General features: G+C 40.8%; 4 protein-coding genes across 8 annotated transcripts; 2 read left to right on the plus strand and 2 right to left on the minus strand.

Moving 5' to 3' along the window:
• Positions 1-2,535: 2,535 nt before the first annotated feature.
• Positions 2,536-9,009, plus strand: lhx1b (LIM homeobox 1b). The gene is made up of 5 exons (XM_066662043.1): positions 2,536-2,941; positions 6,372-6,598; positions 6,998-7,272; positions 8,245-8,410; positions 8,541-9,009. Exons 1-5 carry the CDS (start codon positions 2,772-2,774, stop codon positions 8,855-8,857), a joined length of 1,155 nt encoding a protein of 384 aa, XP_066518140.1. The 5' UTR covers positions 2,536-2,771; the 3' UTR covers positions 8,858-9,009.
• A 1,814-nt stretch (positions 9,010-10,823) lies between these two features.
• Positions 10,824-21,685, plus strand: aatf (apoptosis antagonizing transcription factor). Its single transcript, XM_066659747.1, has 12 exons — positions 10,824-10,944; positions 11,733-11,906; positions 12,247-12,675; positions 12,904-13,041; positions 14,089-14,203; positions 14,865-15,096; positions 15,413-15,577; positions 16,510-16,593; positions 17,236-17,303; positions 17,389-17,469; positions 17,616-17,687; positions 21,385-21,685. Exons 1-12 carry the CDS (start codon positions 10,860-10,862, stop codon positions 21,428-21,430), a joined length of 1,689 nt encoding a protein of 562 aa, XP_066515844.1. The 5' UTR covers positions 10,824-10,859; the 3' UTR covers positions 21,431-21,685.
• A 1,424-nt stretch (positions 21,686-23,109) lies between these two features.
• acaca (acetyl-CoA carboxylase alpha) lies at positions 23,110-62,568 on the minus strand. 5 transcript variants are annotated; one of them, XM_066658747.1, is made up of 57 exons: positions 62,509-62,568; positions 61,887-61,968; positions 61,435-61,790; positions 59,406-59,652; positions 56,005-56,137; positions 55,624-55,762; positions 54,877-54,986; positions 54,120-54,201; positions 53,902-54,000; positions 53,365-53,471; positions 53,167-53,277; positions 52,834-53,043; positions 52,303-52,473; positions 51,601-51,762; positions 51,005-51,168; positions 50,460-50,610; positions 50,194-50,297; positions 49,851-50,078; positions 49,533-49,683; positions 49,297-49,431; positions 48,757-48,903; positions 48,410-48,598; positions 47,968-48,068; positions 47,658-47,746; positions 47,342-47,466; positions 47,118-47,231; positions 46,870-46,983; positions 46,501-46,590; positions 46,135-46,253; positions 44,554-44,577; positions 43,538-43,654; positions 42,786-42,929; positions 42,576-42,678; positions 42,315-42,422; positions 41,911-41,967; positions 41,667-41,711; positions 41,459-41,500; positions 40,660-40,875; positions 39,828-39,983; positions 39,183-39,407; positions 38,053-38,208; positions 36,636-36,782; positions 36,263-36,532; positions 35,866-35,963; positions 35,575-35,695; positions 35,183-35,293; positions 33,480-33,623; positions 32,591-32,711; positions 32,020-32,116; positions 31,217-31,313; positions 30,913-31,048; positions 30,189-30,366; positions 29,806-29,918; positions 28,463-28,617; positions 28,122-28,292; positions 25,469-25,605; positions 23,110-24,864 (listed from the first exon to the last, which is right to left on the minus strand). In XM_066658747.1, exons 4-57 carry the CDS (start codon positions 59,621-59,623, stop codon positions 24,738-24,740), a joined length of 7,179 nt encoding a protein of 2,392 aa, XP_066514844.1. In that variant the 5' UTR covers positions 59,624-59,652; positions 61,435-61,790; positions 61,887-61,968; positions 62,509-62,568; the 3' UTR covers positions 23,110-24,737. The 5 variants fall into 5 exon arrangements, with proteins under 5 accessions (XP_066514844.1, XP_066514847.1, XP_066514848.1 ...); XM_066658750.1 differs by lacking the exon at positions 43,538-43,654; XM_066658751.1 differs by lacking the exons at positions 43,538-43,654; positions 44,554-44,577.
• A 30,965-nt stretch (positions 62,569-93,533) lies between these two features.
• On the minus strand, positions 93,534-105,799 carry tbx2a (T-box transcription factor 2a). The gene is made up of 7 exons (XM_066659244.1): positions 104,956-105,799; positions 102,664-102,931; positions 100,642-100,788; positions 99,608-99,684; positions 99,334-99,503; positions 96,457-97,061; positions 93,534-95,283 (listed from the first exon to the last, which is right to left on the minus strand). Exons 1-7 carry the CDS (start codon positions 105,327-105,329, stop codon positions 94,843-94,845), a joined length of 2,082 nt encoding a protein of 693 aa, XP_066515341.1. The 5' UTR covers positions 105,330-105,799; the 3' UTR covers positions 93,534-94,842.
• Between the last annotated feature and the right edge of the window lie 38,380 nt (positions 105,800-144,179).

The raw sequence follows: 144,179 nt of genomic DNA on the forward strand, positions 1-144,179 counted from the left end.
TATGTTATCTCCTTTGCTAATCATATGTTTACGTTTAGGGAACAATCAAACATTCGCTTTCTACAGACAAGGTTTTATTTATTCATCAGATACAGTGTGTGTTCATTGCAGTTTGTAGAAGCTAGAAACATGGAATTTACATTAGTTGTCCTTTAACGTATTTTAATCCTGTCATAAATTCGGTAATAATTTCGTTACTCTTACATTATACCTACTTTCAGAATAGGCTATTTTAACAATAACCAAACACACTGAAAACCCAGCTGAGCTGTGTACAGCAGCTGTGTGGACACATTTGTATTCTGTCTGAGTTTGAAGAGCCTTAAGCTTTAGTGATATCTTTGAGAAACAGCTCTTTCTGCTGTGTTTGTGGACAGTCCGCTATCTGGCGCTAACACAGCCGCATAAACTGCGCCATTTTAGAGATAACATCTTCCATTCTGACCCTTATTATCATCACTATTACAGCCATGTTACTCCACATTAGAACCATTACTCTACATTACAGTCATTACTCCAGGCTATATTATAATCATTACTCCAAATTATAGCCATTACTGTACCTCATAATCATTACTTCATAATATAACCATTACTCTGGAGGCCAGTACAATCAATACTCTGTATTATAATCATTAGATATTTTCTAGAATAAATCATTACTAAATATGGGTCTATTTCTTTTCTCACTTAATTGGAAAATAAACAAAATGTTCCATAGGCTTGCCTAAAACGTGGCACATGCAATTATATATAAAGATAGGTACAATAGCTTTATTTAACCCGTTTGTTTTAAATTTTATTTTAAGACAGAAAAATGTTAAAAAAGAAAACCTTTTTTTTACCATGTGTAATATGTATATAATTTGAAAAAGGCGTTGACTGCTTAATTTTTGAAAAGGCCTATATATATATATGTGTGTGTGTGTGTAATCATTTTTACTTTTCTAAATCGGGCATATTTTCTGTTTACCAACCAATCAAACCTGCTGTACAAATTAAAAGTAGTTAAAAGTCACTGGTTTTATCATCCATAAATCAACAACAAAATACGACACAATCGTATAATTTATCATTTATTTGTTCTTTTAACGATGTTAACACATTAAAAAGCGCAGCACAGCAATAAACACTGAGCCACAAACAGTATACGTCACAGAGGAGTGCATTCATTAGTGTAGAATGTATAGTGCAATAGTGTGTGGTTTGGAACACAGCCGAGATGTCCCCAAATCACTGCAACTTTCCCGAAAAAGACAAACCTGGGAAAATGTGCTGCTGCCAATTGTTTTATCCATCACAAACCGGTTTAACCTACTTTTCACACCCTAAAACTAATCGAAATCAAACTGTAGGAGGAAATCCAAATATGTAGGCTAATAAAAACACAACGAAACGCCCTCTCCTCGATTCCGGATAAAAAGCTAAAAAATGGAAACATTAACCTGTACTGTGTTTATGTCGACCCACCCGTTTTTCGGCAGACCACGCCCCCTGAGCTGTGATTGGTTCATAATGTGATTTGGACCTCTGTTCCTATGGAACACTTTAATATATATATATTTTTTACTAATCTAGAAAAAAATCACATTATTATTATTATTATTATTATTATTATTATTATTATTATTCAAAAACTCATTGTACCAACTATTGAATCATAAAGAAGGCATAGACTATAAATCACAAATTCAGTGCAAGGGCACAGCTGAAAGAAACAGATTTAAAAATAATTGTTTTAGTAACTTTTACATTGTAAAATTACTTTCTAAAAACTCATTAAAATGTGTTACTGATATTTCTTGTCCCTTCAAGTTATGTCCACTTATTTAATGTTGGCCTCACATACAGATGCCCTCCAGGGTTAGTGATGGATCAGTAAGTGTACCATAAGACCAATGTGAGGAACCCACCTGGTAATCGAAAATTAAAATAACCCACTATGTAGAAATACTGGTTTGGCCATGCGTATTTACTTGATAAGGCAGGCCACCTGGGTTCCAGTAATAGCCCACCTACCAACCCAACCACAGCTCATACCCATATTTATAGCTGGTCATGTTCAACGCAGGTATTCAGTATTTTGCATGGTATCAGTTTACGCAGGTATCAGTATATTTTATACGTTTAAATGGTTCTGTGCATGTTCGTGGTTCTCTTTACCACAGAAACCTTGAAGACTTTTGGTTTAGCGCAGGAAGGGGGCTTTCTGGAATACGGGTGTGGTGGGAAAACAAACAAGTACACATAGCAATTCTTATGCAGAAAGCTCATATGGACTCCAATCTGATTGGCTGGCGTCCGGAATGACATCACTAATCTGGCGGAAGGCGATTGGCGCGACTTGGTGCAACAAAACGCGAGGACCACGGCACCGGGAACATCAGGGTTTTGAGTGTGTGTATCGTTTTTGGATGCGAGCTGAAAAAGGACAGAGTTACTTTCATCTTCATTTTTAATCCTACCTTTTTGCAAAAACTAGAGCCAAAGGCAGCACACAGCTGATTGGACGCGGAGCGGACGTTAAGGACACCACAGGCGGGTGTAAATAGGCTAATAAATATGAAGTTTGTCTTCACGCGCGTGTCAAGAGCGAGACTTTTGGCGCGAGGGATGTGTTGATGGGCACGCGGGATCTGATACTCACTGGGACTGACCCACTGGCTGCAGCGCTGTAATTTACAGAAGGTCCTAGTCCTCAGTGTGTGTCCGTGTGAGCGTGTGTGTTTGTGCTCCAGCTCTCTCGAGGCTCTCGCGGGGGTCTCTACGGTATGATGCAGTGCGCGGGCTGTGAGAGGCCGATCCTGGACCGGTTTCTGCTGAAGGTGCTGGACCGCGCGTGGCACGCCAGGTGCGTGCAGTGCTGCGAGTGTAAGTGCACTTTAACGGAGAAGTGCTTCTCCAGAGAGGGACGGCTCTACTGCAGAACGGACTTCTTCAGGTAATGACCCTCCTCTCTTTTCATATTGAAGAATATTCTTTAAGCAGATGTCCCCTCGACACAAATTCCAGTGACCCTTCCATGAGACAGCTTTAGAGAACTGTTTACAACAGAAATTCAAACAGCAAATCAATCAATCTATCTATCTATCTATCTATCTATCTATCTATCTATCTATCTATCTATCTATCTATCTATCTATCTATCTATATCCTTTAAAATGCTTCTTAAGTAAATGCCATAATTCAGGGTCTATATCTGCATTGTGAAATTGTTCAGTGCAGGATGAAATGGTTCACCAGGTTGATGAAACTGAAGGCTGTATATAGTTTTAGCAACAAACAGGGTTCTACTTTTGTTATAAGCTGGATATAATAACAATAGATTAACTCTTTATTGGTCATAAATATAACAGTATTCAAAAATATACAAATATGTCAGCAACACATTCTCCATCAATGTGAAGAAACATTTCATCACCAGACATGGAATTCTAGAAGCATTAACTAAAGAACCCTTCATAATGCAGTCTATCTATCTATCTATCTATCTATCTATCTATCTATCTATCTATCTATCTATCTATCTATCTATCTAACAAACAGAAATAGGTTAAAAACTCTCATATTTGTTATCATGAGGGGCCAGTATTTTAGGCAGTGTATGGCCTGGAACATAGAGCCTTTGTTTCAGGCTGTGTATATATATATATTTTTTTCTGTGAATATAAATGGGGGCATCCCCAGGTCACACACTTCTCCCCATTTTAATTCATATATAAGTTATCATCAAATTTACTGAATTTGGATGTTTTTTTTTTTTTTTTGCTTTATTTGTTGCTTAATACATGATGTTTTATTACTGTGTAATAACAAGCTAATAATAGTTATAAAATGAAACCAAGATTCCTAGTATATTTCTTTATAAATATCTGCTGTTTGCTGTGAATAATTTTCTGGTTCATATGTGGAAATGGGGGAATGTGTATAATAGGTTTTCCACCCACAAACACAGGGGTAGTGGGTTATTCGCATCTTTATAGGTTTGGTTATTTAGGTTTGACAGATCCAGCTCTGTAAATCTGTACAAAATGAGTTTGTTCATGGTATTAATCAACACATTTTATGTGGTTGTTTATTTGATTTGTTTATTAGCTTGATAATGTAACATGCAACTGTTGTTTTAATACTGGCCTAACATTAACTTTAATATTTGATTTGACCTATAATCGTAATTTTGCTGTAAGGTCTAATTTTAGCTGTAATAGGTGTAAAGCTGACGATTAAATACTAAAAGGAAAAACAACTGCTGCTTCGTTACAGTGAAGCCACAGCATTGGTTTAATTTCCTTTGAAAATAATAACATTCCATAATACACATATGTTACCAAGAAAAGTCCATTTTAAAATGGTGCTGATGTAATATATTTTACATTTCGTAAATTTTTTGTAGTTTGACACATTTACAGAACACCCCTGGACAAGTGGCATTTTTGCTGATTTAAAAAAAAAAATTACACAGCATCCTTAAAATGAGATTTCCCTGAAGATTGGATATAAAAGCATGAAATAATAATTGCCTATATATAGTGTAATTTATGTAATATATATTTAATAATAATAATAATAATAATAATAATAATAATAATAATAATAACGGTAGGAAAAGTAGAAGAAGAAGAAGAAGAAGTATATATTACTTATAAAAATATCCAAATATAATACAAACACAGATACAAGCAGTTTTCGGATAAAAATGGAGGGAAAAATCTAACATTTGCACGGGCCACGTTTTCTATTCTATTTTTTAAATTAGCAAACAGACAGTAACCGTGTAACGCGCAGGTGTGATTCAGACAGGAGAGCTTTCGCAGTTTGAATGTTCCAGAGAACAGATTATAAATATGAAAATATCAAATATCAAAATGTCCCAAAATGCAGCGCTCCGCTGACTTTAAGAGCGCCCAGCTCAGTTCAGTAGAATCTGCAGGTTGTGTTTTTGGTTTGATTTATTTATTTACTGCCGTGTGTGTGTGTATTATAATTCGGAGGCTCGTGCACTGAGCTGATATCATTAACGCCGCTGATCCGCGTGTTTCGAGTCGCAGTGCCGGAGCGCGCGCTTTGTTTACACGGTATGAGTGTCAGGCGGCGCGCGCGCGGCGGGAGAAGCGCGATAAGTGGATTACCGCGGGCCGACAGAAACGCTCGCGCGAGGGGCCGCAGACACGCGGAGGACACGCGCTTCTGCACCGCGTCGGAGGCAACAAAGCGCTTACATAAAAGCTCTTCCTCACAGCTTGCGCCTGAAAGGATTTTTGCCTAAAGAACTCCATCACAACAATGCGGCAGGGCTCGCACGCGCGGGCCGTAATGAAGCTCGAGCACAAGGTCTGTGTATACTGTGGATCTTATTTGTTGCACGTGCAACTTAATAAAAGCGTAGCCTTAATGCAATAAAAATATACTGGAAAATAAAGGAAATATCATTTCAAACTGGAAAAAAACCCAACGATAATAATAATAATAATAATAATAATAATAATAATAATAATAATAATAAATAATTAAATAAATAAGCCAAAAATAAAAGATGAATAATGTCATATACACCCAATACCTCTGAAATCTCTTGTTTTTCCAGCTGGACCTAAACACGTGTAGATGCTATTCAGTACTGTACATGGACATTAATTCAATAATTCAGTAATAAATTAAGTTTCTTTCAGCATTAAAGGGTTATTTAAAACTGCATTGCTTAAAACTGTAAAGAATACAGATTACATTACCTTGCCTTTGAAAATGGACAGTAAATTTACAACAATGTGGTACAGTAGTATGTTCGGTTCAGTACTCTAGAATTTCGTGCTGTACTGAATTTATAATGCAGTACTGCAGAGTTTAAATCAATGTTGTTAAATGTAGTTCAGAATTGCAAATTTGGGCCAGTGCTGTAGGGTTTAGTTAAGTACGGCAGAGATTAATTTAGTACAGGGTTTAATTCAGGACTGTAAAGTTTAGTTCAGCACTGCAGAGTTAAGTTCTGTCCGGTAGGGTTTGATTAACAGTTTAATTCAGTACCAGAGTTTAGTTCTTTTGAGTACATTTAGCATTTAGTTTAATACTAGAGTTGCATTCAATATAGGTACATTCAGAAAGATTTGAGCACTGTAGACTCATGGTTAAATTTTAGGCCTGTCAGAGCACACTAACCTTCAGCCAGTTCTGTCAAATATGTTTTTAAATAACCTAGGATGCCAGAAAAAATTATTATATAAATAAACAGACTGTATATAATAATGATTTTTAGCACTCTCTGTGTTTATTCAATTCTGTGGGTGTTAATTCAACATGAGACCCAGTGTTAATGTGGCAGTGGGGATTTACTTTGTTGCAAATTGAAGACTGATCACAGGGTTTTCTGTGCGCAGGACGTTTGGCACCAAGTGTGCGGGCTGCTCGCAGGTCATCTCTCCCACTGACCTGGTGAGGAGAGCACGCAGCCAAGTCTTTCACCTCAACTGCTTCACCTGCGTCATGTGCCACAAGCAGCTGTCCACTGGAGAGGAGCTCTACATCCTGGAGGAGAGCAAATTCCTCTGCAAAGAAGATTACCTCAGCAACAGCTCGGCTCTCAAAGACTCCACACACCTCTCAGGTACAAACATGCCTTACATTTCAGACTTGGACACTTTACTGTTGATTGGAGCTTGTGTATACTGTATGTAATGTATACAGAAGGGTGTGTATATGTAAAGTGTACTGTATATAATGCATGCATATGGTAGTGTGTTTGTGTGTGTGTGTGTGTGTGTAATATATAATAGTAGTGTGTGTAATTTAATATATAGTAGTGTGTATAATATATGTATACACTGGTGTATGTGATGCATATGTATAGCACTGTGTGTATGTGCATAGAGTCCTGTGTGTGTGTGATGTGTGTATGCTCTGTTCTCTAAACATAGAGCTTTCTATGTGCAATATCAGATTGTTTACAGAACAGAAGAAATGCATATAGTCCTGTATAATAATGTGTAATATTTTTCTCCCACAGTGACAGCGTGCAGTGAGGCGAGTTTATCTCCTGACCCTCAGGATGTCCAGGAGGACGGTAAAGACTCTGAGGCGGCTCAGCTGTCCGATAAAGAGACATGTGGGGCGGAGAATGATGAACATGCTGCAGGTGCGAAAAGGAGAGGACCCCGTACCACCATCAAAGCCAAACAGCTCGAGACACTCAAAGCAGCCTTCGCAGCCACACCCAAACCCACCCGCCACATCCGCGAGCAGCTTGCCCAGGAGACCGGCCTCAATATGAGGGTCATTCAGGTATTAGCACGAGTGTGAATCTTTACTAGGAATGTTTACATTTCTGAGGAGAAAGCACAGTGTACAATTTAAGCAGTTCCCATGTAGTGTCATGGTGTTGTTGGAGGGTTTCTAGGTTGTTTGCTATGCTTGCCAGTTTGTTGCTAGTGGTTAGCTATGGAGCAAAAGTAGGATATAGCTTAGCGGTTGCTGGAGTGCTACAAAATTATTGCTAAGGTATTCCAGGTGGGTTTTAGGAGATTAAATGTTTAGGGCTTCCTAGAATTTTGCTAAAAATTATACAGTATTCCTTTATATCCAATAAAGCTGATGAGCCCTAAGGTATCCCTGGTGGTTGCTAGGGTGTGGCTAGGTGTTTGCTACAATATCTCTGGTGGTTGCCAGAGGTATCCCAGTTCATTTTTGGAGTTAGCTAAGAGGTTGCAGTGATGTTTCAGTTGATTGCTAGGTGGGTTAGTATCCCAGGTGGTTGCTAGGATTTTTCTAAATAAATCTGAATATGTAAATTGTATTCATATTCAAAAATCTGCACATAGCTGTATGATGAAAATATCAAATATAACACCAGTGTTTCAAATACTGCACTGTACTAAATTAAGTTAAACATGACTTATGATGCTCTCTCTTTAATAAAACATGCAGTTGGTTCCGTTTTTTTTAGTTTTGACAAGATGTAATTTATCAGGATATATAACAGAAAACATTATCACATTTGTCATTTCTGCAGGGTTCTAATGTGTAAGGTTCTCTGATAGGTTCTAACTTGCTGTGTTCTGTACATGTTTCAGATGAGAGGGTTTTGTTCTTATGTGCTCTGTTCTCTGCTGGTTTGAGATCAGTGATTTCCTATGGATTGTTCTAATGTGCAGTATGCAGTTCAGAGCTAATTTGGGTTCTATGGTTTGTTCCAAGCTGCTATGTTCTCTGCAAGTTCAAGAAAAATTCTCATGTCCTGTGCTGTGTTTTGTGTAGGTGTGGTTTCAGAACCGGCGTTCTAAAGAGCGGCGTATGAAACAGCTGAGTGCTCTAGGAGCCCGGAGACACGTTCTGTTCCGGAGCCCCAGGAGGATGAGAGCTCTGGGAGAACGCTTGGAGCCTGCAGACATCATGACCAACGGACACTTCTCTTACTACGGAGGTGAGTGGATATGGCTCATGAGTCACAACACTGTGAAGAACCAATTAGAGACAATTATTATTTCTCCTGATTCAGTAAGAAAATGTTGACACGCAATCACTTTCAACCATGGTTCTATTGTCTTCTCCAGATTATCAAGGTGAATACTATGGGCCAGGAGGAAACTATGACTATTTCCCGCAGGGTCCTCCATCATCACAAGCTCAGACTCCAGGAGACCTTGGCTATGGCCCCTCGTCTGGCCCCACAGGGACCCCCCTCGGGGGTGTGGACCACCACCACCACTCAGCGCATCATGCAGCACCTGAAGGCCAGTGTTTTGGGGAGATGGACTCTCCAAGCCCAGAGCCCACTGGCCCCATAGGCCCTTTCACCTCTGTCACCAACGGTTACACAAACCAGCTCTCGCAGCCGTCTTCAGAAATGAGCGAAGGCACCGTGTGGTAGCCCATAGACTTTTATGAACAATCAGGCCGAGAAACACCGCCAAACGGGACTCAGGTTTTTAAGGCGGCCTGGAATTATATATTTTTTTTCCGTTTGTGATTTCAATATAAATATTCCAATAAGTTTATTGATCTATGTATTTATCAATTTATTTATTTGTTCCTTTATATGCATATTTATTTAAAACATTTATCTATTTATGTCAACAAGCTCATGCAGGCCACTGTAGTCCACCACTTTTACTGATTTTGTTATTTGCTTAAATTTAACTAATTAAAGTTGTGTGCGAAGTTTTTGGCCCAGTCTGGTCAATAAATGTTTTCCTGATTGATTGAGTGAAAATAATGTAAAATAATTTAAAAGACAAATTGGGTAAGGCTTTTTCTCCCATTTTTTGTTTATATTTATTTCCTGAGTGTAATTATTAGAAAAATACACACAAAAATCTATATTTTGCACAGGACAAATTATATGACTTCAAAATATCAAAATATAAATTCAGCAAATAAACAGTAATTCTGCATTAAAATGTGCAAAGATGTGTTCAGTGTAGATGTTTTATAATTTTCACTTCGAAATTCAACAGTATAATTAGACCAGTGGTGCCAAAAATATTGCACACAACTGTATATTTGCATAATTAAAAAAATGAATGTCAAACAGGGGTCCAGGGACCCTTTAGCAGCGCGATTGATTGTCTTGGCACATAACAGAAGGAGGGCATTTAACAACAGTTTTCTGGAGCAATGCTAACAGTATAAAAGTTTGAAATATATCAGTTTATCATAATCAGCCGTCTTACACCTCTTTGCCTTTTAAGGCTTTGCCATATCGACACAGACAGAATTCCTCATCTGAATATTCACCTGTACCAAACTGCGGTTACCTTTCTTAGGAGTTTCACCAAATCTCAAAGTTTGCCTTCAGAAGGAAAACCTAAAAAGAGAGTTATGGACCCTTTATTTGAAAAATGTAAAAATGACTTGAAATGTAAGACAAAGTCTACCTTCAGAGAACGAGTTCCGCTGTGACCTGGAGTGGACAAAGAGAGCAGTCAGTTGTTTACGACTATTTTCTTCAGGGGTTTGAATATCAGCATTATTTAAAAAATATAAAACCTCTCGGTGCAGATGGATGACGTTTTCTTTTTTTCTCAAGCGAACAACCAAACTTTTGTATTCATTCTGTTTCAGTTTCAGTTCTGATTCACTGTGCTAATTTGTATGATATTGTGTTTGCACAAAGAATAAAACAAATACACAAAGCTAATGAATATTGAAATGCTTGGTGATGCTTCATACAATGAAGCGAATGTCTTTTTAACTTGAAAAGTTTATTGTAATCTCTTTAGTAGCTGAGGAGTTGAGGCCATTGGGTTTTGGTTAAACCCTGGCATTACTTTTCAACTTTACTTAATATTACTTAATATTTACCTGAATGTCAGAATGATTTTAAAACACACACCCCAAGTATTTTGCATATGTCTGTTTCTACCACCACTATTGTATTTGATTGAATTAAATACAAAAAATCTAGGGAAAATATGGATGTAAACAGTGAGGTCTGGTTAAATAAATAATTCTGGGTCACAGACACAGCCCCAACACCCCGAAGGAAATGGATGGAGCTCAGAGGACAGAGTGCCAATGCTCCAGCAGCCAACACCATTAGGCTCAGCATTCCTTTTTTGAAACTGCAGAGTTCTAAAGACACTCAAAGGGGCAGATTTAGACAATCAGAATTTCATATGTCATAAATGTAAGCAACCAATCCCATTGTTGTGGAGGGAGTGGGTGGATATAGGTGAGGGAACTAACTGTATGTTAAACTGCATGTACTGAATGAAGCTATGGACTACAGTATCTGAACTACTTGTAAGGTAGTTTGAGGGGTTTAATAGATGATAATCGGAAGAGAAGAATAAAATGATCACTGACGAGTGACGTAAATTACGTGCGCGCGCCCGCCTCTGCGTGATGACGCAGAGAGTGCAGAAGCAAACATGGCAGCCTCGATATCTCAGCAGCTGGAGGAGTTATTAAACCCTTTACCTAGCTTCGCGGACCCCGAGGACGACCAGAACGAAGGTGCTTTAATGCTCTTTTTCCACAGAGTAATGTAAAAGCTTTAAAACGAGAGCACATCGAGTCTTTTAATGAGAAATCTGCTGTTGTTGTGAACGCATGGCTCTCAGGGCTGTTGGTGGTGGACAGTGGTCACCGGTTTTAACTTGGTTTTAATTTAAAACGCGTTTGCTGTGAAGACTGAAACCATTCAGCAGTAGTGTATTTGCTGAAAGTGTTTTTGGAATAAGAGGGCTACTGCCTTCATGTTTGCCAGCTTCAGTTTAAACTGTTCGTTCCACCTTAAATGCTGTAGCAATTCAATGCTTAAGGTGGAACGGGGAATTCGAATAAGATAACTTTATATACTCACCTAATATTAACTGTTCCTGTTGCTGAAACGCTAGCGTTATTTTCTCTCATGTTTGTTCAGTACAAAGAGATTTAAAATCTTACTTATTCAAAATGCTACTTTTATACAGAGGTATATTTTATCACACGTTATTACATTGTAGATTTACAATGTAGTTACAAAAAAACGTAAAGATGCTGTGCAGTATTTAAAGAAAAAGGGTGAGAATCATGTTAAACAGTATTCACTGTTTAAAAAATAAATTGTATGTTTGAAACATTTTATTTATCTGTATGAATTTAATTTGTTGGATGATTGCATGATAGTCTATGGGGTTATAAGTAACTTCTGACTGTTGTATGATTCTTCAGTGTCATTAGAACTCTTTATGCATTTACTGTCAAGCCATTGCCTTGTTTATTTGTTTTCTAAATACAGTTCTATTCTTCTATCTTTGCAGAGACCAAGGCCAGAGTTGTAGACAAGTTTGATGAAGGTGATGATGACGACGATGACGGTCTCCTGTCTGGTGGATTGCGGAAACGTGCCGTCACATTACTGGCAGACACAGATAAACGTTATCGTGGCAGAGCAACATCTCGCAAAGATCTTCAGAAAGAGATAGATGGATCTGGTAAGTAAATAAACACTGTGCACAGTTTGGACAGAAAGCTATGTTTAAGATTACATTTCTGTATATTGCAGTCACTATTTATTGGTGAATCAGTAATGTCCGTTGGTTCAAAATAAGGGTAAGAAGCTCTCCAGCACTGCACAGTGGACCAGTGAAGCTGTTTCCTAGAGTGATGGATATCCATCTAATAGAGCTGAGAGGATTTATGCTATTGTTTGTTATCCACCAAATATATGACTGAATGCCACCAAATCCTCACAAAAGTAGTGTACAGTGTACATTGTATGCCCACTTAGTTAACCATTCTTGATGCGTTCCTTTTTTTGCTTGCATTTGTCAGCTGAGGAGGAGGAGGATGACGACGATGATGATGATGATGACGATATTGCTGTAGAAAATGGAGAGTTAGATGACGACATGGAGGATGGGGAGGAAGATGGAGATGATGGTGATGAAGATGATGATGACGAAGAGGAGGAGGACCTAGATGACACAAACTCACCACTGTCCAACTTGGTCTCGAAGATGAAGAACACTGACCTTACTTTCCCTACAGATACAGATTTTATGAAGCTGACTGAGGGCATGGATGATGTGGGTGAGAGTGAGGATGAGGAGGAAAGTGAGACTGAAGGAGAAAGTGATGAAGGCTCAGAAGAGGAAGAGGAAGAGGAGGAGGAGGATGAAGAGACCAGAGCTGTGATGACCTTCTCAAAGGAGAAAGTGGATGAACAGGTGGAGAAGGGCAGAGCTGTGAAAAACCAGCTAGGTATGCACATCGGTTCCACGAGAGAGCATTATATTTTAAGCTGTAGTTTGAAAACAGTACAGATTCACCTTAGATTCAATAAAACTAAGGTTAGATGAAAGCAGTATGAACTGTAGAAGTTTGAGTTGAGATTATCATCCTACCTTACAATTGTTTTTCATTGCTATAATAACTTCACATTATTTGTTACTGAGAAATGTTTGTACGCAACCCTGTCCCACTACGCAGCCCTTTGGGACCTGTTACTCGAAGGACGAATCAAAATGCAGAAAGCCCTTGTGATGGCCAATCAGCTTCCACAGCCAGACACCTTCCCAGAGTTCAAGAGCAGGGGCGGAGCAGAGTTTGTTGGAGCTTTGAAGAACAGTGAGTGTACCACATATTTCTATTTAAACATAAGCCCAAGGTCTGAGGGGTTTGTCACAGGGGTCAAAAATGTGTCTTTGCTAGTTTAGATATGACCCTGCTTCATTATTAGGGGTGGGAGCTTTGACAAATTATTGGTACTCATGGTATATGTATGCATTTTGATGATTTACATTATTAATAAATATTCACATACATAGTAAATTTTTATATTCGCATGACGCTTGCAGTAGAGCATAGGATATGTAGATCCCGTCAGATTTGATCTAGATTTATTAGTACATGTCATGTTTTTTTAAATGTAAAATCACTAAAAAGAAAATCTACATTGCATTGTTAAATTCCTGCTCTTTGATTGTCCAAGACCTGCATACTTTATGCAATCATACAAAACAAGTCTAATTTCACAAGGATTACAATCTCTCATACTTTTATAGCCATAGATCTTGCTCTCAGGTTTCCTCCAGCTACTGACAATTAATACATTGCACTGCTCTCCTTTCTTAAGCACAGCGCCCTGCTTTCAGAGACTGGCTGCTCCTCATTTGCATATTTATTGCCTGGCTCTTCTCGGTGGCGAATGATTGATGTCGGGCCGTCCTCCTGAATTGTGAGCAGCGCATTGCTATGGGAGAGAGGGCGGGGGCTTTCTCAGACTGCGTGTACTTTTGATTAGCGTTGAAGATGATGGGATCTGTGTGTCCTCCCCCATCTTTTCTCCCCTCTTCCTCCATAATAATGGATTACAGGATTGTCTTTTTTTCTGCTCCGGATTTAAGACGTGAATTAATAACCGTCAACGTATGGAGCGGCAGTTTGTTTGTGCAGGTTTTTTCAGAGACGTGAATTGTCAAATTCGCGGCCACATAGAAAGGCTTTGTAGATAAGGCTTGTTTAGTTTTATTCGTTGCCATTTTTGTTTCTTTTGTTTTTTGCTTCTGATACCAGAGAATGTTTAGTGTCAGATGATATGCCTGCCCTCTGAGGTGGGTGAAATACTGTCTATAAGCATTAATCCTCAGCCACTTCCCGTTCTCACTGTCACAGGTCACAAAGCCCTGAAGGCTCTGCAGAGGTCTTTACTGGAGCTGCAGGACCTGCTGCTGTATCAGAATCCAGACACCAGAGTCATCTCTCAGGGCAAAACCTGGGGAAGTGACAGGTAACGCACAGCACAACATAGGAATTAAATTAGCCAGTCCTGTAGTTACACCACTGCTAGTTTTCACTCTCTAGAAACACATTTTTGTACCATGTCTTATGTGCTGTGTAATACATATTTAAACTCTCCAAACTGCACAATCTAATGTATTGTACAAATAGATGTTCATTGATAAATAATATTCTGTACATGGCAATATTGTTTTAATGAGTTATTTTAAATGTTGATTCCAAATTGACGCTAACTTGAGTGTTAGCTAATTTTGTACCATCATTCATTGGACATGAACACTGTGCTCACTCTCATAGTTTAAGGTATGTTTACCTTAAATTTACAACTTCAGGATCTTGTGATGTTTCACTAACCTGCAGTAAGGAGAATAGAGCCTTTGTCGTCGCTATTCCAGGCTCGGCTCAGCACAGCAGAAACTGCACTATGTAGCTTTTGGGGGTATGCAGCACCGCCCTCCAGTGCTGTAAAAATAAACTACTCTCTGCAACTGTAGGGGGAACCCAGGAGCAAAAATGCCAAATCTCACCCAGTGTTGCTTTAAATTCCTGTTAATTTGAATCAACAAAAATAAAGGCTGTTTGGTTTGTTTAATAAGAATAAGAAAATGTATGTAGCAAAAGTAGCTCCTCACTCTGTATTTCGCCCATAGCAAAGCTAAAGGAGATGATGAGGAGGTTAAAAGTGATGAAGATGTAAACAGTTTAGAGGATGACGTAGAAGAAATACACACTACTCGGAGTGGACCTCCCAAACGGAAGCTGGACATGGCGGATTATCCGGATTTCATGGCCAAGCGCTTTGTGGCTTTTCAGCCTTATCGAGATGCCACCCTGCAGAAATGGTATGATAAGACGCGGCTCACCATGGGAAAGACCAATAAGGTAAAGCATTCTTTTAGTGATACCCAGTCCTACAACTATCCTAAACCAAATGAGATAAGAGATGCAGAATAATAGAAGGAACTAAAAACTTGGCTCCATACATGCATCTTAAATTGGTTCTCTCTCTCTCTGTGTGTGTGTGTGTGTGTGTGTGTGTGTGTGTGTGTGTGTGTGTGTGTGTGTGTGTGTGTGTGTGTGTGTGTGTGTGTGTGTGTGTGTGTGTGTGTGTGTGTGTGTGTGTGTGTGTGTGTGTGTGTGTGTGTGTGTGTGTGTGTTGTTTTCTTTCTTTACTCCCCTCCTATCTTTTTTCTGTCAGGGCTTTGGGGCTTTTGAGAGGAACATCCTGACTCAGGTGGAGCAGGTTCTGATGGATAAAGAGCGTTTACTCAGACGCACACAGACACGAAGGTCTGACTACAGAGTGTTGGGCAAACCAGATACCACCACAGCAAACGCACACCCCGACTCCACAGAGCCTGAGGTAAGACGGGCTGTACCAAACATCATTAATGGACAGATTCGTTAATGTTTACACAACTACATTTTTTCCCAGTTCCCTGAAATGTGTTGTACACTTGTAATGTCCTTGTTTGTGTGTTTTTACACACAGCTGTTTGAACTATGTGTTTAAACACTATACTGTTTATTGCTTGTTGGATAAGAGAATATGAAATGTATGTAAATGTATATTTATATCATGCCGAAAGCATGTTTATCTGAAAACAAAACAGAAGCTTGGAATTACTTGGATCTGCATTGCAGAAAAAGCAACCAACTACTATAACTGAACTTCAGGTGTATTCACAAGAACAACTGATCCCTATGGAAGCCGGTTTTCGCCACATAAAATGGACAGAGAGGGGGAAAAAAAGGCCCCCTTTTTTATTTATATGCAAGTTGCAATATCAATATTATTTTGAGAAAGACCTAGTATCTCAAAATAATGACATATTTCAAAATAATGAGGTAGTACCTTAATATATTGACTTAGTATCTCAAAATATTGAGAGATAGTATCTTGAAGTCTTAAGATAGCAACTTACATATTAATGGAAAAAAAACCCTTTTTGTATTATTGTTTTATGTAGCGGACACAGGCTTCCATTGATCCCTACAGATATTTTGAAAAATGGAAGCATGTCTTCTGTTTAAAATGGTTTTTCACAAAAGGAAAATAAAAAGGATTGACTAGCTTAATTCACAAAATACTTAGTTGTTCAGGGTTTTGTCTAATCTATTGATTACTTGTATTTTCTGTTTATTTAATGCTTAAAAAGGGACGAGCTTTGTTAAATGAATAGCCATTTTAAATAGAACATAAATTAACATTTATAGCGGTTGTTTATAAAATGATTTATTTTATGGTCTTTTGGTGTCACACAGCAAACATATATTGAATGTTGTTCCTTTTAGGCTGCAGACCTTCCACTCAAAGCCAACACACATCTGAAAGATCTGGATGAAGAGATTTTTGATGACGATGACTTTTATCACCAGGTAAGAGGAGAAATGCGTCTATCTATTTCCTGTCCACTCCAGAAGAGCTGGAGAGAAAGGAATGGATGTTATCTGAGTGAAATCACAGTGTCAGTGCAATGTTAGCTGTGCTGGGGTAATTTAGGGGTTAATGTTGGCTCAGTGGGGCTGATGGATGAAGGCTCTGAGGCAGAGGCCAGTTAAGAGCTAACCAAGTGTGTGTGTGTCTGCAGCCCAGAGAACAAATGGGCGTGGTGAGTAGGTGGAGATACTGACAATCATTACTTGCATCAGCCAATTGTATAACAGCATGGAGGTCAAATGAGCATTTTTTGGTCATATCGCCCAGCCCTATTTCCCATCATGATCCCATTGACCACAGTTATCATAGGTATTGTTATTAATGTGGTCTTATTAAAATATAGAAAATTATTTTAAAAAGCATTAGAACACTAAAATAATTTCACCACAGATACTTGGATATGGATGCTTCTTTAAACCATAGACATTAAGTATTTAACGTCCATCATGACTTTTTAAAAAGCCTGCAATTGTACACGTTAAAAAAAAAAAAGCACACGTTACCCATACATCATCAGCTTCCCACTGTGCGTACCTAGAGTGTTGTGTGAATCAGGCTTTGCCTTTGTGGTTGTGTTCCAGCTTCTTCGAGAGCTGATTGAGCGCAAGACGAGTGCAGCAGACCCTAATGACCAGGTGGCTATGGGAAGGTAAGAAAATGTGCTTTGCGTGTGTGTGCTTTTTAGACATTTTACTTGTATTTTCTCTCATAAACCCTGTTTTCCGGCTCCACAGACAGTGGTTGGCGATCCAGAAGCTTCGCAGTAAGATCAAAAAGAAAGTAGATACCAGGGCCAGCAAAGGCAGGAAAGTCAGGTAAAAACCTTGTTGATTTGTTAATGTCACGTAATGGAGACAGATAATACCCCGAGCAGGGATTGTGTATATTCATAAGGGGAATTTTTAGGCTAGTTATTGCTGTATGTTAGGTTTGTAATAATGTCCGTGTGTTTTGTCGTTAGATTCCACATCCACAGTAAACTGGCGAATTTTATGGCTCCCATTGACCACAGCACGATGAGTGATGAAGCTCGGTGAGTGACACTTCATTGATTATATTTTCTACCCCCTTCTTATTTAAAGTCACTTCTCTAAGCTTGTCTGGATTGGAAAGGCCCAGTCTTCTGCTCTTTTAGCTGCACTGTTTACTAACTTGCACATGTGTTTTAGTGATATATGGAGGAGTAGTGCTGGTAAGGATGAGTGTGTGTGTATGTGTTTAATTAATGGTAGCGTTCTGTCTGTCTCTGTCTTTCTTTAGCGTCTGCCTGTCAGCTAACCCTAATCCCCCCTCAAACAGAGCACAGGCAAATCAAACACCCTTTCCCTCTCTCTGTAGATATGCATTCATTAACACACACACTTGCACACTCACAATTTTGCGATTTGGTTTTTAATTTGATTTCGTGGAGGCACAAAGGAGCCCTTTCATGCTTTTCTATGCTTTTCACGTTTGTAGTTTTGTCGCTGTCACTTTGTGGCTGATAACATGAAGTAAATAAGAAGGAAATAAACAATAAACACATTTGTGAGAATTAGGAACTCTCTTTCTGGCGTCTAGCGAGGGTGACAGTACATGAAACAAATCTTTGGAAAAGAAGGCACTAACTTTTTATTTCATTCACATTTTTTCTGTGCACTGTGGAGGCTCTGGAGAGAGAGAGTGTTTTTTGTTTTGTTTTTATTGTGTTTTAGGAATGCAGGTGGTGAGCATACGATACTAATAGTATGAAGTGATAATGTTCTAGCTCCTGCTTGATTGTATCTGTTGCATCTTTAGTCAATGGTGCATTTAACAGTCGTTCTGAAGTGGAGAGTATTAAAGGTAATGTTAAACAAACACTTTATAAAATTCAGATGATTTCTCCGCATCGTTTGCTGCTCTTTACATTTGTTTTTTCCGTGCTGGAAACCGGTCTGATGCATTTACAGAGCCTTAGTTTCAGCAAGTGGTTAGAAAAAACGGGCTTTCTCTCTCTCTCTGCTTATGGCAGAGAAAAGGCATCTGAAGGCACTTAGACAGCAGATAGAGGCCTCAAAATGTTGAACATCATGAAAAGAGATGAGCATATATTTCTCTATTCCTGCTCCATAGCTGGGTGTTAATGATTCATTTATTTATTTATTTTTACCCAATTTAAAGCCAATTCCACCTTTAATAGATTGCTAACTGCATGAAAATAAACAGTTATAAATGAGTTTCTGTGGTAATTCAAACAGTGAATAAAAATTAAACATCAGCCACGTACAAACAGGAGCGCCTAACACTCCACCTTAAAAGACACAGATTCTGAACATGAACCATATAGAGCAGCATTTCCCCAGAATCGCTGACATTGCCTTTAATAGGGAGTATTGTTTTTCCCTTTTCTGCAGAAACTGCTTCTAACCTGTGAAGGATTTTTAGTAGGTGTTAGAGTGTTTACTGTCAGGGTTTGGATGCCTTCAGCCACATAAAGTCTGTGAGGTCAGGTATTGGATGATGAGTTCTGGTGACAAACACCACTCCACCTCCTCAGAGTTACTGGATTGAGCTCCAGTCCAGAGACTCCACTTGCACTGCTCCACAGGTCAATGTTATGGAAGTATTTCACTGGGGATAAAACAGGATCGACAGCTGTGTTTCATCCAAAGCAATCGCCTCTGTTATGAACAGGCCTTTGGTCAGAAATCCCAGTCTAGGTATCGTTACACTCCTGAAAAAAGACGTGTGCACTCTTCTGAAGCCGTGCTTCTGCCGCATTGCTGTTTTCCAAAGTAACCACTCAGTCCTCGTCACAATACGGTAAACACAGACGTCCAGCCGAATCTGTTCTGTCGCTCTGTCAGCGGAGTTTCCACTTCTAAATTTGCTCTTTCTCTATTCGCTGCTGTAATTATATCATGGGACTTTTTCAAGGGGCTCGCCCTGATCTGCTGAGATGCAGTTGGAGAGGGAGAGAGAGGAGAAAGCAGAGATGGAGGGATGAGTGAGTGAGTGAGGGAGGCAGGATGGGAGAGGAGTGAAGAGAGGGATTAGGAGAAGAGGACGGATGCTGGAGCTGAGAGGATTTATGAAGAGGCCCAGGTGACTGATAGATCTGGCCGCCTGGTCACGGTCATAGCACTCATCGAGACAGAGAGAGAGGTAGATGGAGAGATGACGAGAACGAGCCCCACAAAGAAAGCAGAATGTTGTCGCTGTCCAAAGAAAACCATGTATCAATTTTGCCCCATTTTTCCACGTCGTTTCAACACATTGCTTTTCTTTTCTTTAAGTTAGGTGTGAACATTTCTCTCTCTTTCTCTTTCACCTTCTGTTCCTTTCTCTCTTCTTCTCTGCCACCTACACTCTTCTAGGGCTGTGCTATATATATATTTCCTTTCCTTCTCTTCATCTACTTTCTCATTCTTACTCTTGTCCTGACCCCTCTCCTACCCTTCCTCATTCCCTCTTCCTTTTACCGACTCTCTCTATTTTTCTTGCCTTTCCCTTATTCTACTCTTGCTCTTTCTTTTTCTCCCGTCTCTCCAGTTTTCCTACCCTCTTCTCTTTTACATAGCTGGAAATGAAGTACTGTAATAATAATGATGTATGGCGATTGTCTGATCTGCCTGACCACTGACCTTTTCAGGAGTGAGGTTCTGTGAGACCTTTTTATACACACACACACACACACACACACACACTACCTCTCCCCCTCTACACAATCACTGTATCTGAACAGCGACTGTGTGTAGCCCTCTGCCACGCACCAGTGACCCCATGAATGTTAATGAGTGAGTGTAGGGGAGGGGAGTCTCTCTCTCTCTCTCTCTCTCTCTCTCTCTCTCTCTCTCTCTCTCTCCCTCGCTCTCTGTTTCTCTCCCATAGGGCTCTGAGATTATCACTGAGCATTTAAGACACAGTGAACATTTAACTGATTCTGAGACGTGGGTCTGATCTGTTCCCCTTCTTTCTTTATTACTTTATATTTCTCCTGCTCTTTTCTCTTTTTGTTCCACTCAGCTCTTTTTTTAGTGCACTCTCACAGTTGCTTACTGTAGCACCTTTAGCACTAGCTCTGCCTCTAGTTCTTGTTCCACCTGTTTTTTTTTTTTTTTTGTCTTCTCATTTTCCTCCCTCTTCATTTATTCTTTCCTTTCCGTCTCTCGTTTGCTGTGCTCTGTCAGAATAAGAATGTATGCATTATATGATAATCAGTAGGCTTCTGTAATCCTTGTCACTGCTGCTGCATTTCAAGCAGGGATTGAGGATTAAATGGTGTCTGAGCCTGGTCCAAGACCCCTTGGGACATTATGGCCCACCTGTGTGTGTGTGTGTGTGTGTGTTAAAGAGAGAGAAAAAGAATGGAAGTGGTGTAATCAAGAATGTGGATCTAGTTTCTTGTTTACGTATTAAAGGTGTGTGTGGCTCGACCTTAAATGTGTACCTCATAGGGCTGTGACCAACACTAGGGCCCTGTTCCTGAGGATGCCTTTCAAGGGCACATTTCTACAAGGTCCAAACAACGGGGGAGAGTGCGTTTGTTTTTCCATAAGGGTGTGCTCAAGTATTTTCTGCTGCTGTTGGCTGAGGACCGAGTCTGTGCCAGGGTCAGGGGTCAGGATTAAATGAGTTCATGCAGGAGACCCACATTATTCTTATGCAGCTGTTTGCAGTGTTGTTTTTTGCAGTATGTAATAATATTAATGAATCTTCCTGTAATATTAATACATCCCTTGTTCATCTCTCTGTGTGTGTGTGTGTAGGTCAGAGCTGTATCGATCTCTGTTCATATCACAGACGGTTCACTGATGGCTCCTTTTGATGTGAAGGAGAATTTTCTCTGGATGATTCTTTCACTCAGGATGGCTGTGCTAGTTTGTGTATACACACCACTGTGCAATGGTGTGTTTGTGTAAACACTGCCTTGTCGACTCTCACCTCCGCTGCTCTCTGCTCTAAACCAGCAGAATGATTGGGACTCATTTTTTTTATATATATATATTTGACATGTAATTGTTATTCTATGAAAAGACCTTTGTACTTCTGCTGATCCGCAGAATGCTACTTTTAAATTTTTCTTTGTATTGTATTGTATTAAAATTGCTGTTTCGTCAGCGAGTACAAAACCTCTAATTCCTTGTGGTAAACTTTGGGCCGAGTGTAACTGACAGCACATGAATAAATTCAGCCAAGCTTCGAGATCACGGCGGTCTCTGTGCCACACTCTACGCAGGAGAGACCACCCCCTGGGACCGTCCGGAGTTAGGAGAAATTCACAAATCAAATTACTGAAGTTACTTATTGAGGCAGCAATTGTGATGTGTATTGGGTGGGTGCAACTCAATTTGCCTTTCATATTTGTTTGGGGGCCTGTAAGAGTAGGAGATTAAAATCAGAATATTTAGAGAAACACTGTTTGGATTATGGGCGGCACGGTGGTGCAGCAGGTAGTGTCGCAGTCACACAGCTCCAGGGGCCTGGAGGTTGTGGGTTCAATTCCCGCTCCGGGTGACTGTGTGAGGAGTGTGGTGTGTTCTCCCTGTGTCCGCGTGGGTTTCCTCCAGGTGCTCCGGTTTCCTCCCACAGTCCAAAAACACACGTTGGTAGGTGGATTGGTGACTCAAAAGTGTCCGTAGGTGTGAATGTGTGTGTCTGTGTTGCCCTGTGAAGGACTGGCGCCCCCTCCAGGGTGTGTTCCTGCCTTGCGCCCAATGATTCCAGGTAGGCTCTGGACCCACTGCAACCCTGAATTGGATAAGCGGTTACAGAGAATGAATGAATGAATGATTGGATTATTATCTATGATTATATTTAGACAAGACTCCCACTCTGTGCACCATAGAGCGAGTTGTGAAAGTAGTTGTCAAGTGAAGTGAATGAAGTATCTATTCCACGCTTCCATCCACACGACATGACAACTGAACCCGCCACTGCCTGCGATGAGGTCTTTAGTTTATGGTACTGGTCCCTAATTCATTACACGATGGAACCTCTTGGGCACGCAGGAGTCCTACTCGCTCTGGATCATTATCATGATCATTCTAATTGTTTCCTGTGAAACTACATGCCCTCTTTGGAATAAACTTGTTCTTGTGCAACCAATTCAGCGTTCAGATACTAATAACATTCTGGTCCTGATGTGCCAGAGGACTGAGTATATATTCCTGAAATCTATACCATAGTTTGACTTCAGCAGTACACTGCATTCCTCGATAACACTACAAAGGGTTGTTGCCTGCTTCATTAAAAATGCAGCAAAGTTTTCTGACTTTAATTTTAGAATTATTTTGACTTTATTCTCAGAATATATTTATATTAATGGCCCTAAAACTCATTTCAAAAGATTTTGGCTCAAAAATGCCAATGTGGCTAAATCAGCAGAAGTTTGGGCACCACTTAATGTTGCCTCAGTTATTGCTGAGAAAAGTGTTTGATACCTTAGAGGAAACGGCTCAAGATCAATCCTTAGCAAGAAAGAGTACACTTCCAAATTTTAATAGACTGGTTTTATTCTGTTACACTGAGAGGCAACTTGAGTTAGCCACAGTAAACATCATCCTCATCTCTTGACTCTTCACTAATACAGAGTTAGAGAGTGTACGCAGGCCCTACCCTTTTTCCATTAGTCCAGGTCAAATAACACACCAAAGAAATGTGGTCAGTTCCCCTTTCACACAGTGAAGTGGGTATTACACTTGTGTTAAACGCATTGCAGCTGCATATGCCACCTTCACAGTACCACACTTGGACTGTCAACTCCACACACAACATGCATCTCTCCCTGATCTCTAGTTTCTCCATCACCACAATCTCTCCTCTCTTTTATAGAAGGAAACTTCCTTCACTAAGTGTACAGCATTTTAACTCAGTTTACCTCAAAAAAAAAAAAGACCTTAGTTTTGGTCCTACATTTCTAGCACCAAGGTCAGTGCACACCAGCTGAAGTCCAGTGTCCATCATAAAACATTTTTTTTGCTTTTTTTTATATTTTTAAGCAGGACATCTATTAATAAATTAGGGAGCAGGTTAAAGCTATTTTATAAAAATTAACCTCTCATTGTGCGTGTGACATTACATATTCAAAACAAAAACATGCTTTGGGTAGACACCAAGGGGACAAAACAACAAGGAAAAAATCGTTGCTTTCTACAGAATAGCAGTAAAACACCAGACTTGACCGGTGTGTACCACTGTGGAGGGTAAGGTGCACTCATTAGTGGGATGGGTTCTGATTGTACTGAACTTTAACATTATATTGTATATGCTTATGGTCTCTGGGAGCATATTTTCCCCTCCTTTTTTTCCTGAAAATGGACCTTGCTCTTTTGCTCTGATCCTGGATCTGCTTTTTTCTGACCGCAGTCATTCAAGCAGATGTGCCTTTGCTAGAAGACGACACCGGGGACATTTTAAAGTGCTGGTTTGCAGTGAAATCCATGGCATTGGTTGTACACTGCCTTTTAAAAACCTGCCCCATATTGCTCTAATCAGAACTAGTGTTGGTCAGCAGTAGACAGCCACTCCTTATGAACTCTCATACAACAACGTTCAGACTTTCTCACTTTTAAAACTGTTCACACTCATGGAGTAAAACTTGTTTTTTTGGGGGTCCCTGCACTTAGATCAGTGCAAAAGAGCAATGTCCCTTAATTGCCCGTGCACTAGTACAGAGTTAAGGGCACTAGTTTAACTAGCATTAGCCGTTTTAAAGGACAACCAGAATCTCCCCTCTGCAGTTAGTGTATATTTATATTATGAATATGTAAACTTTTTTTTTTAAGGTAACTCAGTATTTCTTTTTGCATCACCGACGATTGCCTTTCACATGGAAATTCTATTGGCCTCATCTATTTTCCTTGTTTTAAATTGCACTTGACTACGTTAATAAATGCAATGTTCAACAAACACATAACTTCTAACAAGCTCCAGACTTCCTGCTCCCCGTAGAATGTACAGTGGTTTTAATCATGAGAAAAGTGCCACAAACACACTTCACATGACTTTACACAGATGCTCAGGTCAGAATCACTGCCAACAGTAACATCACGTCTGACTTCCAGCAGTGCTGTTGGCTCCTCTTGTCCTGTGGCTCTATCAGAGAAGAGATGTGGTGTGTTTAGGAGGAGGCAGGGGCATCCATGGTGGAGAGGATCCGCACCACCTCGGCCCGCTGCGTGGGGGAGATGTGCTGGGTCATGTGCACGATGGAGTCCATGGCAACCTCGGGATTGGCTTGAACCAGGCTGTGAGAGAGAGAGAAGAGAGAGAGAGTGAGTAGAGAAAGAAGAGAGGGGGAGAGAGAGCGAGAGAGTGTGAGGAAGTGTGTGTGAGAGAGAGAGTGTGAGATTACCACAATGCATAAGATGGACAGCTGAATAAATTATTCATGTTAATGAAGATAAACAAGGATTAGAAACTTTTAACAGCAAAAAACAATGAGACAGAAAATCTATCATATCACAGAATTCAGCACAAATCACTCAGCTTCTTGAGTAACTGTGGAAACTATTTCAGTTTAATATCTATTGAATAAATACAAGGTAATAAGAGAATTTCTCTCATTCAAATATAATAATAATAATAATAAATTATTTAAAAAGCACATTTCAAGAACCAAAGGACACTACAATAAATAGTGAAAGAATAAATAATAATAATAATAAATAAATAAAAAGATAGTGGGCAGATATTTTACATCAGCACTTGATGATGTACTGGATAAATTAATATATTTGCAGGGTTATGATTATTTTTCCTTCATAAAAAAGTGAGACAAACCAGATTAAATAATAAATAATTAACACATAAGGAACTAGTCAAATCTTCATTTAGAAAACAGGCTTTTACCTGCGGATCTGTTTGAGGATGTGGTCTCTGCGGATGTATTTGATGTTCTCGTCGATGACGGACCTGGCACCTTCCTCCTCCGCCAGCTGCCTCTCCAACCACTCCACCACGTCCTCGTTACTGTCCCACAAATAGGCCTGAGAAGAACGAGAAGCTGTGAAAAACACTGGGTCAAACCGCCATTTCCCCCCACACTGAAACACTATTTGAAAACTGTTTGTGTTGGAAAAAAAAGCCCCTCACACAATCTCCTCCTCGTCCATAAGAACATGATTAGCTCTCCACAGATAAAACCTGGCTGATCGGAAACAAAGCCGGACTCAGGAAGATTTCTCGCCTGTTAATGGCCCCCTTTGAGAGGGGAGAGAGAGGGGGGAGAAGAGAGAACACACCAAAAAAAAAACCCCTGGCTGCACTCTTGGTCTGCGGGAACATTTAACAGCCTTTATTAATCATTTTTAATCCGTTTGCTTTTAATTAAGAAACAGCATGTTGCTCTCCTATCTGTGCATGCCAGGGAGGAGATTAATTGCGGCTTAAGATAGTCGCCTCTTACTGGGCTAATGCATTAGCCGCTCCAGCCACCATCTTCCACAGACACTTTGGTGATGCCTCAGGGGCTTGGCAATGCTCCAGGACCCTCTTCATGGGGTCCCCCTCGTGTGCCACTGCTGCCCAGGCCTAGCTGGACTAAAACACAGGGCCTTATAAAAGCCTTTATTAGAGACTAGACGGACTGTGGTGTGTGTACTACAATGGATACACTGACTGTATTTAAATCAGAAAAAAAAGTTGAATATTAATTTGAACCTAATAGAGCTTGTTAAAACTGTGGTGTTTATTTTGCAACCGCTGATGATTTGAATTACGACAGAACAAAGTCTGGAATGAACGATTGCAAAAGAGATCACTGTTAGTGTCACAACAAACGTTGCCCATCGGTGTTTGCAGAATCAGCTTTTAGGAAATCAGTACGTGATGTAAACATTGACCTAAATATTGTCTTTATTTTCATGCTACAGAGAGCTTTTCAAGTCACTGGCAGAACAGAAAGTGTAGAATTTCAGTTCCTCTTTCCCAGGGCACTTTTAATCAGAAGAAAATAAATCAACAAACTGAACTAAGCTTAATAGTTATATATATAAGTTATTTCTGAATTTTTAGATGGTAATCACTCAGATCATGGGTTTATATCAGACGTATTCCTGTAAGTCTGTTCAACTTGTGTCATTGAGGCCAGATGAAACGTAATTATTCACCTATGATTCATATTTCTATATTCAGAATTATATTTTTTAACAGTCATCAAAGAGTAATTAGAGTGGGTCTGGTGTGTATCCACCTTGACTTCATCTCCAACACAGTAACTGTAAATGCTGCAGCATGCCTGGTCTTCAACCAGCCTAAAAGAGCACATGTCACGCCCGTTAGTTGAGCTGCATTGGCTACCCTTAGCTGCTCGCATCAAATTTAAATCACTAATGCTGGCCTTCAGAGTATTCACTGGCTCTGCTCCCATCTACCTCAATAGACTCTTAAAACCATATGTTAGTGGCCGCCCTCTCTGTTCCTTAAAGGAGCGCCAACTAACACGACCAACCCCCGTACAGGTCAGTCAAGGCTATTCTCATCTCTGGTACCACGCTGGTGGAACGAGCTTCCAAGCACTATCAGAGCAACAGAAACCTTCTCTGCATTCAAGAAATCCTTGAAGACCCAGCTCTTCCGAGAGTATCTCTTGCACTGAATGTCTTTTTGACTGTAAGCGACTGTAAGTCGCTTTGGATAAAAGTGTCTGCCAAATGCATAAATGTAAACTGTACAGCAGAAGGAAAAAAGCCCTTCCAACAGATTTTTTAGTAATTTTTGAACAATTCTATTAACCCACTTATCCACATTATTTATTTTACAGTATACAGCTAAATGACAGCAGCCGTTATACGCAAATCACCACTCACATTTATCTTATAAAAAGACCCAAACATAGCGCTTTTCCACCAAAAGGACTCTGGTTCTTGAACCGGTTCCGTTCCTGATTCTTGGAACCTGGTTCTTTCCAGTGAACTGGAAGTTTAGAGGGGAACCAAGGATATGTCATCAGTGGGGGGCGCAGCTGTGGCTGAAAACAGCACCAGAGCCAGAGATAAACCGTCCAAGTCATGAAAGGGTCATTGTTTATTTTGTTTACCATGGAGTCAGATCAGAGTAAGATATAATGTGTGTGTAAATGTTGCCGAGTTCAGAACCATCCCGCTGAGCTTGTGAACAGTGGAGAAATGTAACCAACGCACATGGTATTGTTCTAAACACAGCACCAGAAAAACGCACGTGTTTTTTTATTTATATGAAATGTAAATGCCCCCGTCCAGCTCCACTGAGTGATAACGCTGTATTTGAGGCTCTTTCTTGAGTTACTGAAACGTGACACACCCACGTACAACGTCACTGTTCACGCTGAAAAACCAACCCTATTTTGGTTCCAGGTGGTAACAAAATGTTCTCGTTTTATGAGTTTATGTCGGTGGAAACGTTGAAATGTTCCAAATTTAGTTCACAAACTGCTGGAAAAGTGCTATCTGTCCCTTCCAGCTTTACCTATACCCCTTAGCATTTCACCTATAGATAAATTCCTCCAGGGCTATTGTTCCCGTACCTTCACGGCCCCCTCTGCCTCCACGAACCAGCGGCGGAGCATGGCTTGGACCTGGCCATCAGTCAGCTCACTGTTGGCCTGTTGGATCTTCTTCTTCACAGTGTCCTCGAGAAGGAGGCGCCGTAGACGCCAGTAAAAAAACTGCCTTGAGGTTTTCCACTCCAGGATGTCCTGCCAAGAACACACACAGCTGCTGTAAGGCTCATCTGCACCAAAACACTCCGTTTTGTGCACATTTCTTACTAGAATGTCTGTCCACTTGTTCCTTTTATATGTATGCACACACACACACACACACACACACACACTCTTTTCTTTAAAAAAAAAAGAAAAATGCTCACAGTGATGACTCCTTTCTCCTGCATGCGTCCTGGCGTATCGTGGAGGTCTGCAAACTGCACTGCCACCTGATGGTAGATGGGAAGCAGGAACTCCTCTCTTTCCTTTAGTTTGGACTCCAACTCCTTGCGCTCAGATACGTTCAGCTCCGGAGTGCCTGGAGAAGCACACACACAGAAATGTTTCTTCAGTTGATCTATTAAAATCCTGATCATCCTTTAATCTTAAAATAATACAAGTTGATCATAAATAAACTGAGCATTAACAAAGTGTCTTAAAGACTTAAAAGGACAATATTCTACATTTTTATTACACTGTCTTGTTCATCCTGCTTAAAACTTTGGTGCAGTTTATTATAACCAGTCTATAACCCTGTTTATTCTTTAGAACCCAGTCCTGTTTTTGTTAAAGCCTTGACCACTTCAGACTGTTTATCCAAATCCAAAATCAAATCAGTGCTTCTGTCAAAAAGCAGTTTGCGCATAAACCGACAAACTACAAGAAACAGAACAACCTTTAGCCTGTTTTCCCACCTTCCATTCTATTAATAATTCTGCAGTGTCTGCAGTAACAACAGTCCACTTCAAAATGCATGGATTGTCATAGATTTGTATGGGGTGTCATTTTGGACAAGCTTTCTTCTGGCCTCTGCAATGACCACAGGCTCATGTGGTTTGCTCTAGTCCTCTTTAAACCCTGAGGCAAACTGAGACATTGATCTGTGTCAGAGTTGATCATTGGGGCTGTCTGCAGTTCAATGGGGTGCTCTGGTTGAACACAGCTGACTGAAAGCGAGGCGGACAGAAGCTAAAAATGTTACAGAGAAGAGTCCGAGCAGCAGAGAGCATGGAGATGGAGATGTGGAGAAACATCCAAAACAGGTGACAGTAAAGGGGTGATATATGCACAGAGAGTTAACTAACAGCATAGTCATTAGAGGCAAGTCTGTGTTTGTGTCTGTTCCCTCCTTAGAAATCAGTATGATTTGATATTTATCTGATCAAAACTTACTAAAATTCCACATTTATGTACCAAAGTATAAAAAGAGATTATTTATTATGACCTAAATTTGACCAAGTCATTGTTTTTGTGTTGCCTTTTTTGAGAAATAAAAATTATATTTGCCACTTCTTTGTCTTAGCTTGACATGATCATTTACAGGTTCCTTATGTAATAAACCATGCAGGTATGTCATATTTAAGCATATCTAAGTAAATATTGAAAGGACAGCAGTAGCAATTTCTCCAAGACTGATTTACACTGATTTAAACAGGCTAAAAACAACCTCTATGTAAATTTAACTTAAAACATGTTCAGATATCTTTCTCTGGTCATGTGTTCTCACCCAGTTTCTCAGCCAGGCTCATGTACACAGGATCCACGCGCCTCATGGTCTTCACCAGATCCTTTTTACGGAACTTAATCTCTACTGTTCCCTCTGGCTCCAGCACTCCACCACTGGAAGACATGCAAATCTTAGTTACAGCCATTTCATTTAGTCATCATCTGTAATCACTTCATCCTGATCAGGATCACAGAAGGTAAAAAGCCCACTTGGAATCACTGAGCACAAGGCAAGAACACATCCTGGGCAGGGCAGGAAATGAGGTAACGTCTTGAATAAATACATAAGGGCAAAGCATTTTGGGGTGTACATTCTTTAAACAACACTACAAACTCAATATTAGGTTTTTACAATGCAGGACTACAAATATAGAGGACTCTCACCGGCTCTCCTTGTCAGCGTACATCTCCATGTGGCGTGGGTTGATGGTGGGGTCGATCACAACCCATGATCCTCCGCGAAGTTCAGCCTGAGGCGGGATATAGACCAGCACAGGCTGCCTGTATTCCCTCAGCCCGTCTACTATGTACGCCCCAAACTTCAGCACCTGGTCATACATGTCTGTAGGGGACAGCAGAGGTTAGTCTCAGTCCATCCAGACAAACGGCACATTAATGCAGGACACAATCGACTGCAGAATCTATAAAGCCTTCAGGCAACTCCAGCTACATTAGAAAGTACTCTTTTCCTTATGGTCTTACTTTTTCAAACACAGCAGTACCTCATGGAATTAGTACCTTTTGTTGAGCTGCTTTGACTACTTCAGTCTTTACAGCCATATTTTAGCCCGTCTCCACACCCAATATTCAGAAATCCTACTTCTTGCAGTTTCCAGATAAACATCTCACACAGTGCAGCTTTAATAGCTGGTTAATTATTAGCTGATTACATGGACTAGGTTTTAAGCGAGCTTAGCCAGTGATCAGAACATTAGAGGTTCAAATCACAGAACTGACAGGATGTTCTTGATTGTGCCTTTAGGGAAAGCAACTAACTACCCACTCCCCCCAGATCAGGCACTGTTGGGCACCAAAATGTAAGAATATTATTAATATGTAATAATATTAATTCTTATCTCTTCTTTTTCCATGTCATTTAGCTACTGACCCTTCATGCCTCCAGAAAAGCCTCTCCAATTGGCGAACACCATGAGGGGAAGACCCTCGCGGTTCAGGTCTTTAATGGCTTGAGCTGTTTTAAACGCTGAGTCAGGGAACCACACTTGACCGGCCTGCTGGATGATCTACAGTCCACAAAAATGCACTCATATTTAGCACAGTGATTTGCTCATTTTGATACAGTTCAGTATTAATCTAATATACAAATTAGAACGTTGATAAGTACATATTTACTTAGCATTTGAATATAGACGCCAATTATATTTGATATTTGTTTGTATTTTAAGAATTACTTTGGCCTCCGAGTCCAGATTGGCTGGGTCTGCAGGGATGGACAACTCCACAGACCTGGTTTCCACGGCAACCACTCCAGTTGGGATCCCGCCCAACCTGCAATGCAAAAAAAAAAAAAAAAAAAAACAGACATACATGGAAACCAGGACAAATTGAGCCAAAAAATATTTGGGGAAAATCCAATGTTTATTAGTCCTTAATAAAACTGGAATTTTAAAAACAGCACTCAATACGTTGCTAAAAATCTAACAGTCTACAAATCAGACATAAAAACATGGAGCTGACACAGAAAAATAAACTCAAATGCAAGTAAATTGCAAAATCCATTCAAAGTCCAGTGTGTTTTGACCTAAAGCTGTCCGAGACTGATGTTCGGTTTTTAAAGTATGGTGGCCTTGAGGCAGAGGTCAAATGTCAGTGAGTTCAGGGGGACACAGTTCTGAAGAAGCTGTAATTGACCTCATGCTTCTGATTTACTGGCATTAGGTGACTATAAATAAACACAGAACAGCTCCAGTATTTCCCAGACAGTGGATAATAAACAACAGTAATAAAGATGGAGTAGTACATGTGTAAATTTGAAACACAGCGTGAAGCATAGGTATGTATATGTCATAAATCTACAAATAAAACACAGACTAGCCAAGTATAAAACAGAGTGTTTGATGGCTAGTTTGCTTGTGAGGGGGGAAAAAAAGCAATTTGGCCATGCATTTTGGGCTGTTCTTATTTTGATTTCTTTATACAGTTGAAAATAGAAATTTGGTGCTGTAAGGTAATGAAGAAAAGCATAGCAGCTCACCTGGCTCTGCCCACCACCACACTCTGAGCCCATGGCTGCATTATCTCCATGAAGGAACCGTGATCGAAGAAACCACTTATCCATGATCCCTTAGGATCTAGAGAGAGAGAGAGACACACACAGACAGAGAGAGAGAGAGAGAGAGAGAGAGAGAGAGAGAGAGAGAGAAGTGATGCTATCAGTAGCTTTGAAAGACAGAGACACAAAAGAGCTGAGCTGTTTTTTTTCCTTTTTCCTCTGCAGCTTTTCCCTCATGTTTTATTTTCATCTTAGTCATCAGAACTTGTTCCAACACTTCACCATTATAAACCTATCATCAATATAACCTAATACATTTTCAAATCATTAATAAGACAAAACATGCTCCTCATATCAAAGAACACACTTTGAGGAACAAGACAGAGAGTTGAAGCCGAGTGTACACAAAGGATTAGCCCTGAGCTGCTTGATGTTGACTAAACCATAGCTGGCGTGTTGTCTTATATAACTAAACAGTAACAGTGACCATTTCTAAAGAGATGTGGTCCATACCCTCTCAGCAAAAAGCACATTTGTGTGTGCTCGTGCTTACTCGGGTTTGTCCTTCCTGCCAGCATCCAGCGGGGGTCATACGGTGCCTTGGTGGGCACAAACTCCACCTGACGGTCAATGGGGTCTTTGGCGGCCAGCAGTGGCACAGGGCTGGATGTGTTCTGAAAGGAAAGGGTTTGTTAATAACTTTCATCAGATCAATTCACTAATCAATCATTGAGAGATACACTTAAGAAACAGTCAAATTAGGGGGCCATTTAAAAAAAGAAAGAAACAACCCATAACACCACCAGCCCCACACATACCTCTTGAAGGTAGTGGAAAAACTTTCATGCTACATTTGTGCGTAAAAGTAGTGGAAGACATTTAGTCTTTATAGTCATATAGGTAACATTTATAAAACTCCATTATCACATACTTCTAACACTAAAGAAACATTAAAAATATGACATGCTAACTTTACAAGAGACTGAGAAATGTGGCAAATTTATTGTGTGGATACAAAAAAATTATTTGGAAATTTAAAAGATGATGACAAAACAGAAATCTTTAAACATTTAAGGGTAGAGATATACTTGTTGTTAACTACGCATTCAGGTGGGCATCATGCCTCCATCCTGCGTCCATTTGGTGCATCGGTTGTGCATACTCTCAGAAAATAAAGGCTACACGTACACAAGGTGCAGTACACGTATAAATGATTGGGGAATGAAAGCCAAGTCCGCAATTACCCGTGTCTCTCTATGGTCTGCCCTCTAGTGGAAGCTTCCAGTTACAAGTGTAGCACATAGGTAAGTATGTGAACAACTATGTTTATGATGCAGATGGTTATCTACACGAACACATGGCCCAATAGCAAGTATATCTCTATCCTATGTGTAGCATTCTATACAGGAACAATAACGTGCAGGCTCGAGTTTTGCGTTCACCTTGGGCATATAGGAGAGCCACTCCAGCAGAGCATAAACCCCTTCAAAGTCATCACACACTGTATTGTGTGTCACACCGTTGTTGTGCATGATCTGAACTCCTCCTAGCTGATTATTAGAGGTGTACACCTCACGGCCTAACACCTGCAGAGGAAGAGCACAGACAGGAAAACAAATACTACGAGTCAATCTGATGTGGAGGTTCATCTGTATTAATTTAGTAATGTTAGTATTCATTCAAAATGTAAAAAAATAAAAAACAATATGCAGTCTATGTAGTTAAAAATTCAGAATGACGAAACCAGAGACAAAATTCTTCAGTCATGTGTGTTTATGTTTATCTTAAAACAGTATCATAGTGAAATTTGTGATTCCTCAACAAATGGAATCACTCATTTTAATTCTTCATTAAAAAAATAAACTTGTACTGTGTCTTCAGCAAACCATCATGAGACTAAAGAGCAAATTAGCACACGGCAGAATCCACTAACAGATAAGCCTCTCAGAACAGCTAAGTCAACAAGCCCCAAATGTGAAATATTCATAGACAAATACTAATCTCAAGATTTCAATTTGCTTTCAAATAGCAAATGCCTTTATCTATGCACTAAACAAACAGACCAGACAAAGGGAAAATAAGTCCTCAATCCTGCACTGAAATGAATGGTGTTAACTTGAAATATGAAATAAAACATCTTAAAATCCCTTATGGGTCTAATTTATAGTATTTCAATCCACACTTTATAAGCTCTTGGTGAATAAAACAAGACCAATTATTAATATGGATTTTCTTATAAAAACTGTTTGATGCAAACAGCATTAACAGCCATTCACAACGTATTGAAATTTCTGTTTAAAAATAATTATACATGCACACATTATCCAAAAAGTACAAAGTATTTTCCTGACCAATTCGTAATAATCCTGGAAATTATTATCAAAAATCCAGATACTCTAATTGCATGAATTAAGCAGCAATCTGTCTGGGTCATAGATGAGAGAGCTTGATGGGGGCAATGGAAAAAAAAAAAAAAAAAGCTGCTCAGCGCACTGTCACCGCGCTGCAGACCGAATTTACTGACACAATTAAAACAGGAGCAAATTAAACTGTCCTTATCAGGCGGGCAGTGGCGTAATTTATGCATGTGTGCTCTCTTTCAGAGCAAACAGTTATGAGGCCATTTGTATGAGAAGAGACTTAATGGGAAAATGATTTTGCTTTGTCAATTGCTATGCAAGTTGATCCCAGACCATAACCAATTATAGTACTTTTTCATCTCACTGCTAAATGGTTTGCCCAAAAAAAAAAAAACCAAATGAGAACAATATGCAGTCTATAAAGCTGCTGCTACTGTTAGCTCAGTAATATACCATATTATATACCAGTATACCATAATATTATAATATGCCCTAAAGAGCCAAAAAACACACAAAATCTTTATAATTTTTATATGAATTTTTAAAATATATTTATTATTAGATTTTCTATACTTGTATAAATTAATGCAGACTTTGACAATGCTGTCATTTTTCAATTTAGCTCATGGTGCACAGGGCAAAAAAAAAATAATTCACTGAAGCGAATCACTAGAAGTGAATTAAATATAAAATAAATAAAATATACTATTTCATTGTTGTTATTTTTAATTTTGTAACCTGGTAAAAGACAATAATAATACTAATATTAATAAAGGGTCACTGACCTTGTTGAGGGCTCCCGCTCCTGTGAGGATGATGTGGGAGTTCTCCACCTGAATGGTCCTCTGACCCAGACGCACCAGATAGGCTCCTATTCCTATTGCCCTACACGTCACCTGCACAAATGCACAGACACATATTAGTGCTTTTTTTTCTCTACTTCAGGTAGAATCATATTGTGTGAGTAAAAAAATGAGAAAAATGAAGGTGATTAATGGTCTGATTACACAACAAATTCCAGCAGTAAACACCTACAAATGCACTGTTATTTGATTGTGATTAAATCACTTAAGCTATATAGAGAGGTGGTCAGAGAGAGATGCTCACACATCCAACTCAAACGTAAATGAAATGATTTTTCTATATATTTGTGTTTGTGTCTATGTTTATACTGTACCAGGTTCATGGTGATAATCTGTTCATAAGCCAGTGAAGATTCTCCAGCGATCATCCCTGAGCCTCTCAGGTTCTCCACTCCCAAACCTTCCTCTTTCCCAATGATATCTGTTATTTTATACCTACACACAGACACACAAACACATTTTTGCAGTCTGAAAGCACCCTTTATAATCAAGCTTGAGGTTGCTCAAATTTTAAATGTCTATGCTACTGAACTCTAATCCTGTAGGGAATTAAGTGTTTGTAAACAGAATGTGAATGCAAGCTATTTTTTTTTACTGGCCCTCACCTGGATTCTCCTTCATCCTCCACATGCTCACAGTGCACAGAGTTCAGTGCTGATACTTTCTTGTAGTCTTGAGGTGTGAGGTAAAGGTACTTAAATCCCTGCAAGATAAAAGCAAATAAACAGCAAGCAGTGAACAACTGGACGAGTCTTGTTCTGTTGCCAAGTGAAGAAAAATAATACAATCTAATAAAATCATACCCATGACCTTCAGAAATATTTAAAGGTTGTGGGAGTTTGTGTACAATGTCAGTTATACACTCTGTTCATTTGGATTTGTAGTATGTATCCAAGCACAAAATCTGATATAAAAAATTAATCTGGATTCAAATCACTGTAACAGAGTCTGGTTCTGCTGCTCCCATTCTTTACATTTTAACTCCTCCGTGTCTGTCCTGACCTTGTAAGGGTCGGCTGGGTCCTGCCAGGCCACGTGGAACATGTGTCTTATCTCCTCAGCCAGTCCAATGCGTGCCCCGCTGTTGGCTGCGATATAGATGCGTGGGATTCTGCTCTCTCTCGCCATCTCTGAAGCCTGTTGAAACAGGATGTCCTCCTGAGGACCAAAAGAGCCGATCTTGTGTGTGATGTCGTTACTGATGACAATGATCTCACGGCCTGCTGGATACTCTGGTGTCCGCAAGGTCATCCTCCAGGCCACCATGCCGATCTGAAATATAAAAACGTTAACAATGGTGAAATATTAGTAAACTAATAAAAGTAAAATAGAAACAGTTCAAATTAATAGCCATTTGTTGACACCCTGCTCTGACCTCGTTGCCCCCTGGAAGGCGATTCATCTGCACCAGCTGCCCCTGTGGGTCCAGCACAAGCTCAGTGAATGTTAGCAGCTCAGAAGGCAGAGGACACTTGGGCAGGTGGGCATACGAGTCCATGGACTGCCACAACTTCTTCAGAGCCTATAAAGGGGAGAGAAAGAGAGATGAGCTGTACACAACTAATGAATGTATAACCTTCTATATTTGTTTTTTCATCTTTTACTATTAAGGATAAGCACAAATATTAGATTCATATTTGTATAACTGCTTTGAAAGGTTTTTTTTTTCTTTTTAAATTTCATCACTGATGCAAAGCACTCAGCAGGGCCTCATGGGGAACATTTTTTTAAACATGAGTGAGTCAGTGAATGAGTGAGTTACTGTCGAGTTTTTTAAAGAACTCGCACAAAAAGAAATCAAATGTTACATTTCTCAGTAATATAAATCCAGGTAGATCTAGTCCTAATTTCAAATTTTATGCATATGTAAATCAACCACAGTTAGTTTAGTCATCAGCCCACAATTGCTATGTCAATGCATCTCCAAAAGTTACATAAAATGTCTTCCAGATTGAATTTTCAAATACTTGATTTACAACAGTGAACATTCACATAGTACCGTATTTTCCGCACTATAAGGCGCACCGGATTATAAGGCGCACCTTCATTGAATGACCTATTTTAAAACTTTGTCCATATATAAGGCGCACCGGATTATAAGGCGCATACAATAGACGCTACAGTAGAGGCTGGGGGTTACGTTATGCATCAGTTAGATGGAGCTGCGCTAAAGGGAATATCAACAAAACAGTCAGATAGGTCAGTTCAACTTTATTAATAGATTACAACCCAGCGTAGTTTAAGGTAAAACATGTAGTGCAATGTTAATATACCCCACATAGTAGGGGGGGGGGGACTTCTCCTCGATTCAATAATAATAGTAATCACAATATAGTAACACTCGAAATAGTGCAAAGCGATAACAATATATCAATAACTCAACGTTGCTCAAACGTTAAAATCACACAACACACAAAATAAACGCGTAAAGCTCACTTTACTAAGTTATTCCTCTATTCCCGTGTTCTTCTGCGTGACTGATCGCCTTGAGTTTAAACTCTGCGTCATATGCGTGTCTCTTAATAGGAGCCATTTTGGGGTCTTTACATAAAAAACAAATGGAAATGAAATATATATACCGGTATATATCCAGCATGCACCGCGCGCGGAAGAAAATGAAGTAGGCAGCTGCTTACCGTAGTTGCGAGACCTGGCTCAATATTGTTCCATATATAAGGCGCACCGGATTATAAGGCGCACTGTCGGCTTTTGAGATAATTTGAGTTTTTTAGGTGCGCCTTATAGTGCGGAAAATACGGTAAATTGGGTTAAAAAGTGTTCATAGTATGTACCTGTCTGAACATTTCTGGTAAGTCATAGACGTAGGTGGTGCCAAGACTCTGGGCCTGAAAGCGTTTGGACTGCAGCAGATCCTTAGTGACATACGGGGTGTTTATTAGCATCCCATGCAGAGGACCCTGCTTATCTCCATAGGCCTGGAACATGATCTAGAGGAAAAAAAATAGATAAATAAATAAACAAATTAAAATACAGAGAAATGAAGAGCCTTAAAGCAGAGCTGGTATTTGAGAATAAACACAATACCCTCCCTCATAAACACATACAAATTGAAAGATCATGAACAACAGAAGTTATAGATGCAGATATAATACATTTCATGTTCAAACATGTACAACACACAATCAAAGAAAAGACAAGTTTTTTTTTCGGTATGAGACAATGGCACAAGAACTTAATGAGATGACACATCAGCACAATGATGAAGCCTACCTTGTCTCCTGCAGAAAAAAAAATGAGGATGAACACAATGACATCAGACTGAGGGACAGACAACTAGCAGCCCCTTAGCTCCAATCAGATACTAGACTAAAATTTGCACAAAATGAAACAATAACCCAATTACACAATGACTCATGGGAAATATTCTAGAATATTCTAAATTGACTTGAATTATTCTTGTGTATAAATTATCAAGAAATATATTTAAAATTGTTCATTTAAATACATATTGGATTTAAGTACAAGTATTTTGAAAAAAGGTATACCCATGTGTTCATTAGTAATTGTTTGTCAAAATGAAAATGATTTAAATGGTTATAATAAAATATATGCAAGATGTCTCATGGTTCAACAGTGCAAGAAGATTCTCAAGCCACAGAACTTGCACATTAAACCAGGCAGTAAAAGGTAACTAAAATAAAAATAATAGAAGACTTGTAGAAATAGTGAATAAAATTCTTTTGCCTTAGAATTAAAAACATTACACAAGAGTCAATAAATAAATTACATTAGTACGCTTTAATAATACTTAAAAATATCTGAGTAATGATTCCTAATTATTGTTCAATAGGGAATTTTGGGGCGCCAAGTCTGTCCTGCAGTGTTTACTGGACGTTGGATGTTTAAAAGCATGTGGACGTGTGAGTTTGTGTGAATGGGATGAGAGACGCGTGAGCCCCACCTGTCGGTCTTTGGGCCCCACCTGTCCCGTGCGGGAGTCGGTGACCTCCTTGTAAAGACTGATGTCCAGGTAGTAGCCGCTCTCGTTTGTCAGAAAGAGGCGGATGGGGATCTGTTTTCCTGTGGGGGTCAAACGAATGTTTATTTTCAGCTCAGCCTGGAGAACCCTTAGCTTCCACAGCCGACTGCCGTACCGCATCACCATGGAGCGAACAGACTCCTCGATCTGAGGAAACACACACAGACATTTTATTTATTTATTTTAATAAACAAACACACTCCCATTCAAATTTACAGTTATGGTTTATAAAATATAGCATGCAAGTTACTGAGAGAGATTTGTAAAATCAGATTACCCTATTATTAAAATGACCCTGAAATGATCTAAATTCAAAAGTGCTGATCATATTGTGCAGCATCTAATAATAGTCTAAAATAATCTAAAAATAATAATTATGCAAACAAACAAAACATTTAATCACTCCTTGTCTTAAAATGCTGTACCTTATTTATAAATATAATAAGGATAATAATAATAAATAATAATAATCTGACAATTAATGAATGTCAAGTATAAGTGCCGTAACAGCTGTAAAACAGAAGAATAATGGCAGGTCTGAATCTGTGAATGACAGTGGCTTCTAACCTTTGAGGGGTCCATGATGACGGTGGGGACGAAGTTGAGGAAGATGTGGTTACAGTCTGTGCGCACTGTGGTGTTATTGAAGGCCACCTCCAACTCATCCATGGCCTCCAGCAGTAGCCGCTCTGCCTCATTGTGCAGGTACTCAAACGAAGCTTCCTATAGGGCACAGCGTGTTTTGTGTTATAGTTGAGAGCAAAATTTTACATCACCTTCCAGTGAACTGTTAATTGGGCAGAGTTCCCATAATTATCAAAAGTAAGAAATATGACAAAATAAAAAAATGATATGGCAGGACAATTACAGTGACATAACCAAACAAACGGAAACTTTGGAGCTCAGATTAAAGATAAATAGTAACTTAGATTGAGCCGTTTTTACAGATTTCAGAGGAAAAACAGGTTGTAATTTACAGAAAAATTAGTGGGATGCAAAATTAACACATGACATTATATAAGGGTTTTCTCTTGTTTAGAGTATTATAGAAACAAAACTCTGCAATATGTATAGCAGAATCTAAACCCTAATTTCTGTAGTTGCCCCAAAATTTTAATTGTGCTGTTATTTTCATAAAAATTAACATTAGCTTATTAGAAATAGATAATTAGAAAATGAACAATAGAAAACTAAACATTTATACAATATTTTGCATGTGACTGTACATCAACTAATAAAATATATTTTTATTGAAAATTTTGATTAAAATATCTGAGTCCCCTAAAATGATGACAGAACTGTACTCTTATTTTAAAAAAAAAAAAACAGAAACAGAAGCATATGCTTCAATAATTCAATAAATGTATTTTAAGTTTATATGTCGCTGTCTGGAGCTTACCTTGGTGACAAGATCTGAGTGGCGAATGATTGCCCGAACAAAGAAGCGATAGTCTGTCACCTCTGTGCCCACCTCCACACGTGCGGCCCCCAGGTACAGGTGCATCTTGTGGTTGGCACAGGGAATAGCGGTCAACGCAAAGTTACGCATCCGGTTTAACTCCAGTTGGAAGGCCAGGGCCGGCTCCAAATGCCTGTAGATACGGTCCTCCTCAAACTGCGGGGACACACACAAATAGTGTCTCAAAAATCATACTTTAATTATAATAATAATAATTACTATATAATAATAATAATAAAAAAAAACACTTCACAAGCATGACAGGGTAAATCCAGTTGTGTGAAATTTGGAGAGAGTCTAAAGGCACAGAAAGTTGCCCCCAGCACTAATAGCAAGCTAGATTTAGTAAATGTAGGTAATCACAGCTAGCTAATGGATGTCATCTCTCTCAAATGGGCAAAATAATTAAAAAGTTCATTAAAGTAATGAGCTTTGGTGGAACCATTTTAGAAAACTATCAGAGCCGGGAGACAAAAAAGAGCCATCATTGATCATGATCGAGGGCCTATCGGAGAGAGGATAAGCATGTGTGGGACATGCCAGTGGTTTATTATTTCTTTTTGAACAAAGAAAAAGTTGAACTGGAAAAATGGAAGATTATATTAAAATCTATTTATATGCAAAAATGTATGTGCCGGTTTCAGTCAAAAAAAATTCCTGAGAACTTTTTAAACATGAATATTTCATTGTTGTATTGGTTTCCCTTAGAGCTGCAATGGAAATGACAGTATCTACTCACCTTATCTCTTGCACGGAAGGTGAAAAATTTGGGAAACTCCCTCTGTGAAGACAAATAAAACAGTGGCTTGTCAGAAATAAAATACAAAACCTACAAATATGGCTTCTCCAACTTGACCATGAATAAAAATCATCAGGAATCATTGGACAGATCATTTCAAGCTGGGTTAAGAGTGAGCTGTCCCTTATTTGGAATTGAAAATACTTACATGGAACCTTTGGTCCACCTCGCAGTTCATTTGTTTCCTGAAATCCTGTTAGTAATGGTATGGAGAACAAAAAGGTGGAGAAAGAGAGACATGCAGTGGAAAAGCTACAATTAAGATCGTGTTTAACAATCTGGATATCATTCGTTTTCTCATTATAGAATTATTTTAGTTGGATATCAGTCAGAGAACGAACGGCAAGAGCGAAAACATGCTAAAAATAGTCTGACTGAAATGGTAAACACACCTTCTGAGCCACAAGGAAAGTAAGCCTTCGAATGCCATGCTCAAACAGCAGCGATTTCTGTGAAGTTAATGTAAAATTCCAGTTTAAATATGCATACATTAAGTTTAAAAAACCTAGTAGTTTTAAAGCATAATGTTGCTCTTCTAAGCTCTGGGAACAACTTGTTTTTTATAAATTAGCATTTATTTTTTGTCAGTTTCAAATAACAGAACATTAAAAAACATTTTAATTACAAGCACAAATTAAAAAATTTAGTTGTCTAAAGTGTCTAAAATACATAGCTACTTCAAGAATTAAATGATATAGACCGTATGTAAAAAAAGATAAAACCTTAAAATCAAAATTCCAGTAGTATGTCCTCAAACTCTTTACATGCAGTGTTTGTAAACAGACATTCCTGTCACCTTTGACTGGGTGAATTCACGGAACATGGAGGCCAGGCCATCATCGTCCATCTCGCTGTCTGTCTTAATAGCCACATTCAGAATATGGATGGGCTCCTCCTGAGTGCTCTGCGAACACGTAAAATCACAACAAACATACTGTGAGGAACTGGGCATTGTTTTAAAAAAATGTACTGATGTAATCTTCTCAAACACTTTGGTTTGGGCATCTGCTGCGTGAGCATCCTTTGGGTGCAGTGCATCAAAACGAGGGTGTCTTACCTTACTGTCTTCCTCCACATAAAGCACAGGGTTCCCCCCCTCTGGGAAGGAAGGGCTGGTGGGGGGAGAGTCTGAAAAACAGCTGAGTACATCTTTAATGTCCCTGAGTGGAAAAAATATGCATAAACACCCACACAATATTTATAACATTTAATTTTTACCCTTGCATCCAAGTGTTTTGTTTTTTTCTAGAAACAAACACAAACACACCTGATGAACTCCTGGAAGGACCGGAACGACACCATGGCTCCCATGCGCTGGCATGGTGGGGTGAAGGATGTGTCTAGTAGAACGTCGCTCACACTAGCCATATGGACCATACCATAGTGGTTCAGGTTGGACGAGAAGGACATTCTGATGATCCAACAAACAAACACACACAAATACACACAAACATATTAAACTCCACAATAAAGCCGCTATAAGCCCATTTTCCTGGTGAAGATAAGTGAAAAATATTGTGTCATCACAAACTGCTTTGGAATAAGCTACATGAAGCTAGGAATAGGAGAAGTCTCAAAATTCCCACAACTTATAAGTTGCAGCTTGTAATGATACAATCTGAGCAATAAAATAAAGAAGTAGGACAATATCTAAAGGTGTAAGAAATATAGTCTCCCAAAATCAGACTTGAAATGTCAAGTAGGTCTTTGAAAACCAATGAAATGAAACATAACATCTTCAGAAAGAAAGCTGGGGTTAGTTAAAGTGACTAGAGAACCCACAAGTCCCTCTTAAAACAACGTCCAAGAAGTTCACCAAAAAGAGGACTAATGTGTTTTATATCACCACCCAGAGGTTAAAGAAATACTACACTCAAATTCCCAAACACGAATGCTAACTAAACCTTATTAACCTCCATTCAAATTTAGCCAAATGTTAGCATGTTGAGTGTAGTGTTCCTACAACCTTTAAACTAATCTGGGATTTAAGAGTGCTAGTTCAGAGATCTCTCAATATACCTGTCCTCACTGGCAACCAGGTCACTAGACGCAGCTACAACTCCACTAGCATCACTGGTGTTTCTGCTAGTTCTGCTAAATGGAGTTTTACTGCATTGTAGTGGTATGGATAATTTCCTGAGAGAATATTGGCACACAGACACACTCAGTGGGGAGCGATTCACAATTAAACACAATAATTAGACACTTAATTCAAACCCAGCATGATGTCTAAGGCAGTATTACATAGCGCTAAATTAACATCAGAGTATTTAGAGCATGTACACACACAAACACAAAAAAGAAATGGTGTGGACCAGATTTTCTACTCACACTCACACTCTACAGATTGAGAGCGGAGCAATAAGCCATGCCATTGCAAATTAGTTTTAGATTCCTTTAAAACAGTCTGCTGTAGCAGCCTTCATTTGGAGAAATTGGTTCAACAGGTAGGGCAAAACGCAGCATTAGCAACTCATGCTCAGAGTGAGAAAATCTGCAAATTTAGACTTCAGACTGGTCAACAACTGCAGAGTCTGAGCTGACCAGAAGTTATCAAACTAAATTTTGTTGGACATGACAATGGTTTGATTAAGGCTGTAACACAAGCTTTAACAAGTTCTTCACCATTATCTTCTAAAACCATATTAATGCATGTTTTTCCATTTATTGCCGTCAAACTATCTACAGTAATTAAGAGCCCAGCTGCTCTCTCATTGTATCTTGCTATATGAGAAGCTGTGATTATATCCCTCTTGCTTAAACACAGCTTTTAAATTGATGTCCTTAACAGTTTGAATAAATTATGCTGGGCAGCAGATAAATCAATGAGCAGCAAGGTAACAAAAGCTTCCAAAGTCCGTAATACATAGACAGCATTGCTTGTTATTTCCATTCAACCTAGATGTACATCTAAAAGCTTGTCCCAAGAACAGAGTTTGCCAATGCTGCCTTGCCGTGTCTAATTCCTCTAGGTCTATACTACATAGTACAGACAGCTACACATTTTTTGACAGTAGAAAGAATGTGTACTATACCTGTTTAGAGTGGGGATGTTCCCTCTGCAATCAAATAACATTAATAATTACTGATCGGTTAGTGTCAGGCCAAGGGTGGCAGGAAGCGGTCTTGAGAGCCTTGTGGTGTGTGTGGCTGTTTGATTTGACTGACAGCTAAACAGCATCCTCATATTCCTTAATGGTAAACCATGGACAACGAGGTCCATTATAATTGACGCAACACCCATTTCACTAGAGACCGCTTCCTCTCACAACACACACATGCCAACTGCATGGCGTCATTCACCTTATCCCAAGACGGCATGACAGGATCAGAGTCCCACTGACAATGAGTGTGGAGGCAAAACAAAAAAACAAGAATCAAGACTTGAATCAGTGTGGCATGCAGACAATGTGCTTAGTTTGGTACTAGAAGATTTCATGTAGTATGAAAGTATAGCAAGCACAAGCTGGAAGCTTTGTTAGTGTGTTTATGAAGGCAGTCACTTTGGTTTAGCTCTTAAAAGTGAAAGGAATAGTTTGGTGAAAAATCTTAATTCCTCTCTTGCACCAAATGTAGTCAATCAGCCAAGACATGTTTAAAGTCTGACATTTACTTTTGCACTGAAGTTTCAACACTACTGTAGTTAACCAGTAACAGAAGCTTATGCATCATAAATAAACTGTAAGCCTGCTAGAATTTGAGCATCTATCTGAGTCAATGAACCAATATCTGTTTTGCAAAGGTGTACTTTGAAATTTTGGAAGGGGTAACGATGGCCGACTCTTTAGATGAGCTAACACTAAGATGAACCAGTACAACATTAGATTGACAAAGAGGACACATCTTCTGGGTCTTTTTTCCCCTCTTTGGACGTTGTGACAGCAGGTATTTTCTACAAAACCAAATGTCCTCATATTGCTTTCAAAATGCAGATAGAAAAATAAATAATCACACAAAGTTAATTTCAAGAAAACATGTAAGCACTAACATTGTTAAACAGTGCTATACAGACATGCAATTTGCATGATGTTAAAACTGTTAATTACATTATAGTTACATAAGACTCAAGCATAACTAAAGAAGTGAACTTCAGATGTAAAAGCATGTCTTGACTGTTACTTTTGATTCTCCACTAAAACCATTCCTTCAAGAAGCTGTGACAGAGAAAAACAAGAAGAGCATTTAAGCAGCCAATCAGTGTTAAGCACCATGTTACACAGACACAAATCCCTATGGATAGTGTTTTATAAGCGCTGTTATTGTTCTGATGTAGAGTGTATTGACTGCAGATGTAAGGCTTATCTAGGAGTCTTCCTAAATATAGCACTGAAGTATTAAACAAAATATCACTAAATATTGTAAACATCTTGTCACAGAACCAGTGACATTGCACAAACGGATCAGTTGATAGAAGAAAGGACACTGGGAAAGCCCTCAAACAGTGGAGATTTTAGCTGAATGTTGGCTTCCGTTGGTGATGAATATTATAATTCACTGCTGGCCTTTCCCTTTATTTAATTTCTCCTCCGAAATACCAAAAGCAGGATGGGTGCATGGTTTGAGGATGAAATGGAGATGAGGGTGAAGCTTTAGGGAGAAGGGTGGTCTTGGGGCACCTGTTTGGATGAGAGGTGGGCAACATGAACTGAAACTCCACAATGCAGGTGTTGTCCTTTAGCTGTCTGTGTTGGACGCTGTTGAGTTCATATGCGATGTAAGCTCTCCGAACATAGACCTGACAACGGCAAAGAGAGGTTTTAAGCCCTTAAATTGCAGGCATGTTATTCAGATATTAACCTTGAGAAATTGTATGTAGTAAGCACAGTATTTTATGTAGAAGCCAGTATGACATATATATAAGTAAATTATTCACAAAGGAGGGTAGAGAACTGAGGTGTTAATCCATATAATTATATAGCTATAATTTATATGAATATTTAATATAAGAGTTACATGCAAATGGCATGAGATTCTTTTCTTACCTCCAAAGCTGCCATTCTGACCACCTGGTTACTGTGGTAGAAGAAATTGGGCAGCACATCGAAGATGGATGTCTCAGATAGAATGAGTTTCTGGACAGAAATAAAATGAAGGGAGAGGACAACTTCTGACACTGAATTAATCAAGCTTCAGCAATCTGCTTGCAGAATTAATCAAAAGACTTAATGAAGAGACTTTAATTGAAGGGTGTGGGTTTTAAAAATCTGTAGACAATCTGCAAAATTCCAAGAGTGACCAGCAGATGGCAGCTCAGGTTATCATTTTTAGGGGATATGCTCAAAAAGAAAAAATCATCAACTTATACTGGACACAAGGCCTCTATGACCAGAACCATACTGGTTTGAACGTACCTGCAGGTTCTCGATGCAGAACTGGTGTCCGTACATGTCGATGGCTGAGAGGAAGATGGACTCCACTTGGTTGTGCCGCAGTTCGTATGAAGGTAAGTGAGAAGCGATGAGGACCTGAACAGAGCAAATATCAGGGATAAGTACTTATGCCATCAGTTCACAGTGACTAGGCTTTAGAGCGGACACAGCTTAGACTAAATCTGGTAATCTCAGAGAGTTGCTGTAAACGTGTGTTTGTGCTTGTTTACCTGGCGGGCACGTAGTGCCACTTTTGCGTTGGTGGTCTTGCTGAGCTGTGTAAGCTCTGTAAGGATGGCCATGAGCTCATCGGTTAGTGTAGGATCCCGCCCACACAACTGATCCTGATTTTCAGAGAGAAATAACACAGTTCAACAAAAGAAAATAAGAGTTTTGTGTGAGCTGTTATGAATTGGAAACACTTGTTTTTTTCCATATGAAAGTGGACACTCACAATGAGCATAGTGACCAGGGAGTTCTTCTTAGTGACTTTAGCATGGGAGAAGATGTAGTTAAGGACATTAGACATGTCCCCTTTGTTCTCTTCACGTAGTGTAAATACACACTTGTCGTAGTGTCCTGCAGAAGTAGACACATAAGTATACAGATAAGCTACTGAACATGTACTGCCTACGAATGCTGATGCTGGAGTGCCCTCAAGTGGATATACTTGAAACTGCACATTCAGGTCAAAACTGGTGTGTATTACATATTCAACCCTAAAAAGCAGCCTATGAACATTTACAGAAGGCTGTAGATGGAATTCTCACCATGCTGAAATTGAACCTCGACCTTCAGATATTGCCTGAGCAAGTCCATGACCACTGCCCTCATGTGACCCCGTATACCACTGCGATATCTTTGAAGAGAAGATATAGGAGGGTTATGTGCATTTATCTACACAAAGGAATGATTAGCAAAACAACAGAATGACAAATACATAAAAACACATAAGCACAAATATACATATTTAAAAGCAAAATTGTGCAGGATTTCTTACACTGCTACCATCAAGCCATGGATCAAGGAAACTGCTAAGCATTATACGAAGCAACACATGAGTTTAGTTTATTTACTGACTTTTGGACGAGCTGTACGATGCTCTGGGTGTTCATAAAGAAAACCTCACGTTCTGACTTCCTGTTCAGAGTAGCAGCATGACTGTCCAAAATGTTGGCAATCTGTCAATAAAAAAAAGGTATAAAAAGTGGTTGGTCACTGCAGCACTTGACTTAGTAACACTTGGTGCTAGGCAACAAAGCCATAATTAATATACATACATTTTATTATTCACAAATATAATGGTCGTTGATATTCAAAATAACCAGTCACTTTTTCATATCAATATAGAAACAAAACAAAAAAAAATACTTTAAGATACACATCTAGAATTCTTAAACAGAAAGAGATGGCTAACAGCATTATATCAGCATGTGCCCTTTTAGCACAGATTTGTTACAGGATTTGATTATATTCACGTTTTTGTTCCGCCCCCCACCAAAAATCGGTGTTTGTGTTGTACCTGTTGGCTGGGGAACTGGCAGAGCACAGAGGTGATGTTGCTGGCGTACTGTGCCATCTCTTTCTTAATGGCCTTCTCCACAGCAGGAGGGATTCTGCCAGACACGCTGGTCATGATGTCTTGAAGCTCCAGCAAGGGCAGAGAGGGGTCCCTTAACGTCTTCATTAGACGCTCCACCCACTCCTTCAGCTGAGGGAACACACACAGACACATTTAAACACACCAAATTAAATATAAGCAGATGAAATCAGGCATTTTGGTATCTATTGATACAAATGGATCACAAAAGTGAATCTTGTTGCTAGCAGTGATGTGTGACCAAAAAAAAATGATTGTGAGGACTTTACTTTGGCACTGAAGAAGGGTTCAGGCAAACAGAAGCCATTCATAATGTGGACTAAGTGGTCCAGGGTGTTGTGGAAGACTCTGTGGAGCTTCTCTCCTCTAAGAGCAACAGACTGGACATTGGGCAAAGCTCCTGTGTGTAATTCGGCCTGGAACACAAACACACACACACACACACAATCACTCAGCTGTAGGCTTAAAGTATTCTTACACATAGTATTCTTACAGTCATAACCAATACAAAAGTCATAATCAAATAATATAAAATCTGCAGTAAAAAAGCAATGCAATGAAATGAGAGTCTTTGGCCAAAACCTAAACTGAAATTCAGGACACATGTAAACAAAAAGCAAATCAGCAGGCACAATGTCAAACAGACAGATGTCACCCAAGTAAACATTTTTTTCTGAAAAAGAGAAAATAATTCCATAAATTATAATAATAAATTATTACTCTTTTTCCACAAAATATTACATATTAAATTCTTGGAAAATATTAACTTTATTCCTGAATATTATGACAACTAACAAAGACAGGTGTACCTGCTGGACTCTGCTAGGGTCATCCAGCTGCAGTTTAGCGATGACACAGCCTGGTTCCAGTACGGCTCCTGCTCTCTTCACATAGTGGATACAGCCAGACTCCACTGCAGTCAGGGTCATCACCATCTTCATCACCTGCAATACACACACACACACAATCACCATACGTTCTGTCTTATTAAATAGAGAAGTAGAAGACACATGTATTCACAAATACATCAGACACACTTGCACACCTCAATTTCAGCATAGCACTGTCCTGTGAATACATGACCTCCATCCTCCACAGTGTACTGGATGAGTTTACCAGCAGAGGGTGAGCGGAGCAGAGATGGGTCGTTCTCCTTCTCAAACACACACGTCTTATTACCAATAGTGATCCGGTACCTAGAGGAACCAAACCAAACACAGGCTGAAAATTGTGTCTTCTATTTTGCCTAGGATTTTATCAAAATTTGAATAAATAAATGGCACTTTTTATCAATTTCAGCTTGGTAACCTCTCTTTTCTCTGTTGCCTTGGGTTGGCTTTGAGGCTGAAAAGTGAGGACATACCTGTCCACCTCCTCTTTCATGTACGTTGTGTAGCTGCTGCCGTCATAGGACAGGAGCAGGCCACCGTCACTCAGCCTGTGCACATCCACCTCGACCGAAGACTGGTTCATGATGACCACGTAAGAAGTGGGAGACTGACGGGTTACTTTCAAAACATATTTAGTGCCCTCATAGATTAATTCAACATCCACTGTGTTCAGCAGAGTGTTGGCAGGTAACACCTGACCCCTACAGCAAAAAAAAAAAGAGAAGTCAATGTTAAGAATTAATAACGAAAACAGATGATTCACATTCTTTGGGATGTAATCCTTGTTATAAGAGAAGACATGAGGTTTATAATCACCTCTCCAGAGAATGGAGAAAGTTAGACACACTGTTCCTGAAGTTTACATCTGCAACATGCAGCGCTCCACTCACTATACCCAGAATAGTATCCGGACGCTCCGCCTTGGAGATTCACACAAAAAAAATAAATCAATATCATAATCAGTCAAACGCACCGAGGTATTAGAACCTTAACATCTTTAACCAAAATTCTTCCTTATAATACAAACGTCTATTTAGAAGCACATTCTTCGAGTGTAAACTGTCCTGCAGCAGTATCTGTACCTGCATCTTCTCTGAGATCAGTCTGTCCAGCCAGCCAGTGTCGATGCTGTTGTGCTGGAAGCTCTCAGTCTCCAGGAGTTTAATCAGATACTCCACTGTTGTCCTGAAGTCTCCCCTAATGGACAACTCTTTCAGAGCCACCACCATGTTCCTGCAAATAACGCACTCCATTTACCAATGTCTTTTCCAAACTTACAGGGTTAAAAAAAAAAAAAAAGAATGAATAAATAAATAAATATACACACAATATTAAGTCCTTAATTAAGGATGGTTTTTACATTTAATTTGTATTTCTTGATGTGAAGCACCTCAAGGAACTGACTTTTACTTTACTCACACACTCATTCCCATTTAATGAATAGCTCCACAATGGATGCTATTCAGTGCTATAGATTATATGCAAAGTTATATCTCCTTGTTTATTATTTTTCATTTAAATTTTGACTATATTTGTCTAGGCACGGACAGGGCCACTCTGTCAAAGCCTAAACAATTTTGACAGTTAAAAGATTTATAAGCGTGTTTATAAGTGTGCGTATACTCACGAGATGGCCTCCTCACGGTTCTCGCCCCAGGAGAAGCAGTGTCCGAACTGAGAGTCAGCAAACTCATGCAGTCCACCTGCAGCTGCCACGCTGAAGTAGCCCCAAACATTTTTATTACTGCGGAAATTCAGCTCCTGCACTGTCCCCGAGCTGGGCTTAAAACCCTGCACAGAACACAACAGAGCTAAGTTACACAAGGTAGCTGTGGCCCTGAGGTTAGAGAAGTGAGTTTGAGGCTGGAGGCTTGCTGGTTCAATTCCCAGGACCGGCAAGTAAAAATTCATTCATGGCTGAAGGCACCGAGGTGGTTGGCAGCCGCCTGCTCCGCTTGTGTGTGTGTTCACTGCCCCCAGTGTTTGTGAAGTATTGCTCATTAGTGTGTGTTTGTGTGTTCACTGCCATGGATGGCTCAAATGCAGAAAAGCAATTTCTCTAAGGGGATCAATAAAGGTGTTTCTTCTTCTACAGCAATCCCATCTTTAATTATTTCACACATTCAACTATTTTCTTACACACTCCATGTGCATATAATACTTCTATCCACTGCTCAGTGTTTTCACTTCTGAATTTTATGAGAGTTTTAAATGATGTCACACCTCATCTGGGTTTTCGCTGGTGATACGAGCTGCAATGACATGTCCTCGTGGGGAGGGGGTGGTAGAGAGCCCCTCAAAGTCAATGGGTGTGTCTCCCCATGGCTGCAAGTCATACAGCATACGGATGTCCTTGATGCGGTGCAGAGGGATGCCCATGGCGATCTAAAATATGAATAACATACATTGTTACATCAATAAACAAAAACACAATTTGGTTAAGACAATACAATCTGATGTCTTGACAATAAATTCATTTGCTGTATTTAAGACACAGAATGAAACAGATACAACGGTTAATATATTGAGTAATTTTAAGCATGGGTTTCCCTTCTTGAGTATTTTTTTCCCCCTCCTATACTAGGTTAATTCAGTGCTGTATTATGCAATCACTCCTTTTTCTCTGTCTGTTGAGCTACTGCTGTCTCCAAGGGTGTTGCATAAGAGCGTTACCCTTCCCCCACACACTCCGACCGTAAAAGCACACTGTCCTCAACTGTAGCCTTATTGACCTACATACACACACACACTCACTGTATAACTGTGTCTGTTCTGGTGGTTGCTGCGGAGACCACAACAGTTTAGATCAAGGTATCAAATGTAGTCACTGTCAACACGAGTCACATTTCATGATAACACACACCTTAAACACACAATATTTAAAATAAATGGGACCTTTATTACAGATAACACACAAATACACACCTGCAGCTGTGCAGCTGGAAGGTTGACATCAGCCACCATTTCAGTGCAGGGGTGCTCAACTTGCAGACGTGGGTTCAGCTCCAAAAAGTAGAAACTTCCATCCTGACTGTACAGATACTCTACTGTACCTGCACTCACGTAGCCCACCATCTTAGCCAACTTCACTGCACACTGAAAGATACAAACACACACAACACACATGAATAGCTCCATCTATTCCCCTGGAGGTTTTCTGAAGAGATCAGATATAATACAACTTAACTGCATAAGAAAACAAATGAGTGAGAAAACAAAAGTTGTTTCCAAAGCCTGGATTTCAAAAAAATTATTAAAAATATACACTGAAAATACAATCATCAACAGCTGGTTAAGGTGAGGAAATCTAGCCATTCAGTGTCTAAACTATCAGGCCGGCAAACTATTTTGTGACAAAATACATTATGTATCCACTACAGTGCTATGTTTTTATAAGTACTGAGTTAAAATGAAGTTAAAATAAAATACATATATTGTGATTTTTGACAGTCATACCCTCTCCATGTTCTCAAACACATCAGAGGTAGCAATGGTGGCAGGTGCTTCCTCTATGATCTTCTGGTGTCTGCGCTGAACAGAGCAGTCCCTGCCAAACAGGGAGATGGCATTTCCATACTGATCAGCCAGGATCTGTACCTCCAGGTGGCGAGCATGCTTAGCTAGACGCATGACGAAGATTGGGGAGCCAGGGACCTCCGTCTGCACCTGGTATGAGACAAATGTATCAAAAACAAAAATGACTATGCTTACTTTTGAATTAGATTAAGATTACTGCTGTGTTAGTAGAAATCACTTGTAATTAGTTCTGAACATCTGATGTCCACTGACCTGCCTAAAAAGGTTTGGAAAATCATCTGCACTGTTGACTTTTCGGATGCCCTTTCCTCCTCCACCTTCTGAGGCCTTGATCATCACAGGATAGCCCACCTTTTCTGCAGCCTGCCAGGAAAAGCAAACTCTTGAGTTAATCATCAACGAATGTCAAGTAGAAATGCTATGGTCAGTGCCCTTGTGAAAGTAAGGTACCTTAATCCCAGCTTCTACATCCTGGATGCAGCCCTGCTCATAGAGATCATGTGGAACATTAACGATTCGCTTCTTCTGGTCATTTTCTGACCACTCAACAGTGAGTCCTGTTTGAGAACACACAAGGACTTTAGTATATTTAAATTCTTCATTTGACGAGTAATTTCTGATGTTTTAGTCAATTATCTGCACTGTGAAGAAGATTTGGAAGATACTGGCTGCAATTATATGGCTGCAATAAGATCTCCCATCAAAATAAATAAATAAATAAAATAATAATAATCATAATAAGAACACCCATTTACACAATAATTACAGTAATACTTTTTCAAAATTAATCCACCTTTAAAATCATCAGAAGGTTTTTCCTGTCATTATAAATTGAACTTAATATAATACTACTCTATAGTTTACAACTTTACAAACATAAGTATGCTTGTGTTCCTTTAGTAAATTATATAATCACACTAGTATCTTTTCCATTTCATGCAGTCCTAGCCTTTAAGTATGTTTATTTACGAATGAACATTGACAGACCTGTTCCACTCCAAGGAAGAGTAGGGATACCAGCAGTTTGTGCCACAATGGAAGATGCAATCTTGTCTCCTAGAGCCCACATCGCCTGGCTGGGAGGACCTGGGAGTTCAGAAAAATCCAAGATGGAGGAATAATAATAATAATAATAATAATAATAATAATAATAATAATAATAATAACTAGCTATGACTTGGAGAAAAACGTGAGAAGGCTCAAACCCATGAAGGCGATGCTGTTCTTGTTCAGCAGATCTGGAAGTTTTGGGTTCTCCGAAGCATGACCCCAACCAGCCCACACAGCCTAATGTAATGAAAGGGTTAAAAAGAGTTTGTATTAATAGATGGTGGGCATGCAATAAAAATTATATCAGAAGGCAAACAAAAAGCCTGACAAAAATTATGGCCATGTTACTCACCTCTATGGCAGAAATGGCTTTGTACAAATTTCACAGGTTACAATAATGCCATTTTTCCACCGCATGGAACCTACACAACTCAGCTATGCTTTTTTGCCTTTCCACTGGCTAAATCTGGTACCTAGTCCCAGGTACTTTGTTGTAGTCTTTGCTCATTTATGGTATCAACCTTGCTGACTAGGTGTAAACCCTGCAGAGACCTGTCAATCACTGCGACATGCAGAACTCCAGCACAAACTTGCTGCTTGTTACAGCAGCTTTCACGTTTGTTTTTATTTGACTCACAACAGCAGCTTGTAACATTACCCCGAGATGTTTTGAAGAGTTTCAAACGCTCCTTGGGTTGGTGGCTGACGAATATCTCCAGCAAAAGCTGAACGTTCAACAAGCAAAACTGAATTGTGATAACTGGGGTGCGAAGCTGTGTTCCGTCCAAAAAACGAAAAAAAACAACACGCGAATACACAACTATAAACGAGTCGAGCCGAGGTGGGTCAATCCCATAGAGTGGAAAAGAAGCATATATATGCCTTTATATAATTGAGATGTGTGGTAAGTACCTGAACTGGAATTCGCTTGGCGATATCCAGAATGAGCTCCACATTGGCATAGTTGTTGTTGTTGGTTCCTCCAGGGACTGGTACATAATGATCAGCCATTTTTATATACTCTGCGGGCATAACAAATAAAATAATTTTAATAGAGATGGTAGTAAAATGTTGCTGTCAAATTATAGCACAATTAGAATATCTTATCTTTCTGCCTTAAAAATGTGTATGACGGTATCAGTATCAACACTGGCAGATATGTAGATGCATAAAACCGTATACATGTGCATCTCTATTGTGTTTTCACCACCACGGATGGGTCCACAACAATGACAGCAAAGCATATTTCATGAAAATATTACCTTTATTTGTACAATAAGGTCCACTCTACTGTCCACTCAGCATGAAACAATCACAGTCTAAATAGCAGGTGGTGAAAAACATTTCTTCTGATAAGACAGTTATGATATACAGCAGTGCATTCAAACTGAACAATGCTTATAATTTATGATGAGGCTCCAAAAGGACCATGTCTATTCATCCAGAGGCACATCTCCAGCTTCCACCTCACTGACCAGAGCCTCTTTCTTTAGTAATTAGGCCAAGCGTGACCAGGACAAAGATGGTCTCTACTGTATACACTGAAACTCTGCTGGTTTAGTCTCGCCTTTTTACATAGTTTGGAGGAAAAGGGGCTGATCTATTCTGAACGCCTCCTGTTCAATGGAGAATGGCTAAAGGTTAGCATTATTCACTCACCTGCATTGGCCTTCAGGTCCTCAGGTGTGACCATGACCACAAAGCGGATGGCCCTCTCGTTCCTGAACATCTCATAGGCCCAGCGCCGGATTGAGCGCATACACTTCACTGCTGCAATGCCATTGTTAGCAATGAGGACCTGGAATGTCAATAATTTGTCAATGTCAATGTTTGAGTTAATGGTGTTAAATTAAAATTAATGAGTTAATGAGAGCAGAAATGCAAATCTATGGTCCATATATTAGCTACAAAACATGACTCAACATGCCTACTAAGCACAGCCTCATACATTTATCTGAGCTAAGGTGAAAGATGTTAATTAGATTTATACACTGATATATTCCTGTATGTTTATTAAACATATGTGGTGGTCTGACTTACCTTCTCTATGACTTTGGTTCCTCCAAAGCGAGTGACAAATTCAGCAGGTGATGCCACTGTAAAGTCCCTCTGCAGATCAATGCGCCTGCGATCTCGACCCTGCTTTACCAAATGCAGTCCAGACATGCTTGGCCTGGAGGAAAAGTTCAAGCGATGTTGAATTAGTGCTGGCCGATATGAGCGCAAATCAATATCACAAATAATTGTACATTTTACCACAATTACGATTAATGAACGCTTATTTTGTGTTTGTATTTCCCTCATATTTCAGTGACGAGGCTTGTACTGTAAATATGCTTCTGCATTAAATACGGGATTTTTTTTCTAATGTTGCTGGGAGCTTGTTACTCTCTTGTTTTTTGAGCACTTTATTTGTTTTTGTTCAGTGTCGTCTTAATTAGAGTCAAAGCAAAATACATCCAAACCACAGACGCTGTTTTTTTGTTGGTACTAGGTGCTTGAGCTGCTTGGTTGGCCTCAGGGTTTAGGTTGCTTCCATGTGGCAGATAGGGGCAGAATCACGTGACTACAACTTGGTAGTGTGGTTTTAAAGGTACAGTAAATGAACACACAAACAGAATATAAATAATCGATACAGACAAGATTACGTCAATTACAAGTTCTGAATGTTTGATTAATTTCCGATTGATTGCCCAGTCCTATGTTGAATATAAAATGACATTACACTTTCAGATCACATCCTACTTCTATCTAAATTGGGATTAGGTCATTCGGGACTTTAGATACGGCTGAATCAGACTTCACCCAAGACCGATCAAAGGAACTTTAGTACAGAATATTTTTTTATAGACTTCATTAAGATTAACTGAACATACACATGTATTATTCATGAGAATGTTATAATCAATACGACAGACAATAGGGAGAGAGACATTGCAGTATTATATAGATGTAGTGCTGAAAGATGAGCTGCATGTATAATTCTAGCTTACATTACCAAGAATAAAATATTAACGAGTTATAAATGGGGATGTTGACCAGAGGGGAGACCACTGTAAACATTCACAAGATAGTTGTAAATGACCACAAAAGGAGTTCATAATTAGGCCCAAAATGCCTCTGCCTTCTTTCTTAGAAAAACACACACCGATCTTAATTTATAGAAAATAATTGCAAGCAAAATAAAAATATCACTTCAAAAATGATCGCAGTAATTTGCTCCAATTTTATTTATACACAGAAGCCTCAACAACTAAACAGAACAAAGCCCCTACAACACAGCATACTTACAATATAATGTAGTAACATATTTAGTGTGTACACTTGTTTGACTTTAAGCAATCTGAAAGAAAGCTTTATGTGCTGCTTATCTGATGGGCACAGTCGTGGTGGTCTAACAGGTCTTGCATGGTTGTTAAAGGCAATGTTCACGATTGTAATCAAAAAGACTTTTTATAAAATTCAGATGTTTCCTCCTCATTTGATAGCTGGCAAGTCTGTTTTTGTGCTCGCAATTGGTCTAATGTGTTTTTACGAAGCCCTGGTGTCTGTAAATCAGTTAAACATCTCTTGGTCAGGTATGCTAGGCTTTCTCACTCTCTCTGATCATGGCAGAAGCATCTGGAGTTGTTTTAGAAAACAGAAAAAACACCAAATATTAAAAAAAGTACAAACTGAAATGAACATTGCTCTATTCCTGCTCCTTTGTTGGATAAAAATTGAGTTATTTATTCATTTTTTTAATCAATTAAAGGTGGGAATGTCTCCAAATTCAGGAGGACAAAACAACTCAAGTTACAAAAGAGTTTCTGTGATAATTCCAACTGTGAATACACTTCCAGACAAGTTAACTTTTACCCACTTACAAACAACAGCCTTTATTTTCCCTCAAGCGTACTGTTCCCTATTAAAAGACTTAGAGCTTAGAGATGGTCCCTTAAAGAATCACATTATTTTCTACAGAACCCAGCTACAATGAAAGTTGTTTTTTTCTCCCTCACATATTTCCTATGACTTTTTTCTTTCTCATGCACGTCCTCAGAACTATTTCCTAAAATGAATAAAGTACTATCTCTATATAACATAAATATATCAAAAGGAAGGCTAGTATTTTCCACAGTACTGTAATCCACATCAACTGTGGACACTGCAGCAATTCTGCTGGTCCGGGGCATCCCTTGCCGCAGTGATTCAGTCTCTGAATGCACCCCATAAAAGTGCCATTTCCTAGAATGCCTAGGAGTGGAGAGTGGAGCCTACATCACGTGTGCAGAAAGGAGGGGGCGGAAGAGGAGGCAGGGTGAAAAAGACAAAAATCTTCCCTGTCCTCCAGGAGAGTGAGCCAAAGGGGTGCTCTGTGCGCGTGTGTGTGTGTTTGGCTGAGCTGCATATGGCCTGACACTGCGTCGTTACATCATCAGCAGCAGCAGCACGCTGCCACATGCCTCCCCCACCATAGACGCCATGCTTGTAGAGAGGAGGAGGAAGAGAGGAGAAAAAAAAGAGGAGGAAAAAAAATAGCACCTCCTCATACTCTCTCAGAGTGGCTCCTCCTCCCGACCAATAGGAAAACAGATCAGGACAAAGACAGTTTCAGCACCATTTGCTGGCCCCCTGTAATGTCCGAATGTACACATAGCTTTAGGGCCATATGTTTAGCAGACGTAGTTTAAAAAACACATAATATAAAAGCTATAATCCAACTTGCAGTCAAATGTACCAACAAATCATCAAAAATGTGAAAAATTGAGGTTTGTATAAAAATAAAGACATTTTATCACCCCCATTATGTTAATCCATTTACATAAAGCTACCCACCTCCTAAAAATTAAACTTCCTTGGTAAGAATGGAGTAGGGAGAATGATAGTAACAGCTCCTCATACAGAAAAGCCCTGTGTGACTATGGGCAGAAACACTGAGGCATGGCTTTTCACACACACCAGCGAAGCATAAGAGGGGGCAACGAGGGAGACTTCACCTCAATGAACCCACCATCCTCAGCCGTCCACGTTACACTACAGCCATGTATAATTTTCCTTAAGACACAAGCACGGCTCAGCAAGGTTTTTACTCTTAGATTTTCTATTTTAAAAGACAGTTTGCAACAAATGAACTTTTCTGACTATTCTGTGCATAACTGAGGGAACAAAAATCAACTAAAAGAATAACTAATGAATTTCTGTATTTTTCTGAAATCAGCACTAATATTGAGCACTAATATTCAGCACTAATATTCAAACCTTCAAACCAAACAGATTCAGTGTGTGCTATAGTCTTCAGTGCCCAACTAAATTATACCCGTCTGTCCATCAGTCCATTCATCCATCTGCCATTGATGAGTGTTCCCTCTCACCCCACCTTTGTTTCTCTTAAGAGAATTCCTGCTCTCCATTTTGCAACCAGCCACAAAATGAGGCAAAGGTCTGAGGACTCCACTGACCTCATGTTGTGCAAAGGTCCGTCCAGGCTCTCGAATCCCATTTCGTATGTGCTGTCCGAGCTGAGGGAGGATGGGGAGAGTGAGCGTTCCTTCTCTGTGCGGAGCTCGGACTTTCCCAGAGCCTCGTCCTCCGAGTTATCCTCTGACACAGAGCCGATAGTGAAGTGGGAGCCCATAGCTGCCGGAGGCTTATCTACAGCTGGCTCCTGCTCTGCCATGGCTGGGCGACACTGGCAGCCTCCAAATACTGAGAGAGAGAAGGAAATAAATCTTATTTGCAAGAGTTCAGTTAGTTAATCTGTCAGTCTGCTGTTTAGGCAGACCACCATTTACTTTAGTTCATTCAGTCAGGCATTTAAAAAGACATTAATTTATTTGGGCAGTCTGTTATTTTGTTATTTACTCCTTCAGTCATTTGGCCAGTTATTCATTTAGTCAGGTAAATTATTATTTTTTATGTATTTAGCTGTTTAACCAATAACCAGGTTCGTTCCTAAGGGTCGTTTTAGTAATTTTCACTGAAATAACATACTTTTACCTGAGAGCTGTTTCAGGTTCCTCTATTTGTCTCTGTTTACCATTTCCACAGCACATTTAACATTAACCCACCACAAATTTCGCTGCTCGATCACTATTGTTAGTGGTATGTCTACTTTTTTGGGGGGACTGACAGTCCCGGACTGTGCATTAATAGGCCTAATACCTGTCTTTGAGGCTAGTCCATTTAAGGTGGAACAACGTATTAGATTACGAAGTTAACTTAAGCTCCGTCTGCCTTTTGCCTATTCAGAACTCACGGTAAACAAGAACGGATTTATCCCGACACACCTTAAAACTGGCTTGCTCAACCTGACAAACTAGTCCACACACATCAACTAGTCCCTTCACACACACACTTGTCTTAGCTAAGGCCTATGCCGAAAAACCTAGCTACTTCTGACAGGTAATATATAGTTAACGTTATTTAACGTTGTGTATGCGGTCAGACGCTTAGAAAAATCTAAGATATTAAGTTTATCGTTTTCTAGGCCCTTCAATGAGCAGCATTATCCCTCATAGTCAGGTTATCCATCTATCCAAGGTTAAATAAAGCCATAGTGTGGTTGACACCCCGTTAAATTCTTCTTTTCGTTCTTATTTACATTTGTTCGCCGGTTTAACATCTTAGCAGAACGCCGGTGATAGGTGAAGCGTCGCGCTAGCATGCTAGCGCCTGTGTCCCAATAACCGTCCTTATTCCCTAATGAGGGCACCTAGCTCAGGCAGTAGATTCTGGTCTCGAGTAGAGAAGAAGAATAAAAGTCTACACTACTAGCCTTCGTAGTAGTACATACTCTTGCTACTCCGTATACCATACACTGAATTATTATTTTTTTTTTTTACAAAGAAACAGTGTTAACATTTCACACTAATTGCTGCATTAAAGAGATACTGGTTTTAATATGTTAATCATATGTCATTCCATGTTTTTTATGTTCTTTCAACATTTTAGAAATTTTGGGGTAGTATTTTAACTCACCATGTATGCTACAAGATACATTACATATATACCGACTCTTACTTTACACAATGTTTAAGACCAAACACAACTGGACTTAAAGTTTTTTGAGGCATTTGAGATTCATCCATATTCATCCCTCACAAACTAATTGGGACCACGTTTTAAACCACCGTTAAGTGCTCTAGTTAGACCAAAACATGTAATATTTATAGTGGGGCAGAACTGTGACCAGATGCTCAACACCTAATACACAAGTAACTTTTTTTAAAATACTTTGTAGTTGTTAGCTCAAAACTTATAACCCATATATTACCATAGCAATTGGGAACAGTTCTACACATTGTCTTAGTGTAGTACTCTGAACACAACTAGTACACATATTGGATCCTAGTAGTGGGACAAAAACCTACACACACTCTAGGCACACTACTTCGAAAATATTGGAACCTAGAAAAGGACTAGAATTCCGCCGAAGTGCACTACTCAACCTACAGACCTCATATGGGAGCGCGCCCCCCATCCACTCACCGTGCAAGAAAAGTCGGCAAGCAATTCTGAAGCGCGTGTCTGTTCTGTTTTCACTGGAGCTCTCCGGTCATGTCTTTTTATGCGGCGGCCTCCGGTGAGTTACAGTCCGCGGAGAAGTACCTCTGCTCTCCGCCGCCGATCTGACAGCGCCATCACCGCGGTGTGATGCCGAAAAAGACTAAGGAGGGGTTACTTTTGGTCATCTACCTCTGAACTTGGCCGTTCAGGACTCACGCCGCATACAGCAGCCAATCAGATCCCACAAGGGGCGGGTCTGGACATGCAAATGAGCCTGAAAGGTGTGACCAATGGCTGGAAGAGTCGCCGGGTCCACGTGCACGAAGAGTGGCCTGATCCTGGCAAAAAAACACTGCGTTAAAGGTACAGTCTACAGTGGACAGACGTTATGTATAATACATTTATTTATTGTCTATATTATCAGGTCCACTGACCTTACAGGTTCACCCTGTAGTTCTACAATTACACGCCGTAGTCCATCTGTTGTTCTGCACACTTTATTTGCTCCCTTTCACCCTGTTCATACATGATCAGGATTTACTCCACAGTAAATTTAACCTACCCAGTAAACAATTAGCCGTTGATTCAACGTTGAAATAACGTAATGACTGTCGTCTAATCAACGTTCTCTTAAAGCTGAAAATGAAAGTTGAAAAGACGTCCAAACACAGACATTGAAAAGACGACTATTAGACGTATTTTGGACGTCCATTGACGTTATTAATTGGTCTCGAAATAAATTACTTGTATAAAACGCATTTTGGACGTCCACTGACGTTATCGATTGGTCACCACTTAACTAACTTATTATGATTTTGGACGTCCATTGACGTTTAAAATATGTCCTTGACGGACAGACTACTTTTAGACCTATTTTGAACGTCCAGGGACGTTCCTTGTTTACTGGGTATCATTTGGGTGTTGGAGGTGTGTTAGTGTGTGCAGTGCTGGTATGAGTGGATCAGACATAGCAGTGATGCTAGAGTTTTATCAGTCACAAAGGCATTAATAATATAATTTGCTGATGTTCTGAATTAAAACTCCACTCATACTCACCCAATGTCACTGGACAAAGCTCCATCACTGCAAAGAAAACAGTTCCACTGCTCCACAGCTCAGGGCTGGTGCAATTTATACTGCTTCTGAAATATTTCCAGCAAGTAGTCTAAAGGAACCAGACAGAGAAACATGTTTTTAATGAGTATACAAATAATTTTTTTGAAAATGTATTTTTTACAAAGCTAATATCACCGGAATAGAAATGTTAATAATTTAGTAAAGATAAATGAATACAATCAGCCTTGACCTGAGTCCACGCCGCTGTGCTATGCAGACAGCATGGTCAGATCATACTCTTGTGTAAACAGCAAAATTAAGTATCTTGAAATATCAGTCTGGGTTTGTGCAACATCAGTTTTAACTTCGGGATCATTTCAGTTCAAAGGGTAGATATCAGGCCGATATGAACTGCTCTGCAGATCGGAGAGTCATTGTAAATGTTTCAGAGAGATTAGACAACATTAGGGACAGCAGGTTGAGATAACTCACATTGCTAATGAAGCTGATGTTGAAATCTGGTGGAGCCTGTGTACATGAACTCTCTGTGACTGCAGGTATTACACAGGTGTTGTGGCATGTGTGGCATCTTCATTTTTGTTCAAGAATCCACAAGTCAACAGGCCGATACTAAAACAGCTGAGAGTAGTGAGAAAGTTCCAGGAATAGCAACCACTATGGTACTGTACTGGACCGCTACTGTAGATGATTACACTCTGAATATTCTGATACACAGACCCAGAAGCTACACCCACTCAGGTTGGGTGATGATGAATGGGGAAGTCGCGGATGCTGCAGGTGGTGTTGCTGCCACACAGGGGTCTTTGGGGATCTTGGGGTCAATAAATAAAGTGACTGGGTGATACCCTGTGATGAACTGGTGCCTTGTCCAGTGTGCGTTCCTGCCTTGTACCCAATGACTCTGGGTAGTATCTGTGTCCACTACAACCTTAGATGTGTTTGTGTGTGTGTGTGTGCGCGCGCGTTTTTAAACGTTCAACAATATAATGTATTATATTTATATATGTTTGTTTATACAAAATCTCATAAAAACATTGTTCAGAACATTAAACACTGGGATTTTTCCGTTATTTGGTAAGACTTTATGTTATTTCAGCAATAACGCCATACACCAATAGGTGGCAGTAAAGCATCATGATTCACGAAATACACCAATTTAAGGTATTATTATACGCTACGTGTTAACACGGAGTATCCAACACCTTTAGAGAACAACGGAGTTCATTAAAAACCTAGCGAGCTGCGTGACTGCGTAGACAGCTGTTTAAATAGGCAGAAGTCTAACGGTCGTCTGTCCTGAGGCAGATTATTGAGACGCTCAATTTAAAGAGCGATTGCGTCACGGCTTGTTCCCGCCCACCGCATGCAACCGGTGTTATTTTACCTCAGCGGCTATGGAATCAGATTTGGGCCAAAAAATTAATCTCAAAAGTAAAACTCATAATTCAAACAAATTATCCAGCTCTGACCTTTGTGCTCCATGGTTTAGTGCGTGAGCTCTGAGTTCTGAGTTTTGCGAGCAGTTTTGGCACCTCTCGCGTGGGCGGGACTTATCAGTGGTGCCTTCCCATTGGCTAATGAGTTTTTGAGTGACAACTCAGTGCCCAAGGCATTCCTTGCAGCTCAGTAGTGGAGAGACAGGAAATATTTCAACATTGTGAGTAATTTTACACAAACACGAATTCTCTTTGTACTTTACTGTTTAAAAACTATGAAATACCTGCAAACTCTGACAATAAATGTAGATATTGATGTAATGTTCTGTCTAAATCAAAACATTAAAGATTTTACTGTGAAAACAAACCTGTTTGTCTCTCGTTACCAGATACTGACCTGAGGTGAATGCACACCGATGTCTGTTTACTCAGCGTGAAACAGAATAAATGAGCGTTTATTTGTAAAATATTATTTATGAGCGCTTGATTTTCTGTTCAGAAACCTATCGTGTACTAACATAGAGGGTCTTCCCTTTCCCGTAATCACTGTTAGACGGTTTAAATGCTCAAATTTTATTTTGAAGATCACAGTTAATCTGTTTTTAACAAATGCCTTATGTGCATTTTGTTACAGGAGGTCTCAGAGAAAAGAGAAACATCACAGACAAGAGTGTTCCTGCTCCTTTAATGAATACACATTTAATAAAATAATTGTATCAAACTTCTGCAAATTCCACTGTCATTTTTGGATTTTGAGAGGAAATGTGAATAATTAATAAATCATTAATCATTATTAACCATAATGAATTATTAATAATAACAATGATTATTAATACTGATATTTATAAACAAGAAGTCAAAATGTTCTAACACTATACAGTTCAAGCAAAAGAACTATCTGTTTAAATATTATGAAAGAGGAAATTATATCAGAGTAATTCAGCGCGTAAATGCGTTATATTCTGCAAAAGCGGAATCCCAACGTTGTTCAGAGTCGTGAACAACGTTCAGGGCACAGAGTTATCACTCAAAACTCATTAGCCAATGGGAAGGCACCACTGAGAAGTCCCGCCAACGCGAGAGCTTTGTGCCAAAACTGCTCACAAAACTCAGAGAGCTCGCGCAAAAAACTCAGACAGCACGCACTAAAACCATGGAGCACAAAGGTCAGAGCTATTATAAATTATAAGTTTTACGTTTGAGATGAAATTTTTTTTTGTGCGATTCTTTTTGGCACAAATCTGATTCCATAAACGGCTAGTGTCGCCTCAGCGTTTCAGCGCGGTGGATTATAATCTTCAAGTTTTTATAGCGATTTAATTACTTTTGCTCAGGGAAAAAAAGCGAAACATACGGGAGTTGTTCTGGCGTTGCACCATGGGATTGCCTTCACAGCTTCACATTATGACGTAAAATTAAGGGTATCTGCAGTACTATCCACTAATATCGGCTAGTGTACATGGGTTCCTTACTACCTTTTGCGGTGCATTGTGGGATTGTTTGAACGCACTGAATATTGTCAACTATGTTTTCGAACACTACTACAAAATGGCGGAACACCAAAATATTGCACTAGTGATATAAAGTAAATAGGGCACAGTTTCTGACAGGTTTTGGGATAGACCCAATATTATAACCCTCTATTGCCTGATATATGAAATAATGGCGTAAAAAAATATTTGCACACATTTTGCTACCTTTTTGATTACCTATTACCTGTTACCTATTGATTAAACAACTACATTTAAAAGACCATTTTTACTGACAAAATAATACAGTTTGTATAAGCTGCCATTTTAGTGGAGGGTTGTTACAACAATGTGCACAAATATAAATTATATGAATTCATTCTCAGTCCACTCTTTAGGCTAAGAAAAACAAGTTTTTATTGTTCGTAACATTGCTGTGACCCCTTTCTCTCCTTCTGCCATAAAATGTTGCTGTGTTCATTATCACGCTCCGTGTGACTGTCTGTGAGGAGGTGTGTTCTCTCCGTGTCTGTGTGTGTTACCTCCAGGTACTCCAGTTTCCTCTCATGGTCCAAAAACACCTATTGGACTCAAAAAGTGTCCCTAGGTGTGAGTGTGTGTCGCCCTGCAAAGGACTGGCAGCTCCTCCAGGGTGTGTTCCTGCCTTGTGCCCATTGATTCTGGGTAGGCTCCGAAGCCACCCTGAACTGGGTAAGAGTTACAGACAATGAATGAATGAATGAATTTACTAATGTGTGTGGGGGCACACATGCACACACACCCACTGAGCTCACAAAGCTACAGCATCAACACATCTTAGCCTATGCACAGATGAGTGCAAATTGAAAAAATATCATATATTTGGTTATATATATCTGGTTAAATATTTACAAAATATTTATTAAAATAAAACAAACAGTGGATGAAAATGAAATCAGAACTGACCCATAATTGTGAAAATATTTTTTAATTCATGAAAATCCTCAGGTAAATGTCACTTTTCCACAAATTTCTGGAACTGAAAAACATGGCTGCCACCTTGGAGAACTCCAGCCTGGAAAAACTGTGTGACTATGACTTTAAGTAAAAAAAAACACCTCAAGAAAAAATGCCCCAAAGAGACAAACATCAACCAACCCACCTGAGGAAATATATGAACCATGTTTTTCAGTTCATACACTCCCTCTGCTGAGTTGATGGTTACGGTGCCTTTGGGTTTCACAGAGTACAAAGGCAAGGCCTTCCTGTTTCTCCAGAATTTCACACTTTTCAAATTTCTAAGTTTCAGCCATCCCTCTGTGGATAGGGGGTGAATTTTTGGTGGCAGACTAGTGCTGCAAAATAAATGTACAAGACAAGGTGATGTGATAATAGGTCGACATCCAATCACATTCTTGTTACTAAGCAGTTTATGTGGTTTCTGAATTCTGGTTGTTTCTGTATTGGCTTCCTCCTATGGCCTTGTTTTCCTCCCCAGAGTCTGAGAACACATGTTGGTTGGTGGACTGACTGTGTGAAATTGTCCAAACGTGTTGGTGTGTGATGATTAGGATGATGCTAATTAATGAATTAATGTCTTTGTGTGACATGCTGTTAATGTCTTTAATATGTTAGTGCGTATAACACTACCGTCATGTGTCACACCGACATTCGTTCATTCATTCATTCACAATATATCACAATTTTCAACCCAACTGTAATCAATTCAACATACACGAACAGAGCCTGATTCCAGGTGAAGAATCCTACCTGCAGAAAGTAAGCTTGTTAATGAGTAACCGCTTACATTTACTGGAAAACCACTGTGAACAAAATGTTCGCTGAATTATGAAACTCTGATTGAGAAACATTTCATCATCACGGCTGTTTACTTTGCATTTCCAAAGCCCATTTGACATGTGACATAATTTGGCATGTGTGGCATCTTTTTACTCATCTGAGTTTGGGAAAGGCAGAGTTTCGTGACGTATAACATCTACCAACCAACTTTGGCACATTGAGTAAAAAATAAAATTTTTTTATTTAAAAAAGAATCAGCCAACACTGACATCTCGTGTCCATTTTCAGTACTGCAACTGATCGACATTACAGTATTCAGATAAGAGCGAAAACACTTATTTAACACCCCGAAGGGGTGAGTTAAAAGCAGGTACAAATAAAAATAAATAAGGTTATTTAAGGAACGTAAAGTACTGCACTGTACAGAGAATATACACTAGTAAATTACAGATGAATTGTACCAGTGCAGTGCAGTGGTATTTAACAGTGGTGGACAAAGTACACAAACCATCTACTTGAGTTAAAGTACAGATACAGGTAAAATATTACTCCAGTAAAAGTAGAAGTCCTCGTTGTAGATCACCACTTGAGTAAAAGTACAAAAGTATTTACCTTCAAATTTACTTAAGTATCAAATATTAAAGTACCATGACGTATTATGGTCTACTGTCCTATTATAATTTTTGTAACAAGACTCATGTTTAACACATTGTAGGTGAAAAGACTCTAGTGTCACATGGATGAACACAGCAGAAATGGCCAAAGATGAAATACAATGAATTATGTTATATCAACTATTTCATACACCGAAGGTGATTCCCCTAAAAACCAGCAGAGGTCGCTGTCTCCTAAATATTAAGCCCAATATATGCTTCTGTGTTGAACCTATGCTGTAGACAGCGCGGCCTGATGCGCACCTCTCCCGAAATGTACCTCCTCAAGTCTACGCAGAGCACAATGACTGACTCGTCTGCAGTCGGACAAACATGGTTTAAGTTGCTCAAGTCTAGATATATTAACTCCTCTACACTACACTCCCTAAATAGTGTACTTTAAAGATTCGTAAAACTAATAGCACTACACCACTACATTGTGTATTACATAGGCTTGAGAAAGATGTGTGAAATTCAGCCCTAGTGGTTTGGCGGTGTAATTGCAGAGTGACGCACAAAGATAAATTTTCACAATGGCATAGGACACTTGTGCATTTACTCATTTAGGAACACAAGGTAAGATTTTTTTTCTGCTCCTGGGCCTCCCTCTAGTGCAATTAACGACCCTCCTCTCAAAGATGCATAGTGCAATTTCTGCAGTGCTGAGTCCAGAGTAGCAACGACAAAGGCCCTATTTTCCCTATTACAGGTCAGAGAAGCAGTGAATGATTCTGAAGCTGTAATTTTCAGGTAAAAATATTACAGTGTTCCTTTAAGTTTGCAGAGTTTAGTCTTAGACACCTGTTTATTAAACAGACTACGATTTTGTTTTTCTGACTTTTTGCCTGGTAACAGTTTTTGTTGGGACTTGTTTCTCTCTCTGTACTGATTTTTGAGTTTTGGAATATTTCTTCTAGTTGTGATCTCGCTTCATGTATTGTGTTTAATAAATCTCTAACTAACTCTCACTCTCGGTGAGTGATTAGTCACATGTACCGTAAACTGACTATATGAATGAAGGTACTGATGACTCATATACAGCCAAATAGTAAACATTACAAATCATTTTTGTTAATTCATAACGGGGCGGCACGGTGGCACAGCAGGTAGTGTCGCTGTCACATAGCTCCAGGGACCTGGAGGTTGTGGGTTTGATTCCCGCTCTGGATGACTGTCTGTGAGGAGTGTGGTGTGTTCTCCCCGTGTCCACGTGGGTTTCCTCCTGGTGCTCCGGGTTCCTCCCACAGTCCAAAAACACACGTTGGTGGGTGGATTGGCGACTCAAAAGTGTTTGTAGGTGTGAATGTGTGTGTGTCTATGTTTCCCTGTGATTGACTGGCGCCCCAGGGTGTATTCCTGACTTGCGCCCAATGATTCCAGGTAGGCTCTGGACCCACCGCGACCCTGAACTGGATAAGCGGTTACAGATAATGAATGAATATTTCATAATGGTTGTAAGAACTGAAGGTGTTTACTAATTTTCACAACAGTTAGAAAAAAACAAATTATGTCTTTGGTATAATTCGTTTTAGGTGGAAAGACATTTTGACTGGTTTTAGTGCGGCTACTGTGTCCGTTCGTCTCCTAGCAACGATGGCGCTGTGAGTTGCAGGGAGATTTGTTCAGACACGTTACGGTTTTATCCACACATAAACCAAAAGGAACAGCAGATTTTCATATTGAAGTGGAGTAAAATGTAAGATATTTGACTCTGAAATGTATTGGAGTTAAAGTAAAATGTCAAAATTGAAATACTTAAGTACATATACACACATACAGTACATTGTAAAACATTACTTAAGTACTGTAACAAATTACATTTATTTCATTACTGTCCACCATTGGTGGTTTATGTATTGTAGAGTACAGTACAGAATTGTAAGTATGTTTGTATGTATGTATTAATCCGCATTCTATGCTTTTTAGCACACCAAACACACTACTCAGTAATTCTGACCAGTGATGACCCCATTAGATGTACTACTGGGAGTAGATGCATGTGACTTTGATAAGAGCTTGAGTGCACACTTTTAACAAAGCATCCTAATAGTCTTAAAGCCCCCCTGCGTCCTTATTTATCAAAAAGACTTTAATGACATGAAAACGTACGAGTTAGTGTGTCTGTGTGAGTATCCTCTTAGGGTTTTGGTCTTCCACAATGCAAAAACCAGTAATGTTGTTAAGTGAATTAGCAGTGTTAGATGTGTGTGCTGAGTGTGTGATGCCCTGAGACGGAGTGGTGCCCAATTGTTCCAGGTAGGCTCTGGAACATGAAATGAATAAACTTTTAGTCTGTTGGGAAGGTTTGGGAAATAATTTCAGTGAGAATGTTGTCCACTAGATGTCAGCAAAGTACACCTGAAGTAATTTCTGATGAAGTAGATATTGGACACACACTACACATCTTGTTAAATGTAAACCAAATATCAGCCAAAACTATGCTCACTGTTCTACTCTAGTTTTTGAAACCACCAACATGTCCTTTCTCAAACCAATGCAGCCAAAAAGGAAAGGAGTTCTTTACCTGCTGATTTGAGAAATTGTCATATTTACAGCACAGACATTTTTTAAACCCCTACTATTAAAAGTGGTGCATTATTATATATCTACTTTAAATTTTGATTCACAATTAGATTCCAGTATAAATCAGGCAGCACTAACGTCAGTCCTGCACTTGGCCCAGAAGTGGCTTTGGAACTCCTATGACACTTGCTTTAGCTTTGGCTCAGAGATGCTGGAAACCGAATGGCTCATAACACAGGCAGCGGAAGGGCAGCACGGGCCCAGAAGCGAAAAGAATCTGTGTTAATGTACTGGGCTGTCACACAGTGAAACATATTGCTTACAACCAGCACAATGATTCCGGGGCGACTTGGGTTACGCGTTCCTGCCGAGCGGCGGAGTGTTACAGTGGGAGCAGAGGGTGGCAGTCCCTCTGTGCTTCTGCGATAAGCAGAGGAGGGTGGGTGGAGTGGGTGAGAGTCTGGTTTCAGCCCTGTCCTGCAGACGTTGATTGACATGCCTGAATGTGGCTTTTGATGCGCGGCTCCAGTTTAATTAAAGCGTTCGGTCGGCTGCAAAGAGAGAGGGGGCTGGCTGATAAATAGTGAATGGAAGGGGAATTACAGACAGCAGTAGCTCTGGGACCTGGATGATGAAGGCTACTCTTGTGTTTGCGTGTGTGTGTGTGTGTGTTGGTGGAGGGTGCCCTTATGCTAGCTGGAGGTCACTATGGAGGTGTCTTGTGTACTGATTAACATTCAGGTTTGGAATAAGATGGTGCTGGAACAGGGGCAGCTCGGACACAGTGCCTGCCTGTGCCAGCGTTGAAGGGGGCCCTCTGCCCTCAGAGTAGCAGGCAGTGTGAGATTTCACACGCTCGAAACATGGCACAGACTCTCTGGTGTCACGGTGGTGGTGTTTGAGGCGGCAGAGGAGAGAGAAAGAGAGAGAGAGTAAGAAAGAGAACACAGAGGAACTTTCTAGCCTCCCAGGCTGATAGCAGGGTGTCAGGCTACCAGGGCGGGCTGGAGAAAGCGTGATAAAATCATCTCGCCATCCATCCACCTGCTGGCTCAGAACGGAGGCAGAGCTCTCCTCACCTTGTTGCTGCTCTGAAGCAGGGCGCTCTTGCAAAAAGCTGCGTCCAGTCTGGTATGTTTGAGATGGAAAACGACGTTGAGAGTGAAGGGTGCAACAGAGATCTGCTATCTACATTCCAGACCTGTCTCCCACTCCCAGAAATGGGCTAAACCCAGCTCTGGCATTTCAGCCCATAGGGGGGCGAGGCCCATAGAATGGGCAGGTAATAGATACCCTTATGTCAGCTATAGCTCGCACCATCAGCGACAACAAGGACCCCCATTCACAAGCCACTGCCCCCTCCCCAGCACTTTCCATGAATAAGTAATCATTCCATCACGGAGGCAGGCAGGGCACTTGGACTGGACCATTTCATGTGGCAGCCGCGGGTAAAGCGATCCCTCCCCATGTCGTTTGTGGGGAACCGGAGACAGAGGGTGGCACGGCTTCAGCGGAGCCGTAACCCTAGCCGCGCCTCTCGCTCTCACTGTTTACCTGTCACGTTGGGCCCACTGCTTTATCCGGTGTGAGTGGCAGCCTGTTCGCCTCCGCTCTCTATCGCAGTGGAATTTTTAATGGCAAACAAGAAGGAGCACAGGGAGTAACCAGAGCTGCGGCTTTCCACCGAGAAATGTGGGCTAAGAAGGCAGCTTGATCCCTGCCTATTGTGGGCCAAGCACACGCCGTAGCTTAACGTTTGTTTTGGCAGATATAGGCTTTCGCTCTCGCACCAAGAGAAAGAAAGGGAGGTAGTGAAAAGAGAGCTAAGAGACATAAAGGTGTGTTACTTGAGGATTTGTGATAGCAGCTTTTAGCTTTAAGGAGTTTTGTTAGCGTTGTGATGTGAGGCAAAGGTCTGTTACGGCCCACTAAATAGAATCAGCAGGGATCAGCGGGTGGAGATAAGGAGCTGTGGTGAAATGGCACTTGCTGTTGTACCAAAGAGAAGTGTCAAAAAAGCCTCAATGGCACCTAGCCTTGGAAGGTTTTTGATCCGTTACAAAGATCCGTAAAGATTTCACAGATGATTGGAAGCTCTTGGTCTGCTCACAAGTTGCAAGGTGCCTGTATGTAGTAAAGGGCAGGAGGATCCTGGAGATAGTCCACAGCTAATGGACACAAACAATAGTGATTCTGTTGCCCAGAGTCCTTGCCTCTTTGTAAAAATTAGTTACACAAGGGCAGGGGAAATAAATTAAAATTCATGAAGGTCCAGTAGAGAAAATGTTCTTAAGCCAAGGTCCAGAACATAATGTATAATTTGCATTACGATCAGTGCCATATCCTGTATATTAAAATAACCTTGTAGTTATAGCAACACTTTATGTAGTTAACAATGATTGTATTTATAAAATTTGATTGAATGTCAAATCAAAATACACTTTCATTTACATAAATAATGATAAATTACAAATACTCTAAATAAAAATGTCCTTTTCTCATTTCAAGTCAAATTTACAAATAAAACAATGTTTAAAAAATAAAAAATACAGTCCCTAATGACCTGTCTTGCAGTTGCAGTTGACTTGACTGCTTTTCCATAACCAGCAACCTGATTGGCTCTTATTGGTGGAGGGTGGGTGTCAGGGAGATGCGAAGGGCGGACTGACGGAGGCGGACGCACACGCTACAACACAGATACTTTATTAATGAAAGAATATAAAAAAACAAACACAAACGAACTTGAGGGCAAACACGACAATTGAATAAATGAAAGGGCTTGAAACAACAACATGAAAAGGGGAAACGAAAACAAGGAACAACTGACTAGAAATTGGAACAACACAAAACAAATGACCGATAAAAGGAAGTGACACAAGGGATCTTGAATACATGAACAGACGAGACACACCTGAAACAGATAATGAGGATTATGGACAAGGAGGCGGAACAAAGGCGGGGACATAGACAATAACAGAACAGAGCCATGTGCTGAGAGAGCACATGGTGGGGAAAACAAACAGGACTGGGCCAGGATGTGACAGTGGGACTTTAACCATTAACAGCAAACATAAACAGAATCCATGTTCAGCGCTAAGAGAATTTCATCCAGTAATCATTCCCTTATTTACCTCACACAACACTGTCATCCTGAATCTGTCCCAAAATAGCTTTTAGCTATTTTAAATAGCTGTCCCTTGGGCTAATTTTACTGGCGCCAGGTCAGTGGTGTTTGGAGCCCTGCCCTGTGTATGTGTCACTCATGCGAGTCACAGTGGTCAGTATAATGCACAGGTCTGATTGGCTGAGCTTCACATGTGACATGCAGAAACGCATGCGATCAGTTTCCTGGAGCGTTAAACCTGAACGGTAATGACTAGAAGAGTCACGCAGCTTAAAACAAACACAGTTCAAAATTAAACAGCTCTTAATAGTTTATCATTTACCTTTTTGTGACCCCTGCACTAGGAGCCCACCCATTTCATACAAGTATATGTACAAGTATATACTCCAGATATACTTAGACATTTCTGTGTACTTGCCATTACATGTCATTATTGTGTTTAGTATATCACTAATTTGTACATATAAAGTAAACCGAATGCATGCTTATTGTTATTTTTATTTTAAAACAAGTATTTTAATGGCTGTTTTTTTTGTTATTTTTTTATTATTATTATTTTTGTAAGGGCAATTGTACTCTTGTACCTGAGGTGTCCATGTGCTTGAAACTTAAAAGACATCCTTGACATCCTTTGCTTGTTTTGGGTCTTTGACAGCCCTATGTCAACTTTCTCCAGTCCCTCTTCAATCCCCCATTGAATCCCTGTGAATGAACACGGTGTCGGCAACATTGTGGCGAGCATATTGCTTTCACTGCCGTAGCGATAAGACGTGGCAAGGTTTCGCACACCCAGGAGCGCCAGAGCTACGAGGACAATAGCCGCTGCACTTTCCCCCAAAGATCCGCTTACAGCCTTCATGCACACTCTGCCTCAAGCTCCACGCTGATAAATACTGCATCCCGCAATGTTCAACATCAATTATTCACTTTCTTTCCAGCTGCCATTCTCTCGGTGCAAAATTCTTCTTGTGTTTGCGTATCTCAGGGTTTCCGATGTCTGGGCGACACAGCAACAAAAGGAAGCAGAGAGGGATCTTAGATGATTTGACATGATTGAGAACTGATGGCTAATAGTGCGCTAAGATTATACGTCCTCTGTGATGTTTCTGTCTTTCTTCTTTTTCCTTTTTTAACCTGAATAATGAAAGACTGCTGTAATGTTCCACCCCTCAGTAGAGATTATACAGTACACCTCTTTTGAATTTGTCTGTGTCTTCCAAACCTTAAACCAACACCAGGTTGTTTTTTTACCTTCAAATTACAGCTTCAACATCATTGTGATGCAAGAATGTAGAAGAGAGAACTGAGAAAAAAACAAAAAAAACAGCTGTTCCTCGCTCATCGCTGCTGGGCATTATGGCTGTGGTGAACAGCGAGCGGCTCATTCTCATTTAAAGGAACAGCCACCGAGATCTACTATTCTCAACAGGACTGTTTAGACACGGGGAGAATGCTGCCGTGGGGTTTGATCCGTGTGGTATTTTGACTAAAGAAGGTCACAGTTGTTTTATTAAGACCCAGAACTGTGTTCACTTGTGGAAAAGGGGGAGACCATGTCCCTTTTGAGTTTGAATACATACATGGAGTTTGACTGTTGGATGTGTGAGAGTGCGGTGACAATCAGCAGAATTCATATGGCCAACATGTAGGTGACCCACTCTATGAAACATAAACTGGTTCATTCAGAGACTACAAAGCAATTTGACTTGTCTCATGTGAGTCACACTTGTAAGAAAATTAAATTAAAAATATATACTGTTATGTACTGATACTTCTTGGTGGTTGATGATCCTTTAACCCACTGCCTCCAGAAGTTTCCTGACGATTGCCAGAAGAACTTCTACATGACCTTCTCACCATGTTACCAAGCCAGGCTCGGTGACTGTGGTGGGACCACACTCAGTGGAGGGGAAAATTCACGCTGCAGGGACAGGAAAAGAAGCTCAGCACAAACCACCAGCTCTTTAGATCAATGCCTGTCTCTGGAGAGCTGCTGTCTTTTCTGCCCCCTGCTACAGAGGTGGAAACAGCAGTGATTTTATTAAGGGAACTAGAGCAAATGCACTCTATTTCAGAGGGCAAGGCTGGGGCAACAACAGTTCTGAAGACTCCTGATGATCTCCCTGCTGGAGACTGATGGGTTCTTGCAAGAAATTGGAATGCTAGTGTCAGTGCAACTGGTTTTCACTGTCCATTCTCTGAACTCCTCTGACCATACATGGTTCACTGTGCAGTTCTACAATTACAGACTGGAGTCCTTCTGTTGTTGTAGGTGTGTCCAATAAAGTGGACAGTGAGTGAACACTGTAAAAACTCGAGCAGCACTGCTGTATCTGATCCACTTGTACCAGTAGTTGACCCTCTGCTGTCTGTTGGCCATTACTGTACATCCATTGCTTTCTATTGTTCATGTTAACTCTTTGTGTGCCAGCTTTGATTTGTCCTCTAGAACTGACCAGACCGATTGATCAGTATTAAAAGTGTTTACATTTCCGTTATACTATTGATGGTATAGACTTCAGGTGCCTGTACCCTTTCCCCATTTTGCCCCCACACATTCGCACACACAGCTCTCTTCAGAAGACCTTGTTTGGTCTGACAGGAGGACCTGAGGGGGAACACCCTGCTCTTCCACCTCAGTGAATCTAGGCCAGGACACTCAGGCTGCATCACATTTACATTTGACAGCTCACCCTCATCCAAGAAGTGTCCACAACTATGGCCAGGAATGCAGAGGGGTACACAGCATCAGTGGACAACATTCGTTCCAACTCCACACTTTACCTGGTCGTTCTGTGGATGTTATTCCCATGGTACGGAATACAGAACGGTCACCTCACACTGGTTTACACCGGCTTTCGAGAGTGGTACCAGGGGAGCTTGGTGGAGCTTGTACTCGCCGCAGCTGAAGGTCAGGTAAAATACACTGATGGTGCCAGGAGAGAGTGACCACTCGAGCATCAGTGTTGGAGGAGACAGAACAGTGAGGATTCTCACACAAGCTGACCACACTCCACTGACTATAGAGGAGCATTTTAGGAGTTTTTTAAAATCCTGTGTCTACTCACTGTCCACTCTGTTACACACACATACCTCACTGGTCCACCTTGTAGATTTAAAGTCAGAGAGAGTGGCTCATCTGTTGCTGCACAGTGTGTGTTGGTCTTCTTTTGGTCCTTCATCAGTTAACACCTGACGCTGTGGGCTGGATATATTTGGTTGGTGGAATATTCTCTGTCCAGCAGTGACACAGAGGTGTTTAAAAGACTCTAGCAGCACTGATGTGTCTGTTCCACTTAGGTCTGCTGAGAATGACCCCTCTTCCCCTCCCCAAATCATACCTGCTTCATGGAGATCCTGTTGGGGTATGGAATATTAAAGAACAGGTTAAAGAGGGAAACAAAGTATGCAGATCAACAGATGGACTCCTGCCTGGTCAGTTGAGCTGAGAGAATGGACAGTGAAACAAGGAGATGATTTGTACTGTTTTAGCTGACTGGTGTATAGACATTAATAATGGTTTAAAATGACTGTTTTAAATAAATGATATTTATCAGAAAGACTTGTGAAAAACTGAAAAAATGCCTTATTTGGGGTCTTTCAATGCCTTTTGATCCTGCCTTTAGCTGGTACTCTCACATGCTTTTAAAGGACCCTCGCCAGTGGCCAGCATTGCCTTTTTCACATATGTAAGCTGTCAAACAGAATCGCGTGCTGCTTTCTGATAGGATTCGAATGACACGCTCCCCGGGGCTACTGGCCTTTTCCTTTCGGTGACGGTCGCTCTGACACCAGTCGATGCCAGCCCCCCAGTGCCCGCTGGTGAGATGGACGGCCCCCTGTCAGGGAAGTGATGGCCTTTAATGTCCCACCGTTTGACTGCCTGAGTGCCGTGGGTTTATGCTCCGCTGCACTTGTGTGCCAGGCTATATTCACCGCTCCAAACCCACAACAGACTGGATACACATCCGCAATGACATGGATCTAGTGGGGTGTGTGTAAATGATGCTGTGTGGCATATGCCAGCCGTCAGCTCTGGTTAAAGAGTTGGGAATGGCATCTTGGTTCCGGCGGGAGACAGAGGTTTCTGTCAAATTAGCAAAGAAGATTGGCATCGGATGACCTCATTCCAAACTTATGACCTTTACCCAAGATTCTTTTGCTTGTCCAAATGTCCATTCAATCATTCGTTTGCTTGTTCATTCGTTCGTTCGTTCATTCATTCATTCATTCATTCATACATCTGTAACATTCAATAATTATCATCCTGAACATGTTTGACGTGTGTGTGATTGACTGAGAGCATATGTGAAACAGTCTACAGGTGTGTGTGTGTGTGTATGAGTGACTGGAAGCGTGCGTGACTTTGTCCACAGGTGTGTGAGAGTGACTGAGTGAATATGTGAACAGTCCACAGGGGTGTGTGTGTGTTAGTGACTGGGTGAGTGTGTGACTATCCACAGGTGTGAGTGACTGAGTGAATACGTGAACAGTCCACAGGGGTGTGTGTGTGTGTGTGTGTGTGTGTGTGTGAGTGAGTGAGTGACTGGAAAAGTGTGTAACTTTGTCCACAGGTGTGTGTGAGTGACTGGGTCAATATGTGAAATTGTCCACAGGTGTGAGTGTGTGAAACTGTTTATAGGCTTGAGTGTGTGAAACTGCTAGTAGGTGCGAGTGTGTGTGTGTGACTGGGAGTCCTGTCCGGGGTGTGTTCCTGCCTAGTGCATTATCAATCCAGGTAGGGTCTGGACCCACCATGACCGTGATCAAAATGAAGCAGTTACAAAATATTAAATGAATGAATGAACCAACTAAATATTGGAAATATTTAAAATAGTGGTTCAGCAGAATATGAACAGCAGATGCCCACGTTATTGTGGCCGCACTGGCCAGCACTGCACTTATGTGATAGAAGAGAACAGAGAATGAGGCCAGTTGTGCTCTCTTGGACTTCTGGCCTCAGATGGCTGAGGCATCACTGATGATAGAGCTAATGCTCAGACCACTGGACCACTTTGGAGACTTCCCGTGAAATTCTGCCAGTGAAAACAGACCATGGCTTATGGTCTCTTAAGTGTTACGGGAAACCCTTAGCATCACTGTAGCACAGCATTCAGCAGCTCTCCTCCGCTGTGCGCTCAGTGAAAACAGAACCCAGCTGCTATTGCTTTTACACCAGTTTGGGTCTCATCCAGGTAAAAACGCAGCTCCATGCTCAGTGAAGGAATATTCCTGAAGACGCTGCCAGTGTTTGAAAGCTGATACGGACATTTGCGGCTCATAACTTCCTCTAAGGCTGGAAACCCTGCGCATTAGGCTGCGTTTAGTAACTATCCTGAAATTTGTATTATTTCAGTGAGTATTTATGCTGGCCCACACAGTCATAATAAATACATCCCAGAGCAGCAGAGCTACAGAATTGCGATGGAGGGATGTGGAAAAGCTTTCTTCATGAAAGCTTCAAGCTCTTACAGACAGTAACCATTACTGTAAACTTTACTAACATTGTTTTTGAGTTTTATGCTCTCCTTCAACTCATTTCTTGCATCTCAGCTTTGGGATTTACAGCTAGAAAATGAGATGTGATTTTATTGTGATTTATGTGATTTTAACCTAGTGATTAATTAAAACACTCTTTATTTATTTTTTGTATTTTTAATTAAGATTCATTGTCATTGTTATTATTTTTAATAAGTTTCAGTTTTATTCTTAATGCTCATTGTGTTTTTGCTTGTATTTTTTAAGTTAATTCCTTTACTGTATATCAGAGTGATATGTTTGTACATGAAATGTGCTTTATAAATAAAAAGCATCATCATTATTATTATTATTATTATTTAAATGTTAAAAGACATCATCATGGCCTCAGGATGGTGTGGTGGTGCAACAGGTAGTGTCAACGCCATAGCTCCAGGCATCTGGGTTCAATCCCCTCCTTGGATCATTGTCTTCGAGAAGTACGGCATGTTATCATTTTTATTTCATCTCACACGCTGTTGCGATTTGACTCTACGGGCCACCATATGCGCCTGGATTTAGAAGCTAATACATTTATACCATGGAGGCCTGGCATCTCCAGCAGGTCTGAGGATCAGTTACTGTCTTAACTCAGATCCCTGGAGTGATGCCTGGACATGAACGCAACAAGTACAGGGTGAGTACAGTAGCACTGCAGGAGTCAGAGGAGCCTAACTTTAATCTGATCTCCTTAATCTGTCTGTTACTGCCTGTATCTGATAGCCGCGGCTTGAATTTGGCTGGTAGGAAATTAGCTAAAACGAGGGATCTTCAGGACTGTCCGAGCATACGTTAACCAGCTGATCTGCCAAAACACAGACAAACACACAGATGAGCTGATCACAGTGGGGATGAACCCAGGCTCAAAGTCCCACTAATCCTGCAGAGTTCAGCACCCTGCTGAGAGCCACTGGTAGCCGTATGCTAGTCTAATAGCATCGCTCATTTAGGATTGAAGTGAACTTTTTTGAGCATTTATTCAAACTTAAAATACAAGACAAATGACATTTGGAAATACTTTGTAAAGTCATTCAAGTCAAATCCCACATGAAAATTCTAATTAATTTTTTTACAGTGTTGATAGGATAGCCTACCCACTCCCATATCACTTACAACCGTGCTAGCTTAAATGCTTGCCTGTTAGCTAACTATATAGAGATTCATAGTTATTGTTGTCCTTCAAGCATGCTGAGCAGTTAATGGCAGTTGGATTTCACACAACCCAGTATCACAACAAAGCATGTAAAACTGCAGCAAAGTGTTACTATGACAACTTTTGCCAGCAAATAAGGAAATACCCCCACAGTGACTAAACACAACCCTGAATCCCAAATCTACGCATAAACCAGACATGTGGAGGAACTGGCAATGACTAAAAATTCTGAAGAAACAGGTAAAAAATGTCTTATATAATCCAGTGCATGTCTGTTTTTGAACTACAACCGACCTGTGCTGTACATTACAATATCTTAGTTACTGAATATGTTACATACCAAATTTAAACTAAAATCAAACCATTTATGTCATCACTTACTATTATGACAATGGTTTATGGGTTTTGTAGCTCAGTCTGAAGCATACTGTAGAGCGGATTTTGGAGTCTAATTCCTTCAAGGAGTCTCTCTTTGCTAATCCTGATCAGGAAATTAATCCAGAAGCTACACCGCAAAAACCGTTCTCCGTGCCAAATTATGGGATTGCCTTTTGCCTGTTTAGGATTAAGTTGACCTGACAAAGGGCCCTTGCCCTCGAGCCTGCTGCAGGTTAAACCCAACATTGAGTATTAATGGCTGAAATATCAACATAGGACTGACTACAGCTGATGTAAACATTGCTAAATTATTGTCAGCATATGTCTGGGAAATTTAGACTGTCAGTTTTATTTTCTCTACTGTCATAATATATGAAAACTGTCATACTCATAATATGGCTCCTTTAAGGAACAGGTTTACACAAAATGCTAATTTGCTAGCTAACATGAATTTTGTTCATTACTTATTGTCATACCTAGTCTCTATGACATCATGAATTCTTGTTAAACTAAAGCTGAATTTAAATGTTTATATTTTATATATAGTTTAGCTAATGTTTATAAAGCTATTATCAGGTGATGTTAGAGTGGACTAGCTCAGCAGGGGTCCACTGTGGTCTCCACAGCTGCTCTTGAAGCGGCCAGTCGTTAGAGTAAATCTGTCTGTGGTGGCTAACTGAGAGTTTTTGGCTTGGGCACGGATTTTTAAACCCCCTCAGTCTTAATCCTAAAGATTAATTAAGAGATTAGGGAAGTCAATACACAGGCAATGTGCTTCCATGGAGCGGAACACTAGAAACAGTGTTCAATAATACACTATTATAAAGATATAGGATTATTTATCATTAGTATTAATAAATATTAGTCAAATACAGTCATGTAAATATTTGCCAGTATTTATAATAATTATACTTTTTGCATGTAAATGAGTGGGTGTTTATGGCAAAAACTTTCCTACATTAGCCGCCACAAGACTTGGGTGTTTCAGGTCGTTTACGGTGAAATATTGATTAGAAAATAAGTGAATAGATCAAACTCTCTCATTAAAACTAAAGTGAATTCAATGGGTTTGTGGATTATTCTTACCTTTCCCTTAATGCCCTTTAGTCCTGAAACTGTACATTCAATTTATTTATAAAATATCAGGCTTTTCCAGTAATGAATAAATAATGCAACAATATATACATTCATCCATCCATCTATCCGTTGTCCACCGCTTATCCGGGTCTCAGGGGACACAATCCGAGTAAAGAATGAATAAATAATGCAGAAATATATAAAATATATCCATCCAAATATATAGAAATATTGTATATTTAAAAATATAACTGTAGTTTTAGATCATATATTTTTTAAAAGGTCCACAGATATAGAATTGCCACTCGTCAACAGCCCACCTATTGCATGTCCAGTAACAATAACCTCATTAACATATGAACAATCTCAAATATGATGTCGCATGTATATTCACTTTCTGAAAATATTTAATGTGATTTACATCACATTAGTTTATCTCACAGTTTATCTCAGAGGTGTGGGCCCATAACAGCCACTATCTCAGTAAATTGTGGTGGGCCGCCATCTTTAACAACTCTGGAGCCACCCCCTGTAGACACTGATTACATTCTCTAACAAGGATACAACTGAATATAGACCAATCCAGCTTTTGCGAGGCTGAATTGCGCTATTGGATCTGTTCTTCAGAGTTAGTGACGCTGATGGTTCTGGATGCTCGTTATTGACAGCTGCACTGGAGTGTACAATTGGGGGTCTGTGAAGGCGGGGTCGGGGGTGTGGGGGTTGCACGAGAAAGATTGTGTCTGTCAGTGGTAAACAAACTGGAAATAGTCAGGGAGCACGTGACACATTCTATAGTTTAACACACCCACAGTGTTGGTAATCAGTGCTAGGAGTGACATGTATTTCCTATTTCTTCCTCACTCACTAACACTCTCAATTCCCTTTAGCAGGTTAAAGAATCTCCACATGGGGTCACTATAAGCATTTGAATAGTTAGAAAACCCTTGTTTTTCACTTCATTCCAATAAGGGATTTTCTTAGGAAGGATACAATACATCTATCTATCTATCTATCTATCTATCTATCTGGAATATATTTTACACATATTTGAGGGAGATGTGGAGAACCAAACTTTATATAGACTTATGGGAAAATGTGATAGAAAAGGTTTGGAGGAATGCAAATATCAGTTTTGTAACAAAGCAAAACCTAATTTGTTTCAAATTTTAATCACAGCCTGTACATCTCCAAGTCATCACAGTAAATAATAAAAAAAATTAAAAAGGACTTTTCCCCCCATGTGTTCTAAATTTAAAGTGACATGTCACCTGACTCACTACCTGCCCTCATGTTACTGAATCTAAGGAACAACTCTGTAATATCCTAACTTTTTGTGCATGGAAATATATTTTATTACAATGGATAACAGACATAACAGAATACTCTTTTTAGCAAATATTTGGAAAGCCATTTTGTAAAGTTCTGGATCAGATCTCTCAACTAACCGATCAAGAGCATTTGTATTATTTACTGTAGAATTGCTGAAATGTGGGTAAATAAATAAAAAGAACATTTTGTATTAGAACCTTGTATACATTTGTGTGCATACTGCAAACAGGCCTCCTATGACAACCATTGAAAGTTAATATGACATCTATTGTTTCCTGAGAGAGAGAGAGAGAGAGAGAGAGAGAGAGAGAGAGAGCGAGCAAGATCCATCCATCACAAAGCAGCTCACACTTGAACTGAAAAAACATGGCCCTTGATTTTGCAGGAGGTTGGATAAAAGCCTGAACCTAGCGCGCCTCCTTTTGTCTCCTAGGGAACATGATTTTCTGGATGTGAATGCGAGGCCGTGTCGACGCAGGTGGGGTCCTAACAAAACCTTGCAGGCTTCAGGTCTCCAGGGCTTTGGGGCTTCTTGTGTAGTGTATAGAAGACAAGAGAAAATGGCTGCCAAACAAACATGGCTCTCTCTTGTTCTTTCAGGTCGCTTTCATTGTTGAGGGAAGGTAGAAACAATGGCCAGACAATTGGCCTAGGCCTCTGCCCATTGGAGATGTGGCTAAAGTGATGATTAAACAGTGCTAATGCACTCTGCCTTGTGTACTCTCCGGCAGAGTCTCTTTCACAGGCTTTCGACAATTTTGTGTGCTTGCTGTTCTGCCACTTGAGTGTGTGTGTGTGTGTGTGTGTGTACACGGGACCTAAACCCACAGACCTTTTTGTTTGGGGCTGTTTGTTATAGCAAGGCCTGGACTCCCCCTTCTTTTTCTTTACGTCTCGCCTGGAGTCCAACTGTCTGCATTCGCTGTGTTTGCTTTAGCGTCTGGCTTTGAACATGCACCAGATCAACTAGACGTCAAAACACTGTCTCATGAGACCTGTCGCCGGTAAAAACATCTTCTGTGCACACCGTGGAGGAGATTTTGTGCTCGATGTTTTCCAAATATCTGTGTATTCACTCATAAACAAGACCCTTCCAAGTGAATTGAAGCAAGGTTCCTTGCAAAGAACGTTATAATATAACGTCAAATATCAAATTCATTGGAAATACTGGGAACAGCCATGGCCTAAATGTAAGAAAAGTGGGCTTGGGGCCAGGAGGTTGCATGCTCAGTCACAAAATGGCGGTGGGTGAAGCAATAGCAATCTCCTTCCTGAACATCCACAGCTGTTGTGCCCTTCAGCAAGGCACCTAAAGCCCCACCTGCAACCCGATTGCTGGGATGGCTGCCCATGTGCTCACTACCCCCTAGTGCACTGGTGTGTATCCCTCCACAGTGGATTTCTAATATGTTCCAGACCTAAACTGTTCCTAGTATTGAGCATTAGTGGTCCCCCATGATCTGTTAGCTGGTGGAGTAGATTAGCCACGTCATGGTCACCATGATGTAGGAGCTTGCCCTGCTCCTTGGATGGTGTTAATTGCCCTATCTTACGTGTATCCCTGTCCACATGTGTTAGCTTTGTTTCTGGCCATGTGGATCTGTTTTGTTTCTGTTCTTGTGTCCGCATCCAAGCATAATATGACAGTCTGAGAGAATTATTCTCCCTGCCATCTGAGGAACTGTTTGTTTGTGGGCGTTTGTCTCATTTGCTGTTTATTTGCAATTGTAAAGCAGCCATGAGCTACACAAACGTTCTTTATATTTAAATGTATTATTACTATTATATAACTTTCTAACTTAATGCCTCTCCTCATAGAGTCTCATTATTATGTATAGTGCACAACATACTGTATGTGTTATACATAGCAGGCAGTAAATGTTCAGCCTGAGCAAACCGGAATGAGATTACAAAAGGATCAATCCAGGTGCATGACAGTGCTCTGGATTAGAGCAGATCCACAGTCTAGTCTGCATCACACAGACACAGTATTTTAAAATCTGAAACATCTGTCCCATCACTGTCTGCTTTAATTACACAATATCTGAGCAGAGGCCAAATCAAGTGCCAAGGTCTAACAAGACCATATGATGTAATGTAACACACACACAAAGTCTTGTTACCATGGTTTCAGAGGGCCCTACATAGACTTCCATTTGGTGGAGACTAACCATATGTTTAACCCTAACTATTACTACTACCCTAAACCTACGTTGTTGGGACATACTTGAAGAAGAGCAGTCCCCACATTGTGACTGTATAAACAAGTTCTGTTCCCCAAAATTTGACACATGCCCAGTACACCCCCCCCCCCCACACACACACACACGACAAGCAGCACCAGTTACTCCTGATAACTGGACACCCCTCAACACCTCATAGACAGAGCGTCTCTGGGCAGTGTGGGTTTGTCCGGATTCTTGATAAGTGCTCCTTCCCTGAACAACAATAGAGGACTCTTGCTGTGTCCACACTGTCAGTGGAATCTTAGAGATAAGATAAAACTTGTAGTCTCTAAAGCAAGCAAGTAAACCCCCAAAACTGCCCCCAACCCGCCACCATCCAACCTCACACACACTTACCCCTATCAGTATTGGGCATGGTGATCTGAAGCTTACACACACACACACACACACACACACACACAGATTTCCATCTTTTTACTTGGTGTCATTAAAATGTCATGTCAGTCTAATTACTGCGTAACTGCAGTGTTAGGGCTGGTCTAAATGTTGGTCATTTAGTGTCAAATATTTAATGCAGGTCTGGACATGTGTCAGTGACTTTCACTGAGTGTGCGTGTGTGTTTGTGTGTTTGATGTCCTGCTTAGCTTCACCAATCATCAACAATTGTCACAATGACATGAGCCTACATGCTTAACCTCTACACCCTAAACAAACAAACACACTCTCAAACACACACACACACACACACACACACGCTGGGTGTAAGTGTTGGGAATGTTATTTCAAAAAGTTTACAGAACTTACAGAAGTGTAGTGACATTAATTTATTTGTTGCGTTTATTCCTTTCCTTATTTTTTTTCTCTTCTCGAAACCCCTCACAAATCTGTAACACCTGAAAAGAACATGGAAAGCCCAAAACTAGTTCCACTCACAATCTAGGAACAAAAGTAGCCAGTCTCATTAAACATCTTAAAAATATGGCCTGGTCTCAATTTGATTTCCTACACACTTCAAATACTTCAAATTAACCTTCACCCTACCCTGACCACTAATCCTAAGCTACAAAAGCTTGTCCTACATAAATTTACAGTGATTTTTCTTTGATACTCTTTCAGGTACGTAGCAGACAGTACCACCTAGTTTACTTAGGTGTAAAATAACAGTGAATTATCACATAGACATGTTACAAGCATCTGAAATGGTCTTTTGTCATATATTAATATTTGGAGATCTTAATGAATTGGAAGATAGCTTATAGGTTGTAATAAATTCACTCCTGAGCAAAACTAAATTCAAACTTCAGACTAAGCTATTCACTGAATCAATGCTGAATCTCAAAACAAGACCAGTAGAGCTGTCTGGACTGGTCTATCACACCCTGTGGCCCTTTACTGGGGTTAAATAATGATGACACTCTTAAGCAAAGTGCCTAGAGCTGCTGGACAAAGCTCAGGCATGACCTTGCTTTAGCAGCATAGTTCCAATTCCAACCACCTCTGGTCAACCCAACTGTGGCCATACAGAGCTTAGGAACAGTGGCAGGACGTGAAGGCCTCTAGCTAAGACCTACTGATATCAATCAGTTTCTATAGCTGCTCCCCATTCCTGCTACAGGTATGTCAACTTTGGTACGTTCTTTGTCCAGGGCTGTCCAGAGCCTTTGATCCAGCCCAGTGATTAGCTTGTGTCTTATCTAAAAAAGGGGTCTGATGTCAGCCCCCTCAATCAGCTATGAGTTATGGAGGCGTTAGGACACATGACCTACGACTCCATCTTATCTTAAGATCACACTGTTTGGACACCCCTGGCAACAGGACATGATTCTTTCTTGTTTTCTACATGAAAACACATGGTATACAGAAGCTTTTAGCGCATGAAGCTCAGTAATGGCACACTGACGCACAGCTACAGCTGTTTATTCCTACATACAGTTATGGTGCACTTCGTGGTGCGTCTGGAGCCTGCTACAGCTGTTTACTCCTACAAACATTTACAGTGCACTGAAACACTGACACTGATACCGATACAAATACTTGTGTTCCAAATTTGCATGCAGCTATATCAGTCAGACATTTCATGAGTAAGGAATTATTTATCACATCACAACCACAGGAACCCTCTGCTCTTTGAGTTGTGATAGCTGTGGTAGGAGACATTTGGTTTGTATTTTGTATTGAGGTTTTATTTACTCTCATTTAGATTCAACAAGACATCATTTGCCAGGGGTATGCAAACTTTGCCACAGGACTGTTAGTGAGAGACTGCCTTCTCTTCCTTCACCTCCTCCTCCAGCTCTGCTTTCAAGACTCTGGACTGGAGCAGAAAGTTCAGTCAACTTTAAGGTGGATCAGCCAATGAGTTAATGAGCACTGTGGCCCAGACTTGCCTGGATGGGCATGGCCTCTGTGTGCCATGTGGAGTCTAATGGGGCACATGCGCTCATTTTTGCGGAGGGAAGGTTTTAGAGGGGGAGGCTGGAGAACACGTGAAGTTAGAGGAGGTATGTCTGGATGTCTGGAACAGGCTGAAAATATGCGAGAACTGGGCTAGACAAGGTTCAGTGGCTGTCTGGATCAGAAATCTTGAAGGGATAGTTTGGCAAAAAAATCAAACGCCCCCAACTTAACTTAACAATTTAACTTCAAATATGGCAGAACAGCTGAGATGTGTTTAGCATTCAAAATTTGCTTCTTAGCTTTATGGCTTCTAACAAGTCAAACTGTGTTGCGCCGTCAAGCACCGTAACTTCAAAAGCAGTTCCGGACACTGGTCATTAAAAAAATCATGCTGCTATTAGCCATTAGCTAAGCATTCACAAAAACATAGACACACGCATTCACTCACACACTCACACCTACAGACACTTTGGATTTGCCAATCCACCTACCAACGTGTGTTTTTGGACTGTGGGAGGAAACCGGAGCACCCGGAGGAAACCCATGCAGACATGCGGAGAACACACCAACTCCTCAAAGACAGTCACCCGGAGCGGGAATCGATCCCACAACCTCCAGGTCCCTGGAGCTGTGTGACTGCAACACTACCTGCTGCGCCAATGTGCCGCCCTGCTAGCAAAATATGTGTCGTTATAATGATATCATACCATATACACACAAGTGGCATAGCAAGGAACTGACCTTGGGGCAGTCTTTGGCAAAAATTGGTGGGCACTATATTTCCTCCAGATATAAGGCACAACAGATCATTTTCGGAAGCGAGCCCTGAAGCCGTGATGCGGCATATGCTGAGGGTTTGCTTGATTTAGTTTTGGCTCTCTTCATGACTTTTGCCCCTCCATCACTCATGGCATATGTCATCAGTACCATTTAATATGGCACACCGTAAATGGTGTACCTCAGCCACTGACTTCCCACACAGGATTTTATAATGTCCTCAGTCTTTGTCCTTCCACTGTGAACTGTTCAGACCACACCTATGGAGGCATTCAATTGGTCCTGAAAACCTCAAAGAGCCAATCAGTGCTAGACAAGTGTCCCCACATCTGTGCCACTTTCAGCTTTATGCAGTTCACAAGAAGCAGCTCTTGTCTGACATCACCTCTCCTCACCTCAAATTCCAACTCAGAATTCAACTTGCAGACATTTTGTGCATGCGTGTGGAACAGCTAGGAAAGAGAGTGTGTTGTCTTTGGTTTTGGCTGCTGATGGACCTCTCATTGAGGAGAGAAATACTCCCAGAACAAGAGTGTATGTTCTTTTAACATGAGCAGAAAAGAGGACAAGCGATTTTACCTGATTATTCACCTCAGCACTAGGGGCAGTAAGCACGCAAACACTTGGAGCAGAAGGCAGCCGTATTTGGATTGTGTTTGAAAAATTTTGGGGGAAAGTTGCCTTACTCAAGGGCATTCCGCCATGGATGTTGAGGGAGGCTAAAGCACAATTCCTTCATTTCACCCACACCTGTTTTTTGTCTTGTCAGTCCTGGGGATTGAGCTGGCAACCCATATGATACCACACTTACACAGTCTCCATGACATGCTAGTTAGTATTAGCATATTAGCCTCACATCTCTAGTATAAACTATAGAACTAAACCATCTTGGCTGCTTTGCATTGCGGTGAGAATGGTAAATTTGGTGGAACATTTCTCGGAAGGTATTTGCTAGGCTAAGCACCCCTAGCCCTTGCTAACTCACCATATAGCAGTAGCCATGTCCATCACGCGTGTCCCTCACGCTCCATCCCTCATCATCATCATCATCATCATCATCATCATCATTACTGCAGCAGTAGTGGATCCATATGCAGTCGGCCTTCCCAGTCACGCAACCTCCAGCAAGGTTCACCGGCAGGCTACAGTGAGTCAGGTTGATTTTATATGGAACACATGTCCATTAATGACAGACGCAGAGCTTACGCGGTTTTGGCGGCCCAACAGCATTGTGGGAATGATTACAGGCGTGGGCTGTAGTGGAACAGGGGGTGGGGGTCGGGTGGTGTGCTTCCATATTAACTTTGCTTTTGATCATGTTGTTGACCAAGGTGGCGCTGAGGAAACTCAGAACTAATGCTGGGTCAAGGCCAAGGTGGACTAGCTAACATGGAAGGGCAAACAAAGGTTGTTGCCTGAAGCTGTTTGGGTCACATGCCCGAGCTGGTGGCTATCCCTGCTGACGAGTCAGGACAGGCTTATATTTGTGGCACTGGTGTAGGATCTGCTTGAGCTGTTAACTGGAGAAAAGAAGCGAGGTCATGAGAAGGTCTTTTAGGCCAGGTTTTGCATCGCTGCATCTGCCTTTCATTCTGACATGTTGCTCTTGGTATAAAAGCCCTTCAACAATGTCTTTGAACCATGCTGCTACCAGGATTTTGCGACACTGTAAAGTACATGGTCTTGAAGTATGTCTGCAGTTAGCTGTGTTATGTCGCCGTTGTAAGAAAGCCTTGTTTATCCACGTCGTAAAATGCTTTCTCAAGAATGAAACATGGGAATGAAATGCAGATGCAGCTGCGCAGGCCTGGACCGGGAATACACTGTATGCCCCATGCCAAATGTTGGCTAGAGAAGTTTAAATCTATAGGTTGTGGAACACTGGGTTGTGAATGAACAGGACTAGATCCTCACAGCAATATTACAACATCCAGTGTAGCCTTCCCATAGGAGTAGAAGCTGCTACTTTATGAAAGATGGAAAAGACTACCTGAATCAGACACAGCAGTGATGCTGGAGTTTTTAAACATGTCAGTGTAACTGCTGGACTGAGAGAAGTCCACCAACCAAAAATATCCAGCTGACAGAATCCTGTATCCACTGATGGAGGACTAGAGGACGACCAACACTAACTGGTAGGTGTGTCTAACAGAGTGGATAGTAACTGGACATAGGGTTCAAATACTCCCACTACTGTCGTGTCACTGCAGCACTGAGAATGATCCATCACCCAAAGTTTATCTGCTCGATAGTGGACCATTGAAGAACAGGGTGAAAGGGAGCAAACAAAGTATACAGAGCAACAGGTGGACTACAGTGTGTACTTGTAGAACTACAAAAGTGCACCTCTATTGTCTTTGGAGCTGAGAGAATGGACAGTGGGTGTAGAAACAATGACGGGTTCATGATGGCATGGTTGATTGGTGTATTATTCCAGCTATTACTGACACAAGCTATTGATAGGTCTGATGTATTTTTAAAGGTCTGAAAGGCAAACTACACTTTGAAGAATACGCTGACGACAATCCGCAGTGGGACGGCAAGGCAATGACGATATCCCTCAATGACCATCACAGGGCAATGTCCAAATAAATTTAGATCACAGGCAATTTTTGAAAATTTTACAGCTTCCAAACCTGGCACTTAAACAAGGCAGACACATTTCCTTGTCTGACCTGAGACGGCTTCCATAAACCTCTGCCTACATCTGTTACCTAGTTAAACCTTCAGGAAAAGAGAAAAAGACATATGCTTTCGACTCTACTTTGTGTCGTATTGAAAACCTTGGTTTTTGGGGGTGAAACATGAAATCATTCTGTAAATGTCACACTTACAAACATTGTTCAGATTAGGATGATCAGACACAGAGGTACGGCTAACCATCTGTGATCCTAGATAATAGATGGTGTGGGCTACTGGCCTTTGCCCAAGAATTGTTTCGTTCCTCCAAATCCGGAATGGGAAACAGTTCTTTATTCCTCAGCAATGCCATCCCTGCATGGGTCGACTTTGGACGAGACTCCCTTGGATTCCCCTCTCTAAATGAGTCTTTATACTGGATTGTTGAACATTTCCGTGAAGATTTGGTGGCATTTGTCAGGTACTGATATTCAACAATTAGTTCTGGATCACAAACCACTCCACACACTTGTCTCAAAGTATTGAATGAAGTGCTAACATTTCAGAAAAGAACTGATTTCACTTCAGCTCAGTTCTGGGAACTCAAACCCCTTTGGATAACATATTGATTTGAAGCCGTGAACTTAAGCTTATGTGTAGCTGGACCAGATTATCCCAATTATCAAGCAAATTTGGACCTGTAGTGTCTTTTAAAATAGAGCTATTTTATCCATGATTAAAAATAACTTACAAAACAACTCTAGCCAAAATAGTGCATGATGTAGTTTCCAAACTCAGCCCTGAAACTTTTGGAAGAAAAGAACTTTGTATAAAGGTGAACAAAAATTATTACGTAACAATGGCAAGAAAATGTGTTTTTGTTATTAATAAGGTTTTGTCCACCTCAAGTGCCTTTACTCAGGAGAAGGAACTACAATAAATAAATCATGTCCCAAATACATTTTAAAGTTAGGACAACTCTGGTGAACAGCAATGTGCTGTTGATTTTGCTACATTAAGCTTATTGATACTATGTTAATTTATTTTATTGTTATTATTAGGTTGCTTTTGATAGTTTGTTGATGCTGTTGCTGCAGTTGTTTTTGTTGTGTGTTTTTTTTTTTTTGACGATCTCTTTGCTGCTGTTGCCGTTTTTGTTGATAATGTTGCATTTATATTTTTGTTGTTATTATTTACAACACTGAGAGACAGATAGATAAACCTCTCGAGGCCACCATGCGAATTATTTAAAAAACGGCAGAACAAAATACAATAAACTAAAATACGTCACACCAACACGGTTTCTTCCTAAATTAAGGAAAATAGACGATAAATGTTATTTTATTCACGCTTATCACGCTTAGATCAAAGCAACATTTTCAGTGTATTGTAAATCTAACGACGACTCTTACCTGATAACCTAAAAACACACTGCAGCAGAGCGTCCTAAACCTAGTTTTAATGCACGTTTCTTTATTAATCCTGTGTTCAAATCTGAAACGGGGGAAATAGGGACCCCACAATTAAAATAAATATAAGTAGGAAGTAACAAAAATAAACTTGACGTTATTGGAGTACAATATCATTAAATATGTAAGTGTTATAAATTATACTGTTAGTTTTATTTTATAAGCGCAAGTGCTGTTGTCATTTACAGAGTACGATCTGTGAAGAATAATAACGTTTTACATGTGTCTTAGTTATAATTTAAAAGGTAAATGCTCAGTATGTTTGAGTTTTCATACATTCACACATAAATATGAGGAGATCCCGGGAAATGTGTGAATTTAGTGAGTAAAAGCGAACAGATTGAAGGGCTGGGAATGAATTCCTCGACCAGGAGGCGGCGCTGTGCACTCAGTTTAACCTCTCACTTAAGCTCAGAGTCCCGCGAACGCTGACACTCAGAGAGGGTTAAAATTGTGTGCATGACTCTAGTTATCATCTACAGTTCACAGTGAGTTTAAAGATGTTTTTGTTGATATAGCAACACACAGACTCTGTGAACTGATGCAGACAGTGGTCATTCTGATAAAAATTTGATAAGAATTTTGCCCCCGACAGCAGCACCATAGCAAGGAATAGATTCAATAAAAATTATTAATATGAATACACATTTTTCACCCACGATATTTTCACTAACATATTAACATTTTGTGAGTCCTACTATTTATAGTGTAAAACTGCTAAGGGGTTGCATATTTCCTTAAAATTTCATTAATAACGCTTTAAAAATGATATATTTAACAATAATATATAACAATAATATAATATAACAATAATATATATATATATTATATATATATATATTATTTATTGTATTATTATATTCGACTAATTCTATACTACATTTCATAAAAAATACTTTAAAAATACTTTAAATACAATGTAAAAACCAAACCTTCTAAGAAATCCCATTTTATAAACGAGCTCTTGAACTTATCTGAAACAATGACGTATATGTAAATTGGTTTGATCAGACCAGTGTTTGCTCATATGGGATGTTCTTTAAAAACATCAAATCAGCAACAAATATTAACATTAACCAATAAACATAAACGCCGCGAGTGTGCAACGCTTCCTTTCTTTATTCAAATGTAGAGAATGCAACAAAAAACGTGTTTTTACCCGAATCTCACACCTCGAGGGAGTGTTATAACAGCAAGGTCTGTTTGTTATAACGCCGTTATAAACACGCTTTTCCCCCTGGGACGGATTTTTAAAATAAAAATGAAAAAGAAACCTGAGATTTCCCTGCGCTGAGTGCAGTGCTGAACTTAACGCTGCAACAAAATGGAGCAGAAAAACTAGCGACCCAAAACAAATAACAAAACCAAGCCAAACACATTCTATTTCATACCATCAAGCGCTAGATTATATTCATATACAGTCATGTAAATGGGAAAAAAATAATATATATAAAGGTAACAAATTGAAACCTAAATAGTATTTACACATCAATGTACAGTTCAAATAAATTAAGATGCATCATACAATCCATTCCGCTTATTTACATACACAGTTTTTAACGTGGATTTTTCCGTTGCTAATTTTATATATAAATAATTTGAAATAAAAACAGGTCCCAGACACACTGCGGTGTAAATAAGGGCTGTCCCCAAATGCTGATTGGTAGGGTGTTTTGTATTTTTTTTTTTCACTAATATATAAAAATTGTTTATTTATTTATTTAATTTGAATGGGGTCCTTTCCTGTCTGAGACTGTAGTGTTTTGAATTGTAGCCCAGTTTCAGGGTCAGTTCTCCTGGGGTCAGGAGAAAATTCTCCTTCGATTTACAGTACTTTTCTCTCTTTCCGTTCTTGCTGAGTTAAACCAGGTTAAGCCTATATTTGAGCCAGGTCCAGGTCTTTCAGAAACGGAGCGATTCCACAGGCCTTTTCTCTCCTGGCTCCAGAGGGGCCTGCAGTATAAGCCTGTTTTTCTCCATTATCTAAGAAACAGAAGGTGTGTTGAAGTTCTGGTGCCCTTGGTTTAATAATAGTTTTGTTGCTGTCGATTTGAAGTGAAAATGAGTCCACATCCTCCACAGGGGGAACACACTTCTGCACATCTGAATGCACAATCACTGTTAATTAGATTTGCTGAATAAATACAACATAATATATGACCAGGGCCGGAGTCAGCACATAATTCACTGTATGTTTTTATGTAATCTGTTTAACCAAGTGAATAAGCAGAAACTGCTTTAACGTTTGCATAAAAAATCTCACACATGATCTTATTTTCACTTTGAAAATCAACAAAACATTCTAACCAGGGGCGCCAAAACATTAGCACACAAACCTAAGCCTAATTTTGTTTTATATTCTGCATGTGTGCTCATTTGCGAGATGCACAAAGTTAGGGTGAATAACATGGACATTCAGTGGGTCACTTGGGAGACTCTCTGTTTGGGGATATGTCCCTCTGCTTTTCTAGGCCACTGACCAGTCTCTGTATGTTCTGGAGTTCATTAATGGGGTCTTTGGCTGACGTTTTTGGGGACCCTGGTCTCTGGAGGCTGCTGCTGCCTGCTCGGCTGATGCGGGGCTCAGATGCTGGGCTGCTCTCCCTGCTGCCTGATTTGGAGGAAGACCCAGACTCAGCATTGGGGGCGTTGGACTGTCCAGTCGTCAATAAACTGGAGCTCTGTGGGATCTGATATGGATTGAAGCGCAGTCGCTGGCGGGCGGTCGTCAAGAAGGGGTTTCTGCCGAGGGGGGAGGACACTCCACTGACTGGAAGGGATGAGGCTGCTGCTGCTGCGGCTGCTGCCGCCATGTAGGTGTAGGGATAAGGGAGGAGACCCCCAAATGGTGGCATAGAGATACCCTAGAAAAGAAGGTTATAGCTGACATTAATATGGTTCTACTCTGTAAATTGTAGATATGCATTCCTTATTTGCATTGTTTAACAAAATATTATTTACAAATCTGCAGTACAAGGGAGTGTACCTTCACCAGTGTGCCAAGTCTGCACAAGACTATATTCTTAAATAGACATCATTTCAAAGTTATGTGGCACTAGATGTGTCGCTCTCTGTTTATAAATAAGCACTGTTACATAGCCTTATAATTTTAAATATTATTTCAAAATATAATCAGCCTATTGGATTTCAATTCCTGTTTTATATTTCTCATAGCCAACATTTGCAGCCTGTAATAATTCTCTTTAGTAAAGTAAAACATCATTCAGAGGGAAAATTATTAGACAAAACATACTAACCAAGGTATTAAACACACTGTGAAGCACAAAGAATAAGGCACTTGCCTATTGAATCTGTTATACACCCCCACAAAAAAAGCAATGCTTAATGGTACTGTTGCACTAAATCAATTAAAATTAATTTACTTCCATAGCATATTCAAATGAATAGGTATTAAATCACAATTCCTAGTAATTATTGTGTAATAAGAGTGTAATAAATGTATAATAAGTCTAAACCTTCATCAGTCCTTCAACAAGTATAATTTCTAATAATTTAAAAAGCATTTTTCTTGTTTATAACATGGATAAATCTGTCTATGATAAAGGTTTACAGAATCTATACATATTATAATAATAATCCTACATATAAAAGTAACTATTCATAGCAATTCATAATTTTACTAAAGTTACTAAGCAAAAAGTATTTATTTATTTTTTAAGAATAGAATAGAATAACAATTTTGTAGTCATTTGTAGTAACTTGCAACATATGAGACTGTAGCGCTGAGTAAAGTATATAATTTAGTTACTAAGGATATATCATAAATTATTCAAAGGCATACTTATATCTTTCTTTCATAATTCTATAAAACAATATTTCATAGCTTAAAGACATGTTCTATTATCAATATATGTAAAAGCTTTAAAGCCTTAAACACCAAAACGCAAACCTACCCTTCATATGTAAGACATTTCTACCCATGGTTAATACCTTTATTGAGCAATACAATAATAAATAATAATAAATGCATAATTAATCTGTTAAAACTATTGAATAAACAGCATTATTTTCTTTACCTGAGATGCAAACATGTGTTGGGATAGGTGGAAGGGGAAGGAACTGGCTGCACCAGTGCCTTGAGGCGACAGGCCTCCGTTGTCCAGTCCACTCGCCCCTGACATGGACGCCAACAAGTGTCCCATACCCATAGTGGAGAAAGCCCCAGGAGCCATGGCGAACTGGCTGGGGTGGAATAAGAGTGGCTGTCCTGTGCTCAGGGGATTAAAGAAGTGCTGGCTGTGTAAACCAGACAGGGCCAGGCTTTGCAAGTGACCGGTGCTAAAGTGCGAGGGGCTGTCCGTTTGGACCATCAGTGGAGAAAAGCCCTCTTTGGTCCTGCTGATGCCTGAGCTCTCTGCCTCTTTCTTGGAGGACTCTGGCTCTTTATGGTTCCTGCTGTCTGTCTTTTCTTTGTCCAGGTTTCGGACACTGAAAGCAGGCTCCTTTTCTTGCTTGGAGTCCAGGTCGCCCGCTTTCTTGTCTAAGCTCGGCCTGTCCTTGACCCTTTCTTCGCTGCTGGACCTGAATGGAGACACGGGCTGCTGGAGAGGGCTACTCACATCCACTGACCTCTCCTCCTGCTGGTCAAGTTCTTGATCACTATCTGTGCAGTTTTTCTCATCTGGACAAAAAATAAAAAAAATGATTCATTAGAAATTAAAAGTATAAATGGGACCCACTTTGCTGTAGTTACAGGTTCTTGCAATGTTTGGAACATTGCTGTAGGCCTTTGGTGGAATTCAGCCAGATAAATATTAATAAGATCAAGTACAGATGAGTAGTTCTGAATCACTGCTCATCCCCAAAGGTATAGGAGTTCCATCACTCCAATTTCACTGCTATACCTCCTGATCCTGTGGTGATCCTTCACACTGAGCATGGTGAGCATAGGACCTCTCTTTCAAAGTCATGCTTTTCTATGGAAAAGTACAAGCTCGTCACCTTTAATGGGAGGAAACATAGAAAATGCCGTTCTGGGTCTTAATGAAACATTTGTGAACTGCTTCAGTTAATACACCACAAGGATCAAACCCAACAGCATTCTCCCGACAGAGGTCTCCCCACCCAAATAGCCCTGTTCAGGATGTCTTTTTCCTTTAAACTGTTTTCGCTCTGTTTTCTTTCTTCTCCGTTCTCAATTTCTCAGTTTTTACACAGTGCCCTTATTTCTCCTCACACATTGTGTTTGTTCCGCTCTGTTTAACCTTGTCTTTGCACTCTCACATAAACACAGGTCCAGCGCTGTGATTGGAGAGAGACTCAGACAAGGGGGCGGGACACCTCTGAAGTGTCTGCACTCTAGAACGGCAGCACAAAATCGTTTGTCCCATGTTTATGGACCTAGGCATAATGACAAATACTGACTAGGGTGTTTGTGTGTGTGTGTGTGTGTGTGTTGGTAGAACCTCCAGATCCCCATTCATGTGCTAGCTCATATATTTTTTTTCAGAATATGTCCCATTTGAACATCTATAACATTTATGAGTGAACCTTAAACAAAACCATTTGGACGTACAGTGTACATGAACCTAGCCACAACATGCTGCTGGAGCTCACTTCATTCTACCGACAGTTAAAGACCTTCCTCTGAAGGCTAAATCACTTCGTTCTGACATGTTTCTACACAAACCACTTCCTCTTTGTGTGCCAGCTTCGGTCCATGGCACAGCTGGCAGGAGCGTATTGTTTACTCAAACAAACGGAACCAAAAAACTTGAAAGGCAAAATGTCAATGGCTCTCTGGGTATTTTTTTCTTCTGAAAACGAAGGTGCCGCCAGTTTACTGTGGGTCTGGTCTGAGATGACCACATGATGTAAACTGGGAAAGAATGTAGGCCTGGGTATCGAGAGTTGTAGCGGTCAGTTCAGTTAAAAACCAGATAGAAATGTAATGGTCCCACATCCGACATTGTACATAAATTTGATTTTGTTTCTTTTTTTGAGGCCAAATATTTATCAAAAGCAGTCATAATTCATACTGTTATTCTTTTCATTTTCTAAAATTAAACACCCTGCTTTTGATACTGTGCCTTTAACTCTGACATATGTAAATGGTTGCTGTTCTGATTGGCTGCCCTCTGCCTCATTCATAAAGCAGTCTAGACTGAATTCCAGTGAATGGGTAAAGCTAAAACAGCTGGTGGCTGAATGAGCGGATATACTGTGCACTGATCAGCCATAACACTAAAATGCCCTCCTTTGTTTCTACACTCACCGTCCATTCTCTCAGCTCCACTGACCATACAGGTGGACGTTGTAGTTCTAGGGTTACAGACTGTAAATTACAAATACAGACCTGTTGCCCTACACACTTTGTTAGCTGTCAGCTGTATATTTTTAGTTGGTGGAGTCCTGTCAACTTGGAAGTAACACTGCGATTTTTAAAAACTCCAACAGCACTGCTGTGTCTGATCCAATCTTACCAGCTCTACACAAACAAACACACCACCCCCATGTCAGTGTCACTTCAGCGTATAGAACGATCCACCAACCAAACCATACCTGCTCTGTATTGAACCTAACTATTTGAAATAACAATGTGAAAGGGGAAAACAAAGTATGCAGAGCAACAAATGAGCCACAGTCTGTAACTGTAGAACTACAATGTCCACATCTATGGTCTGTAAAGCTGATAAAACAGTTAGCGAGTGCAGAAACATTTTAGTTTTAATGTTATGGCCGATTGGTACATGTACATTTCTTAGTGTTTTTATTTTCTTCTGTGACACCACTTTATTCATTCTGGGTTTTTTTCTGTTCATTCTGAGTTCTGTTTTTAATGGTATGGGCCCTTTAACAAAGAGTCTTTTTTTTTTCACTTAGAATATAAAGCAGGGATTTTCAAACATCTGTATATGAAGTGCACTGAGACCTAAAGCCAAGCCAAGTCTTACCTCTGGGGGACCTGCTGAATTTGTGGGGGCTTGTAACTGCCCCCAGAGGTGAATGGAGGGACTCTGTGCCGACGTTTTGCTCACAGGATGAAGTGTCCGACTCTGCTCCGTCTCTGTCTGCTTTACACTGGTCGTCGTAGAGCCGCAGTGAGGGAAGGGTTAACTGTTTCCTGAAAACCAGCAGTGAGATCAGCTCAGTGTCCATCATCACACAGCAAAAAAAAAAAAGAGTCATTTAGGCAGTGGTCAGTGGTCAGTGTTCAAGTTCCAGTACCTTTTCTCCCTCCGTCCATTCCCCGTGTCTCTGAAGCCTTTGGCAAATGGGTTGTTGTCAATTTTCAGTTGTGTGATCTGGAAAAAATTGAGTTGGATATTTGGATGTTTTATTGGAAACAGGCCTGACCTGGATGCCTGTCTAGTTCTGTCAGTTAAGATTATATTATATTGTACTGTATATACCATATTATGTCTTTAAACATTATGTTCTACATTCATATAGACAGGGTTCTTTCTGGGCCCTGCAGTAAAGATATAAGCAGTACCATGAATAATGAATTTGGATTCATGGATTCCTATTTACTTTGATAAAAGGTTTATCCATATTTTGGAAAATCTGTTGTATACAGTTTTTAAAATGTTTCTTTAACAGACAGTATCAAATCACCCTTTTTAAGAGTGAGTATAACAGTATTTAACATAAACATGTACCTTCCATTGCAACATTTTAATGCATATTAACATATAAACAATAAAAAACAGACTGTAATGGTAGTATTAAATTATATGTTGAATGATAAGATGTTGTAGAAATAACAATATATCATAATAATGATAATGTAATAACAATGTAATTAGAAACTAATTACAATGTAACTAGGAAAACTTTACTCTTAGAAAATATATATAAAAAACATAAACATTAGCTTTGTTTTACAAATTACATTTTAGACAGTTGTATAATGTGTAAAACATTGGAAAATACAAATAAATAAATAATAAAACGTAATTCATAATCATTTGACTTGAGTGGCTCTACATATATCTCTGTGTAAACTCTGTACATACTATGTTTTCTTCATTTCATTCTTGGAAAGTGGTCTTTTGTGCTTTCTGAGTATTGTGCAGCAAGTTTGTAAAAACTTTTAGATCATTTTTGAACATTTTGTCAGGCCGCCAATCAAACTTTTCTACAAACACACTTTCAGAGTTGAAGTAACCTGAAAATATTATGCTCAATAAAGTTATTATAATAAATAAATAATCAGTGGTAGCATTTTTAAAATTTGTTAACAGTGGTCAGTCACTCACCTTGTCGTTCTGATACGCAGTAACTGCTATAAAATCTGTCTCTGGGAACACATATGTCCTGAAGGTGCTGTAGGGGAGCTTCAGGATATCATTGGCTCGCACAATATGAAACCTGGGCTGGTATTTGTGCATGGAATTCAGGATAGTCTAGAAGACAAATGTGTGTTTATTATTAGTATTAATAAAAAGAATAATAATAATTGTAATTTATCCTAAAAATAAAAATGTAGGAACACCTATAGTTGACAGGCAGGTCTTACTGAAAAGACATGGATATGTTTAAGAAAAAAATATTGTTATAGCAGTGTTTATCAGTAATTGCAGGCCTTTCAGTAATGCTTTAAATGATGCTAACAAGCTGCAGCATTGATATGTAATAATTACAGTATTTCTTATTATTCCCATATATTTTTTTTCCCAAAGTATGTTTCTGCTGCCTAGTGTCAGTGAGTTTGCATTGTGTAAACTTACAACTATCAGTGAACACTGGCTACATTCTGCGTCAAAACAACCAAACCCATGCCGTAGAACACTAGACCCATAGACGTAGCTTAAATAAAGCTTCATTAGTTCATAACTAGGCCACATTAACGTTATAGGATTTCTGAAATATTTAATCACTTAAGCTTTTAATGATTTTTCTGCGAGTCAGTGAAGAAATTCCTAAATTAGCCCAAAATGTAATGAGGTTAGGAGCTATTCAGTAAAAAGTAACTTATGACCACTGCAAGGGAAACTGTGGGTCAGCAAGTGGTACACAGCTTTCCTGGAAACAGCAGACATTTATTTTTTTTAAAGCAATGCTGCAAGCTTTACTTGCTAAACTGCACTCGAAGGTCAGTCACTGCAAACACCCTGGGGATGGACCATTCACACAGGTCCCAAGCCTGCCTCACTAATAAGATCCATAATGTCGGCAAAGGGCAGAGGAAGTGGCTTACAAAGCCTGAACAATATTTGCTTCTTAATACACAGTGTTGTTTTTGTACAAGTACACTAGCATTGCCTAATGAATGTCAGGAAAATCATCTGTAAAGAAAATTGGGCTAAGGTTCATATTATAATCTGCTGTGTCTACAACCAGGGCATTAATTATTAAACGCAATTTCCCACTGATATTATTATATGTTCTCAATTTCAGTCATAAGACACTTTCAGGACTGTCATTTAAGCTGAAAATTCTACTCAAAGACCACCACGGTCATTTAAAAAATAAACAACAATGAGTGTATGGCGTAAGATCAAAGCAATTCACAAGTCTATAGGCTCAACTTCACTTCGAAAAACAATAAAAAGTACCAGAGATACAAGAAGAAAAATGAAAGTACCTGCCTAATTGTATTATTTATCAACAGTATGTGTTCATGTCAAATCCACCTGGACTAGCACTACAGAGAGCTGCAACATTTCAGCAGCAGTATAATAGAAAACTAAAAAGTCCTATTTAAGCACAGCATTCATTTTTACTGTTCTGGAGTACAGGAAACATCATCAAACCAACAAATATGTGGTTAAATCCAGTCAAATCCAAACTGCTGTCTAATCTTTAAAGCAAGTCTATATATATTTATAGCCTTAACAATCTGGGTAAATTTGAAACTTCTTGGATTATAATTATTAAAGGCTTTCAATTGTCCTCAAGCATATTTCCAATGAAAGAAATGTACTTTTTTGTTCAGCTGCATTTTAGCCCTTTGTAATTAGCTCAGCATTTTAAAGGAATTTTATTCCGAATACAAACGGTTTTATTAAAAATTAAAACCAGACATCTAGAGCCTAAAGTATTTGGTTTTCATGGTGATAGAGGGTGGACACACTGACGAGTAATTGCAAGTGTGCGTTTCTGAAACTTAATGAACCAAAAGATATTTGTTGGTATTATTTTACTTCAACTTGAGCCACCATTTTACCATCAAGTTTACTTCCACATGGCTTTAGCCTTCTCTACCAAAGCCAGGCCTTGAGTCTTTAATCTACACAGCTGTGGGGATTTAGACAAGATCTGGACCAAGTCCTACTTACAAAGCCATGCTTGTCCGAGATGTTGTTGGTGAGTTTGAGTTTGTGGAAGGTCACCGGTTTGGCCATCCACTGCTCCCCTGTGGCCGGACTGTCCGGGTGGATGTACATGCGCTTGGGCATCTCGGGATCAGCCTTGCCCGCCACCATCCAGCGGGAGTTGTGAAACTTGTATCTGCAGTCGTCCGCGGCCACTATGTCCATCAGCAGGATGTACTTGGCCTTCTTGTCCAGTCCGTTCACGCGCACTTTGTAAGGCGGGAACATCCTCCTGCGATAAGTGTGGGCATTTTTTTAGGTCAGTGACAAAAATGAAAAAACAATCCTATTGTAAACACGTCAGTAAATACACTGGAAACTATAAACAGAAAGTGATGCTTTCCAAGTCTACACATATTTCAATATTTGAATATTGAATAACATATAACGGTTATTAGTAGACTTGCTGACAATTTTGTAATAATCACTATTATTAACCATAACCGTTTCCAGTGAAGCAATTTTACCTTTCATTAAAACGATTTTTTTATTTATATTTTTAACCGCTCAAATTTGATTTAAAAGAGAACACTTTCCAAACGTTTTTAAAAATTAATTGGGCAAAACATTTGGCCACCTTTGATCAAATCACACGTTCTGTTTAATTACAGCGAGCAAACTTTATTTGGGCATTTTCTGAATCTTCTAGTACAGAGATTCTCATTTGAATATAAACTGAATTTAACATATTGTCACTGTCCAATACACTAAATGTCCGACCTCACATTAGAATGTTAAAAAATTAATGGTAAATTACGTCTTATTCCAGTTAAATCTCGAGCATTTAAATTGAGCCACTTCTATTTACGGTTTCACACAAATACAACTGCTATGCTCAATTGTTGTGGAAACATGAGAATTATAAATAAAATTCGCGCTACACGTTGTTCTGACAGTCATGATGTTATGAAAAATGTATGCTAATATTATGCTCCTTCACTTTCGCACAATCGTCTTTACCTTTATTACTTTTATTCCTGCTAAACGGTTACAACCAGAAATAATAATATGTACTTATTACAGATTTTTTACGAAAATTTTGTTTTCACATAGAATCAGCAGAACAGCCATTGGACAAACTTTGGTGCAAAGAATTTTACACACGACTGAAGGTTAGGTTGTCTACTCAGCAGTGGCCATCCCTATCTTTTTCAAACGCGAGGAGTTAATATGTTTGTATGTTAATAACATGTTAATACAAGAAAAAGAAAACATGCTGGACGGTCGTCTCGCGGCCACATTCGCGGACGCAGAGTCTCTGAATTTGGGAAAGGGCTGTATTTTCTTTCAGGACGGAGACAGAGCTGCAAGTTACGAAACACTGAAGATAATTCTGTATCATTTTCCATGAATGGATTTCATGATGACGAGGACGAAGACGACGATGATGATGGTAATTGCCATTTGTCTTAGACACAAATGATTCATGCTGTCCTGAATTATATTGCGCGTGAAGCGCGTGACGCCCTCCTCCTGTAAGGGGTTTGATGGAAAACGTGCACGTTATGCATAATTAAACCATGTCCACCTAGAAACAGAAGACATGTCCAAAACCGCACACTACCGAATTAGACAGTGATACAACAACGGTACAACCCTAGAAATACATCCATTACTATAGTGTGTTGGATGGATTTGGTTTTGGACGCAGGTGGTGTTTCTTCGACGACTCTGAAGCCTCGTTTACACTTCAAATATAATCTGAGGTTCTTTAAACGCTAAATTATATCTTACGCAAAACTCAACGCCTACACTTAAGCAACTTGAAGCGTGATTCAACATCCTCCGGATGGACACAGAGAGTAAACTGCTTTATTTTGGCTTTAGAACATACTCTGTGGAGTCTGTACATCTTTAAAAAACGTGTGTATAATTGATCTAGACTCAAGTAGACACAGTATTTCTTCATTACTCTTAGCAAAAGCGTTATGTACTGGACTCTTTGACTCAAATATTTTGGAACTGTTTTGTTGCTAGAACAAGGTTTTACACTTGGACCGTCGTTGCAATGCTTCTCTGAGTGCATGTGGTTGTATTAAGGAACCCCCAAAGAACCCCTTAAGAGCTGGTTCATGTCGTTAAAATATTCTGTAAATGTAATTCTTTCCAAAATACGGCCTCTGAAGAACTTGGAATAGTTTCAATTCTCTTTCGCTTTAAAACGAACCCATTACGTCAATACAATTACGTCAAAATTAAGTTCAAGCAAAGCAACACTGTTATTAACAGGTTAACAAACCCCGGGCGCCTGCTTACCTGCCGGACTTGGTGATTACCATCTCGGTGCCCAGCTTGTGGAACTGGTCCCAGAGCTCCTTGGCCTCAAGTGTAACTTTGGGGTCGTCCTCCACGTCCTCCTCGGGCTCGAGGCTTTTGAGCGAACGCAGGTGCTGATGCCCGTGGTGCTGGTGCGCGTGATGCCCGTGGTGGTGCGCATGAAGCGCGGGGTGGAAAGCGGCCTCCGCCGCGCCGGTGAGCGCGGGCTCGGTCAGCGGCTTGGTGAGCAGCGTGGGGAAGAATGAGGGCTGCGCCGCCGCCAGGAAGGCGGACACGGGGAAGTCTGCGGGCCGGTGCGCGGGGAACGGAGGGTGGTACGCCATGGCGGTGCCCGCGAGCAGCGGGTCTCTCATCGGGGCATCCACAACAACCAAAAATTAACAAATATGAATATCAACAAATAACTTCTTTTAATATATTGTATGCGAACGCGCTGAAAGCTAGCGCGTGCTCGAGGAAGAGAACCGAAAAGGAAAGGAAACAAACAGAAAACAAAAACAGTGAGAAATAACTGGGGCTAATTTAAACTAAGTGCACCGTCCAAAGGCACAAGAATAAAAACGATGATGATACTAATAATAATAGTCTAATAATTGTCTTCTGGGCTGCTAGAAATCAGGTGAAAATATGTGCCAAGGATGAACGCTTTCTCCACACGGACAGAAAAACTGATGAAAAAAATACAAGAAAGACCAAAGACTTGTAGATTCCGGACTGCGATGCTCCAGGGAAAGTGGTGCCGTGTCCAGTATCCAGCTCTTCGGTTTCCTCTGTCTATGTCTCTCTTTTCCGTAACGCGGAGGGATAAAAAACTAACACGCAGAGCGCAAAAACTGAGCGATGACTCGAGAAGCGAGAGAAGCTGTTTGGCGCCAGCAGCTGTGAGCGGATGGCGTTGTTGCCTGCGTACAGTCTCCTCCTCCCCGCACTAATGAGACGAGCCACGCTGATTGCCCATTTTACGCTTTTTCGACCAATTGCCGAGCGCTGTGGGCGTGGTTTTCACAGCTCCAACCAAAAACGGGGGGAAGGCCAGTAGTGGGAGGGGGGCGAAAAGGTGTCGGAAGCGTTTGAGGTAAGAAAACATGTCAACAGAATAAAATATTAACCAATGACAGCATAAGGAGCTGGAAATCCCACCCCCCAACTCTCGCTCTTCCACACGGCGGAGCTGTGCTCTGTCCACAGCCGCTACAGAGAGCGCCTCAGCCGGCTACAGCCCGTGAATCTTCCCGGTAGTTATAGAGCGCTCCGGATTGTACACGCCCACTTTACTCCAGTTTAATCCGAATTGGGGTTATATACTGTTTAATTCTGAACACATGCACGAGCATGGTCGTCGTAGAAGAAGCAGGGTGCTGTGCATAATTCAGAGACCAACTTTCATTTTTCATTTCCAGTCAAAATGGCAGAACACCGTTCAGATTTTTCCTCAGTCAGCACAAATACTTCCTTTAGTAAACGAATTAAAATATCTCAAAGCTTTAAAGCACAAAATCAAATTAAGGTAATAATGAATTATACACTCATTATCCATGTCTAAATTAGAACCATTTATTTCCATCTTCCATTGAAAATTTTCTTTAGATTTTCACATCTGCAGGGTTATTGTTTTTACCACGCCTCCTTAAATTTCAGTTTCAGAAGTTGGTTGCAGTTTATAATTTCTAATTCAAGTATAACACACTCAGTGATGCTGAGGTCTGGATTCCGGGGTGCAAAGTCCATTGCTCCGAGAACATTGTCTTATTTGGTTCTTGTTTCAGTTATTCTTTGCAGATGTCTTTCATAGTCTTAATTAGAACTCCACAACCTTTCAGTGGTTTATTTCACAGCGAAAGTATGGATATTTATGTCTTGTTTATGTCAAAGGGAGAGCTTTTTTGGTTTACCGGGACTCTCATTGTTGTAAGGATTTCCAATGTCTATATTGCTCATGTTTAACACTTTCTTTTTATTTCCGAGGTGCATTAGTTTATACGTAATCTCATCTGAAATAGATCTCAAAAATTCTAACGCGTAGTTTATAAACGTTGTAAATGGTACTGAAATAAATGTGAATTGGTTTCCTACTTTTGCACATTCTTGTCATTTATTATAAACAGTATGTTTATTTAGAGGATAACCCCGTGCTGTTTAAAGCAAGGAGATTAAGATAAAGCAGTACCAGTTTCAAGACTACAAACAACATCGTTTATTATTAATGGCCTAATCGTGTAGCTGATGGATGGCTTTTCCTCCCTAAAAAAATTCGGTAATTATTAATAGTTTCGTAACTGGTTTGGTTATCTGCAGCAACGTGGAGAACATTGTAACAGTCATTTCTAAACTTACATTGTACTGGTATAATCTAATACTCCATGCTAATACAAGAATTCAACATTATGTAAATCTGTTAAAGAAATATATTATTTTCTATGTGTCGATGGATTAAAACACCACCAATTAGGAATATGTTCACATTGATGTATTGGAAGTATATAATTTAAAAGGATTTTTATTTGATTTTCCAAATTCTTGTTGCTTAGATATAAACACCGTTATTCAATGTTGATGTGAAATAGTTAATTGCATAGATTCATTTTATGTACTATCCACACACACACACACACACACACACACACACACACACACACACACACACACTGCAATATCTTTCGCTGTTGACCAGTGAAAACACCCTCCACTTGAATTAATTTATAAATAGACAAAAGACCTTATGAATTAGGCATCAGGTAATTATGGTTTAACTGACCATTTCATATCATAGTTTCCTGTCATGTTGGTTTTGGAGGCATTCAACTCTTCAGATGTCTGTTTTCTACCAACGTCACTGTAAACAATTCTGGCTCAATCAAAGTGAAGCATTTTACATCAGACTCAGAATGATTTTGTTTACACCTTAACTATATGATTCTGTAGATATTTTCATAAACCACTGGTGTTCCCCTTCAAATATCCCTAAAATAACTGATGGAAGTTGATTTAAATTTTGTTATTTATCCATGCCATCATCACGTCTCTTTTGTAAACACACATCAGACAAAGAACTGGCAGAAGTGGGCGACACATTAGTCCCCTACATAAACACATCATGCTAAAGTCACGTTATAAACAGGTTGCGTCAAGTTACACCGTGCTGGGACGTGAATAGAGAAAAAGCAGGGTCATGTGGCTTTAAGAGGCTCCGCCCACGCATGCATGATGAAGTGGGACTCGGGGTTTGGCGCCAGTCGGCTGGAGGCCTACAATAAGAACCTACCCCTGTCACTTCATATTTACCCCCTCCCCATTACTACTCCCCCTTCACCCACCACCTCCTCCACCACAACAGTACTCAACTCGCTCAAACAGCGCTCACTCATCCGCTCGAGCTCACAACCAAACCCAATACAGGCTCTTTATCCTCTTCTGAAACATTTCTGTACGACACTATCAGCTGAGCTCAGCTCCACTGGGGGTAAACAACGGAGAAAGTATGTGCTGAAACAATGCCCAGGTCTCATTGTCCTTATCTTCAATATTAAATTTGCATTTTGAAACATTTCTGAAGAGTTATTCAGACCTATTTGGCTCCACAGTGAGATTCTGTCACTTTAACACTTTAAAGGGAGTGTCTTAGCACGTGACAAAAACAAACAAACAAACAACTAAACTAAAAACTTATAACAGAAAATATTAGATGTTTTACATATGTATTACAAATATAATGTAATTCTCAAAGCTATCATGAATTTCACTAATTAATTTGCTTAGTAGGGACCACCAGTTTTCAAAATTAACCTCAGCTTTTTACAGTTACCTGAATTATGAACAAATCTAAAATTTACTGTAAAAATAAAAAACAAAATTAAATAAAATGTAGTAAAAAAAACCAACAGCCACATTTATACATTCTTTTAAGTGACAAGTCTGTGACTATACACCAAATATCTATCGATACCAATCTATTGTGGCATTATTTTTCATAATGCTCATAGTTGTTGGGAAGAAATGGGTTATGCTAATCCTTCTGCCTGAGTAGTTTTAGTTTTCACTAAAACTATCATTATAATCAGAAAGGGATTAAATCCTGCAGCATGGCTGAAGTGACAAATTACAGAAATGAGACGTTGTTTTGGCTGTTTGTGACTTAAAAAAAAGGCTTCTGGAATTGTTTGGAGGACTTGTGGGAGGCTAGCCACTTTAGCTTTGAGTCAGAGGATTCCCTTGAGAGACGCACATGGTCGCCGCCACTTTTCTTTTTCTTCCTCTTCATCTTCTAAGGCTCACAGACCACAGGAGGCTCTAAAGGAGAGAAGCGAGCCGAAAAAGTCGTTTTTTAACGCGGTGTGACGGGAATATCTCTCGGTTTCTATTAAACTAGCAAGGGATGCCTGGGGATTCCCTGTAGGTAAAGAAAACAGCAGCTCTGGTAAGGTTGGGTGGTGTGTGTGTGCGCGCGCGTGTGTATTTGTGTGGTTGTTGGGTAGAGCCTGTTAACCTGAGGTGAAATTAATACTTTTTCCCTTACTTGTTTATGTGGCACAATGAGCGGTTTTCCCCTTTGTTTACATTTGCCTTTTTGTTTGTCCATTTTCATTATCACAACATGGTTTATGGGAAATATTTGTATGTTGCATATTATGGATTACAGCAACAGAAACCTTTCAGCGCCTCAGAAAAAATTAAAGGATTAATAAACATGCAAACGGCTTTACATCATATAAACATTTTCTACGTGAAGAATTAGCACTCCCTCTACAGGGTACATTCATTTTAATGAATGGCCACAGGTAAAATATACAACAGGGCTCTGTCAATGTGACACGTTATTTCTTCCCAATGTGTAAAATTCAGGCTAAATGGGAATGATCCACTAATATATGCCAAGGTGTGTAAAATATGGGTTCAATGGTGTTCACGTGTTGCACACACGTATAAAAATGACACATACAGAAGCACAGGTATAGGTACTGAGACGATAGTCGTCATTTGATCACTTATATCCACAGGAGTTTGTTTACAATGTCAGCAAGTCAGAACATATCATTAGAAGATTATCAATAATGCATTATTTATTTTGCAATTACCGCGAGAACACAGCGTCATTTTAATGCTCGCAGAAAGAAACCACATTAGCCCCACACGAAGGAAGTTAATGATTTGCTGTGTATATACATCTCGAGCTAATTATATAAACACAAGTCCACGGAAGGCTCCAGCCTATTTATTTGCAGCGGGGCGCGCGCACTACTGTGCCACTTACTCGCTGCCTCTCATTCAAGAAACGTTAAAGGGACTAAATGCTGCTGAGTTACCGGCTACCAGGACATTTCCACATCGTTGCTGACGCTGTTAAAAACAGCAGTGTCGGTAGATAAGGCGTAGGGTGCATATAACAATAAAGAAAGTTAAATAGACTGCGTTTTTCCACACTGTAATTATTTATCTGAGTTTTGTGTTCATTGTTATTGTCCTGAAGCAACATCTTGTGGCAGATCCTCTCGTGCCGTGTTTATCCTGTTGGAGCAGCTCTTTGGCGCCAGTCCGTTTGGAGATCTGTCCAGTACTTCGCGTTTCTCAACTCCGAGGCTGGGACTCGCCCAAGCCCCAACCTCCCTCCACTCTCTCCTGTCTTTTATCTCTTTCCTTGCAGGGGGGCTTCGAGACCCACAAAGCCGCTCGACTCCAGTTCAGACTCTTTTCCTTTGGGATGGATCCGTGCCTTTTCTTCAGCTTCTGGAGGTGTTGGTAATACTCTGGTTTTGGCTTTAGTTTCATAGACAGCTTGTGTCAGCGTCACCTGTTTGTACGACTGGAAAAAGAAGCTATTTATTTCTTTTCTATCCTGGCGCAGTTGGTTACTCAGCATTTTTATTATCAGCGTTTAGAAGTGTAATAAAATAAATCTTTGAAATCTAAACACTGTATCTTGAGTAAACGTGGGTGCTAACTAGATCACTTTACTCGAACCCATAAGTAGCATTTGAATGCATTTTTGCTTGAATAATTATTCTCTAAATATAACCTATTTACTGTAAAGTCATTAAACTGTAACCTGCTACCTTTTTTCTGACAGTGTACGTCTAATGTTTACTTTAAATGTAGCTATTTATAAACGTTAATTCATGGTTTTGTAGTTTAGAAATCGGGGCATTTTGAAACCAATTTTAATTACTAATCCGATAAATAGAAGAACAGACTTCTGTTCTAAACAAAGTATCAACAAGTTATACAGATAGAGAATGAACTTATTTTGAGATATTTTAGACCTAATATTAACTTTCTGTTACAATATCTTTAACTGAAAAAGCTGTAGTAAACTCTTGTGTAAAATAGTATATATATGTATGCTATGCTACTATTACAGAGCAAGTGCATGATTATGTCACAGCTTCACTGGATTATATATATATATATATATAATTACTTTTACAGATAAGATTACAAACTTAAACTTATAGATGTTGAAAGAAGCGCGTGAAAGGCTGGGATCACGTAAATGTTTTAAATGAGCTTTGGCTTTAATATGTGCACTTTACCTTAAGTGAGCTGAGTAAAATATGTTCAAATGGAAAATGAAAATAAAAAAGTATAGTTTGGTGAAATTTAATATTTGGGTACATGCAAATATAAATATACAACTTTAAATGTATCCCCAAAGCATCTGAATTAAAGTAAATACGTTTTGAAGATCACATTTTTCTGGATAATTGATTTTATGAGAAACCAAAATTGAAAAATGGTAGATTCTGTCTCAGTCGTTTTTGTTAATGTAAATCATGTAAATTGGAAAGGTCGTAATCCTTTGACTGGGCCAAAACGTGCACACACACACACACACACACACACACACACACACACACACACACACACACGCACACGCACACACACCTGTCAGTCAAGCATATTTATCGTGCCGTATTGCTGGCCTGCACGCTATGGATTACTGGACTCTTTGTAAATATTGTGATCCCATGGGCTAAGCTAAATACCAGTTCTTCTAGCCTGCATCCATTTGCGTGTATGTACAAATTAGACTGCAGTATAATCAATATTTTATAATCAAAACGTATTCGTATTCAACTGAATTCTACTATTGTGATTATTTAATGAATGCATGAGTATAATCCGCCCTAACTTCAAGAAATTAACCGGAATTTAAAGAACATGCTGCCGCACATTTACGTTTATTTATTTATTTTAAGAAACACATAAATACACATTGCTATTAATAAAATAAAAACGTAAATTCCATTATAGCTAAATAACAATTTGAAAACTCAACCGGGTGTTAACAAAGTTTTCCTCAATTTTGAAGTAGTTATTATTATTTTAGTTTCTAAAAAGTAATAGTAAATTTATAACTAAAATTATTCCCTCCTTTAAAATGTAAACCCGAAAAACAACATTGTGCCCGTCTTTTTAAAATTCCAAATATCAACTATCTCAATGTCAGTCAAATTCACAGCAAGATTTAGTCTAATTTTCAGACAATAAGACACAATATTAAAGCCAGTTTGTCTATAGATTACTCCATAAAGTAAATCCTTCGGCACCTGTTGATATTCACAATTCCTCTGTTTTGAATTTGCGTACAGAAGAACTAGCGCTTTAAGCGCTAACTGAGCAGATAAAGCACAGACTGGAGGTGGATTAACACCTGAAGTGGTGGCTTAACTTTCCCCATATGGAGTAACACCTACAGTGCTGTTTAAAGCTCAGGTAATGTATTCAGCACCGGAACACAGTGCTGAGCCCGACGCAGAAGTGACCGTTTACGAGCAGAGGTCCCAGCACAAAGAAGACACGAATCATGAAAGACAAAAAAAAAAAAAACAAACAAAAAAAAAAAAGAATGAACAATCTCTGATTAAAAGCCACCCTAGTGGCTCTGGATAAACAAAATGTTTTTAATGAGTGTGTTTAACGTCGGTGGTCTTTGATATCCGCGCGTGTATCTGTCTCACTGTCTCTGTGTATGTTTCCAATAAGACACAATAAACTTGAAGCATCTGAAGGCCCACTTTGATTTCTTTCGTCACGGCTTCAAAGTGATTACGCTCCGTATTCAAATAGACACGCTAATGAGTTTGTTTTATCCAGTGACTATGTTTGGTCCAGTGACTTTGTTGTGTCTAGTGAGTTTGTGTTGGGGGTAAATGGACAATGGCTCGCCCCTGAAAACGCTCTTCATCCCTTCGGCGTGGATACAGAAGTGATGAAGTTTAAAAAAAAATCTACAATTCTTGTGATTTTACGAAAAATCTCACATCTATAGATTGGTATTACTTTGTAGAGCGGAGACGTTAGACTATACGAGGGCATCTGTATATTTTAAAATAATTTAAAGGTAATGTCATACATCACACACCCATACATCATTTAAATGCAAATATTTTCTACCGCGTTCATGAAGGAATTGCCAATTTAGTGAATCTCAAGATATTAAGTGGTGTTGTTATTTATAACACAACTTGTGGAGATTCCAGCTTAGTTTAGTATATATAGCGTGAGCTCATCCTCAAAATATATTTTAATATACTTTCACAATGTTTTACTACAACAATATAGTTTTTTGTCATAGTTATTTTTAACACAGATTTATTTTTGTAACACAGATCATATTTAATTTCTAAATCAGTCAAAAATAGTTTTAATTCAGTTATCAAAGTTCTAATCTAATCTAATTTTCTGAATAATTCACATTTGACCAAACATTGCCTCCTTCATTTAAACCATTAAAGACCTGTTGATCTAAGCCCACATTTGTGTGTGTTTTTTTAATGTTTATCTAACATTGCCTACTGCATCCTTTCTGTTTTTCTATTTTTCCTGGAGCTCCCAATCTTGCATGTGGACCAAAATATTTGAGATGCCTTAAAAAAAGGTCATCCCTCCAGCTCGCCTTGCCCAGGCGATCCACCACTGATCAAAGGCAGACAGGGCAATGGTGGCAGTGCTGTGGGGAGGGAGAGCCTTTGGACTTGGCTTGGAAGGTGAATGTATTAACTCCACAGGTCAATCTCTCAGCACATCAACACTGCACCTCTTGCAGGAATGTTCTAGATCTTATGGATTGGGGGGTATGTGTATCTAGGGGGAGGTGACATTAGGATTAGTAGCTGGTTAATACAATCACAGGTATTGTAATCCTAAAAATGAGGGGGGGGGGTGTAGTAAAATGCCTGGTTTTAACTAGTGTTTATGATTGGGCTGTGCACTGTCTACAGAGAGGAGAGTGAGAAAACATTATTTTAAATCCACATGCTTTTGAAAATAATAGTGTCTACAAGCCGTATTTAAAGCAATGCTAGAAAATAAGACCTTGGACCACTTTACAACAAACTTACCATGATAAAGTGTTTAAATTAGTTAATTAATGTTTAGTAATGGTGTAATAAACATGTTATTAGGAAATATACATGTAGGCTCATGGATATAATGCAGACTGAAGGGCAAAACATGTCTCTAAGACGTAAAACTCATTATATGGCAAGGAGGTCCTTCTTCTGATGTCCTTGTACATATGATAACTGACCCTTTTAAAGTTTTTTTATGACCTAACAACTTACCACTAATAAACAAATTTTACACCTTTATGAGGAAGGGTACCAAGTTTTGGTTCCCTGAAAGACCTCTTCAATGGATGGTTATTTAAAGAACACTTCCCCACATAATACAGAGGTTCTATGCCAATTAAAACTTTTGCTAGAACCAAGTGTCCAAGCCAAGAGCCATTATTTTTAAGAGCACAGGCATGAGTACTATGTCTCCAACCATCTCTTCATTTCCACTGCTTTCACTCTCTAATTTTCTCCTGCTCTGTGTAAAATAAAGCCCCGGCCCCATTAAAAGGAAAGCAGCGATTGATGAAGTTACGAGGGTCTCTCTTACCGGATGCTCAAACAAAGAGAGGGAGGAAGAGTAGGGTGGGGGGATAGAGGGATGGGGTTGCAGCCGTATGACAGTGCAGACCTGGGCTAGGAAGTGAGCTCAGTGCTCCCACACAAGACGAATGGCTCCCCGGCTAACAGGGGTAATAACTTGTAATCAAAGCCATAAGACGGACTGAGACGGGGTCTGAGGTGGAGGGGGTTTGGGGAAGGGGCTATCACTTGCATCTCTTCTCTTCTCTTATCTTCTCTTCTCTTCTCTTCTCCATACTCTTCTATTCGATCCCATGACAAAAATGAATGCACAGTGTCAAATTAATGTCTAGCAGAGCCTCTGGCATATTATCACTGAGTCATTGTAATCAGTGAGTATATTAATATGTTAAATCACGTACAAATAACATGAATAATCAGTATTTTCAGGTGTATGAAATAGCTATATTTACATTTGAATGTACTGCAATGTATTAACTAATATAATCAAAATATCAGTGAATTACTGTTTCTATATTTTTTCAAAATAAATATAATGCCAATATCACATTATTAACCATTATTAACCATTAAAATTAATATTTTTAGAGCATAACCCACATTTCTTACCTTCCTCCCTTGCATCATTTTATAAGTTGTGCAGGTTAGAGGCCGGGGCTGGATGTACAAACAGGATGGGGTGGGATGAGGGGTAAGGGGTTTCTGCTTTTCTTCAGTCACCACACCCCAAAGACAGACCCTGGAGTCCCCCACTTTCCCTCCCTCGCACGTCCAACCTACAGCCCAAAAAGTCATCCCGTTGACATCAGAAGGAGCCAGGGACGGGCAGGAAGAAAACCATCAATCTCAGGCCGAGTGAAGGCGCTTTCACCTCTCCAGTCACGGACCCACACCTGGGACACATTCGACATCGCGTTAGGTCATTGTGGCCCTTTGGTGGAGTCAGCACCAGGTCGAGGCTGTAAAGCAACAAGGCCATCTGAAGCTCGTCCCGGTGATAAACAGGAGCGGGACCAGTGCAAAGTGGGGGCAGCAGCTTTTATTTTTCCAGCTCAGATTGCAGAAAACAGCCAGGGCATGGAGATGTGCAGTTAACCTGCAATAACGCTGGAGTGGGGTGAACGTAAAGCAGGATGAGTGCAAGTGTCTGGAGATGAGGTGGAGTGGCCCACAGCCAGGAGAACTAAGTAATGGCTTGTTTTACATGGCCTATCTTGACATACCGCATGTAGCTAAAATATATACCGATAACATCCTTCAATTAATTTATACCTTACTTAACATACCAGCCCAAGGGTGTAAATTTGGTGAGGAAAACATATGTTTATTAAAAGCACAGTGAACGGTAAATCACTCCAGTTTACGATAACGCTCTCGTTCTTCCTTCCTCTCAAATGCATACCTTGACACACTTTCACAACCTCTCTGGGCATCCAGAGGCAGTGAAAGGCTTTATCAGGGCTTAATCTGTAATGATATCACTTTCCCGGCCAAAGCTTGGGCCCCAGTACCACTCTGAGCTTCAGCTCCCATAGGAATGCAAGTGTGGCTCATTACTCTGAAGGCCTTAAGCTGATGAAGACCATTAAAGACCTAAAAGCCTTTCTTGTGTGGCCTAATGCACCCACATTCTAGCACTTCTCAGACACTGCACAGAGCTATGTGTGTTTTCGGTCAGCTCTGAGAGTTCCCAGCAGTGTGCCAAGCTAAAGACATGGGGCATTTGCAGTCAAGTTGTTGGAGCTTAGAAATTAGTATATGTTTTGTGAGGCTTAACTACCAGTCGGTAATGAATACGGTGGCTGACACTTTCAACCGCTGAGGCAACTGAAGAGTGACCAGCTTATTTTGTATTGAAACTGGAATTGTAGCTGGAATATGGTCGGATAAGATGGTCTGCAGGGTTGAGTGGCCTAGCCTTAAAACCCAGAGCACATCCCGCTGGACGAATGACTTGTAAAAGACCCAAAAGGACCAACTGCTCTGACCCGAATCCCAAGCTAGCTCCAACAAAACCGCCCTCAGAACACGCCTCCCTCTCTTCGGTTACAGGGAAATGCCTTTGATTCAGAACACATTGTTCCAAATGAAAGACTTGGTGACAAAGATACATGCGGGGCAGCATTAGGCTGCAAAACCGAGTCCGGGATCAAAGGGGAAACAAAAGACGCTGGTAATCAGGGAGTTGTGTGCCAGTGTTGAGCACGGACTTGGGAGAACAACCTCCTGCTTCAGCCTCCCCTTTCCCCTGCCCAAATTAGACGTTCCCAGCACAGGGTCCCGGTAACCCACCGTTAACCGCCCCTAGCCCCTCAAGTCCGCCGCCTCCTTCCCTGATTTGTTATGTCATTTAAAGTTTAATCCAGCTGTCTCCTGTTAGCGCTCTCACGTCAAGATGTCCCTCAGAGGAACTGGTCTTCAGGAAGGATTCAAAGGAGCCTGAGCAAGCAGACAACTCCATCTTCATCTGCCCCAATCAGGCTTCATTAGGGAGAACCCGTCTGCAAGGCATCCTTACCTCCGCCCAACTTGTAATGTGGAGGATGTGATCGGGTTACATGGCGAATAGAGGTACAGAATGACTTCTGGTCGAGTCAATATTCAGGAAGTAATTCCCATGAATCCTCTATTCAAAATGTTTTATACACCATCTGTGACATTTTATAACATTATAAACACCACGGCTCTGCCAGAAACAGAATGTAGCAACTTCCATGCTTTGCAGCTTGTGCTGTCTCATGTGCCCATGCCTCAGAAGGCAGTGTTTGGTATGAAGATACCTGAAGCTTAACTGTGCTTGAGACATGTTTCAAAGGCAGTGATGCATCAGGACATTTGCAGGATATTGACATGCTAACATTATTTATCTGGTGCTAATGTTCACCAGCCAGAATTAAAAAATATATCTTTTTTGAATTGTTTTTAGAAATATTCAGATTAGACACAACCCAACACTCTCCTCTCACAAATAACTGCACAGACTCCATTCATTCATTTACATTATGTAACTGTTTCAAGTGGCAGTCCACACTTAGCCATTCACTCACACAAACACACCTCTGGACAGTTTCATACACTCACCCAGTCACTCACACACTCACACCTGAGGACAGTTTCATACACTCACTCAGTCACTCACACACTCACACCTGAGGACAGTTTCATACACTCACCCAGTCACTCACACACTCACACCTGAGGACAGTTTCATACACTCACCCAGTCACTCACACACTCACACCCGAGGACAGTTTCATACACTCACTCAGTCACTCACACACTCACACCCCTGGACAGTTTCACACACTCACCCATTCACTCACACACTCACACCTGAGGACAGTTTCATACACTCACCCAGTCACTCACACACTCACACCTGAGGACAGTTTCATACACTCACCCAGTCACTCACACACTCACACCTGAGGACAGTTTCATACACTCACCCAGTCACTCACACACTCACACCTAAGGACAGTTTCATACACTCACCCAGTCACTCACACACTCACACCTGAGGACAGTTTCATACACTCACCCAGTCACTCACACACTGACAACAGAAGAAAGTTTCACACACTCACTCAGTCACTCACATCCCTGGACAGTTTCACACACTCACCCATTCACTCACACATTCACACCTGAGGACAGTTTCATACACTAACCCAGTCACTCACACACTCACTCAGTCACTCACACACTCACACCCCTGGACAGTTTCACACACTCACCCATTCACTCACACACTCACACCTGAGGACAGTTTCATACACTCACCCAGTCACTCACACACTCACACCTGAGGACAGTTTCATACACTCACCCAGTCACTCACACACTCACACCTGAGGACAGTTTCATACACTCACCCAGTCACTCACACACTCACACCAGAGGACAGTTTCATACACTCACCCAGTCACTCACACACTCACAACAGAAGAAAGTTTCACACACTCACTCAGTCACTCACACCCCTGGACAGTTTCACACACTCACCCATTCACTCACACACTCACACCTGAGGACAGTTTCATACACTCACCCAGTCACTCACACACTCACTCAGTCACTCACACACTCACACCCCTGGACAGTTTCACACACTCACCCATTCACTCACACACTCACACCTGAGGAGAGTTTCATACACTCACCCAGTCACTCACACACTCACACCTGAGGACAGTTTCATACACTCACCCAGTCACTCACACACTCACAACAGAGGACAGTTTCACACACTCACACATTCACTCACACCTGAGGACAGTTTCATACACTCACCCAGTCACTCACACACTCACAACAGAGGACAGTTTCACACACTCACCCATTCACTCACACACTCACACCTGAGGACAGTTTCATACACTCACCCAGTCACTCACACACTCACACCTGAGGACAGTTTCATACACTCACTCAGTCACTCACACACTCACAACAGAGGAAAGTTTCACACACTCACTCAGTCACTCACACACTCACACCTCTGGACAGTTTCACACGCTCACCCATTCACTCACACCTGAGGACAGTTTCATACACTCACCCAGTCACTCACACACTCACAACAGAGGACAGTTTCACACACTCACCCATTCACTCACACACTCACACCTGAGGACAGTTTCATACACTCACCCAGTCACTCACACACTCACAACAGAGGACAGTTTAAACACACTCGCCAACTCACTCACACACTCACCCATTAACTTGCACATTCACACCTCAGGACAGTTTAAACACACTCGCCCAGTCACTCACAACAGAGGACAATTTAAACACACTCACCCACTCACTCAAACATTTTCACCTGAGGACAGTTTAAACACACTCGCCCACTCACTCACGCACTCACCCATTCACTTGCACACTCACACATGAGAACAGTTTCACCCACTCACCCATTCAGTCACACAATCACACCTCTGGACAGTTTCACACACTCGCCCACTCACTCACTCACTCACTCACTCACTCACTCACTCAAACCTGAGGACAGTTCACTCACTCACCCATTCACTCACACACTCACACCTAAGGACAGTTTCACATACTCACCCATTCAGTCACACACTCACACCTCTGGACAGTTTAACATACTCGCCCACTCACTCACTCACTCACTCACTCACTCACTCACTCACTCACTCACACCTGAGGACAGTTTCACTCACTCACCCATTCACTCACACACTCACACCTGAGGATAGTTTCACAAACTCACCCAGTCACTAACAGACTCACATCTGAGGACAGTTTCATACAATCACCAATCCACTCTTACCTGAGGATGGTTTCACACACTCACCCATTCAAACCTGAGGACAGTTTCACCAACTCATCCATTGAGAGACAAGTCTGGACAGTTTCACACACTCACCCATTCACTTACACCTGAGAACAGTTTGGCACACTCACCCATTCACTCACACTGAGGAGAGTTTCACACACTCACCCATTCACTTGTACACTCACACCTCTGGACAGTTTCACATACTCACCCAGTTACTCACACACTAACTCAGTCATGCACTCACACCTGAGGACAGTATTACACTCACCCTGTCACTCACACATTCACACCTGAGAACAGTTTCACACACTGACCCATTTACTCACACACACACACACACACACACACACACACACACACACACACACACACACACACACACACACACACACAAACACACACACACGCCTGAGGACAGTTTCAGGCATTCACCTATTCATTCGCACATTCACACCTCTGGACAGTTTCACACACTCAAATAGTCACTCACATCTGAGGACAGTTTCACATACTCACCCATTCACTCGCAGACTCACACCTCTGGACAGTTTCACATAGTCACCTAGTCACACCTGAGGACAGTTTCACACACTCACTCGTTCACTCACACACTCATACCTCTGGACAGTTTCACATATTCACCCATTCACTAGCACACTCACACCTCAGGACACACACTCACCCAGTCACAACTGTGGACAGTTTCACATGCTCACTTCGTCATTCCCTTAAACACCCACACCTCTGGACAGTTTCATATATTCACTCATTCACTCGCACACTCACACGTCTGAACAGTTTCACCCAGAAAAGTGCCTCAGGAGACAGCATTTTTCAGTATTTAACTCACTAGCAATGTTTTATGAACACGTCAGATACTCTTGTTTTATAACGTGTTGCACATTACATATGCTATGCATGCTATAATCTATTTATAAAATATTATGAATATAGGGTTCATAGAATGTTAGCATTTATAGCTTAGCCTGGGGGCCAGCAGGGTAGAGTAAGCTCCATTATTTTCTAGGCTCCTGATATTCTGTCTGAGAATGTAGTCATGGGAAACAATTTTTAAAGTGCAATTGCAAGCTTACCTATAATTTGCATTACTTTATACCCTGACGTAGCCATATAACTTTGGCTAATAAACCTTATGGGAGTTCACCTGGTGGGAACGCCAGAAAAGCATTAGGTTCGAATAAACCTAACATTTTCCTTCATCCCATTCAGTCTCCAATTATTGGACAGATCCCTAGCCAAGCTCCACCTCCACAACCACGTGGGTGTGGCTTTGCCAACAGACAGCGCCAATCACCGACCAAGAAAAAATAAACTTACCTCACCCTATTGGGAAACAGAGGGCCATTAATAGGGCCAGTGGCATGGGGCATTGTTATGGTTTCAATACACTCTCAGACATCGCAGGTGGAAGCGGCGGAAACCCAGAGCCGCTTCCAATTAAAGTTTAATGAAAACCCGACTGCTGCTCGGCTGCTGCCTGGGGCACGGGCGTCCTGCCCTGCCAAGTTCAGAGTTAACCCAGAGACCCTGCCGGATATCGCCTTCCTACATCAGCAGCATCAGCTGACCTCAGGCTGAGATCCGCCAGGACTCCTAAGGTTCATATGTCAAAATTGTAAACAGGAACGGAGACGTGATTTGTCTAAGAGAGAGGGCTGTGATTTATAGCACGGCTGGACGCAGGCTATGCCTCACTACATTTTGCTGGACACACAGAAGGAGAAGAAGCAACTCTCCCAGAACCTTTTCTCCAATTTTAAATACACAGGCATATCAGAATAATATGACAACCTCCTTTCCTCACTTACTGTCCATTCTGTCAACTCCACTGACTACACAGAAACACTTACAGACTGTAGTCCATCTATTGCTCCGCATACTGGGTCAAGCCCATTTTCACCTTGTTTTTTATTGCTCATTCTCAGTACTGCTGTATTGTAGTGCTGCTGTAGTGACACTGCTGGATTGAGAATAGTCCACCAACCAAAAATATCCAGCCAACAGTGCCCTGTGTCCACTGATGAAGAAGTAGAGGACGACCAAACCAAACTGTGCAGAAACATACTCTCTCTGACTTTACATCTACAAAGTGGACCACTGAGGTAGGTGTGTCTAACAGAGTGGACAGTGAGTGGACTCAGTGTTTAAAAACTCCAGCAGCCCTGCTGTGCCTGATCCACCACCACATCAGTGTCACTTCAGCTCTGAGAATGATCCATCACCCAAATCATACCTGCTCTGTAGGGGTCCTGAGCATTGAAGGATAGTGAAAGTGGGCAAACAAAGTATGCAGAGCAACAGATGGTACACAGTTGGACCTCTAGAACGTGGTTACCAGGGTATCTTACACATACGTACCTTTACAGTACTGGTTTTTGTTTGGTACTCTGTATCTTATGTCGTTTGGCACTGTAGCCCTAAATCCTTCAAAACTTAAATGGCTCTTTTTCATGTGTTGGGCTTTGTCCAGAACCTGGAGGTTCCACTCTGGGGGCGGAGGTAAGGTGTTGTTAATGTGATGTAGGTCTAGATCGGGGTGGTCAGTCGAATCGGAGCTTGTTTAAGCGAGTTGGGAACGGCAGAGTCCAGGCACTGAGCCGTGGCCATAGCGCAGATCCGTATCTGCTGTTAGAACCAATCTGTTCCACGCTTGAGCAGCGCGAGCCCAGCTGCTTCCACTGCGGCATTCCACACATGTTGCGAAAACGAGACCACTTCAGGCTGTAATTACCCGTTTAAATTCTTGGCTTTGGATTCAGTTATCAATCTTTATACTTATTATCCAGTCACCGCTATCGGGTATTGAGTAATTAATATATGTTGTAGCTACTGATGGAACTGAAGTGTGGACCACATATGTTCAAGGTTTTAAGGGGTTAACTAGGGTGGAGGGTGAAACCACCACACAAAGGCACTTCCATAGCAAACTTCATTCGACAGACACACATGTTCACTACACTACCAAAATGTTTTTGAACACTACTTCACAACCCAGTGCTGCTGGGCTTTATACCTCTCAAGCCAAAGCTTGGCACTGAGCATGGTGACCCCAAAATGGTCTCAAGGAGAATTTGTGAGTATTTGACTAATACACAATTGGCAAGGTTTGTACAATGTATACTAAATATATCTGCCAGCGGCGATTGCTCTAAGACTGCAAGGGAAGCTCAGCTTCCCCTAAAGTGTAAAAAATTGAGTGATCAAATATATACTGTTGTGTGTACATGTCAGTGAATAAATGTGCACTACAACCCTCAACTTTTGTTCAAAATCAGCTTCTTATCACTGGTAAAGACGCGGCTTTCCTCTCAGTCATTCCCACAGCTTCACAGTGCTTTAAACAGTCGCTGAGCATCCACAGAGTTCAATAGCGAAGCAGCGGAGTGTAGTGTACTCGAAACAAGACGAGTCATTGGATAAATTCTGGGCTTTGTCCCGCTCATCAGACACTCAGCGTCTCTGGGGGTCTATGGGGCAGTGGGCTGGCCTCGGCTGGCCTGACGCTCAGCTTCTGCATGATGATTGGATGATCTGTCTGAGGCTGAATCCCTTTTTGATTGACAGCGAAATGAGTGAATCAGCGATCCTTTGGTGTAAAGATCCGTGGGAGCACAGGCAGACACACTTCACATGGGCCAAGGCCATTTAAGCAGCCTAGCTCTGCTGGCCATTGAGAGGACACCAGTCATGTCCCTGGAAAAGATGCGTTGTTGGTACGACAAGGTTAAAGATCATTTTCTTAAAAAGGAACGGCAACCAGACATGAAAAATCTGCCTCAAACCATCCCCTAAAACTAACCCTAAGCCTAACATGAACCCTAAACTTAACAACAAACCAAACTCTAGGCTCAGCAGTGTTTTGTTCTTGTTTATTGCTCTCAGACAGATAACACCACTGTTTCTGTAATTCTCCTTCGGGTGAATAACAAACAGTTTGTGTGGATTTAGCAAAACAGTGCAACCAGAGGATGGGAGCTCAATTAATGTTTGTAAAGAACAAACAGTATATACTCCAAAAGAATAAACTCAGTGTTTAAGTGCAAGATGTTCTAATCTTTTCCTGTAATTTTAATAATACTATTTTTATAGCTCAGCATTAATTTATTATTCTGAATGAAAGAAAACAAGACACCACCACTAGACACATTGTATAAGAATATATACGCTTTTCTGCAAACTTTAAACATACACAGGATCTCCTCTATTTCTAAACTCAAATAAATATGAATCAGTGCACACAGTCTGTACGAAGTCCTAGTGTTGTGTTTTGAGATAAAGATCTGGTGAAAGAGGGAACACTTCCAAAGTCCACAGGCAACAGGCAGGACCTCACAGATGAGTTTGGCCTGAGTTCTGCATGAACAGCGCTCCATATCTGGGGTAATTTGCTCAATCACAAAGCCATTAAGAAATGCACCCAGATGATTCTATTAATAACTGTAATGTTGAAGTCAGTTCAGGATTAGGCCAGACTGCGTGGACAGTCTCACGGCTGCCTTTGAAGAGACTGGAGGAAAACAAAAGGCCTCATTGAGCTTCATATGTTCAGGAATATTTGGATAACGTTTGTAACCTTTATGAGAAAACAGGGGCCATGTTTGGACAGTACATTTGTGTCTCATGAAACTAATTCCACTTGGTCTCAAGTTGAATTCCCAGGAATCGTAGAGTGACTTTTTGGTTCTTACCCTCCTTCAAGAGATACAAGGTGCAGTTTCTGCCGTGCTGAGCCCAGAGTAGCAATGACAGAGAAATCAATAACAATGATTTAGAAACTGTAGTTTTAAGGTAAAAATACTATCCAGTGTTCTTTTTATTTCTTGGTCGAGTGCTTTGGACTTCCAGTGTTTTGTACTTTTTTGACCTCCTAGCACCTACAGGGGGCATGGAGCTATTGCAGGGGTGGGGGTAGGGGTGTGGCATGCAATAAATGAGACACACAATGCATTCATTCATTCATTCATTCATTCATTGTTTGTAACCCTTTATTAAGTTCAGGGTTGCGGCGGGTCTGGAGCCTACCCAGATTCACTGGGTGCAAGGTGGGAACACACCCTGGAGGGGGCGCCAGTCCTTCACAGGGTGACATACACTCACACAATCACATTCATGGAAATATTTGATTCTCTAATCCACTTACCAATGTGTGTTTTTTTTTGGACCCTGGGAGGAAACTTACATGGACACGGGGAGAACACACCCAACTCCTCACCGATAGTCACCCGGAGCAGGACTCAAACCCCCAACCTCAGGTCTCTGGTGCTGTGTGACTGCAACACTACCTGCTGCACCGCCATGCCACCTCACACAATGCATTTCACTCTTAATAATTTCATTGTAAATGTGTTTTGTCACGTTATTTTGTTTTGTTCAATTAAAAATTGCATTCATCTAAACTAAATTCCATTAGAACCAAAAAGCAAAAGACATGTACATGTGCATCAGAGTGGGGTGGGGGCTCAAATATATTCTGTCTACGAAGGGTGGGCACTGCAGGCAAAGTATGGAAACAACTGCATTCAACACTTTGGTGGCATTCCCTTCCTCAAAATATTTCTAATTCCCAAAATTATGAACCTCTAAATTGCACGATGGTGAAACCATAAACCCAGGTGTATTAGATTTCCACAACATACAACGGCAAGTCGTTTGATCCTCTATGACCAGAACAGACTCTTGTAAAGTCATCATCAGCAGAGAGTGTCAGGACCCTTCAGTGGGCCCCTGCCCCCCCGATGAGAGATGACCTCATATCGGCCGCTATCCTCTGAAGACCCCCTTATCCCATGCAGACAGAGCACCTGACCATCTGCTGCAGTGTTTGTGTGTTTGTTTGTGTTCAGCCACAAAAGCATGAACAGTGTCGGGTGCTGACTGTGGACGATTAGTTCTGGATCAAATACACCAGGTGGAACAGTTTTATACCACTTCCCTAGTCCACACTGTATATGGAACCTGGCAACCTTAGATACGTGCAGCTCCATTTATTATGGTCAGAGATATTCTATGGACATTATACTGTAAACTTTACATTTTCATCCTTTTCTCTCCTTCCTCCATCCTTCCTTTGAGGTCCAAGCTCCATGTGTTTGTGTGTGTGCATGTGTGTGTGACCACAGCCTTAATGCAATCAGTAATGAATTTTGTGTTACATTAGGCCCATATAAATGGAGGCACAAGCGCAGCCTACAAGTGTTCAGGACTGGAGTCGTAATCTAATGACGGGCCGGGCAGAGACAGGACCAATTAGTGGACGGCCGAGTGGGCCAGAGAGAGGTCCCCACTGCTGGGGCCTGCAAATGAATAGACCCAAATCAAATCAGGGCCTAATAGACGCACTGCGTGAGAGAAGGAGTAGGGGAGGGTGATGGGTGGGTAAGGCGGGGGGAGGGTGCAGTCGATGCTAAATACATTACAGCCTTGTGACCTCCCCTCTCTCTGCATCTCCCAGCGGCGTCCACAAAAGAAAAAAAAAAAAAAAAAACACACACACACAGACAACGGTGTTTGGGAAAAGGAAGACCCCATCACAGCCTCTTAAAGGTTCAGGTCTGCAGAGAAGGGCAGCTCTAGGGCTTCCACTTCAAGAAGGGATCGGCTAATGTACGGGAGCCCAAGCCTTTGAAAAGGCAGCATCTTCTTTTCCAGCTTTAGGATCTTTTGGCCAGGGGAGTTTTTATTTTTATTTTTATTTATATTTTTAAGGCAAATGAAAGGAGGAAATGGGTGGGGCCAAACACCAGCCTGCTCTCAGGGTGAATTTGTACATATTGCACAATATGGCTAACTCGTATTGTTAGGCTGTGGTTGAAATGTAACTTGTCTGCTTGCTGTTATTCACTGTTTAAATAACCACAGAATCTAATTTGAATCTCAAGCTGTTTGTGTTGTAGCACTTTTGGTCTGTGCTCCAAAGGTTAGTGCGGTCAGAGTCAGTTCAAACTTAAGGCATTTGAAACAGCAAAAATATTTGAATTATTCAATATTATTCAATATTACCTGTGGAGCAGGAATAATGTTCAAACCCCTACTGATGCTGCTTCTCTGCCATGATTCAACCAGTTACATAGTGAGAGAATGCTCAAGACATTCCTGAATAAGACACTTAGTTTTGTCCCATTTAACATATTACTGCTGCATACAATTTGTTTTCCAGTGTTTAAACAGATGTGGTGCCTTCAGTCTAATATCTAACCTTAAACCTAACCTTATATCTTATCCTAACCCTAACCATAAACCTAACTCTAAGAGCCAGAATTTTACAATTGCGCTTACCCTAAAGATTAGAAACAGCAACAGAAACACAGAGTTTTGTGTTGTTTGTGTTTTGCTATCACATAATAAATAGCTGTTTCTGTTGCTCTTCTTTGTGCAAATAACAAGGTTTGAATGGACACGGTGAAAGAGCGCCACCAGTGGATAATAGCTTGCCTAGCGCTCATAAAGTAACAATGAATTAAAACTTATCAAAGCACTCATTTGAGTGACATATAGACTGTTTAATGGAGATTTTTGTGCATTAACACAATGTATATTTTGGGGTGTGTCATGCCCTCTGATGGACGAGTTCGCTGACATGTGTGTCTTCCTGCCTTATGCCCAAATATTCCAAATACTCTCTGGAGCTACTGCAACTCTGGTCAAGTTAAAGGAGGAAATGGTGTCAGAAGATCAACAAATGAAAGTAATATTCTGAAATATTGTCTATTACTTCTCATATGATAATTACCATCTAGCTACCCAAAGGCCTGGAAGACTATCATAGTCCAGAATTTGCCGTTTACCCTGCACTAAGACGACAAAACATCTCAGGAATTCCTCAGTACTTTCCTGGTGTTGTAAATCAGTGGCCCTCTAAGGTTGAGCAATCGTGGCATTGCAGTTTTTAGGAAAACAGACCCTGTATGGCCTGGGGTCTGTTCAACAAAATCTTCTTGCCTAGGGAGGGAACGTTATCAGTAGCTATGGTCAGTGGTAGCTATGGTTATCAAGAGATGTTGCTGATGTCTGCAGAACCCAGAAGCTTGATCACCCTGACTGCTACTGTTATGATACCGAGATTTTCATTCCACATGACAAAGGTCATCACTTCTAAGTCTTGGCTGAGGAGGGGGGAAGCTTGTGGTATGATAAAAGCGGGGGAACAGAGACTAAGACACAGAGAGAGAGAGAGAAAGAGAGAGGGAGAGAGGAAGGAGGAGGAAGTCGTGTGGTCTGAACAATCATGGAGCCCCAAAGACAGGCAGTAGAGATAGCAGTCCACAGGCGGCGGATGTTGGGGAGGAAGGTGAGGGACGTTGGCCCCTCAGCCGATAGATACCTCACACATGAAACACTATGGGGGTTATCAGCTGGGTCTTTGATGTGGAGCCCAGTGGCTATCTCTTCTTGTGCCTGGACTCTGCACTCCCTCAGCAACACACCGGACCCTCTGACAGCTGCTAATACACAGGCCAGAGGCCACCAGCCCCCTCCAAAATGTGCTGCTGATACCGGAGGGGCAGTGGGATCAGACCAGCAGAGGAAGAAAGAGAACTGAGAATTCTGCTCACTTCTAAAGTTTAATGTAGTTATAGATACTGTAATTATTGATGTTGTATATTCTACTTATTTCATATGTATAGATGCCAAACTGTAGTAGATCATACAATAGTTATAGATACTGTGTTCTATAGTTATGTATATGCCTGTGTGTCACGAGTGTTCAGTTTATTTGTTGGTTAAGTTGTTTTGTTGAATTTGTGGTTGTCTGTGAGGGTATCTGAGTGCAGTGGGTTTTTCTCCTCTGCTTTTCTCTGCTGTGAGATCTAACCTGGGGGTCTGGTTTTCTCCATCACTGCCTTGAGGTTAGCTGTTTGCTATATCTGATGCTAACCTCTGTGCCTGCTGACTGTGGGAGCCGTTTCCATCGTCGCAGTCCGGCAGGTGTCTGGCTGTCTTCGCTGCTTTGTGCACTGGGACTGTGGACCAATGAGCCTGCTGCCACCTCCTGTGCTTGGTGTTCTGCTGTCGCTGATGTGGACTGAGAGTATGTTTGCTAAATACCAGTGCTAGCTTCTTTGATTTGATTTGGCTGAAAAGCGTGTCCCTGTGCTGATGCTCTGGGGTGGGTGATGGCTGGGTGCTGGCTGGGGGGAGCACGTCCTCAACGTCTGCTGGTGGCGACTGGTGTCCTGCGAACTCTGCTGCTGGTCCACTCGGCTACCAGCCACTAAAACTGCTACAGCTTAAATAATATAACTCTATGGCTCGGCGCTGCTCACTGGCCTCTGTGTACCCTTGTTTGGTTTTACTTTTTTGTATGAGCTGTTTTGGACCTTTTTGTACTGTTCTGGGTTTTTTTAATCTGTCTTAATATAGCTTTACTTTGGGTCATAAAACGTATTATTATTATTATTATTATTATTGTAGATTTTTTCTTTCCTCCACTCAAGTCTTAGCATTGGGTCTGTAGATTAGAATGGTGTTGGTGCTGCTGCAGGTGGTGGTCAACCAGAGGTCTGGACTGGGATGAGGACGCTGCTATCTGCTGGTAAACACTCCACCAGGCAGACGCACGAGGACAGGAGATAAACTTATACCACTTCAGAAAAGGGTTGCGCAGAGTGGCGGCTTCCATTGATCCATCTGAAGGAGAGCACTGGGACCTGGGTCAGCAGATCTGTGGTCATCAAAGCAGGTAGAGGAAGAGAAGGGGGGTGTGAGGGAGAGCCCACTGGAGCACACAGGCTCTTGGATGTTCTTGGGCTTTGATGTTTCTGATCAAAATGGCAGGTGTCGTATGGACGGGGCTTTGTGGAGGGGCAGGTCTGCAAAAACATTCTCAAAGTTGTGGGTATGTGTCAGAATCAAGCTTCCAAATCTTACCCAATGCAGATCTATTGTTGCAACCCATTGTGAAGGCAGTAACAATGTGTATATGTATGAAATATTGATGTATATCACATCCTGTTGTATCCTGCCAGGAATTCCATCTAAAGCTCAGAGTAAATTCCCAGTTTCAATGCTAGAAACCTTGCCAGGCTTGAGCACTCATGAGTCCAGGTTCTATCTGCTGAAGCTTTCAAGACCAGGATCCTGGGCCAAGGCAATAAATTGTCAGAGATTTGGTTAAGGGCATGTGCTCCTCCTGTGGACTGAAAAAAAATGCTCTCCACTTTTGTCCTCTGTCTGGCATTTTCAAACATTCCCTCCTAGCTTTTTAAAATGGCACATGAAATAGTAATGCCTCTCTTGAAGGAAATCACCAAGGGAGAGGGCAGGGAAGAGTGAGAGATGGATAGAGAGTGGGCAGGAGGTAGAGAAGAGGGAGGATTAGAGAATCTAGTCATAGAATATCCCTGATGGACATGAGGAAAGACACCACCCTGTGGTCTCAGGTTTCAAACAGTTTCCATAATTCTGAGAAATGGAAGCGAGCAAGGTGAGGGATTATGGCCAGAACAGTGTAGACCAACACGCCAGGGCTTATCTTCCAGCCCTGAGGTGTCATCAGCTGCTTAAACATCCAAGAATACTCCACTAGAGTTTAGCTGAAGTGTCCCACCTTCAGACCTGTTCAGAAGCTTGAGCAAGTGTCCTGCCTGGTAAACAAGGATCAAATCACCTCAGTTTTACAGTCATCTTGCTCAAGGTCTTAGCTCAGACATTACTTTCACCCTCAAGACTCAGGAACAGGGATGAAGAGAAGCAGTGTCAATCTGAGGGAGTCTAAAGCCGGGTCCTCCTACCAGATCAACCACACAAATCATGCAAGAGGGAAGGGAGGCGTGCGCTCTTGTGAAAGAGCGTTTATCAACTTGGAATAACACCAATAAATTGTGAAAATGGGAAGGGTGCAGGCACGTGAATGTGTTGTGTAATGGAATGACTGAATAAGCCGCAGCAGACAAACTGCTTTCTGCTTCGTTTGAGAGAGGGTTCAGTGTAAATCTGTGTCCACCTAGGCTACGTTCACATTAACAGGCTGAAGTGACTCAAATTTGATTTATTTGCCGGAATGTGACACAGATCTTTTGTTTTCACAGCTGCATGGACATTTCACATCAGAATTGAGTCACTTTAATATTTGGTCCTCAATCAGATATGTATCCAATTTGTGGGCATGCAATATTAATATGAACAATGAGATCGGATCTTTGGCTGAATGCCGACTCCTAGGTCTTTCGCCACATGTAGCATGGCAAAACAACAATAGAGAAGCTCGGGCTGCATCCTAAACAGCTCCTTACACCCTGCATAGTACACTTTAGAGATTATAAAGCTAAGAATATAAATTGTTTTATAATTCAACATACAATTCACTACACGAATGCAGAAACTTATTTTATGATGTACACTGTGCACTACACAGGGTGGAAGGAAAAGTTTTTGATATTTGGCCGATCTCTTGGTGCAGCAATAAATGTTGGCTATTTTCACCTTCTTGTCCTAATCATGTACAGTTGACAAGATATTTACTGTCCTCCCGAGCAAAATGCAATACACAAATGGGCTACTAGTGCCTATGTTTTGCCAATTTTAATAAAATGCTTTATATCATAAATATGATCTTTGTTGGTTATGAAGATGACATGCTTCAAGGTGTCACGCCTGTCTCTGTCGACGTATCATTTCCTTCCTCAGTTCAGGACGCATTACCACTTGAGTCTGTGAATGACTCTGGCAACTTCAGTTCCCATGGTTCAACGGATGGTCACATGACTCCATCAACCTATGGGAACTCTTTCGTGCTCTCTGGGTCACCTGAGTTTTAACTCACAGCTGTTCTGTTTTTATCATAATTACTTACTTACTATATAAACCCAGGCTGTTGCATATACCACTTGCGAAGTATTGCTAACCTTATGTTACTTACCGAGCGAACCTTGTTTCTGAAAGCCAACCCATGTATGACCCTTCCTTACGTTCCTCTTGACTCTGTGTTTTTGGTTCCGGACTGCTATTGTTTAGTACGTTGTGTTTTTGACCTCAGCCTGTACCTCACTATTCTTTGGATTGCCCCTTTTGCTGTGACTGCTTTCTCTTTACGGTGTGCTTTGCACGTGAACATCTCTGGAGTAAATCTCTTCCTGCTAAAAACCTGCGAGCGTCTCTCTTGTTTACAAAGCCTGACACAAGGTAACAATGTGCACCTGTGTGCCATTTAAGAGACAAGTTATTTTACGTTACATACACATAAGATTCACATATATATTTATGCCACAAATCAGAATAGATCAATACAGTTTGTAATGTGCACATAGCCTGTGTCCCTCTGTAGATGCCACTGTGATATATATACACAGGTCTGCTGCTGGCCCACCCCTACCACAAGTGTTTCATGGGCACTGGACTGTTAATGGAGATAGAAGCTCGGTGGATTAGCCGCCTGATCACTGTCTCACCTCGTCTTCTCTCCTCCACGGCTGCATTAGGAGAGTCAGCTGCTAAATCATTTACTCCTTCCTCCTTCTTTCCCTCCCTCTCACTTCACGTGCTCGCTCAGTCCTCAGGCTGAGAAAATGTGTGTAATCCCATCAATAGAGGCCTGGGCAAAGGTTCTTTATTCACGCTCTCATTCACACAATATATCTGCCTTTCAGATCTCCACCACACACACCTTTTAAAAGCTGTGTTTAGTGGGCATCAGGAATGTGTGTGTCTCACTCTAAGTGACTACATCTGAACAGGACTTTAAAAGCTGTTCTTCGTGCCTTTAGGCTTCGCCAACATGGCAGACATCCTGAAAGACAGAGGAAAACAAAAGGCCACTCAGAACACATTAAACTTCTCTGTGTCCTGCTCCCAGGCCTCTCTTCCATCCGGACCACTCTTACAACGAGGGGCTTGTACATGTGAGTCAGGCCAAGGACATAAAGAGTAGCCTTGCTAATGCGTCAATAAAGAAAGAAGAAAGGGAATGTCTCACTCGTGTTAGGTTTGGTCAAACACTGCGACAGGGGACTGTGGCTCTGCAGAAGAGAGTCTTATGTAAAGATAATGAGAGGAAGATCAAGGTTGAGAGGTATAGCACAGAGAAGACAGCATAAATGCTTGTATCATGCTAAGCTATGACGTTTAAGTGTGCTAAAGAGTGTCATAGGCTAATAATATTCATAATAATTCATAATAATAATAAGTTTTGATTTAATAATGCCTTTCTATTATCCAAGGTCACTTTGCGCAGAAAAAAAGGACAGTGAATGTGGGATGACGTTTAGGAGTGTGGAAGAGTGGAGAAGTAATAAAAAAAGAGGAAGCTGAGATTTAAAAGAAGAAAATGTAGAGCAGAAGCAAAGATTAAAAATAATGAGAAGACGAGAAAAATGAAAAAAAAAAACGTAAAGATATACTTGCTTCATCATAATTCGTAGTTAATTTATGTTCACTAAGCGAGCTCCCGGTAGCGCAGCAGTTAGTGTCACAGTCACACAGCTCCAGGGACCTGGAGGTTGTAGGTTCGATTCCCGCTCCGGGTGACTGTCTGTGAGGAGTTGGTGTGTTCTCCCTGTGTCCGCATGGGTTTCCTCTGGGTGCTCCGGTTTCCTCCCACAGTCCAAAAACACACGTTGGTGGGTAGATTGGTGACTCAAAAGTGTCCGTGAATGTGTGTGTGTTGCCCTCCAGGGTGTATTCCCACCTTGCGCCCAATGATTCCAGGTAGGCTCTGGATCCACCGTGACCCTGAATTGGATAAGCGGTTACAGATAATGAATGAATGAATAATTGAGCTCCCATCCACTGGTGGTGCTGTTTTACTAAATACACTCCAAATTTATGTTATACTCCCAAAGAAAAACAACAACAAACAGTTTTTGTTAGCGATGGCATTAAACAAGCACACAAGTTCATTATAGAAATGGGTAAATAAAATGTATTATAAGTCCTGGAGATGAAATTTGGTGCATGAAATCAACACAAACTAAAAATCTACAAATATTATAGAAAATGGTACAATTATGTTCCCAAGCTAAATGAACTGAAAATGCACCCTTGAGGGCACCACAACAGTAACAGCAGAAGGTACCACTACAGTGACAGGTCTGACAGTATAAGATCTAGAATTAGGTTTAAAAAAAGCACAGCACACTGCTTTTTCTAACATGTTTAGATTAGAAACATTTAGAGTTACATTTAGGGTCAGTGTAAGGTGTAGGGCTAGTTTTAAGGTTATATGTTAGAGGTAGGTTTAAACAGGATATTAACTAGGGTGACCAGACGTCCTCTTTTACCCGGACATGTCCTATTTTTTAGACTTTAAAAAATGTCCAGGTGGAATTTCACAAACGTCCGGGATTTTGTTTTTCTAGAGCTTACATAGAACTTCGAGAAGAGTTTCATTCACAAACTAGTCCCGCCCTCCCCTACTCCATTTGGTTCGCTCCCCCCGAAACGTGTCCTTTGTTTTTTTTTTTTTTTTTTTTTTTTATGAAATCTATTTGGATTTTTAGTTTACTACATCATTTGAACACATCAGCTGTCCGTCACATTATGTGGAAATGTCATGACAAATAGACCAACTGAAATGCTCCAAAATGACTTGTAATCCAGTGAAAAAAGCTTGGGGGACAACAGGTATGACTGAGTGGTGCAGGTACAACAGCTTTAAAGCTATAAAGTTAGCATGATCCTCCTATCTGCTAACAGCTTTGAATGAATCTTCTGCAGCTCTCTCTTCTCCCTCTCACACTGTTATGAATGGGTGGTCTGGGCGTATGTAAACAGAATATTAGCTGGCCACATTAATAATACACGGTGTAAAGTGGAGCATGATCTCTCTTCGTCTTGCCTTGGCAGGGTCTAATGGCTTTCAGAGTTAGTAGAGTTACACCAAATGCTAACAAAGCAATGCAGTGTTTATCCTGAGCTGTTAATGTGCTTCCCAGGCACTTCTGCCAAGGCAGCGCCTCACTCATCCCGGCTCACTAACATAGGTTCATTAGGAATAGATCCATCCCTCTCCATCTGACAACAAATAAGCATGATTTATTGATCCGGGCTGTAAACAAGAGTTTTGGTGGCCAGACTTAACACATGTGGTTTTTCTGAGAGTGTGGGTTGGGCTTCCATCTGTGTACACAGTTCTGACTCTAAACACACCATTTAACACAGCTGAGGGGAAGCCTGAAGGTGGCATTAAAGAAAATCAAGTGACATTCGCTTCGTTTATCATTCAAGCCATCACAGCCTGTTACATTTGTTACGCTAGCACCTTGCTCATACAGCTCACACGCAATTAATGAGCCACTTGGTTTATCTCTGCACTGCTATGCCTGACTTGGGCTGTTTATATTCTGTCAACACAACAGAACATAACCAGCCATCCATTTCAGTGGGACAGCTGAGAACTGCTAGCCGTTAGCACACTCCTGAGACAGACTTGTGTCAACAAGTCTAGTGAGAGGGCCGCGTACTGTCCGTGTTTACAGCTAGGATATTTGGCTACAACTAGAGGTGTTGTATCAGAATCAAGTACTACATACTGCACACTGATTCATATTCATGGAACCAATAAGGGAACCGTCAGGGCCTTGAAAATACACCATCCATTATAAATTCACTTTTATTGAATATAATCACCATGCTTGTAGAAATATTGCTATTTGATTGTTGTATTTTGGTGGAACATTACAAAAATAAATTATTCAAACCCCCAACAGATAATATTCCAATTAGGATTATTATTAATATTATTATAATACATTTTATGATCCCTGTGTATATATGCCCAAGTGACCTCACTCATTGGTCTGGACTTCAGGATCAAAACTGAAGCAACTAAAGCATATGAGTCAGGAATCAGACAACCATATTTTTGATTTCCTTAAGAGTGAAACCAATATTGTGGTTCTGGAATATACCGCTGGATCTGGAGGTTGGGGGCTCGAGTCCTGCTCGAGGTGACTGTCTGTGGGGAGTTTGGTGTGTTCTCCCCATGTCTGCGTGGGTTTCCTCTGGACCCAGTACAAAACCCTGAAGTGGATAAGCGGTTACAGACAATGAATGAATGAATGAATGTAATATGTTCTGGAAGTTCTAGATACAGCAGTTCTTAGAACACCAGGGTTGCACCTAAATATCAAGACTTTTTGCTTAAAGAGTTACTGTAGGACTGTGGTATGAAACACGTGTCTTACTTGCTTCCTGACTCTATGTATTGCACTAAGTGGTTGTTTTCAGATGCAGCTCAGTCCAATTTTTCCAGTGCATGAATGCGAGTGGGGGTGTACATTGTAGTGTGTGTGTTTGTATGTGGCTGGTCAGAGCATTGTTTACTGTCACTTTAAGGTAAATGTGACACACTGCTTCACAAACATTTACTCAGACATCCGCATGCACACAGCAATGTGAGGGAAATCCAAGGGCATTAAGCTTGCGGAGCTTGATCTAATTTCGGTGTGTGCGTGCGTGTGTGTGTGTGTGTGTGTGTTGGGGGATGGTATGGCTAAAAAGGGCATTTCCACATGCTAGTTAAGTCTCCCAATCACAAAATCCCACAAGGCTTTGATTTCTACAAAACACATAAAGATCTTGCTGTAGCTCAACACGCTTGGAGGAGAACATTAATCGCCTTTTCTATTCAGCTAATTTGTATAATTTGGACATTTTGTATGATCCTCAATGCCAAATCAATTGTATGATATTCGATTCATGATGCTGTTTTATAGTTCCTAGGTGGTGGGGGGGATGGTGGAAGCGTTGGAGTTGGTGGAGGTGCCTCATGCTGTACAACTCTTACACTTTCATACACTACAGCAGTGGCAGAAAAATGAAGGGACAAAAATGGAGAAAGGTCAAGCATCCTCTGGCCATCAGCAACTCCCCTCGCATCTCTCTTTCTCTTTCTCTCTCTCTTTCTCTCTCTTGCACACTCTGCCACTCCTGTCAGAGTGTGTTATCTCTGCGTGCGTGAAGTGAAGGCTGCTGTGGTCTGCTTCTCCAGGGGAAAGTGATATGATTGATTAGAGCTGGAGCTCCATCTGACTCCTGCCTGCTCACGGTCAGCAGTGAGACGTCCACTCCCGACCTTCCAGTTCTCTGCCTTAATATCTGTGTCCGCTGCTTTAAAGGACAGACACCGGGGAAAAATTGAGTGCTCTTTAATTTTTCTTTTGGAGATAAGTGTTTTTGTGTACAATGTCATCTCTCTGTAAGGAACTCCCTAGTTCCTATGGTCCATGGTTCCTATGGTTATAGGCTCTGCCCATATAACACTGATGTTATAAGGAGGGAGCCAACCAGAACTCCTCACTCCAGACCAGACAAGGGGGTCCATCTACAGAAATGCAGTCACAACCCACAACCTATCATTTGTTGTGATGTCACACATTTACATATGTACAAAGCAGTTAAAATAAAGCAGATTGGCTCCACCCATTCACGCTGAAGTTATAAGAAGGGTTTCAGAGTGTGGCAGCCAATCAGAGCAGAGACATTTAAATATGCATCAAAAATGTTTGCATGAACATACATGTGCCTAATCGGTCATATTCGGGGGAGTTTTGTATAGGTGGGCTATCTGTGGATTAGCATGCAGTGCTAGGCTTGGTTAGATCATTAGGTGCTTGCATGTGTGTGTGTCTGTGTATGTGTGTCTGTGTTTCTCGGTGTGTGAACCACTGAGACACATACTTACAGTGACAGAGGAGGTGTTAGATGCCCTGCAGGGCTCAGAGGGTGCTCTCCTTGGCTGCGCCATCCGCCTTCTCACCTTAATCTAAACAGAAAAGAGACTACCAGTGTGGCAGTGCATACACAACATGGCCAAAATTTTGTAGACACAGTTTGCCCAGTTTTTCATCTGACATCAAGGGTGTCCATAGGGAGTTTGTCCCACCTTTGCTGCAGTAACTGCTTCTACTTGATTACAAAAGCCTTGCTTGATGTTGGACCATTGCTGTGAAGATATGATGGTATCCAGCTTGAAAAAAACATCAGGTCAGGAGTTAATGTTAGCTCTGGTGACTAGTTCTGGATCACAGATGAATAAACAAAGGAATGAATGAATGCCTTTTGAAGGCTAGAAAAGATGCAATGCTAAATGAGTTCAGCCAGCTTCATTAAATTCCTGTTAGAACTTGTTCGAACTCTTCGGAATACTTTGGATAAAAGTACATGATCTTAAAGCCCTGCTCTGTCTTTGATCTGTGCTCGTAAAAGCAAGGTTATGGGTTCAAGTCCCACACCACAACCTTCTGATAAAAGTGCTTAACCTCAATTACAGCCGTAAAAATGTCAAGCTGCCTTGGTGAGACGTGCCAAATGAAAACCGCCTACAGAAGAGAAACCACGTGAGCGCTAAGAGCATCTGAGAGATAAAGAGAGAAGTGTAATCTGACAATTATGGAAGAATGATGAAATATTGTTTAGGGGGCAAAGAATGGTGAAATATCTGGAAGCTGTTCCAGCCGTGCAGTACCACAGATCAGCCCTCAGGACACTGAGGGACTTGGAAAACTCAAATGAGGGGAAGCTCCTGTGGCAACGTGAAACTCCAACCTGGAGGAACAGGGAGGCCTTGCCCTTAATGGAGCGAATGCTTTGCACCCAATGGAACCCAGAGTCATACCAAACATTATCTCACTATATGTGGTATGTGAACTAAGGTTGATCCGTGGGTAGAACTTCAGATTTACAGGGATTTCTCTGTGTCCAAGGGCCAGGTTCTCCATGGCACTTTTCTAACAGTCTAAACCAGATTTTATTTTTTGTATGTTTGGTCATGTTTTGTCTGTGAAGTTGTGACTAATACACAACACAAAATTAAAGAGTTTTGGTGGCCAAACTTAGCAGACGTAGTTTTCTCAAGTTAAAGATATTAAGATATTAGACTAGATCTTGGGATACCGCTGGGAATATATGATGGCATCCAGACACAAACCTGAGGTCCAGATATATGTGGCATTCCATTTGAACTTGGATGTTGGATTTCAGAGTTGCAAGTAGGAAATTTCAACTGGAACAACCCCACAAGTCAAATTTCCTACTTGGAATTTAGGGGACCCTCACCAACCCTGAGTTCTGAATCCAAGATGGCTGCCTGCATTCACACATATACAAACAGTGTGTAAATTCGTAGTATCGTACAGTTTATTAGTACTTCCATCTGTTTCTGAATAATTAAATTAGTCATACACAGAGTACTGTCCAACAGCTAAATGTTTCCATGATGTTTGGATGCATAAAATATTGCTAATAATGTACTGTTATCAACTGGTATCACCAACAATGCTAACAATATTTTCATCTGGTATCCCTAACAAGCTAACAGTGAAAACCTAGGGCATAGGGTTTGCTGAATGTTAAATTGGAACACAGTCAGCTCGGGTGTGACACCATTCTCAACACTGACATCCAATTTATGAGGCAAATGTAACACAGCATTAATGTTGGCTGGAGCTCCTTCGCTCCAATGCAGTTCCACTCTTCCCCAGTTCATAGCTGTTGAGATTTATACTTGTCTAGCCATCACTTGGCATTGAGCATGGTTACCTTGATGGCTGATGTGCCCCAATTTTGTGGAGAATGTACATATATACTGTCAGCTCTGTCGTGTTTTCCTCCATCTCACGAGAATCCAGCCCCCACAACTATGCTAGCATCAATGCTAAGATGCTTTATCATGGTTCAGTAGCTCGACCCAGACATAAGTATTTATCCATGGTGCCTAAAGATACATGGGTCAGTTCTGTGGTCATCTGAGTTCACATGTAATGTGTCACAGTGTCCTGGCCGTCGTGTGTCGGACACATGCTAACATAGAGGCTAAGAGTCAAGCGGTTTCTAATAAAAGGACAAGTGTGGGAGACAAACAGCATAAACATTTAATACGCGCTGACAGAGGCAATAAGCCCCCGGCCCTGGACAGTCTCCCTTTAGATGGAGAGAAAACAACCGCCATAAATCCTCACAAACGTGTCTTGCCGTAAAAGTGTCAGGAGGTCATTTTTATTTGGCCACACAGAAGGAGGGAGAGGGCCCCACCACGGAGCTCCGCGCAGAGGCCTGGGGTCAGAAAATGTGATTTTTTTTTCGCTGTTCCATCTGTTGTCAAACATTTCTATTTTTACACGGACAGCTACTGCACAGAACCATGGCCAAAAGTTTGTGGATATCCTACAGTTTGTCTGAATGCTCCAACCGCTTCTTCTTTTTAGGAAGGCTTTAGGTAGATGTTGAAACACCTCTGTGAGGATCTGATGGCACTCGACCACTAATGAATGCATATGCTCAGATTCTAGGGTGGAGAATTTACTAACACCTTTCAGTTACTCCAAAGAACACAGTTCCACTGCTACACAGTCCAGTGCTGGGGGCTGTATGCCCTACTAGCTGTTGCTTGCATCATGCATGGTGGTCTTGGGATGATAGGAGTGACAGAGGGCCAGGGCAGTATCAGCTGTATCAGTGGTCATTTCAATGGCTACAAGATGGAAACCCTATAGAAAGAATCATGCCAGTGGTCCTGAAGTGAGTGAAATTTCTATGTGTGTGTGTGTGTGTGTGAGCATACTGTAGACATCTGGGGTGGTAATCAGTGGACCGCTCTCAAGAACTGCCAAGGCAAACAAGGCAATAACAAATCCACTTTACAGATCATCGATCTGCCCCAGGCCGAGCCAACGTAAACACTCGCTCACTCCAGTTTGCTTTTCAAAGCAGAGCTCGGGGACTGAGAGGAGGCAGCGCACCCCTGTCCCCTCTGACCACTTTAGTCTGTCTCTCTGTCTGTTTCTGCCTCTCTCAGAACACAAACTGTAGAAGTATTAATGAGGAAGATGACAGTAACACTAACACAGACGCCTCAAAGAGCTTATGGGCTGTATCCATGCTTCCGAAGTTCACTTGTAGAAGTTTGTTCCATTCGCTGCTTCCCACAGTCAGAATTTCTTCAGTGAACACTTCAGAGATGTTGAGCTTGAGGCTCTGGGGATGCCAGTCTACTGCTCTGAGGACACCAGCAGCTTCTGCTGTGATAACGTTTTTGTGTCAATATGATTTTCTCAGAAATGCTCTCTAGACGGCTCCACATCCTTGCAGGCCCACTCTGACTCCAGTGTGTCAGAGACTGTAGCAGATGGTGCAAAGTTCAGCAGGGCCTGAAGGCTATTGATTTTAGGGACACTGGATTAAAGAGGAGAGGAACTGGACACAACACAAGACACATTGAAGAGAGAGAGAGAGAGAGAGAGAGAGAGAGAGAGAGAAGGTGGAAAGACAAAGAACGGGGAAAGAGAATGAATGAGAGATGGAAAGGTAAAGATAGAGAGTGAGAGACATAGACAAAGACAAAGAGAGTGAGATAGAAGGGAGAATGAATGAGAAAGAGACAGAGAAAGAATGAATGAGAGAGACCAAGAGAGAGAGAGAGAGTGAGTGAGTGAGAGAGAGAGAGAGAGAGAGAGAGAGAGAGAGGAAAGGGGGAAAGAGAAAAAGTGAGAGACAGAAAGGTAAAGATAGAGAGTGAGAGACATAGACAAATACAAAGAGAGAGAGAGAGAGAGAGAGTATATCCTTTATTAAATCGGAATCTAGAACCGTTGGTAAATTATGGGAAATTGTAGCTAAAAATCTTTCCCTTGCTCTTCTCTCTCTCTGTTGTTCTTCTCCGGGGTTCAGGAGACAGACTCCATTGAGTGAGTAAATGAGGCTTACAGCCCCAGAGACCACAGCTTACAGTGGTGCGGAACCCTAGCGTCCGTCTCTCACTGTGTCCGGGAGTCCGACTGCACCGCAGCCTGCTTCAGACACGGACAAAATAATACCAGAGGATCTGGGTCACTCTCCAAAGTCCAACACACACCTGTTGTGGAGGAGAATGCTAGAATATGTGCATGTGTGTGTGCAGGTGTGTGTGTGTGTGTGTGTGTGTGTGTGTGTTGTGTGTGTGTGTGTGTGTGTGAGAGAGAGAGAGAGAGATCTGTTTTAGAAATCTACTGAGAATCGAGGTTAGGAGAGTGCTCTCTCAGATCTGAAAGCGTTAAGGGCTGTTTATCTGATGGAGACAGTCTTGGTGTGTGTCAGCTCTTGCGCGGTTGTTATGAGTCCCAATCTTTGAAGCTTTTGAACGTTTTTAAAACTCCAGTTTAAGGATGTCTTCCCTGTTCCTTACGCAAGAGGATGAGCACTTTATGTCCAAACTTTTTCAGACACCTCTTATATAACCGTATAATAACTGCTGCAATCAGTCTCTTTAAGGTGACCCAGATGTTCATCTGTACAAACACAGCTTAAATAAATCCCATAACAAAGTCTCTGGAGCAGCTGCACATGAGCCAACCATGTTACTTTCATCAAGTAAATGAATATTTGTTGAGAATGTTTTTTTTTTTTTTTTGATCATGAAACCAGATGAGACCTAAATAAAAATAATAAATTCAAAACAAGAATTCAGGTGAAAAGATGAGCAATTTTCGTAAATGAATAAAATAAATTACACATTATTTCTGATATATAATGTAAACAGTAAATTAGCAAGTAAATAAAACAGAAAAAGCATTGTCTGCTGTTGTCCGGTCGACGAGAGTGGCCGAGCAGAATAGTGAAGAGGAGTCAACTCCTAAAGAATCGAGTCTGGGAGTTGCAACATTTGTGGTGCTTTTCCAACGCATGGATCCGGCTCTACAAGTTTCGACTCGACATGGCTCGGCACGCTTAAAGCTTGCCGCTTTTCCACTGCATTATCCCCTCGCAAAAACCCGTCTCTAACAGGAATAGCGGGATTTGAAAACCACAAATTTAGGCGCTGTTTACTCATCGTGTGTTTACGGGTTGTTTTGTTTTTTTTGGACTTAACACAGCTCCGCGCCCCAGTTCTCAGATGAGTTTTCCTAGTCGCACATTCGGCTTTCACTCAGAGTATGTGCTAAATGGTGACGTGTAAACCCTGCAGAACGCTGATTGGCCAGAGACATGTCAATCACCATGAAATGCAGAGCTCGTTCCAATCCAGCACAAACTCGTCACTTGTAAAATCTTTGTAAAAGCTTTCACATTAATATTTATCGGACTCACAACATAACTTTACCTTGAGGTGTTTTGAAAATCTTTATATGCTCCTTCGGCCAACGGAATTTTGTAACCCTGGATGAGCTAGGACTGAAAACTTTCTCAGTTCCAGGGTCCAGGTGCCAAATTTGGTCAGTGTAAAAGCAAAAGAGCCGTGCCAAGTCGTGTAGGTTCCATGTAGTGGAAAAGTGCTATTGGGGTTTCCTCACACTCCATTCAAAAACAAAAACAAAAAAAAATTACTAAAAAGTATACACATTTTAGTCAAAAGACTAAAATCAGCTAGAACCAAATCACTAGAACCAAATAAAAATCAGCTGCCAAAATGAACACTGTTGCTAAGTATTGACTAGAAGCGTTTAGCGCCCACCATCATAGGGTACTGTGGCTGAGGAGATGTGTTCTCATTCATGGAGCTCCATACTATCCATGATAGTCCACCCATAGGGACACAGGGAGAAAACATCAAACTCCTCACAGACAGTCACCCAGAGCGGGACTCGAACCCCCAAGCCCAGATTTCTGGAGCTGCATGACAGCGACACTACCTGCTGTGCCACTGTGCCGCCCAATCAAACCCTCACAACAATACTTTTTTTTTTCCTGAAAATGACAGGCGGTCTCTCACTTTCTGCACAGAACTGGACAATAAGTGGCTTAAATTCACAGCTGGGAGCACTGGTCATTCCCCTGATTTTGTTTATCGTAAACCTGGAGGAACCGGCTTGCGGCGATGGCAGCAGTCACACCAGGTCTGCCGCTTTCTGATTGGTCGAGCCGATGACCCAGAGTCCTCAGCTTTGCAAACACTTTTCCAGATATTTTTAGCGGGAAAGTTTCCGCGCACCAAACTGACGCTAAGCTGTGTTCACCCCAGCTAGTGACCCGGTCAGAGGAGGCCGAGGATGTCATTTCCTTCACTTGGCTTGGTTCCCTGAGTAAGAGAGTGAGAGAGAGAAGAATAGAAACAAACTGATACAGAAAGAGAGAAACAAAGAGAGACAGATAGA

The sequence above is a fragment of the Hoplias malabaricus genome, chromosome 2 (assembly GCF_029633855.1).
Source record: "Hoplias malabaricus isolate fHopMal1 chromosome 2, fHopMal1.hap1, whole genome shotgun sequence".
NCBI lineage: Eukaryota > Metazoa > Chordata > Actinopteri > Characiformes > Erythrinidae > Hoplias > Hoplias malabaricus.

Excerpts from the sequence above, each read along its gene's own strand:
- lhx1b (XM_066662043.1), top strand. The coding sequence starts at position 2,772 with ATGATGCAGTGCGCGGGCTGTGAGAGGCCGATCCTGGACCGGTTTCTG. Across the intron at positions 6,599-6,997 it reads AGACTCCACACACCTCTCAG|TGACAGCGTGCAGTGAGGCG; the intron begins GTACAAACATGC and ends TTTCTCCCACAG. Across the intron at positions 8,411-8,540 it reads ACACTTCTCTTACTACGGAG|ATTATCAAGGTGAATACTAT; the intron begins GTGAGTGGATAT and ends TGTCTTCTCCAG.
- aatf (XM_066659747.1), top strand. The coding sequence starts at position 10,860 with ATGGCAGCCTCGATATCTCAGCAGCTGGAGGAGTTATTAAACCCTTTA. Across the intron at positions 11,907-12,246 it reads GAAAGAGATAGATGGATCTG|CTGAGGAGGAGGAGGATGAC; the intron begins GTAAGTAAATAA and ends TGCATTTGTCAG. Across the intron at positions 12,676-12,903 it reads AGCTGTGAAAAACCAGCTAG|CCCTTTGGGACCTGTTACTC; the intron begins GTATGCACATCG and ends CCCACTACGCAG.
- acaca (XM_066658747.1), bottom strand. The coding sequence starts at position 59,623 with ATGGCAGAGCAGGAGCCAGCTGTAGATAAGCCTCCGGCAGCTATGGGC. Across the intron at positions 50,079-50,193 it reads TTTCTCCATTCTCTGGAGAG|GGGTCAGGTGTTACCTGCCA; the intron begins GTGATTATAAAC and ends TTTTTGCTGTAG. Across the intron at positions 25,606-28,121 it reads AGGCAGAGGGGGCCGTGAAG|GCCTATTTGTGGGACAGTAA; the intron begins GTACGGGAACAA and ends CGTTCTTCTCAG.
- tbx2a (XM_066659244.1), bottom strand. The coding sequence starts at position 105,329 with ATGAGAGACCCGCTGCTCGCGGGCACCGCCATGGCGTACCACCCTCCG. Across the intron at positions 102,932-104,955 it reads GTAATCACCAAGTCCGGCAG|GAGGATGTTCCCGCCTTACA; the intron begins GTAAGCAGGCGC and ends CACTTATCGCAG. Across the intron at positions 100,789-102,663 it reads TCTCGGACAAGCATGGCTTT|ACTATCCTGAATTCCATGCA; the intron begins GTAAGTAGGACT and ends TTTGTCTTCTAG.